At 39.2% G+C, this 144,179-nt stretch overlaps 1 non-coding gene across 1 annotated transcript; it reads right to left on the bottom strand.

Annotated features, from left to right (window-relative positions):
• Positions 1 to 100,729: 100,729 nt before the first annotated feature.
• On the bottom strand, positions 100,730 to 100,836 carry LOC128280085 (small nucleolar RNA R71). Its single transcript, XR_008270266.1, has one exon. It is a non-coding gene; the product is annotated as a small nucleolar RNA R71 (small nucleolar RNA).
• Positions 100,837 to 144,179: the final 43,343 nt, after the last annotated feature.

The raw sequence follows: 144,179 nt of genomic DNA, 5'->3' as shown, positions 1-144,179 counted from the left end.
CAATCGGTGAGTTATGGCGGTAAAGGCCGACGGAAAAATTGAATCCGAGGAAGAGGATGAAAATGAGTCTGAAATGCCATCTGATGAAGAAGATTTAGAGTTACTAGTTGAAGGTGAAATCTTTGTGGTGAAGCGAAGTCTCAACATTCAAAGTGATGAAACCGAACAACAAAATGAGAATATTTTCCACACCTAATGCCACATTTAAGGTAAGATGTGTAGTATGATCATCGACGGTGGAAGCTGCACTAACGTCGCAAGTAGCATGCTAGTGGAAAAGCTCGGTTTGGCCACGACCAAACACCCAACTCCATATAAGTTGCAATAGTTAAATAATGGAGGCGAGCTTAAAGTGATGAAGTAAGTAGTGGTAACATTTTCCATCAAGAAGAACCAAGACGAAGTGGTGTGCGATGTAGTTCCCATGCACACAAGACATCTCCTTTTAGGGCTTCTATGGCAGTTCGATAGACGCGTGATCCATGACAGTTACACAAATCATTATACGTTTAAGCACCTAGGAAAAAATGTAACCTTAGCCCCACTTACCCCAAAACAAGTGTACCAAGATCAATTGAAATTGAAAGAATCTATAGAAAAGGTAAAAGGAAAAGTAATGATGTGATCCCAGCAGCATCTTGTTGTGACTTAAATTGACAACACCGGGAATGGTCTAAACATGAGGGCCCTAAGTACAAAATGAAACTTAATTTCAGCTCAACGAGCTCAATCTTGGTTTTTACTCAGCTCAATGGAGCTCAATTTGGCTTGATGCTAGTTCATTGAGCTTGATTCTAATTTATTGAATTTCATGCATTTTAAGGTGCTGGAATAAATTTATTTATTTAACTGAGTTAATTAATATAGTTAAAGTTCATCTCAAATAATTAAATTGCATTTTAATGTGTCTAAATTCTGGACATTTTAATTTAGCTTAAATGCCTTAGTTTAATGCATGGTTTAAATGTGTCTAAAGTAAAGACAAATTAATCAGTTGCTACTAAATTTAATTTGTGTCATAGTTCATACATGTTTAATAGTTGTTTAATGTGTCCAAGTTTAAGACAAATTAATTTCATGTTTGTAATTAATTTGTCTAGTTGGATTTAAGTTGTTTTAAGCTGATTTTTAATTTTGTTTCAGGTATATGCATGGACGGAATTGAATAGGGTGTGCTGGTGGTTGAGATGCTCCAAGCACCTTTTCATTGAGTCCAAGAGACCTTGAGCTACTGATTTCTCTTCCCTAAGCTGGCCATTGTGTTCTCCAACAACCCTTAAATGTTTTCACACTTGCTGGAGGTTCCTTTCAAACTCATGGCTGTGAGGTTTGAGCTTTCACACCAAGATCGCTGCTCAATTTTGTTGGTTTACATTCAAAGGCTTTTGAGTATTCCAAGCTGCTCATTAAAGTCCAAGACTGTCCAAATATTGAAGGCAGGTCAATTAAAACAAGTTCACACCTTTTGACCGAATTTTATCAAGTCAATTCAGCTCCCAATCTGTGACAGCCCAAAATTGACCCTAGTCGGAAGGTGGTCTCGGGACCACAAAACCGAGGCATAAAAATAATTAAAAATTTATTTTGATGCCTATAATATGTGTGTGCTCATGTATGACATTTTATGATGATTGATTTAGTGTTATAAGGGTGAATTCCACAAGAAAGGACTTAGTAATGAACTTTGAAAGTATGATAGGAAATGTGTGATGACTAATTAAAGCATGCATGCAAAATAATGGACTTGCATGTCAAATTCCCCTTTTATAGGTGGTGGCGGCCATGACAAGGAGGATGGGCTAAACATGTCATGAAACATGTTTTGTTGGTGCATTAGGGTGAAATAATAAACAAAGGTGTATGGGTGATAAAAAATGAAAAAAAATGTGTGTGAGTGTGGTAATCCCCCATTGCCGTGAGTTGTAGAGAAGGAAAGAAAAAATTTTGTTCATCCTTTCTTTGAGCCAAAACTAAGGAAGAAGGAGGATTTTTGCTTCATGCTTGGTTTGGAAGAGATCTAGAAGGAGATTTGGCCAAGTTTGCATCAAGATTAAGGTATGTATGAGGTTGTGTTAGGAGTTTCATGCATGTTTTGGTTGCTAACTTGATGTGCATGTTAGCCATGGCTCAAATCTTTGTTAAGCCATGGAAATGGTATTTGGCCAAAGTTGTTATGGTGATAAAGCCATTGCATGCTAAGTGTGAAGCTTGATGATGATGCATGCAATGATGGATTGTCTACTCTTGAGCAAGATTTTGAGCCTTCTTTTGATTTATCATGATTGAAGTTGAAAAGGAGCATGATTGTCATATTCGACCATTCATGAGCATGGTTCATGCTTCTTGCATGTTAGTTAAAATTTGTATTTTGGATGGCTATGGACACCTTGAAAATTCGCCATGCTCATATTGTATATATATGTTTGCACATGATGTTTTGGCTATGAAGTAAGTGATGAATAAGTTGGTTTAAAGAAGAAGATGTTGAAGAATAATTGTGAAATTTCAAGCACAATTCGCCTAGCACACATATAAGTGCTTGATGCTATATTATAAGTTTTGAGCCACAATATGCAAAGCATTAACTAGTAAAATGCATGCTGTTTTTGTGAGGTATTAAGTGCATAATTGGCCTCAACATGTACATGAATATTCGCCTTGGGTAGCCTATTGAAGGCCTTAGCATTTCCTTGATGCTCAAATAAATTGTATTGAATTGCTTGATGTAGTATAAAATGTGCATGACCATTGTGTATTCAAGCTAAAGAGTGGCCATATGACCATTTAAAATCCTTGTCATATTCGCCATAAGCAAGCACAATGAGGTTTTAATAAATTGAATTTGTTTGAATTAGCTCAAGAGCTAAGAGGGCCACAATTGGACAAGGGAAGGAAAAGGTGATCGAATAGCCGAAAAAGCCGTTCGACAACATCCGAGGTAAGTCCTCAAGAAGTGACCTTACTTGAATTATGTGAGATGAAATATGGATGTGTATGATTATTGATTATGTGTGTATGAGTATTTGAATTCCACCCGGCTAAGTCCCAAGGCGAATATGCTAATGATTATAATTGTGTTTGAGCCTTAGTAAGGAAAATGAAATATGTATGTCCAATGATTATTGATGTATGTGTGCATGAGAAATTGAATGATATCCGGCTAAGCCCGAAGACAATTATGCTGAAAATTATATCCGGTTAAGACCAAGGCAATTGTGCTAGTAGCTATATCCGGCTAAGACCAAGGCATTCGTGCAAGTTGTTAAATCCGGGCTAAGACCAAGGCATTTGTGCAAATCGTGATATCCGGTTAAGTCCCGTAGGCCTTGGTGTGGGTTACCATAACCGGGCTATGTCCCAAGGCGATTGAACGAGTACCGACATCCGGATAAACTCCGAAGGTATGTGATTTGAAAATTATGAGCTTGCTGGAAAATTTCAGCTAATGCACTTGTGAAATTTCCCAATGATAAGGTAAGTGCGGTGTGTGCTTTGCGCGCTAGGAGTAAGAGCGATGAATATCCGCTCCTATGATGGAGCGAGTTATCGGCCTTAATGAAGCCGTTATTTGTGTATGAACATAAGAGTTGGGATGGTAAAGTAAGTATGATTATGTGAATGCGCATTAATGAAATGATGCATTTAACTATGTGAATGTATTGCTGTAATTAGAGTTGATTATATTCCTTGAGACTTACTAAGCATAAAAATGCTTACTCACGCTTTGGCTCTCGCTTTTCTAGATTTCGCCGATAGCAATCGGATTCGGGATCGTTGAAGTCGAAGTCATCCACACTATCAAGCCCCCATTTTGGTATAAATTCTTGGTTGAACTTGAAATGGCATGTATAGGACTACCCTTGTTTGTTAAATATGTGGTGATGTAAGTATGTACGGCCATGCGAAAATGGCTCGAAAAGGAACATGAACTTAGAATAATTGTGGTTTGTATGTATATATTTGGTGTCATGATGTGGCTATGGCTTGAAATGGGAATGTTGGTCATATGATCAGCCATTGGCATGGTTAAAATGATCATATATGAACCTATGTATGGCAAAGACTAGTTGGTTCATGGAGACTACCAAATAGGTAAGACCTACCTTAAAACAGATGCTGCCAGCTGCAGTGACGTGAATGTGAAAAATCACCAAAATTAGTAGAAATGGAATTAAATAGTGAATAAGCTATGTAAATGAACCTTGATGAGTCTATTTTCATATGGAAGAAATGAAATGGTCATAGGAGTTACATGTTAAGAGATATTAATGCTATTGTGAGACAGGGCCAGAACGGTTTCTGGGTTCCCTGTCGCAACTTTAAAAATTTACTATAAATTATCCAGAAAGAATTAGGCGACATACCCTATATGTACAGATTCAATTTTGAGTCTAGTTTCATTAGAAACAAACGACACCAGCATTAAAGCCCTGTACAGAGAAATATTCAAGTTATACCGCGCGAAGGTCAGAGCAGTCGATCCCTGTAACATGGGTGACTTTAACTAATAAACTGTACCAATTGGCCCATCCAAAATTCTAGAAATAAATCCATGGTTGGATATATGAGTCTAAATTCAGGAAAATTTACGAAACCAGTTTCCGAGTTTTGAAACTCGAGATATGATTTTAAGGCGACGGTGATGCAGTCTTCCAGCCTGACTGGAAATGTCAAATTGGTGGGCAAACCATGTGAACTTGGCTTGTTAATCCTCGTGTCCGACACCGCAATGGTCTCGGGTTCGGGTGTTACAATTTTATGGTATCGAGCCACGGTTTAGTCGATTCTAGGACTACCGTGAGGTGTTTGGGGTCTAGCTATACATGCCATTAAATGATGAATCGATAGTGTGGTGATTTCGACAATTTGACTTTGAGTTTGTTTATAGCAATGGGTCCCGATCCCAACCGAGCAATAGCTGATGATGTGGAGAGTGTGGCGCTGCTCCCGCACAAGGGACAGCGCCAAGGACTCTCAACCTATGGCCAGCAATCCGAATGATGAGGCTAGGCAAGCCTTTTATAGTGTGATGAACGAATGGTTTAATCAATACATTCGAACTAACACGGCTGTCCCACGACCTCCATTCCCGACAAATGCAACCCCAAGACCTACAATACCTCCGTGAATCGACCAAATAAGGTCAAGTAAGCCCCAATCGATAGGATTCAAAACATGGGGCCACTGAATTTAAAGCTACGGATGATGATGATGCCGAACGAGCTGAATTTCGGTTGGACAACACTATCCGGTGCTCGATGAGCTATCTTGTACACCGATGAATGCTTAAAGTGTACCATCTCCTTGCTACGTGATTCCACCTACTATTGGTGGAGTACTCGACTTGTGGTACCAAGAGAGCAAGTGACTTGGGAATTTCTTGATCTTAAGCAAGGTTCTATGTCGGTTACCGACTATGAACGAAAATTTGTGAGGCTTAGCCGATACACGCGAGAATACATTTCGTCCGGGCTATTATGTGTAAATTCTTCGAGGATGGGCTGAATGATGATATAAGGATGTTCGTTGGCATTCTCGAAATACGAGATCGTAGTACTTGTTGAGCGAGCTTGTAAAGTCGAAGAGCTTAGAAAGGAGAAACAAAAGTGATGTGGGAACCGGAGAATTCGAAGAGGTCCTCGGAAAGTCTCTTCAACAGCAATCAAGAGATTTCGAGATGATGTGAACCGGTCTAGAGGCGCTTTGGGCTTTTTTAGACGAGGACGCGATCGACCCCTGTGACCACACGAGTCACTTCGATCGCCATGGTGGAAATGATCGCCGAGAGAGGCGAGTGTCAACATTGTGGCAAATGGCATTCGGGAGCTGTTGGTTTCGTGATCACTCTGCTATAAGTGTGGATCGGCCGACCACTTTAGGAAGGATTGCCCGAGGAAGCTTGAAGAATGTGAGTCGAGTGGAAACTCGGGTGCTACCATCGCCGAGGTAGGCCACCTAGAAATATGGGCAATGTCGTTGGCGGTCGAGAGGATCTAGAGATGCTACCATCGATCCGAGGCTCGTGCTCCTGCGAGGACTTATGCCATACGCCAGCACGCCGAGGATGCTTGCCTCTCGGATGTCATTACGGTGCTTTCACCCTTTTCAATACTAAAGTGATTACGTTGATTGACCCCGGTTCTACTCAATCTTATATATGTGAAACCTTAGCATCCAAGAAGACTTTTCCTATTGAGTCTCTCGAGTTTGTAATTCGGTGTCAAACCCTTGGGTCATTACGTGCTTGTCAACAAAGTGTGCAAGAAAAGTCTCCTAGTGTTCCGAGGTTCTTGTTTCCTACGGACTTGATGCTTTTGCCGTTCGATGAATTCGACGTTATTCTTGGTTTGGATGGGTTGACCATGCACGATGCGGTCGTAAATTGCAAAAGCAAGACTATCGATTTGAGGTGCGCGAATAACGAGATAATTCGGGTTAAGTCTACGGACTTAAAGGGTTGCCACCGTAATATCGCAATGTTGGCCCGAAAATATGTAAGAAAAGAGTGCGGCGCACACAGCGACGTGCTTTCGATGACAAGGAATCGAAAAGAAACCCGAATCTGCGCGTGGTTTGTGAATACCCGGATGTTTTCCTCAAGAATTGCCGAGTTTACCACCGTTCGAAATAGAATTTGGCATCGAATTGGTACCGGTACCACTCCAATTTCGATAGCTCCGTATCGTATGGCACCAACGGAATTAAAGGAGTTGGAAGCTCGGTTGCAAGAATTGGTGGATAGAGGTTTTGCTCGCCGAAGTTTTTCGCCTTAGGGTGCGCCAGTGTTGTTCGTGAAAAGAAGGATGGAACCATGCGGTTGCAGATCGACTATCGTCGACTTAATAAAGCGACGATAAAGAACAAATATCCGCTGCCACGTATTGACGACTTGTTCGATCAACTGAAGGGAGCCTCGGTGTTCTCGAAAATAGATTTAAGATCGGGCTACTATCAATTGCGAATCCGAGATTCGGACGTGCCCAAGACCGCCTTCAGATCGAGATATGGTCACTATGAGTTCCTAGTGATGCCGTTTGGGCTCACTAATGCCCTCGCGGTATTTATGGATTTAATGAATCGGATCTTTAGACCATATTTGGATCGATTCGTAGTCGTGTTCATTGATGACATCTTGGTCTATTCAAGAAATGAGACCGAACATGCTGAACACCGCGGTTAGTGCCGCAAATTTTACGGGACAAGCAATTATATGCTAAGTTCAAGAAGTGTGAGTTCGGTTAAGAGAGGTTAGCTTCTTGGGTCATGTGGTATCTCATCGGGTATTCGAGTCGAATTCAATAAAATTTCAGCCATACTTAATTGGAAGCCTCCGAGAAATATTACCGAGGTTCGAGCTTTTGGGGCTTGCTTAGGTTATTACCGACGATTTGTAAAGGCTTCTCAACGATAGCCACGCCGATGACGGCTTACTCCAAAAGGACGTTAAGTTCGAATGGACGAGAAATGCCAAAAAGTTTCGATCAATCGAAAACTTATTTGACCGAAGCCCCAATTCTAGTGCAACCCGAGTCCGCAAGGAGTTTGTCATCTATAGCGACGCCTCTCTACTTGGGTTAGGTTGCGTATTAATGCAAGAAGGTCGAGTTGTGGCCTATGCGTCGAGGCAATTAAAGCCACATGAGAAAAATTATCCGACTCATGATCTCGAAATGACCGCCATCGTATTCGCCTTAAAGATTTGGCGACATTACTTATTTGGTGAAAGGTGCCATGTATACTCGGATCACAAAAGTCTCAAATATTTGATGACCCAAAGAGACTTAAATCTGCGACAAAGACGTTGGCTCGAGCCGTTAAAGGATTATGAGTGATCATTGACTATCACCCGAAAGGCGAATATGGTTGCGGATGCCTTGAGTCGTAAATCGTTATTCACTTTACGAGCGATGAATGTGCACTTGTCCGTCCGATCCGACAAAGTGTTAGTGGCTGAATTGAAAGCCAAACCATTATTGACACACCAAATTCGAGAAGCTCGTAAAGTCGACGACGAGTTGGTTGCAAAACGGGCTGCGTGTGTTCAACAAGGACTCGGAGTTTCAAATCGACGATGACGATTGTTTGAGGTTCAAAAGTCGCTTGGTGTGTCCCAAAGAATTGAACTCATTTCGATAATTCAATGAAGCCCATTGTAGCCGAATGGCAATCCACCCGGGGAGTACGAAGATGTACAATGATTTGAAACGTCGGTTTTGGTGGCATGGTATGAAGCGAGACATCTCCGACTTTGTTTCAAGATGTTTAATATGTCAACAAGTGAAAGCGGAACATCAGGTGCCTTCAGGATTACTTCAGCCAATCACGATACCCGAGTGGAAATGGGATCGAGTCACAATGGACTTTGTATCCGGACTGCCATTGTCAGCAAGTAAGAAGGATGCGGTTTGGGTCGTGGTAGATCGATTGACTAAGTCGGCCCACTTTGTCCCCGTACGTACGGATTTTTCAATGGACAAATTAGCGGAATGGTACGTTTCTCAGATTGTGAGATTACATGGGGTGCCTATTTCCATCGTGTCGGATAGAGATCCGAGATTTACCTCGCGATTTTGGAAAAAGTTGCAAGAAGCTTTGGGTACCAAGTTGCATTTCAAGACCGCCTTTCACCCCCAAACCGATGGTCAATCCGAGCGGATAATTCGAGATACTTGAGGATATGTTAAGATGTTGCGTCCTCGAGTTTAGTGGTTCATGGGAACGGTATTTGCCGTTGATTGAATTCGCTTACAACAACAAATTTTCAATCAAGTATTAAAATGGCACCCTACGAGGCCTTGTACGACCGTAAATGCCGTACACCATTGTTTTGGACCGAGCTCGGTGAAAGCAAGATTTTCGGTGGATTTGATTAGGGATGCTGAACAGAAGTGAAAGTAATCCGTGAAAGTCTCAAGATAACCTCCGATCGTTAGAAGTCGACGCGGCGGATTGAAGCGTAAGGATATCGAGTATCGTGGGTGATAAAGTGTTCCTCAAGGTATCGCCTTGGAAAAAGATACTCGATTCGGCCGTAAGGGCAAGTTGAGCCCGAGGTTCGTTGGGCCATATGAGATATCCGAGCGAGTCGATCCAAGGGCATATCGTTTGACTTTGCCCCCGAACTCGAAAAGGTTCACGATGTCTTTCACGCTTCGATGCTTCGACGCTATAGATCCGATCCATCGCACGTGATTAGTCCATCGAAATTGAAATTCAAGCTAATATGAGTTATGAGGAAGAACCGATTCGTATCCTATCACGAGAAGTGAAAGAGTTGTGAAACAAGCGGGTTCCGCTAGTAAAAGTGTTATGGCTCAAGCACGGGATAGAAGAAGCTACTTGGGAGACCGAGAACTCTATGAAAGAGCGATATCCAAACCTATTTACGGTAAGATTTTCGGGACGAAAATTTCTTAAGTGGGGAGAGTTGTGACAGCCCAAAATTGACCCTAGTCGGAAGGTGGTCTCGGGACCACAAAACCGAGGCATAAAAATAATTAAAATTTATTTTGATGCCTATAATATGTGTGTGCTCATGTATGACATTTTATGATGATTGATTTAGTGTTATAAGGGTGAATTCCACAAGAAAGGACTTAGTAATGAACTTTGAAAGTATGATAGGAAATGTGTGATGACTAATTAAAGCATGCATGCAAAATAATGGACTTGCATGTCAAATTCCCCTTTATAGGTGGTGGCCGGCCATGACAAGGAGGATGGGCTAAACATGTCATGAAACATGTTTTGTTGGTGCATTAGGGTGAAATAATAAACAAAGGTGTATGGGTGATAAAAATGAAAAAAAAATGTGTGTGAGTGTGGTAATCCCCCATTGCCGTGAGTTGTAGAGAAGGAAAGAAAAAATTTTGTTCATCCTTTCTTTGAGCCAAAACTAAGGAAGAAGGAGGATTTTTGCTTCATGCTTGGTTTGGAAGAGATCTAGAAGGAGATTTGGCCAAGTTTGCATCAAGATTAAGGTATGTATGAGGTTGTGTTAGGAGTTTCATGCATGTTTTGGTTGCTAACTTGATGTGCATGTTAGCCATGGCTCAAATCTTTGTTAAGCCATGGAAATGGTATTTGGCCAAAGTTGTTATGGTGATAAAGCCATTGCATGCTAAGTGTGAAGCTTGATGATGATGCATGCAATGATGGATTGTCTACTCTTGAGCAAGATTTTGAGCCTTCTTTTGATTTATCATGATTGAAGTTGAAAAGGAGCATGATTGTCATATTCGCCATTCATGAGCATGGTTCATGCTTCTTGCATGTTAGTTAAAATTTGTATTTTGGATGGCTATGGACACCTTGAAAATTCGCCATGCTCATATTGTATATATATGTTTGCACATGATGTTTTGGCTATGAAGTAAGTGATGAATAAGTTGGTTTAAAGAAGAAGATGTTGAAGAATAATTGTGAAATTTCAAGCACAATTCGCCTAGCACACATATAAGTGCTTGATGCTATATTATAAGTTTTGAGCCACAATATGCAAAGCATTAACTAGTAAAATGCATGCTGTTTTTGTGAGGTATTAAGTGCATAATTGGCCTCAACATGTACATGAATATTCGCCTTGGGTAGCCTATTGAAGGCCTTAGCATTTCCTTGATGCTCAAATAAATTGTATTGAATTGCTTGATGTAGTATAAAATGTGCATGACCATTGTGTATTCAAGCTAAAGAGTGGCCATATGACCATTTAAAATCCTTGTCATATTCGGCCATAAGCAAGCACAATGAGGTTTTAATAAATTGAATTTGTTTGAATTAGCTCAAGAGCTAAGAGGGCCACAATTGGACAAGGGAAGGAAAAGGTGATCGAATAGCCGAAAAGCCGCTCGACAACATCCGAGGTAAGTCCTCAAGAAGTGACCTTACTTGAATTATGTGAGATGAAATATGGATGTGTATGATTATTGATTATGTGTGTATGAGTATTTGAATTCCACCCGGCTAAGTCCCAAGGCGAATATGCTAATGATTATAATTGTGTTTGAGCCTTAGTAAGGAAAATGAAATATGTATGTCCAATGATTATTGATGTATGTGTGCATGAGAAATTGAATGATATCCGGCTAAGCCTCAAGACAATTATGCTGAAAATTATATCCGGTTAAGACCAAGGCAATTGTGCTAGTAGCTATATCCGGCTAAGACCAAGGCATTCGTGCAAGTTGTTAAATCCGGGCTAAGACCAAGGCATTTGTGCAAATCGTGATATCCGGGTTAAGTCCCGTAGGCCTTGGTGTGGGTTACCATAACCGGCTATGTCCCAAGGCGATTGAACGAGTACCGACATCCGGATAAACTCCAAGGTATGTGATTTGAAAATTATGAGCTTGCTGGAAAATTTCAGCTAATGCACTTGTGAAATTTCCCAATGATAAGGTAAGTGCGGTGTGTGCTTTGCGCGCTAGGAGTAAGAGCGTATGAATATCCGCTCCTATGATGGAGCGAGTTATCGGCCTTAATGAAGCCGTTATTTGTGTATGAACATAAGAGTTGGGATGGTAAAGTAAGTATGATTATGTGAATGCGCATTAATGAAATGATGCATTTAACTATGTGAATGTATTGCTGTAATTAGAGTTGATTATATTCCTTGAGACTTACTAAGCATAAAATGCTTACTCCGCCGCTTTGGCTCTCGCTTTTCTAGATTTCGCCGATAGCAATCGGATTCGGGATCGTTGAAGTCGAAGTCATCCACACTATCAAGCCCCCATTTTGGTATAAATTCTTGGTTGAACTTGAAATGGCATGTATAGGACTACCCTTGTTTGTTAAATATGTGGTGATGTAAGTATGTACGGCCATGCGAAAATGGCTCGAAAAGGAACATGAACTTAGAATAATTGTGGTTTGTATGTATATATTTGGTGTCATGATGTGGCTATGGCTTGGAAATGGGAATGTTGGTCATATGATCAGCCATTGGCATGGTTAAAATGATCATATATGAACCTATGTATGGCAAAGACTAGTTGGTTCATGGAGACTACCAAATAGGTAAGACCTACCTTAAAACAGATGCTGCCAGCTGCAGTGACGTGAATGTGAAAAATCACCAAAATTAGTAGAAATGGAATTAAATAGTGAATAAGCTATGTAAATGAACCTTGATGAGTCTATTTTCATATGGAAGAAACGAAATGGTCATAGGAGTTACATGTTAAGAGATATTAATGCTATTGTGAGACAGGGCCAGAACGGTTTCTGGGTTCCCTGTCGCAACTTTAAAATTTACTATAAATTATCCAGAAAGAATTAGGCGACATACCCTATATGTACAGATTCAATTTTGAGTCTAGTTTCATTAGAAACAAACGACACCAGCATTAAAGCCCTGTACAGAGAAATATTCAAGTTATACCGCGCGAAGGTCAGAGCAGTCGATCCCTGTAACATGGGTGACTTTAACTAATAAACTGTACCAATTGGCCCATCCAAAATTCTAGAAATAAATCCATGGTTGGATATATGAGTCTAAATTCAGGAAAATTTACGAAACCAGTTTCCGAGTTTTGAAACTCGAGATATGATTTTTAAGGCGACGGTGATGCAGTCTTCCAGCCTGACTGGAAATGTCAAATTGGTGGGCAAACCATGTGAACTTGGCTTGTTAATCCCTCGTGTCCGACACCGGCAATGGTCTCGGGTTCGGGGTGTTACACAATCACTCCAAATTAGTTCCAGCTGAATGAAGGCCTCTAGAAGTTGTGCATTAGCATCTCCCATGCTAGGAAACTTCAAGGAAGCTTCAAAGGATGTTCTAGGAAGTTGCCAAGAAGTTTTAGCTCATTAAAGAAAATATTTGCTACCTATTCAGGTCCTAAGTGTCTATTCGGCTAGCTAGGTGTTTAGCTATAAATAGTTTGTTTGGAAATCATTTTGGGGTTAGACCATTTAGACAAAAATACTTTTTATCCTTTTATGGATGTTTATAGCATTGTGAGTTTAATTCAACTCTCTTTGTTCTTTTAAGACTCAACTTCACTTATCTAGCCTAGCTAGTGGCGTCACCCTATTTCTTTTGAACTTATCACTCCTACACCGAGTGTGGTGTTTATACTTATACCTTTGGTTCCTATCTCCATATAGATAGTGGGTAAAGGTTCTATCATTTGCCATCTCAAGTGTTTTTATAAGTCTTGGGTCAATACTATATATAGTATTGGTTCATTATTCAACCTTGAGCCTTTCTATTCCATCTACATGCATCGATTTAAATATAACCTTATTTCTTGTTAGCTGAAACGTATCATATCTAAAATACTTCCAACCCCTTTTGTTTAAAGCCTATACTTAGCTAAATTCCATCAAACTTCGAATTGAACGGAACTTTTCCATTTTACGATCGAGCAATCTAAATGACTTGAATCGACACCGATGCGAGATCGTATCATTTGGTATCAGAGATAGTTAAAATCTAGGAGTACAGACGTTCATGAAGTTTCAGGGTTAGTTTTGAAAAAAGATTCAAAAAAAAATCATGTATAATTTTTTTTACAAGAATAGTGTAATACAAGTTGTATTGAATTCATATATATTAAAAAGAAAAAAGAAAGAAATTCGAAAAAATAATTGCGTGAAAAAAAAAGAAAAAAAGAGATTTGAAATTTAAAAAAAAGAAAGTTCTTTTGAAAGTGTTCAATTTGTTCTCGATCTTCCAAATCCATTTCTGCCCACAATTAACCCCTTGCGCCACACTTTCAGCCCTTCTTTTTTTTTTTTCTTTCTTTCAGCCTTCCCAATACCCAAACATCATCTACCCTTGTTAACCCTTTGAAACCGACCCTTAAGCTTGCTTCTAAGTCTAAACGAGTCTTTACGAACTTCTAGAGGAGAATCGAGTGGTAAAAGACACAAGAGTTGTGGACTTATTAGAGTGTAGAAAAAGCTAATATATCGAGTACAAACACGAGTGGAGTGCCATATAATCTTTTCTTTTTGAGTGGACTCGCGAGGTTTGTATTGGTGAGGTATTCATTTTCTATTTTAATTTTTTTTTTCCTTTTCAATAATAAATCATGTTTTGAGAAGAGTTTTCAGAATTTGAATTTCAAGACTTGATGAAAGAGATGGACCGGTTGGTTGATAGAAAACTAAAACCCCTACAAGAACATTTGGATCGTGTTGAAGAATGGGGCCAACAAGCAAGAGCCCAATGAGAGCGAATTTCTTCAAGCCAAAGGACAAAAACGAGATTGTCGAAGAGTTTAGCGTCCAACAATTATTTAAGAAGAGATCCCTATCATGATTCCTATTCATCTAGGAATTCGAATAGAAATAAAGCGAGCTACAAGTTTGAAACCTTTCAAGGTGACAAACGAGAACCTAGAAACATCTCTTCAAGTCTATTAAGGTATTCATCCAAGGAGAATAACTTACGAAGAGGCGAACGTGTTTCGAATACATCAAAGTACTCACCCATGGAGGGACATTCACGAAGAAGTGATCATATTTCATATGTAGATGCTTTCCCTTCCTTCGATAAAAAAGATTTGCATTCTAATTCTTTCTTGTTATCTTCATATTGTAATGAAAGGACGAGAGAAAAAGAAATAAAAAGAAAAGAGAGGCAAGAAATGATAATGATATAAAATGAGTGGATCTTGAACGTAATTGAGAGAAGAAAAAGAGAAATGAAAGAAAAAGAAATCAAAAAAGAAAAAGAGATTGAGAGCGAAAAGGCGTGTGAGCAAAAAAAGGAAACAGAAAAAGAGAGTGATATTGAAGAGAGAAAAGATAGTGAGCGAGAAACGAGTGAAAAAGAAGAGAGAGAACAAGAAAAAGTGAGGAATGTCTATACTAACCAATGAGTGAGTTGTCCTCATATTATTTCTTCTTTTCAGGTTTCTAAAGATTTATTTTCAAGCTTCAACTTCACTATCTTCCTGACGAGAGGCGGTTTAAGTTGTTCAGCAAAGGTAAGATTGTAGATGACCTTAGTCCACTAGCGTTTCAAGGTAAGTGAGGTAAGGGTTCTATGTTAATCGAGTCTCGACCATTTCACTTGCATGATAGTGGTGAGTTCCCCGAAGACTTAGTTAATAAAAGAACTCCTCACCTTGATTTGTCTAAGTATCCATTTTTGGTTGATAATGACCTTGTTTAGGATGATGGTTTAAAGAGTTTCTCTATTAAAGAATGTTGCGTTGACATGTTTTTTGATGAAGTAAGATGAAATCAGCATATACAAAACTTGGTCACGTGTGACAAAGCATTTTTATATGAAAATCCCAATTTGTCTGATCGTGGTGATTATGTGAATCATTTACTGCCTTGTGTGAAATCCTTGAGTTTGTGCAAATCTGATTGGATGAATGTTGAGAGGCTTGATTGTTTGAATCTTTGTATGCACAAATTCTTTTGGTTCGGCTGTTTGATTTAATGGAAAAATGAAACCCTTGCTGCATTTTAGAACAAGTAGTCAAACTAGTGTGTTCAGACCTGGAGTTTATTCTTTTGTAATGCCATTGAGAGAAGGCAAGCATCTGCAATTTTGTGTGAATAAATATGCGAACAATTTTTGCTTGCCTTATGATCTTTCTATGATGCCGGTCAAGAAGTTTTCAAGTCAACTTGAATTGGTAAAAGAAAATATTGTTTCTGATCTCAGAGAACATCATTCTCTATCATTGTTCAAAGGAATTGAGTCATGGACTTTTGTTGTCCAAAAGTATAACTTTTGAATGCTATATAACTTTTGAATGCTCCATGATTCTGGTTTGTAACAGTCTGGTTTATACCCTAGTCAAAATAGTGGTTTCGGGACCACAAATCTGCATCAGGGAAATGTTTAAATATTATTTCCTGTGTTTTTTATCTGTGAATTAGAATATTTGAAAGTCTCGTATGAAAATTTGAATGTTTGTGTGCTTAATTTAATAAAAAGGACCTAATCACGTAAAATGTAAAAGCTGTGTGCTAGATGTTAAAAGTGCCTATTTGACTTGGCTTTATAATTAAGAGGTCCTTATGTGGTTATTATGCCATTTACATGTATAATGGACACTTATAGCCTTATTATATGTGAATTTAAAATGGTTTATTAAAGGGGTATTTTGGTTATTAGCATATTAAACATATATTAAATAAAATAAAACATGTTAATGGATGAATCATTCATCCTTATTGCCGAAAATCTCAAGAAAAATAAAAAAGAAAAGCTTACCTAGGGTTCGGCCTTGGTTTCATTTGATTTAGATCAAGAAAAGAGGAATTCGGACTTAGACCAAGGAAAGTCGAAGACTATAGAGTAAACAGTCCGAGTCGAGAATTCTGAGTACGAGGTAAGTTCGTACATAAAATATGATGTTATAAGTATATTTTGATGTTTTGATTATACATGAATTGTATACATATTTGGTTGGATGAATACGACGATAAATCAAGTGTATTTGGCACTAAGTGTGCGATTCAAACTAGCTTTGGCTATATAAAGCACTAAGTGTGCGATACCGAGATAGCTTCGGTTAATTGAAATGGCACTAAGTGTGCAGAATTATTATAGCTTCGGCTAACCTTTAAGGCACTAAGTGTGCGGATGACTATAGCTCGAAAAATCTTCGAAAAGTTTAAAATATCCTAACGAAAGGTGAGAATGAAAATGAATGAATACGAAAAGGTTCAGGTAAGTATAATACCTATGTGGTAGATGGTATTATGTATATAAAGTCCATTGAATTTGTATAAACATGAGGATGGTGTTGGAATAAAATTGATAGATGAATTAAGAATGTATAAATATTTATGTATTGATGTTTATACTTTATACATTGTTGATAAACTTTTAGTACGAGCTTACTAAGTTTGTGAAAGCTTACTTTGTGTGTGTTTGCATTGTTTTATAGATATTGAAGCTACTGTGAACTCAGGGATCGTCAAGGATCATCTCCAAACTATTGAACCTGTAACCGCCCAATTTAGACCCTAATCGGAATGGTGGTTTTGGGACCAAGAATCCGAGTTAGAAAAATATTTTTAAATTATTTTTAATGTTTATTCTATGTGAATTTATGTCTGTGAAAATTTCGTGATTTAATTTTGTCGTTTAGGTGTCCGATTAAATAAAAGGATTTAATCGCGTAAAGTGAAAATAAGGTGGTTATTTCTAAATGTGGCTAATTTGCACTTGGATTTTAAAATAGAAGCCTTTAAGAAGTAAATAGGCCAATATCAAATGAAGTGGACAGTAGTGGGCATGATATATGTGATTTTATAATTTATTAACTAAGGTTAAAAAAGGTAAAATAATAATAAGAAATATATATGTTATAATATATGATAATTAATCAAAGTGCTCATATTATTTCCACCATAGCTAAATATAAACAAAAGAAAAGAAATAGGAGAAGTTAGGTTCAGCCATCTTCCAAGCTAAAATCAAGGTTCGTTCTTTGTCAGTTTTTGATAATTTCTACGTTTTTGAGATCATTGCTTCGAGTACTACAAAACCCATGCTTGAATTTTTTATTTTGTTGAATATTTTGAGTTGTGCCATTGTTGATAACTTGTGATTTTTGTTGTTTGATGATGAAAAATGAAAGATATGTTTTAAATTAACATATTTTTGTACTAGAGTTTTTGATGATTTTGAGTAATTAGGACTTAATTGCAAAAATAATAATTTGAAGGACTAAAATGTGAAATTGATAAAACATATGGACTTGTATAGGCATGGGTACCATTCGGCCTAACATGGATGTTTTGAAATTTTGTGTATTTTGTGCTTTGTGCAATAGGGACTAAATTGTAAAAAATGTAAATGTCAGGGGTAAAATGGTAATTTACCTATTTATGTGTTTTTGGACTAAATTGAATGAAAATATGTTTGAATGAGTTTAATTTGAACATGTTTAGATCAAGAACCAAAGAAATCGGATTTGGACCAGGTAAAACGAAAGTTGTCGACTAGCAGCCCTGTTCCGTTTTACGACGTCCGAGGTAAGTTTATAAGCAAGTAGACATGTTTGTTGGTAATTTAAAGTTATATTTACATGCTGTTTTGAAATGTTAGAAACTAAATATACTATGGTCGAATATGATTAAATGTGGCTACTACACTTCCGAGTTCAATTTGACTGAGTTACGACGTCCGAAAGCCCTGTATAAACCTTAGGAATAGTTAGGATACATATGTCATGACATAGGATTCTGATATATGCGTGCATGTAACGCCCCAATTTCTGGGAATTCTGTGTATGCTGGCAAATTTAAAATTTTTGTGTTCTGTTTGCGTGGGTGTAGGTTTAATTATGATTAGTAGGCCTCTAGAAGGCCTGAGTGTAAGTTGAAATTCGGTAATTTTAGTTAATTCTAGTTCCATAAGAAAAGGGGTTCTGGTTAACTGGGCTTTTAAGAATTAACTGGGTAAAATAAAACACAAGGAAGCCTGTGGTAAGTTGGCATGTGACGCCGCTTGGGGGGCTTTAGAGGTGGCGTGTGGATGACCAAGGAGAGCTAAGGTTCGAGTCGCAAGGTAAGCAAATTAGTGATATTAATTTTTATGTACAGAAAGGGTAAGCAATGGAATTGAAGTGAAAGACTGCCAGGAGGGGATTTAGGAGTTGATAAGGGATAGGATTTAGGAGCTGATAAGGGGAGGAAATCAAGGAATCTGAGGATGGAGTAAAAATTGGCCGTATAGGGGATTTTACAAGTATACATTCGGCTAGGGCACCTTATGTTGGGAATTTTGGCATTTGGTCTAGGGCTGCCGAATTCTTTTGTATTTCGGGACTAGGTTATTTAGTTTGTTCTACCAAAAATTAGGTTTCATTTCTCTTCCCTTTTATTTTTGCTAAAAACTGAATTCTCTGCTCATCTCTTCTTCTACTCATCTTTTCTTTTTCTTTTAGCCGAACCCCTCACTGTGCCGATTTCTCCATAGCCCAATACTACCTCTCTTCTCATCCTTTTTCTTCTATATCTTCTCTTTTCCTCATAATCGAACTCATACCCTTCCTTCTCTGTCGCACCCATTATTGTTACCATCTTCCATATCCTCCAAGAGCCGAATCTTGTGTAGCTGAACTTCTCTTCTCTTACTTACTTATAAAAACCGAAATCTATAAACCTGTGGTGGAGGAAGCCGAAACTTGGATTGTTGGAATTTATTTCTTCTCACGAGTACGGTAGATCAGGGTTAGGATCGTGGATAGGTGCACTCTTGTGAGCTGAACGATGATAGGTAAGTTGTTAAAGTAATTTGCGTTAGTCATACATGTTTTAGGGAAAAGTCGAAACCCTTAAGGAGGGGGTGGTTGACGTTGGACTAAGGGAATTATGCCTCTTTCTTTCTTTTTGAATGTGTAAGCATTAGCGTGGACAAGGGAACGTGCAGCGAAGGACTTGGAGACTATTCGGTTGGATCCTTAGAGCTAATCCATATTTCGGCAAGAAGGTAAGAGCAATAGGGTTTTGGGCATTGTTGGCCGAATGTGGTAAGGGGTTATTGCGTAGTTTGTTTTCGAAAAGTTAGATTAACGTGTTAGTAATCCAATTGTAGGCAGTACGTGTGTGGATCTCGTCAGCATATCATCGCAAACAGGTGTGTAACTGACATCCTCTCATAGACTAGATCGGCAAAAGCCGAAAAGTCGAAATGCCGAAAAGTCGGTATTTTGAGAACATGCGAGTGTGCGAATGCTCGTGAGAATAATAGTTTGAGGTATATGGTAGATTAAAGTGATAAGACTGTAGAGTGCACAATTCTATGAATTTCGATGTTTTTAGGCTTAATGGGCCAAAATCGGGATAGTGGGCAAACGGACCCAATTCGGTGAGAATGCGATAAGTGTTTCTGGTCCTACGTAATTGGCTATGCTATGCATGAAAACCCTAAGAATAGTTAAATTACTTGAATACCCCTATGTATGGAAATTTCTGATATACCCCTAGGTGCAAAATTACCACTATACCCCTAGGGTTACTTTTAACTGAAAGGCATGATGATTTAATTCTGTATGATGTATGCCATGATTGTATATCTGCTGCATGGGGACATGGGTTATATTATGGAGGAAGCGTCCTGGTGGCTATGCCACATTTATCGATCCGTGGCTCGCCACATATACTGCTACCGTGGCTCGCCACAATTATCTGCTCGTGACTCTGTCACATTATTCTGCTCGCGCCATGCTGCATATTTCTGTGGCATGTAGCGGTTGGGTGGGTCGAGTAGTCTCCCCACATGGTGAAAAGATGGTATAGGGGTGCATGTGGTTGGATATGGGTTGGGTTTTGCATAGACATGTAATATTTGTTCTGTTCTGTTATGGGCCTATGGGCTTTATTCTGACTTCTATTCTGGGCTAAGGCCAACTTATTCTGTTCTCTGTGGTTTGAACCGATATAGGCTATGGTTGGGTTAATTTACACACTGAGTTTCCCCAAACTCACCCTTTTATTTTCATCCACGCAGGTAATCCCCAAACATAGCGGACTTGAAGCTATGAGGGATTCGGAGTGGCCACACATTCTGTAAGTTGATTTTCTTCTGGTGAACTGGACATCCTTTTTATTTACGTTAAAGGTTTTTGGTTCTTTGATTGTAATAAGGCCGCTTAATTATTTTTATGGTTTTAATATGTTTTATTAAGATAGGTATTGCTTATATTAACTGTTGAAATTGAATAGCTTTTAGGGCGCGTTTTCAAAAACAGTAATTGATTTCAAAATAACACGACAACAAGTAAAGCTTCCACAATGAAAATATTTTCCAAAATTAATCACTTTTCCTAAAATGGATTTACTCAAATTGGTTTCCTGGAAATATGCATGACGTTTAAGCTGTGGCAATGGCAATGTGCATGTCTAAGATTGGATCCGAAGGGAGCTTGGTACTTAAGCAGTCCGATGGGCTCACCTCCTCTTTTCTGGTTTCCTACCTGGTGCACAGCTTCCATTCACTTCAACCTGCATTGAAATTATCTTTTAAAACACTAAGTAAGTTTTTCTAGAACAACAACCTGAAATGTTTTGAACCCTTTGGTGTGGCATGTCGGATCCGGCCATAACGTCTAGGCCGGGTTTGGGGTGTTACAGTGCTAGTAAGTCCATGGAATCGATTTGTGATTCTGATATGTGTTTATGAGTAAGACCCTATTTGGGACAGTGGCATCGATTTGTGGCTACATGCAAGACCACGTCTGGGACGTTGGCATTGTACAATTTATGTGGTTTTTCGAGTGTCCTATCCAATTTTGAATGGTTCATTGGGCAAAGATAAGCTGAGTTCGAGTATGTAAATTGAGCTAAATGGCCAGGTATGAGTTAGTTCGATAATTTACAAAAAAAATAAGGTAAGTGTAGTCGGCTTATTGCACATTATTGAATGAGTGTTAATTTTGTGTATGTGTATTTATGTGTATTCGGTCAAATGACTAATATAAGTACATGAGACTATATTATGATCTATGAGTTTATTTATTTATGAGTATGTGAATTAGGTACTAATGATTCAACCTTGTAGTTAAATAATGATTTGTTAATTTTGATTATATAAGCATTCGGTTAAGTGATAATATAATTTTATACAAATGTATATGATTATATGTATGTAACATGAATATATAAGTGCACGAAAGTAAATGTGAATTGATATAATAATCTAGTTTAATTTAGTTAAGTTGAATAAGTCGTTGAATTGTTTATTTGCTTATGACTTACTAAGCTTTGAGAGCTTACTCCCTGTGTTATGTTTACTCTGCTTTATTGATTTTGAAGTCAAGTACAAGTTCGGGAATCGTCAGCCAAGTTCATCACTCTGTCTACTGCTTTGGTACCTTTAAGCTAAACTTTAATTATGGCATGTATAGGCTGGTTTTGGAGTTAATTATTTTGGAAATGAATGTATATTCAAGCCATGCGAAAATGGCTTAATTATTAATTTGGTTTTGGTTGTGTTTTGGTTGTGGTTATTTTTCTCTACTTGAATTCGGTTATGTATGACCATGGTATGAGCTCATTAGGGTTAATATGTTGTGAGTGAATGAAACTTTAGTTAAGCTTATGTGAGTTATGTGCGTTGAAATAGTTGATGATTTGGTTAGTACTGACGGTTGATTCAGTTATAGTTTTTGCATGAGGATAAATATATATATGGAAAAGGTTTTATATTTTGTTAAAGTGTTATTATATGCATTGGTGCCAAGGAATATTCATCTATGTTCTAGTGTGATTGGGATTGATTTTGTTACATGCATTATATGTTATGTTTGGTTGTTTTGTATGGTTTACTAACGATTTAAATTTTTGACAAATAATTTGGCATGTGACTTCAATTAAAAAAATAATGTCTAGGTTGGTATGCATTTGGCCTTGATACATAAATTATTTTGGGAACTATGTTATATGTTTATGAGTTGATTATAATGGATAATGTATGTGCATGATCAGTTATAAGACAAGAATGAATGAGATGGTTATAACCAACTTGATTATAGGTATATGTTTATGTATCTATTTGTGTATATAATGGATTGACTTGTTTGTAATATGGTACTTGTCCTTGTTAATATACTTTGGGTAAATAATATGGTTTGAAATATGTATGTACGTGAGTATAAGAAGCATACATAAATATTAAGTTGTTTTAAATTTTTATTTCGGGAAAAAGGGTAATTGTGTTAACCAAAATAAGGAAAGATGGATATGATTATGTACTGGACTTAAATGGTGCATTAATGTGACATTTTGGTTGGGTTATTCGATTAGTACAAATATTTGAGCTAAAAGTTGTATTTGAATTATGTATTCATGATTTGTAAATGTTATAAATTAGCAAACAAAATGTTACCATGTGATATTTATTTTATGAAATGAAATTATGATGTATTTGGTTGCATAATACATGCGCATGACATTTATATGATTTTAAGATATATTTTTTCATTAGCATTATTTAAAAGTCATGAAAGTTAGGATGCACATATTTGATATGTTTGTAAATCAATATATGTTCTTGGTTAGATATTAATGTTTTATATTCATATGTTCTTATTAACATTGTTGTATATAAAACCCTGGGATTATTTGTAACATTGAATCGTAGTATGGTAATTATGTTATACGGATTTTTATTAGACATTTTATAATCGAATTTGATCTGAGTTATAAGTTAATCAGTAATATCTCGTGACCCTATTTTGACGATGGATGTGGGTTAGGGGTGTTACATTTTATTGGTATCAGAGCTACGGTTTAGTCGGTTCTACGATTAACGTAGCGCGTGAGAGTCTAGCTATATATGCCATAATTATATACTACGATAGTGTGATGACTTCTGACATTAGAAATGTGTTTTCATATAGTAAGTGGATCCCGACAAAGCTGTAGCTGATGATGTTGAGAGTGTAGCGCCTGCTCTAGCACAAGGGACAGCGCAGTCTGATTCTCGACCGACTTCGGGTAATTAAGAAAGTGAGGCTAAACAAGCCTTCTATCAAATGATGAATGATTGGTTCACTCAATATATCTAGACTAACCCTACTGCACAACAACCTCCACACCCAATTAATCCGTCTTCTATGCCTGCTGTACCTCAAGTAAGTGATCCATTGCGATTGAATAGACCACCTATTGATAAAATCAGAAAATATGGAGCTGATGAGTTTAAAGACACTAATGATGATGACGCTTAGCGAGCTGAGTTCTAGCTTGATAATACCATTCGTGTATTTGATGAGCTGTCCTCTACTCCTGATGAATGTTTAAAATGTGCTATATCCTTGCTTCGAGACACAGCATACCACTGGTGGAATACCCTAGTATCAGTAGTTCTAAGAGAACAGGTGACCTGGGAATTCTTTCAGAATGAGTTTCATAAGAAATATATCAGTCAGAGATTTATTGATCAAGAGCGTAAAGAATTTCTGGAGCTAAAATAGGGTTGGATGACAGTGACAGAGTATGAGCGAAAATTCATGAGACTCATCCGGTATGCCCAAGAGTGTGTTTCCACTGAAGCTATAATGTGCAAAAGATTTAAGGATGGGCTGAATGAAGATATCAAACTGTTAGTTGGCATACTTGAGATAAAAGAGTTTGTGGTACTTGTTGAGCGAGCTTGCAAAGCTAAAGAACTCGGGAAAGAGAAAAGAAAAGCTGACTTTGAAGCTAGAGATGTACACAAAAGAACATCCAGTAAGTCATTCTAGTTGGCACCAAAGAAGTTTCGTGATGATTTTATCCATTTTAAAGCCACTTCAGGTTACTCCAGACGAGATCAGAATAGACCACTAGTGAGCTCGAGAGCTACCTCAGTAGCGAGTGTAGGTAATGTTAGATCAAATCAATCCAAGTGTAAGTACTGTGGTAAACGACATCCTGACAGTTGCAGGTTGCATAATCGGGCCTGTTTTAAATATAGATCAACAGATCATTATATTCGAGATTGCCCAATGTTAGTGGAGGAAAATCCAGTGCAGATACGAGACTGGGTAATACTGCAGCTCAAGGTAGACCACCCAAAAATGCCGGTAATACGAGTGGCAGTTAGAGAGGGACTAAAGATATGGCAGTCAAATCTGAGGCTCGTGCACCTGCCAGAGCCTATGCCATTCGCGCACGAGAGGAGTCTTCATCCCCAGATGTTATTACTGGTATATTCACTCTTTATGATACTAATGTATTTGCATTGATTGATCCTGGTTCTACTCATTCTTATGTGTGTGAGACATTAGTATTCAGCAAGACTCTACCTGTTAAGTCCATTGAGTTTGTGATTAGAGTGTCAAACCCCTTGGGCTAGTTTGTTATGGTTGATACAGTGTGTAAGAATTGTCCCTTGATGGTTTGAGATCTGACCTTTTCATCTAATTTGATGTTGCTTTCATTTGATAAGTTCGACATAGTTCTGGGTATGGACTGGTTGACATTACATAATGCTGTTGTGAAGTGCAAAAGAAAGATCATTGATCTACAGAGTCAGAATGATGAGATTGTTCATATTGAATCTAATGATTTGTATTGTTTACCAGCAGTGATTTCTTCGATGCTAGCTCAGAAATATGTGAGAAAAGGGGTGAAGCTTATTTTGCTTACGTGCTCGATAGTAAAGCGGCTAAAAGAAACATTGAATCAGTACCTATTGTATGTGAGTATCCGAATATGTTTCCAGAAGAATTACTGGGTTTGCCACCTATTTGAGAAGAAGAGTTTGGTATTGAGTTAATACTTGGGGCAACTCGGTTATCCATAGCTCCATACAGAATGGCACCTACAGAATTAAAAGAATTGAAAGCTCAGTAGCAAGAATTGACAGATAGGGGTTTTGCAAAACCGAGTTTCTCTCGTGGGGTGCACCTGTTTTGTTTGTGAAAAAGAAAGATGAAACTATGAGAATGTGCATCAATTACAGACAGCTTAATAAGGTGACTATAAAGAATAAATATCTATTGCCATGAATTGACGATCTGTTTGACCAGTTGAAAGGAGCTACAATATTTTCAAAGATAGATTTGAGATCAGGCTACCATCAGTTGCGAGTTAAAGACTCTGATGAGCCAAAGACTGCTTTCAGAATGAGGTACAGACACTATGAATTTTTGGTTATGCCTTTCGGACTCACTAATGCACCTACTGTTTTCATGGATTTGATGAATCGGATCTTCAGACCATATCTGGACTAGTTTGTGGTTGTGTTTATAGATGACATTTTGATCTACTCCCGTGATAAAGCCGAACATGCTGAACATTTGAGACTTGTGTTGTAGACTTTGCGAGATAAGTAGTTGTATGCAAAATTCAGTAAATGTGAGTTCTGGTTAAGTGAAGTCAGTTTTCTAGGTCATGTGGTATCAGCATGAGGTATTCGGGTTGATCCGAGCAAATTTCAGCCATACTTGACTGGAAACCTCCGAAGAATGTTTCTGAAGTCCGAAGCTTTCTGAGACTTCCTGGTTATTATAGATGGTTCGTGAAAGGTTTCTCTATGATTGTAGCCCCGATGACAAAGCTATTGCAGAAAGATGTTAAGTTCGAGTGGTCAGAGAAGTGCCAGAAAAGCATTGATCAGTTGAAGGCCCTTTTGACTGAAGCTCCAGTGCTAGTTCAGCCAGAATCGGGTAAAGAATTTGTTATTTATAGTGATGCATCATTAAATGGTTTGGGTTGTGTTCTGATGTAGGGAGGCAAAGTGATAGCTTATGCCTTGAGACAGTTGAAGCCATATGAAAACAACTATTCTACACACGACCTAGAATTGGCAGCCATTGTATTTGCCTTGAAAATTTGGCGTCGCTATCTGTTTGGTGAGAAATTCATGTTTATTCTAATCGTAAAAGTCTGAAATACTTGGTCACTCAGAAAGATCTGAATTTGAGACAACGTCGATGGTTACAATTGCTAAAAGACTACGAGCTTGTGATTAACTATCACCTGGAAAAGGCTAACGTTGTTGCTGATACGTTAAGCCAAAAATCACTGTTTGCTTTGCGTGCAATGAATACGCATATGGCCATGTCTGATGATGGTTCGATAGTAGTTGAATTAAAAACTAGACTGTTATTTGTTCAACAAAATGTGATTCCTAGAAGGTTGATAATGAATTGATTGCAAAACAAGCTTAGTGTGAGACGGATGGTGATTCAGAGTTCAGAGTTGATGCTGATGACTGTTTGTGTAACGCCCCCATGACCATCACCGGAGTCGAGCTTGAGGGGTTACCGAACATAATTTATCAATTTAAGAACTTCAAATCATTTGTTTCTACATTCACAGCTTTCTAGCTACTCGCGTCATAGTTACAAGAAAAATCATATCTCAAGTTATGAAACTCGAAATCAAGATCTGTAAATTTTCCATAAACCTAGACTCATATATCTATTTACTAATTTTTTTATAGAATTTTTGGTTGGTCCAATTAGTACATTTTATTAGTTAAAGTCTCCCCTGTTTCAGGATTTGACTGCTCTGCATATGTGTATTACAAATCAGATATCTCTCTATACAAAATTTCAATGACTACAAGGTTTGTTTTTATTAAAACTAGACTCAATAAGGAATCTGTACATATAAAGAAAGACTTCTAATTATTTATTTAAAATTTATTATGAATTTTTAAAGTCAGAACAGAGGATCCAGAAATCACTCTAGCCCTGTTTCACAAAAGTTTAAATATCTCAAAAAGTATAATTTATATGCCTATTTTGTTCAATCCACATGAAAATAGACTCGTTAAGCTTCAATTTCATAACTTACTCATTATTTATTTCCATTTATACTATTTTTAGTAATTTTTAAAATTCATGTCATTGCTGCAGCAATATTCTGTTTTAAGGCAAGTTTTATCTTTCCATGAATTTCTATGAATTAGATAACCTATTAAACTTCCATAATATCAAGCATGATCTAAATTAGCCATCACCATGACTTATCAATATCAAACATTTTCTCAACCAAACATGGCCATATCATAAATTATTTACACAAAATAGGTATATTGCTATACATGCCATACTTAAGTAGTTGTACAAGCCATTTACCAAGATAAAAGTCCTTTGGATAGTGTGATCGAACTTTCGACCTGTCCCGATTCCTGAGCCAGCTTGTTCAAAACTACAATGAATGAGAAGGAAGGAGTAAGCATAAATGCTTAGTAAGTTCATATGTAAATAACAAGTAACATAACAATACAAATATACCAAACAACTTTAACATGGTATCACCAAAACATATATCACATTTCTAAACATCATTCATCATCTTACCACCTTGTCGTTGTTGTATCTATTTTCAACCCGAGGGTTAAGAACATACCTGTCCAAAGTGTCCATTTCACAACACTTACCAAAACGTCACTTGCATCTTAGGTGTTCTTCCATTTCACTAGAAATTTCACCCATTGAACACATCGGAATACAACTCGGATACACGGATAATTTGCACATAAGTGCCTCATATGTCCAAAATACCCTTACTACTAAACTTTCTAAAAATTCCTTCCATGTCCTAATTTTGTCCATGAACTTAAAATTGGTCAAATTGCTATTTAAGACCTCCTCATTAATATTCCAAAACAATTTCATACTAAAAACTTCTAGAATGCAAGTTTTGCAACTTATTCGATTTAGTCCCTACTTTCAATTTAAGCACTTTAGGCATAGAATTTCATCACGAAATTTTCACACAATCATGCAATCATATCATAATCATCAAAATAATTATAAAATAATTATTTCTATCTAGGATTTGTGGTCACGAAACCACTATTCGATTAAGCCCTAATTCAGATATTACAACTCTCCCCTTTTAAGGATTTTCGTCCTCGAAAATCTTACCATAAACAGTGTGGATATTGGTTTCTCATAGTTTCTTCAGGTTCCCATGTAGTCTCTTCTACCCCATGATTTTGCCACAACACTTTCACAAGTGCAACACTTTTATTTCTTAGTTGTTTGACTTCTCGAGCTAAAATCTTAATCGGTTCTTCTTCATAAGTCATATCCGGTCGCTGTTCAATTTCTGTCGGTGAAATTATATATGAAGGATCCGAACGATACCAACATAACATAGATACGTGAAACACATCATGAATCTTCTCTAATTCGGGTGGTAATGCTAGCCGATATGCTACCGGTCCAACTTTTTCAATTATGTCATACGGTCCAATAAAACGCGTACTTAACTTGCCCTTTTGTCCAAATCTAAGGACTTTCTTCCATGGAGACACTTTCAAAAATACCTTATCACAAACTTGAAACTCCATTTCTTTTCGTTTCAAATCCGCATAAGATTTCTGTCTATCTGAAGCAGCTTTCAAACAATCTCGAATCACTTTCACCTTTTCTTCGGTTTCTTTTATTAAAGCAACTCCATAAATCTGATTTTCCTTGAGTTCACTCCAATACAATGGCGTCAGACATTTACGACCATATAATGCTTCATAAGGTGCCATCTTCAAACTCGTCTGATAACTATTATTATAAGCAAATTCTACCAATGGTAAGTACCTTTCCCAACTATCTTGAAATTCCAATACGCAACATCTGAGCATGTCTTCAAGAATCTGAATTACTTTCTCTGATTGTCCATCAGTTTGTGGATGAAAGGAAGTGCTGAAATTTAACTTTGTACCTAATGCCTCTTGCAACTTTTGCCAAAACCGTGAGGTAAACCTCGGATCTCTATCCGAAATGATTGACAAAGGTATCCCATGAAGTCTAACAATCTCTCGGATATACAATTCAGCTAACTTATTAAGAGAATAATCAGACGCATCAAATAAAATGAGCCGATTTATTCAGTCTGTCAACTATTGCCCAGATGGCATTTTTCTTCCCTGGAGTTAACGGCAACCCTGATATAAAATCCATAGTAATCCTATCCCATTTCCATTCAGGAACAATATTAGGCTAAAGTAATCCGGAAGGTACCTAGTGTTCAGCTTTCACTTGTTGACAAACTAAGAACTTTGATACAAACTCGGAAATATCTCTTTTCATTCCACTCCACCAGTACATTTTCTTTAAGACATTATACATCTTCGTACTACCCGGATGAACTGCCAAACAACTATTATGTGCTTCATGCAAAATCTTTTGAATCAACTCATCATTTTTCGGTACACAAATCTGATTTTTAAACATCAAACAACCATCAGAACCGATTCTGAATCCTGATCCCATATCAGCTTCACACTGTTTTCTTTTGGCTAGCAAATCTTGATCATTTTTTTGAGCTTCAGAAATCTCTTGTAAAAACATCGGTCTTGCTCTTAACTCTGTTAGAATCGAACCGTCATCTGAAATTTTCAACTGAGCGTTCACAACTCTCAAAGCAAACAACAACTTTCTGCTTAAAGCATTGGCAACCACATTCGCTTTTCCCGGATGATAATCAATAACAAGCTCGTAATCTTTCAATAACTCTAACCATCTTCGTAGTCTCAAATTCAAGTCTTTTTGTGACATCAAGTATTTAAGACTTTTGTGATCGGTATATACTCGGCACTTTTCACCATACAAATAATTTCGCCAAATCTTCAAAGCAAATACCACCGCAGCCAATTCCAAATCGTGAGTAGGATAATTCTTCTCATGAGGTTTTAACTGTCTCGAAGCATAAGCCACCACTTTTCCTTCTTGCATGAGTACACACCCCAAACCATTTAGAGAAGCATCACTATACACCACAAATTCTTTACCTGATTCGGGTTGTATCAACACTGGTGCTTCAGTTAATAACTTTTTCAATTCTTCGAAACTCTGTTGACATTCTTCCTTCCATTCAAATTTAACTTCCTTTCGGAGTAGTCTAGTCATAGGAGCAGCAATTATAGAAAATTCATTTACGAACCGCCGATAATACCCAGCTAGCCCCAAGAAACTCCTAACTTCAGTTACATTTTTCGGTGGTTTCCAATCAACAATAGCTGAAATTTTACTAGGATCAACCCGTATACCATCACCTGAAACAATATGACCCAAAAATCCAACTTCCTGGAGCCAAAATTCACTTTTACTAAACTTAGCATACAGCTGCTTATCTCTCAAAGTTTGCAAAACTATCCTCAAATGCTTAGCATGCTCTGTCTCATCTTTTGAATAAATTAAAATATCATCTATAAACACCACAAGAAATCATCCAATTATGGCGAAATATGAGATTCATTAAATCCATAAACACAATGCAGAGCATTTGTCAACCCGAATGGCATAACTAAAATTCATAATGACCGTACCTTGTTCTAAAAGCGCTTTAGGAACATCGACTCTTTACTCGCAATGATAATACCCAGATCTCAAGTCAATCTTCAAAACCATGTCACTCCTTTTAGCCGATCAAACAAATCATCAATTCTCGAACGGATACTTGTTTTTGATTGTCACCTTGTTTAACTGCCGATAATCAACACATAATCTCATAGAACCATCCTTCTTTTCACAAATAACACGGAGCACCCCAAGGTGAAAAACTCGGTCTCACAAAGCCTTTATCACCAACTCTTGCAATCGCGACTTTAATTCTTTCAACTCTGTTGGTGCCATTCTATATGGAGCAATCGAGATCGGAGTGTTCCGTGATCAAATCTATACCAAATTCTACTTCCCGATCGAGGCAAACCCGCAATTCTTCCGAAATACGTCCAAATTCACACACAACCAAGACTTGATTCAACTTTCTTTTCAACTTCTTTTGTATTAATTACATACGCCAAATAAGCTTCATAACCCTTTCTCAAATATCTACGAGCCGACATCGGCGAAATCATACTAAATATTGCCTCTGATTTGTCTGGTTCAACCCGCAAGATTTCACCACTTTCACATTTTAATTCTATAACCTTTTCTTTGCAATTTACTATAGCATCATGCAATGTCAACCAATCCATACCCAAAATAACATCAAATTCATCAAACGGCAACAACATCAAGTCGGCCGGAAAGTAATGACCCCGAATCATTAAAGGGCATTTCTTGCATACTTTATCAACTATCATGCATTTGCCTAACGGGTTCGACACTCTAATCATAAATTCTATGTTCTCAACAGGTATATTCATACTAGACACCAGTTTCATGCATACATATGAATGAGTAGAACCGGAATCAATCAAAGCAATAATATTAGTATCATAAAGAGAAAATGTACCGGTAATCACATCGGGTGAGGAAGAATCTTCACGCGCTTTAATAGTGTAACACCCCGTACCCGAGACCGTGGCCGGAGTCGAACACGAGGTGCTAACAGACATAATATATTTATTTTCACAGACAATTTAAAAATTTCCAGACAGTTGGCTAACTGTGTCACTGTCACCTTAAAAATCATATCTTGAGTTCCATAACTCGAAAATCAGTTTTGTGATTTTTCTCTGAAACTAGACTCATATATTCATCTAAAAATTTTTTTCTAGAATTTTTGGTCGGGCCAATTACTACAGTTTATTAGTTAAAGTCTCCCATGTTACAGGGATTGACTACACTGACCTTCACGCATTACGACTTGGATATCTCCCTGTACAGGGCTTCAATACTGATGCCGTTTGTTTCTATAGAGACTAGACTCAAAGAGGAATATATACATGTATGGAATGACTCCTAATTATCTCTGGTTAATTTATAATGAATTTCCAAAGTCGGAACAGGGAATCCAGAACCCGTTCTGGCCCTGTTTCACGAAAACTTAAATATCTCTTAACATACAACTCATATGACCGTTTCGTTTCTTCCATATGAAAGTATATTCATCAAGGTTCATTTACATAATTTATTCACTATTTAATTCCATTCCTACTATTTTTAGTGATTTTTGACATCCACATCGCTGCTGTTGTCAGCATCTGCCTTTAAGGTAGACTTTAGCTATTTCATAGTTTCCATGATTCAATTAGCCCTTTTTGCATACATAGCACAAAGTATAATCATGATTAACCATTCCAATGGCTAATCGTTTCCAAACATTTCCATACCTCTTAGTGATCAACATACAAAACGATTATAGTACTATGCTAAAAACGTATATAAGCCATTTTCGCATGGCTATCCAAATTTACACAAAATCCATGGGTACATGACCAACAACAAAAGGGTAGTCCTATACATGCCATTTCAAAGTTCAACCAAAATTGTACCAAAAGGGGCTTTGATAGTGTGGGAGACTTGACTTCCAAAATCCCGAGTCCGATAGGTGACGAGCCAAAATCTATAAAACAGAGAAACAAAGAAACGGAGTAAGCAATTTATGCTTAGTAAGTTTTGAGCAAGGATTCCAAGACAACAAAAGCATAGCATTCATATAGCTAAGCGGATAATTTCATATGCACAAATTCTCAATATCATACTTACTTCACATTACCAACCCTTATGTTCATACACAAAGATCAACTTAGCCAAAGGCGGTAGCTCATTTATCGATGAATAATACAGATTTGTGAGGATCAACTAATTCAAGCACACAAAAACATACCTCATCATTGGGATTTTACGAAAGTATTAATTTAAATTTTTACAGCAAGATCCTCATTCCCAAATCAAGCATCTTCGGGGTTTAGCTGGATATAAGCACTCGCATAAGGCCTTCGGGTCTTAGCCCGGATATGGTCACTAGCATAAATGCCTTCGGGACTTAGCCCGGATATAGTCACTAGCACAAATGCCTTCGGATCTTAGTCCGGATGTAGTCGCTTAGCACAAAAGCCTTCGGGACATAGCCCGGATATCATTCGAGTAACCATGCACATATATCAATAAATCATGACACATTCATATTTCATTTTCATTACCAAAGCTCAAACACAAGACACTTATCACATTTACAATTTCGGCTCAATAGCCACATACAAGAGCATGATTTTGATTTACTTAAGACATAATGTAACACCCAAAACCCGGCCTGGATGTTATGACCGGATCTGATGCGCCACATTGATGCGTTCAAAACACTTAGTTTGGAAAAGCTGAGTTGGTGTTGTAAAAGACACTTTTAAAAGTAGGTTAAAGTGAATGGAAGCTGCGCACCAGGTAGGAAACCAGGAAAAAGAGGAGGTGAGTCCGTCGGACTGCTTAAGTACCAAGCTTTTCCCGGATCCAATCCTAGACATGCACACATCCATTACCACACTTTATCATCTCGTATAATTTTGAGAAAACCGTTTGGTTATGCCCGTCTTAAGAAAATGATTAAATTTGAAAACGTTTGTATAAAATATTTATTTTCTTGGAAAAACATTTACTTTGCGGAAACTTTGCGCGTCATCGTAATCTTTTAAAAACAAGTAGTTTTTATAAAACGAACCCTAGTGCTAACCAGTTTAATAATCCCCAAAATAAAATGAATTAAAAAGAGTGGCCTTATTACAACTTTAAGCATAATAAAAATAATCCAAATTAAATGCTAAACTTATTTAAAATCGGCAATCAATCTTCATGGCCACTCTGAATCCCGCCCAGCTCCAAGTCCACCAACTAGGGCTCACCTGCAAGGATGGAAGAGGAAGGGGGTGAGTTTGGGAAAACTAAGTGTATACAGAAACCCATCCAAAGCCCAAATCAGCTCGAGCCCATTGGGCCTAAGCCCTATTCAGATAATAGTACACAATGGACCAAGCCCTTTCGAATCTGATAGCAAGGCCTTAGCCCTTTTACATAACTGTGGCCCATAGGCCCAGTTCGAGAACATGAGTAACAACAAGAATAATGAATGCAAGCCCATCTGGGAGACTACTCAACCCACCAACCGCTACACCGCCTGCACCAACCCTACACTCCATGTGGGGAATATCTCAACCCACCCAAATTTACACTCCACAGTTGCGAACGCAGCTCAAGTTTCATAAGTTGAGGCAAAGCCTCCAAGACGTGGATGAACCATCATCATACTTCCTCCATTAATACCCCAATCCCATGCAATGATATTAATAAAAGCATATCATGTAAAATACAACATTGATAAATCATGCAGTTCAGCCAATTTAAACCCTAGGGGTATATCGGTAATTTTACTCTTTAAGGGTAATTTCGTGATCTACGCAACTACACAAGCTAATTCAGTAATTTTTAACAGTTTTATGCAATTTGATTCCACCATCTACCTAACAGGCTAATTTGCCCATCTCTTACCCATATTGGTCCGTAAGCCCATTGGGCCCAATTTTGGCCCATCGAGCCCCTTTTTTCCGAAATACGCTAAAACGTCACACGAACTTGCTTACCACCTTGCGGTGCCAGATCTAACAATTATTCTATGACTTGAGAGCATTCGCATACTCACATGACCATGAAATGCCGAAATTTCAGCATTTCGGCTTTTGCCGAATTGAACTAAGAAAGGGTGTTCGGTACACACCTGATTCGCGACAACCGCTACTGAGATCTCTTTCGATGTCCTAAAATTGATTAGCATAGTTCTTATTTACAAACCATAATCACTAAACCCCAAAACTTACTCATCCATGCTCAAACCATGTCCCTAAAAGCCTTTGAAACCTTACCTTTTTGCCAAAATCGATAGCTAGATCCGAATCCAATTGCTCCAACTCCCACGCCTTCAATCCAACACTTAAGAAGACACTAATCATTGACAGAAAACATCGGTTAAAAACTCTTAGAGCCACATGCCCAAGTCGACAGCCTCCCTAGATTTTAGGGATTTCGACTTTTCCTAACATCGTAAATTAAGAACAGATCTAAGATGATAAGTACTTACCTCTTACTCCTATTTGATTTCCACGCAATCCGATGCAGATTTATCCTTAGAACAATGGTAAAACCCGAATCCAGGGGTTGAAGAAGTTTCGGCTATAAGCCCCCAAATCTATGGTTTTTCGGCTTTTGTGGTTTCGGCACAAGTGTTGATGAACAGCAGGTTTGATGAACGGTTTTGAAGAGGAAAAGAAAAGAAAAGAAAAAATACAGAAAGAAGAATAGAGAGAATGGTGGTTTCGGCTAGAGAGGAAAAAGAGAAAAATAACCCTAAGGTGTTTAAGCAGAAGAAAACGGCACCATTCTATCTTCACTGATTTCGGCTTTTACAGTTTTTTTTCGGCAGAAGTAGGGATTAACGAGAGAAATAACAATGAGTAGAGGAAAATAGTGGGCTAGTTTTTGAAAAAGAAAAGGGAGAAAGATGAGAGGAAAGATGGTAGATTCGGCTAGGGAAGAAGAAAGAAGAGAAAACTAAAACAAAAGAGAGAAAATGGCACAGCTAAGACCCTAATGCCGAATTCCCCTTCCTAATTCCCCTAATTCGGCCAACTCTTAGCCTGTATCCCAATCCCTTAAATCTCTCCCCTTATCCCTCCTTAATCCAAGCGTTTGGACTGATCCAAACTCTCCTTTAGCAGAATCCACCTGGACTCCAACACTACTCCTCCTGCACTTAAAAATAAATGCATCTATTTGTCAACACAGGGAATCGATCCCAGGTCTTCCCCCATGCTCCACACGCCACATTTTTAGGAGCTTAGTGGCGTCACCCTTGCCACTTTACCAAGGCTCTTTTTGTGATACACTTTACCCACAACTTTATATAAGGCCACCTAGCCAGAACCCCTAACTCCTAAATCCAAAATTTCAAAAATTCAACCGGGTTTTGGCCAACACATGGGCCTTCTATAAGCCCATTTACCTTCTCAAAATATTAATTTCACATCCAAATATAAAATTTTAAAATCTCTATCAAAATACTAAAAACCACGAATAAATCCAAAAATCAGGACGTTACAACTCTACCCTCCTTAAAGAAATTTCGACCTCGAAATTTTACCTTATTAGAACAGTTGAGGGTACTGTTGACGCATAGCCTCCTCAGTCTCCCAAGTAGCTTCTTCTTTGCCATGGTTTCTCCAAAGTACTTTCACTAGTGGAACTAATTTCCTTCTCAACACCTTGACGTCACGATCAAGTATTTGCACAGGTTCCTCTTCGAAGGTTAAATCTGATTGTACTTCGATTTCTGCAACTGGTATGACATGAGTTGGGTCAGATCGATACCGCCTCAGCATGGATACATGAAAAACGTCGTGGATACAATACAGTTCTGGTGGTAACTCTAGCTGATAAGCCACTGGTCCAACCCGTTTAACAATTCGGTAAGGCCCAATAAACCGTGGGCTCAACTTACCCTTCTTACCAAATCTCAAAATTTTCTTCCAAGGGGAAACCTTCAAGAAAACCATATCCCCAACAGCGAACTCGATCTCCTTGCGCTTTAGATCCGCATACGACTTCTGTCTATCCAATGCCTCCTTTAATCGATCCCTTATCAGCCTAACCTTTCTTTCAGTGTCTGCCACCAATTCCGGTCCAAGCACTCGTCGTTCACCCAACTCTGTCCAACACGTCGGCGTACGACATCTTCGCCCATAAAGCGTTTCATATGGTGCCATTTGAATACTTGCTTGATAGCTGTTATTGTAAGCAAACTCGCCAATGGCAAGTAGTCCTCCCAACTTCCACGAAAATCAATGATACACCCTCTCAACATATCCTCCAGAACCTGAATAACCCTTTCTGACTGTCCATCTGTCTGTGGGTGAAAAGCGGTGCTAAAATCCAATCGTGTACCCAACGTTTCCTGCAACTTTTGCCAAAACCGAGACGTAAACCTAGGGTCTCGATCAGAAATTATCGACACTGGTACCCCATGCAGTCGCACTACCTCCACCACATATAACTTGGCCAACTTCTGCAGTGAGTAGTCGGTACGAACAGGTATGAAATGACCAGATTTTGTTAACCTATCTACAACCACCCACACCAAATTTTTCTTGGTGGGTGACAAAGGTAACCTACACACAAAATCTATTGTTACTCTTTCCCACTTCCATAGTGGAATTTTCACAGGTTGCAGTAATCCCGAAGGCAATTGGTGCTCAGCCTTAACCTGCTGGCACGTCGACATTTCCCAACAATTTCACCACCTCGGTTTGAGTCCGCCACCAAGACACCTCTCGCAAGTCTCGATATAACTTATTCCCTCCAGATGCATGGCACAGAGTCCACCATGAGCCTCTTTCGAATTAATCGCCTCAATTCGTGGTCCTTTGGAATACAAACCCTTCCACGGAAGCACGAACTCCTTCAAGTTCAACCCAAAATCCTCGTTCTCACCATTCTTAACTTGTCGAACCAAGAGCTAATGAATCATCCTTCAACTGTTTTTCCTTAATCGCTCGGTCTAAGTAGGCCTTACTTGCGCTTCGCCAACAAGCTTCCATCATCGTCTGAGACTTAATCATGCGAACAAGGCTCTCAAATCAAGAATAACCCTTCGACTCAACGCATCCGCCACCACATTAGCCTTTCCGGTGGTACTCTATCGAACAGTCGTAGTCTTTAAGCAACTCTACCCACCTTCGCTGCCTAAGATTTAGCTCCTTTTGAGTCAGCAAGTACCTAAGACTCTTCTGATCTGTATAGATGATGCATTTCTCTCCATACAGGTAATGCCTCCATATCTTAAGTGCAAAGATTACCGCCGCCAATTCCAAGTCATGCGTAGGGTAGTTCACCTCATGCGGTTTAAGCTGTCGTGAAGCATAAGCGACCACTTTTCCCTCTTGCATCAACACGCAGCCCAAACCTACATGTGCCGCATCATTGTACACCGTGAAATCCTTACCAGACTCTGGCTGAATCAACACTAGCGCTTCCGTCAAAACCTTCTTCAACCGATCAAAAGCTTTTTGCTGTTTCTCGGTCCAGACAAATAGTACTCCTTTCCTTATGAGTTTTGTCAATAGTGTCGCCAACACCGAAAATCCTTCCACAAATCTCCGATAATAACATGCTAGCCCTAGAAAACTTCGAATCTCTATTACCGACTTCGGTGGCTTCCATTCCAGAATTGCTTCAATCTTTCGAGGATCCACCTTGATCCCCTCGACAGACACCACATGCCCCAAAAAGGTAACTTCCTTCAGCCAAAACTCGCACTTACTAAACTTCGCATAAAGTTGCTTCTCCCTTAACACTTGCAGCACTACACGAAGATGCTTATCATGCTTCTCTTTCGTTTCTGAATACACCAAGATGTCGTCAATAAAAACGACTACAAACTGATCCAAGTATGGTTGGAACACCCAATTCATCAAATCCATGAATGCCGCCGGTGCATTAGTTAGTCCAAAAGGCATTACCAAAAAGTCATAATGTCCATATCGAGTTCGAAATGATGTCTTATGAATATCCCCTTCTTTTACTCTTAATTGGTGATACCCTGACCGAAGGTCAATCTTAGAAAATACCGATGCTCCCTTTAATTGGTCGAACAGATCTTTGATTCTTGGTAACGGGTACTTGTTCTTGATTGCCAGTTTATTCAACTGTCGATAGTTAATACACATTCGCATGGTCCCATCTTTCTTCTTCACGAACAGTACCGGTGCGCCCCACGGGGAAACACTTGTTCTTATAAAACCTCTATCCAACAGCTCTTGGATCTGAGCTTTCAATTCTTCTAACTCCTTTGGTGCCATCCTATAGGGTGCAATAGATACTGGAGCTGTTCCTAGCAACAAATCGATTCCAAACTCAACTTCCCGATTTGGAGGTAATCCAGGAAGCTCTTTCGGAAAAATGTCCTGGAATTCCCTAACAGTTCTGATGGTCTCCACGGTCAGATCCTCCGTTTCAACTCGGCTTACCAACGCCAGATATGCCTCGCACCCCTTGCGCATCAGTTTCTCAGCCCTCAACGCCGATACTACATTGGATAAGTAATCCCTTCGTTCTCCAATAATCATTACCTCTTCATCATTGACAGTCCTTAACACCATCCTCTTAGCTGCACAATCCAAAGTTTCCTTATGCTTGGTCAACCAATCCATCCCTAGTATCAAATCGAATTCCTCAAACGGTAACTCCATCAAATCCCCACAGAAAACCCTGCCTTGAATCTCCAGAGGCACCTCCTTGAAGAGTTTTTCTACCTTAACCGAATGACCTAAAGGACTTATCACAGACACCCCACACACAGTCTCCTCGGAGTGTACACCTAGTGCCCCAGAAATGTTATATGCCACATATGAATGAGTTGATCCCACATCAATCAGAGCAGTATAAGGTACACCATATATAAAAAATGTACCAGTTATGACATCAAAAGTCATCCTCCTCGCGCGATGACGGCAAGATACACTAAAGTCGGTGGACGAGCATCTGCGTTACCAATACCCCTGCCAGGTGGCCCACGTCCACTGCCATTACCACCGCGACCTTGTCCATGACCTCTTGGCAACGGCGGTCCATCCCTCACAGGTTGAGCCGGTCGCACAGCCCCTTGTTCGGCCACTTGAGCCTGAGTGGCCCACCTAGGACAATCCTTAATCCTATGCTCCTTAGACCCACAACGAAGACAAGCCCCAGAGCGCTTCCAGCACTCTCCTTGATGCATTCTACCGCAATTCCCACAAGCTTGCGGTCTACCTGTGTTCACCGAAACTGCTCGAACCGGTTCCTCCATCCTAGCTCTCTTAACATTTCGATTTAAGACCACCGTCCAAAGATCCCTCTGTGCACCGATTTCAATCCCTATCACAATTCTTCCGTTCAGTTTGTTTCACCTCCTCGGCGATCTTAGCCTTCTCTACCAGTGCAGCGAAATCTCGCTCTCGCTGCGGAGCTATGAGCACCCTTAACTCATCTCTGAGACCATCCTCAAAACGAATGCTGCTCTCGTATTCGGTGGAAACGATGCCATTAGCATACCGACTCAATCGTAGAAACTCCGCCTCATATTTAGCAATGGTCTTATTTCCCTGAGTCAGATTCAAGAACTCCTTTCTGCGTACATCCACATAGCTAGCTTCAACATATTTTGCCTTAAAGGTCTGTTTAAACAGCTCCCATGTTACCGCCTCACCGGGTTCCTCTCTCACAAGAATCCACCATCGACACGCTTCATCCCGCAAAGAACGACACCGCCCTTTCAACTTCGTTCTACCTAAGAGTCCAGTCATCCATGATCCGCTCTGTGGCTTCCAACCAAGATTTCGGCCACATTTGGGGCCACTCCAGATCGCCCTAAAATCTCAAATCAGTTGGCAAGCCGTTCGAAATGGACCCCTATTCATAGGCCTTGTTAGCTCCGCCACCCTTTCCAACACCCTCAACATGGCACGAGACAAAGCGTCATCCCCGCAGCCGGTCATACGGCCCATTTTCATTAACCTGGTAGGCGTACCTCGCCACCGGCATGTGTTCAGATGACGCAGATCCAGCTTGAGTGCTACCTCGGCCTCGACCACGACCTCTTCCTCGAGTAGCCCTTGTACTCATAACGATTTATCGATTCTGAATTTTATGACATTAGTTTATTGGTTTCACTTTGCTTACTAGAATGTCTTATGAACAGATAGAGTTTCAGAGTTATTTTCGCGCAATCGCAATTTAGCTACGGTCCCAGTTTTGTAGCCCTAATTATCAATGGCACTATCTCTAAAGCTCAGTACTATCTACAGTATTATTTCTAGTCCAGTTCCATATAAATATTTAAAGCAGAAAAAGAACACTTACAGACTTGGTGCCAGGGATTCAGTGTGCCACTTCTTTATCAGCCCATAAAAAAAACCCATGTTTTTGTTTACCGAAAATAAAAAGATTTTATTTGAAAACACTTTTATTTTAAAACTATTGATTTAACCTCGTTTAATAGAAAACTTTGAACATCTTTAAAAAACTTATAGAAAAACTTTCTCTCTTTTTTTTTTTTGAAAAGATTTTCGAACCCGATCCACAGCCGAGTTGTTGCAACCAAGCTCTGATACCACTAAATGTAACACCCCAAACCCGGCCTGGATGTTATGACCGGATCTGATGCGCCACATTGATGCGTTCAAAACACTTAGTTTGGAAAAATGAGTTGGTGTTGTAAAGACACTTTTAAAAGTAGGTTAAAGTGAATGGAAGTCATGCACTGTAAGAAACCGGAAAAAGAGGAGGTGAGTCCGTCGACCGCTTAAGTACCAAGCTCTTCCGGATCCAATCCTAGACATGCACACATCCATTACCACACTTTATCATCTCGTATAATTTTGAGAAAACCGTTTGGTTATGCCCGTCTTAAGAAAATGATTAAATTTGAAAACGTTTGTATAAAATATTTATTTTCTTGGAAAAACATTTACTTTGCGGAAACTTTGCGCGTCATCGTAATCTTTTAAAGACAAGTAGTTTTTATAAAACGAACCCTAGTGCTAACCAGTTTAATAATCCCCAAAATAAAATGAATTAAAAAGAGCGGCCTTATTACAACTTTAAGCATAATAAAAATAATCCAAATTAAATGCTAAACTTATTTAAAATCGGCAATCAATCTTCATGGCCACTCAATCCCGCCCACTCCAAGTCCACCAACTAGGGCTCACCGCAAGGATGGAAGAGGAAGGGGTGAGTTTGGGAAAACTCAAGTGTATCTGAGAAACCCATCCAAAGCCCAAATCACTCGAGCCCATTGGGCCTAAGCCCTATTCAGATAATAGTACACAATGGACCAAGCCCTTTCGAATCACAATGCAAGGCCTTAGCCCTTTTTACATAACTGTGGCCCATAGGCCCGCTTCAATAACATGAGTAACAACAAGAATAATGAATGCAAGCCCATCCGGGAGACTACTCAACCCACCAACCGCTACACCGCCTGCACCAACCCTACACTCCATGTGGGAATATCTCAACCCACCCAAATTTACACTCCACAGTTGCAACAACAGCACTCAAGTTCGATAAGTTGAGGCAAAGCCTCCAATGCGTGGATGAACCATCGTCGATTACTTCCTCCATTAATACCCCAATCCCATGAAATGATATTAATAAAAGCATATCATGTAAAATACAACATTGATCAATCATGCGATTCAAACCAATTTAAACCCTAGGGTTATATCGGTAATTTTACTCTTTAAGGGTAATTTCGTGATCTACGCAACTACACAAGCTAATTCATAATTTTAACAGCTTTTATGCAATTTGATTCCACCATCTACCTAACGAGCTAATTTGCCCATCTCTTACCCATATTGGTCCAGTAAGCCCATTGGGCCCAATTTTGGCCCATCGAGCCCTTTTTCCGAATACGCTAAAACGTCACACGAACTTGCTTACCACCTTGCGGTGCGGATCTAACAATTATTCTATGACTTGAGAGCATTCAGCATACTCACATGACCATGAAATGCCGATTTTGGCATTTTGACTTTTTCAATTGAACTAAGAAAGGGTGTTCAGACACACCGATTCGCGACAACCGCCTCGAGATCTCTTTCGATGTCCTACAATTGATTAGCATAGTTCTTATTTACAAACCATAATCACTAAACCCCAAAACTTACTCATCCATGCTCAAACCATGTCCCTAAAAGCCTTTGAAACCTTACTTTTTGCCAAAATCGATAGCTAGCTCAATCCAATTGCTCCAACTCCCACGCCTTCAATCCAACACTTAAGAAGACACTAATCATTGATGAAAACATCGGTTAAAAACTCTTAGAGCCACATGCCCAAGTCGTGACCTCCCTAGATTTTAGGGATTTCGACTTTTCTAACATCGTAAATTAAGAATGATCTAAGATGATAAGTACTTACCTCTTACTCCTATTTGATTTCCACGCAATCCGATGCAGATTTATCCTTAGAACAATGGTAAAACCCGAATCCAGGGGTTGAAGAAGTTTCGGCTATAAGCCCCCAAATCTATGGTTTTTCGGCTTTTGTGGTTTCGGCACAAGTGTTGATGAACAAAGAGGTTTGATGAACGGTTTTGAAGAGGAAAAGAAAAGAAAAGAAAAATACGAAAAGAAGAATAGAGAGAATGGTGGTTTTGCTAGAGAGGAAAAAGAGAAAATAACCTAAGGTGTTTAAGGTAAGAAAACGGCACCATTTTATCTTCACTGATTTCGGCTTTTGCAGTTTTTTTTCGGCAGAAGTAGGGATTAACGAGAGAAATAACAAACGAGTAGAGGAAAATAGTGGGTTAGTTTTTGAAAAAGAAAAGGGAGAAAGATGAGAGGAAAGATGGTAGATTCGGCTAGGGAGGAAGAAAGAAGAGAAAACTAAAACAAAAGAGAGAAAATGGCACAGCTAAGACCCTAATGCCGAATTCCCCTTCCTAATTCCCCTAATTCGGCCAACTCTTAACCTGTATCCCAATCCCTTAAATCTCTCCCCTTATCCCTCCTTAATCCAAGCGTTTGGACTGATCCAAACTCTCCTTTAGTAGAATCCACCTGGACTCCAACACTACTCCTCCTGCACTTAAAAATAAATGCATCTATTTGTCAACACAAGGAATCGATCCCAGGTCTTCCCCCATGCTCCACACGCCACATTTTTAGGAGCTTAGTGGCGTCACCCTTGCCACTTTACCAAGGCTCTTTTTGTGATACACTTTACCCACAACTTTATATAAGGCCACCTAGCCAGAACCCCTAACTCCTAAATCTAAAATTTCAAAAATTCAACCGGGTTTTGGCCAACACATGGGCCTTCTATAAGCCCATTTACCTTCTCAAAATATTAATTTCACATCCAAATATAAAATTTTAAAATCTTTATCAAAATACTGAAAACCACGAATAAATCCGAAAATCAGGACATTACACATAATCTAACCGAATCATAATTTAAGTTCCATTACTCGAAAACTTATCTCGGATGTTGTCGAATGATTCCGATGGCTATTCGACCACTTTTTCCTTCCCTTTATCGGATTTAGTTCCCCTTTGCTCTTGAGCTTAATTTAACAAATAAATTGATTTAATCATTCGAGCATCGAAAAGAGGAACTCAAGGTACTTAGCCCACATATATTCATTAGACATTAATGTCACATATGTACGGAATCATGAATCAAACTCAACACATTAGTTAATACTCTCCTTAGCCGAATTTTCTAAGTCAAGATAAAGCCTTCAATATGCTTACCTATGGCCGAACAACACATCAACCTATGTACTCATTCATGTGGCTGATTATGCATGTCTATGTTGAGGCCAATTGTATACTCAATACCACACACAAATGGCATACCTTTTACTAACTAATGCATAACATATTATAACTCAATATGCATCCATCATGTACTCCATAACTGAAACACCATCATATGTAAGTATATACCTTGAGATATTGTATATGTCATACCAATACGTCATGTGAAAACATATATATATATATATATATATATGTGCAAGAGCCGAATCTCAAAGTTGATTATAACTAAACATGAACATAAATCCAAAACACAAATCTTACCTACCATGCAATAAGCATAAATCATACTTATAGATATACCATGGCCGAATACATCACAACACCATACCATTTCAATTTTGGTATGGTTAAACAAAGAACTTAATGTCTCACTCAAAAATGCTAAAAAGAAAATCCAAGAGTCATCAATCCACCATCACATGTATCATTATCAAGCTTCATATTTAGCATGCAATGGCATTAACACAAAATCCACCTTGGCCGAATATCATCCCCATGACATAGCAAAGATTTGAACCATGGGCTAATTAGAACTCAAGCTAGCAACTAAAAACATGCATGAATCTCATGGCACAACCTCAAACATACCTTAATCTAGATACAAGTATGGCCAAACCTCTTCCTAATCCTCTTCCAAACCAAACATGAAGCAAGAACTCCTTCCTTCTTCCTTAGAATTTTCGGCCAAAAGAAATGAAAAAGGATGAACAATTTTTTTTTTCTTTTTTCTTCAACTCACGGCAATGGGAGGGGGGGGAACACTCACACACATTCTTTCTTTTTTTTCCATTTCTATATTACCCATACTCCTTATTTTATTTTTCCTAACATACCTAACTAACATAACATGTTTGTGACATGTTTCCACTCATAGCATGGTCGGCCACTACTAATTAGGGGGGGAAATTTGACATGCAAGTCCTCCATTTTGATTACATGCACTATTAGATCCTTATAGATTAGCCTATCACATTTCAAAAGTGTCACACAAGTCCTACTAGCTGAATTCACATGCAATCGACTAAATCGAAGCTTGAAATTTTCACACATTCATAATTACATACTCTAGACAATAAATATTACGTTCAAACATTTCGGTGACTCGGTTTAGCGGTCCCGAAACCACTTCCCGACTAGGGTTAATTTTTTGGGCTGTCACAACTCTCCCCCACTTAAGAAATTTTCGTCCCCGAAAATCTTACCGGTAAATAGGTTTAGGTATCGCTCTTTCATAGAGTTCTCGGGTTCCCAAGTAGCTTCTTCCATCCCGTGTTTGAGCCATAACACTTTTACTAACGGAACCCTTTTGTTTCGCAACTCCTTCACTTCACGAGCTAGGATACGAATCGGTTCTTCTTCATAACTCATATCGGCTTGAATTTCGACCTCGATGGACTAATTATATGCGATGGATCGATCTATAGCGTCAAGCATCGAAACATGAAAGACGTCGTGAATCTTTTCAAGTTCAGGGGGCAAAATCAATCGATACGCAACTGGACCAACTTGTTCGGATATTTCATATGGCCCGATGAACCTCAGACTCAATTTGCCCTTACGCCCAAATCTGAGTATCTTTTTCCAAGGTGAAACTTTAAGAAACATTTTGTCTCCCACCTGATACTCAATGTCTTTTCGTTTCAGATCCGCGTACGACTTCTGGCGATCTGTGGCTGCCTTCAGACTTTCACGGATTACTTTTACTTTCCGTTCAGCATCTTTAATCAAATCAACTCCGAAAATTTTACTTTCACCGAGCTCGGTCCAAAACAATGGTATACGGCATTTAGGCCCGTACAAGGCCTCGTAAGGTGCCATCTTAATAGTTGATTGAAAACTATTATTGTAAGCAAATTCAATCAAAGGTAAATACCGCTCCCATGAACCGCTGAACTCGAGGATGCAACATCTCAACATATCCTCAAGTATCTGAATTATCCGCTCGGATTGACCATCGGTTTGGGGGTGAAAAGCGGTGCTAAAATGCAACTTGGTGCCCAAAGCTTCTTGCAATTTCTTCCAAAATCGTGAGGTGAATCTCGGATCTCTATCCGACACAATAGAAATAGGTACCCCGTGTAATCTCACAATCTGAGAAACATACAACTCAGCTAGTTTATCCAATGAAAATCCGTGCGTATGGGGATAAAGTGAGTCGATGAGTCACCTACAACAACAACCCAAATCGCATCTTTCTTACTTGCCGACAACCGCAACCCGATACAAAATCCATCGTGACTCGTTCCCATTTCCATTCGGTATCATGATCGGTGAAGTAAACCCGTAGGCACTTGATGTTCCGCCTTTACTTGTCGACATATTAAACACTTGAAACAAAATCGAAATGTCTCGTTTCATACCATACCACAAAACCGACGTCTCGGATCATTGAACATTTTCAGACTCCCGGGTGAATTGACATTCGGCTACAATGAGCTTCGTTCGTAATCATCGAAATGAGTTCGAATTTCTTGGAACACACAACCGATTTCGTACTTCAAACAATCGTCATCATCAATTTGAAACTCCGATTCCACATTCGAACACATTCAGCCCGTTTGCAACCAACTCATCGTCGACTTTCTCGAGCTTCACGAATTTGATGAATCAATAATGGTTTGGCCTTTAATTCGCTACTAACACATTGTCGGGTAGAATAGACAAGTGTACATTCATCGTCAGAAGCAACAAAGGATTTCGGCTTAAGGCGTCCGCAACCACATTAGCCTTTCCCGGGTGATAATCAATGACAAGCTCATAATCTTTTAACAACTCGAGCCAACGTCTTTGTCGCAGATTCAAGTCTCTTTGAGTCATCAAATATTTGAGACTTTTGTGATCCAAAAATACATGGCACTTTTCACCAAATAAGTAATGTCGCCATATTTTCAAGGCGAATACGATGGCAGCTAATTCGAGATCATGGGTCGGATAATTTTTCTCATGTGGCTTTAATTGTCTCGACGCATAGGCCACAACTCGACCTTCTTGCATCAATACGCAACCTAACCCAAGTAGGGAGGCGTCACTATAAATGACAAACTCTTTGCCCGATTCGGCTGCACTATAATTGAGCTTCCACAAATAAGTTTTCAGTTGATCAAAACTTTTCGACATTTTTCCGTCCATTCGAACTTAACGCCTTTTGAAGTAGCTTCGTCATGGGTGTGGCTATCATCGAAAAACCTTTACAAACCGTCGGTAGTAACCAAGTCCCAAAAAGCTCCGAACCTCGAATATTTCTGAGGCTTCCAGCTAAGTATGGCTGAAATTTTGCTCGGTCGACTCGAATACCGATGCAGATACCACATGACCCAAGAAGCTAACCTCTCTTAACCGTAACTTACACTTGCTTGAACTTAGCATATAACCGCTTATCCCGTAAAATTTGCAACACTAATCTCGGTGTTCAAGATGTTCGGTCTCATCTCTTGAATAGACCAAGATGTCATCAATGAACACAACTACGAACCGGTCCAAATCATCGTTCAAGATCCGATTCATCAAATCCAGAATACTCGTAGGGCATTAGTGAGCCCGAACGGCATCACTAAGAACTCGTAGTGACCGTACCTCGTTCTGAAAACAGTTTTGGGTACATCCGAATCTCGAATCCGCAACTGATAATAACTCAATCTCAAATCTATCTTTGAAAACACTGAGGCTCCCTTCAGTTGATCAAACAAATCATCAATACGCGGTAACGGATATTTATTCTTTATCGTCACTTTATTCAGCTGACGATAGTCAATGCACAACCTCATGGTTTCGTCCTTCTTTTTCACAAACAATACTGGTGCACCCCAAGGTGAGAAACTTGGTCGAGCGAAACCTCTATCCATCAACTCTTGCAACTGAGCTTTCAACTCTTTTAACTCGGTTGGTGCCATGCGATACGGAGCTATCAAAATTGGCGTAGTCCAAGGTACAAGCTCAATACCAAACTCTACTTCCCGCAATTGGTAAACCCGCAATTCTTCAGAAAAACATCCGGTATTCACAAACCACCGCAGACAGATTCGGTTTCTTTTCTAATTCTTTATCATCAAGTACATATGCAAGGTATGCTTCGCACCCTTTCTTACATATTTCGGGCCAACATTGCGATATTACACCGCAACCCCTTTAAGTCCGTAGACTCAACTCGGATTATCTCGTTATTTATGCACTTCAAATCAATAGTCTTGCTTTTGCAATTCACAACCGCATCATGCACGGTCAACCAATCCAAACCAAGAATAACATCAAATTCATCAAACGGCAAAAGCATCAAGTCCGCGGGAAAGGAGAACCTCGAATTACTAGGGACATTTCTTACACACTTTGTCGACAAGCACGTAACGACCCAAGGGATTTGACACCCGAATTACGAACTCAGTAGACTCAATAGGTAAAGTCTTACTGGATGCTAAGGTTTTGCATATATAAGAATGAGTAGAACCAGGGTCAATCAAAGCAATCACATTAGTATCAAAGAGAGTAAAAGTACCGGTAATAACATCTGGCGAGGAAGCATCCTCGCGTGCGCGTATAGCATAAGCCCTAGCAGGAGCGCGAGCCTTAAATCTGGTCGTAGCATCTCTAGATCCTCTCTGACCACCACTAGTATTGCCCGTATTTCTAGATGGTCTACCTCGAGCAGTGGTAGCACCCGGTTTCCCACTCTGATTTACATTCTATTCAGACAACCTCGGGCAATCTTTAATGAAGTGGTCAACTGATCCGCACTTGTAACAGGAGCGGTCATGGAATCTACAACTCCCCGAATGCCATTTACCACAATACTGGCACTCCGCTCTGTCTCGACGATCATTTCCAACACTAGCGATCGAAGTGACTCGTGTGATCACAGGGGGTCGATCGCGATCTTGTCTAGAAAAGCCCGAAGTGTCTCTAGATCGGCCTAGATCATCTCTAAATTTCTTCGATGACTATTGAAAGGGCTTTCCCGATGATCTCTTACAAAACTCCTTTGCCCCCACTTCAGCTTTCCTTTTCTCCTTATTGAGCTCCTCGGCTTTGCAAGCTTGCTCGACAAGCACCACAAATTCTCGGATTTCTAAAATGCCAACATACAACTTTATATCATCATTCACCCATCTTGAGCGTTTACATCACGACTTCGAAGAAATGCATTCTCGCGTCATCGGCTAAGCCTCACAAATTTTCGCTCATAGTCGAGAACCGACATGGAACCTTGTTTGAGTTCAAGAAATTCCTTCCGCTTTTGGTCAATGAATCTCGATGATATACTTTTTGAAACTCGGTTTGGAAAAACTCCCAAGTTACTTGCTCTCTAGGCACAACAGAAGTCAATGTATTCCACCAATAGTAGGCAAAATCACGTAGCAAGGAGATAGTACACTTTAGGCACTCATCGGGTGTGCAAGATAGCTCGTCAAGTACCCGGATAGTGTTGTCCAACCAAAATTCAGCTTGCTCAGCATCATCGCTGTCCGTAGCTTTAAATTCAGTAGCCCCGTGTTTTCAGATTCTGTCAACTAGAGGCTTATTTGATCTTATTTGGTCAGTTACCAGAGCTATTGTAGGTGCGGGGGTGGTATTAGTCGGGAATGGAGGTTGTGGAACAGCCGTATTAGTTCGAATGTATTGGTTGAACCAATCATTCATCACGCTATAGAAAGCTTGTCTAGCTTCATCATTCGGATTACTAGCAATAGGTTGAGAGTCCGCCAGAGCTGTCCCTTGTGCGGGAGCAGGCGCTACACTCTCAAGATCATCAGCTACCGCTCGGTCGGGATCGGGATCCATTACTATAAATAAGCACATTTGCAAATGTCAGAAATCACCACACTATCAAATAATCACATAAAATGGCATGTATAGCTAAACCCAACGCATTACGGTAGCCTCACAGGATAAGTAACTGGAGGCATTGCGGGCTCTTGGGGTGGAGTATTTAAATTCGGGAATGGTTGGACAGCCGGATTGGTTCGGGCATATTGCGCGACCCACTCATTCATCATGGTGAAGAAGGCTTGTTTCGCCTTCATTTTGATTATTCGCGATGACCGAGGCTCAACGGGTGGTGTCCCTTGCGCAGGAGCAGCCGCTACACTTTCAACGTCATCCGCCAAGGGTCTCTCTACCCCGGGTTCCATTGCTACTCAAAACAAAAATTTCAACCGTCAGAAGTCATCACATTATTAAGCACTAACAATTTGGCATGTATAGCTAGACTCACACGCGCTATGGTAGTCCTAGAACCGACTAAACCATGGCTCTAATACCAATAAAATTGTAACACCCCAAACCCGTGACCGTCACCGGATTCGACCACGAGGTGTTACCGGGCTTACTTCCCTTATTTCCCTCTTGGAAATTATGAAATTTTTTTTTCAGGCAGGCTAGCTAACTGCGTCACTGTTACCTTAAAAATCATATCTCGAGTTCCAGAACTCGAAAACCAATTCTGTAAATTTTCCCTGAAACTATACTCATATATCCATCCATGGATTTATTTCTAGAATTTTTTGTCGGGCAAATTGGTACAGGTTATTAGTTAAAGTCTCCCCTGTTTCAGGGTTCGACTACACTGACCTTTGTGCACTACGACTTAGATATCTTCCTGTACAGGGCTCCAACACTTATGCCGTTTGTTTCTAGAGAAACTAGACTCACAAGGGAATCTGTACATATAGAGTATGACTTCTAATTATCTCTGGTTAATTTATAGTGAATTTTCAAAGTCGGAGAAGGGGATCCAGAAACTGTTCTGGCCCTGTCTCACGAAATCTTGAATATCTCTCAAAGTACAGCTCATATGGTCGTTTCGTTTCGTCCATATGAAAATAGACCCATCAAGCTTCGAGTACATAATTTTCTTAGCAATTAATTCCACTTCTACTATTTTTGGTGATTTTTCGATCTCATATCACTGCTGCTGTCCGCAACAGTTACTGCAGTAGACTATGCCAATTTCATGAATCTTTCCTTGGCCTTACTAATCATTCATCATACATGGCACAACTATGGCCACCTTATCAAAATTAAGGTTTCTAAGACCCGTGGCTATAGGTTCTAGCATCCCACTCAAACGACCACATAGGCCATTTTCACATGGCTTAAAGTTTACAACCCAAAATTCAACAAAACAAAATAGCCTATACATGCCAAACGCTTCTCCTAGTTCAACTACGAAGACAATACCAAAAGATTTCCAGCCGGTGTGATGACTTCGTTGACGGCTCCGAGCACACAAAAGAAACGAGTCCAAGAGACCTAATATGGGTGACAAGAAAACACCGAGTGAGTTTATAACTCAAGAAGTCATAAGCATTCCATGACCATCCATTACTAAAATTATCATAAAATGAAATAATGAAACAAGGCCAAGTGTTCCAACCATACCGAACTATACCATAGTTCCTTAGACCTTCGGATCAATCTCATACCAAGTCATACATTTATATTTCATATACCATTTAATAGGATATTTGAAGCAATTTCCATACATCATTTCATTTCCGCAACAATCATGCAATTGAAATCATCACATAGATTTAAACTTACCAACTCAACCCCGAGCATGAACATAGCATCTATTAGCCATGAACTCAAGGTGCTTACTCTTTCCGCTGTCCATACTCAACTCGATAAAATCACATCTCCATATAAATATTCAATCGATAGAACATACATATTAAATTCGCACACGTAGTGCTTAATAAACGATCTCGCACACTTAGTGCCATGCGATTTAAGCTCGCACACATAGTGCCATATAAACTAAGTTCGCACACTTAGTGCCATATAATTTAAGTTCGCACACCTAGTGACATATAATTTAAGTTCGCACACTTAGTGCCATATAATTTAAGTTTGCACACTTAGTGCCATACCTTCCAAGCCCGCACACTTAGTGCCAATCTTGTCACCGTGCCCATTTATTGCCCGCACACTTAGTGCCGAGACCAAACGCTCTACGCAAGTTACCACTTTTATTCATTCAGCAATGTCATCATTCCATACACATCCATTTTATGTACACACCATCTCATTAAACACAATTTGCATGGATATTATGACCATTTAAATCAATACCAAATACATGCTTAATGACTTACCTTGTGTTGGGTAAAATGGTTCCAACTCGGCTATTCGATGTTCTTTCCTTTGCTTTTGCTTGATTCTCCCCCTCTAGCTTCTTGAGCTAATCAATAAATTAACTAGTTTAACCGTCTTGCCAAATATTTATACATATATACATGACATCAACAATACTATCATCATTAATTCATCAATTCACAAAGTTTTATTTCACGAACATTTGACCCATTTTTACCCCATATGGCCGAATGCTACATTCATTACCCAACTAGCCATTCAACAATTTTCAACCTCATTACCACCCTTTTTATGTCTAATCGTCTAAATGAGATCATAAACATGCCTAACTATAGCCGAATGTGCAACATTAATCTAGCATTTCCATTGCATTTAACACTTAACATTTACCCCATCTAGGCCAAATTTTGCTAGCACACAAGCCTTTGGTGAATGTCCTTGACCTCTAGTCACCCAAAATTTCTTTGTTCTTTAAAATTCATCCAAGACTACATTCGCACTTCCAACCAATAATTTAGGTGCTCTCAAGCTCATTCACAAGTACTATTATATATCACATTAAGCATTAAATCATTTTGCAACATAAATTTTATAGCATGGCCGAATACTCATGCACATACACACATAACAACAAGAACTCAATGGCACAAAAATCTCCTTTTGTTAAACATTCGAACTCACTCATCTCCATGCTTTCATCACAACAACATCAAAACACTAATTAGGAAATACAACATTCTTGGCGAAATTTAACTCACCTAACAACTTAGTTTCGATCCAAGATTCAAGGAAAAATTTGAACCAATCCTCCAAACTATGCATGCATTTTCAAGAGTGGCATAAAACATACCTTCTTGTATCAAAACACCTTAGTCTAGTAAGCTCCCATGGCTGATTTTCTCAAGCTTCCCCCTTTCTTCTTAGTACATTCGCCATGCAAAGAAAAATGAGAGAATGGACACTTTTTTTCTTTTGTTTTCATCATATTCCTTTTTTTTTCCAATTTCATTTCTTTATTCTCCTTACATCATGCACTAGGCCAACATGTCTAGGACATGTTTTCCTTGCCCATCACCTTGTCATGGCCGGCCACTCACCTTAGGAAAGGGGTTATTTGACATGCAAGGACAACCATTTCCCACATGTATTAATAGGCCACCTTACATTTGCCTAGCACATTTCTAAATTTTCTCACATAAGTCCTAATCACTAAAATTCACCTATAATTAAGCAAAAAATTCAATTAAGAAATTTTCACACATGCATATTCACATATTTAGACAGTAACTATCATACTCAAATAATTTAGTGACTCGGTTTAGCGGTCCCGAAACCGCTTTCCGACTAGGGTCACTTTCGGGATGTCACACCTTTTACTAACTAATGCATTACATATTATAACTCAATATGCATCCATCATGTACTCCATAACCGAAACACCATCATATGTAAGTATATACCTTGAGATATTGTATATGTCATACCAATACGTCATGTGCAAACATATATATATATATATGTGCAAGAGCCGAATCTCAAAGTTGATTATAACTAAACATGAACATAAATCCAAAACACAAATCTTACCTACCATGCAATAAGCATAAATCATACTTATGGATATACCATGGCGAATACATCACAACACCATACCATTTCAATTTTGGTCATGGTTAAACGAAGAACTTAATGTCTCACTCAAAATGCTAAAAAGAAAATCCAAGAGTCATCAATCCACCATCACATGTATCATTATCAAGCTTCATATTTAGCATGCAATGGCATTAACACGAATCCACCTTGGCGAATATCATCCCCATGACATAGCAAAGATTTGAACCATGGGCTAATTAGAACTCAAGCTAGCAACTAAAAACATGTATGAATCTCATGGCACAACCTCAAACATACCTTAATCTAGATACAAGTATGGCCAAACCTCTTCCTAATCCTCTTCCAAACCAAACATGAAGCAAGAACTCCTTCCTTCTTCCTTAGAATTTTCGCCAAAAGAAATGAAAAGGATAAACAAATTTTTTTCTCTTTTCTTCAACTCACGGCAATGGGGGGAAACACTCACACACATTCTTTCTTTTTTCCATTTCTTTATTACCCATACTCCTTATTTTATTTTTCCTAACATACCTCACTAACATAACATGTTTGTGACATGTTTCCACTCATAGCATGGCCGGCCACTACTAATTAGGGGGGGAATTTGACATGCAAGTCCTCCCTTTTGATTACATGCACTATTAGATCCTTATAGATTAGCCTATCACATTTCAAAAGTGTCACACAAGTCCTACTAACTGAATTCACATGCAATCGACTAAATCGAAGCTTGAAATTTTCACACATTCATAATTACATATTCTAGACAATAAATATTACGTTCAAACATTTCGATGACTCAGTTTAGCGGTCCCGAAACCACTTCCCGACTAGGTTCAATTTTTTGGGCTGTCACAAATAGCATAAGTTCTAGCTGGAGCTCTTCCTTCAGATCTAACTGCTGCATCTCTGGCTACATTCTTACTGCTTGTTTCACTTCCAGCTTTTCTCGGATACCTTCCCCTCTAGTCTGCACCACTAGATTTTACATTCTAAAATTTTTCTTTCTCATCTCTCTCTGGGCAGTCTCTAATAAAATGATCTGGAGAACCACATCGAAAACATTCATTTCCTCTGCACGGACCAAAATGATTTCTACCACACCGCTAGCACTTGGGTTTAACAAATCTCATATTTGCCACACTAGCCGCAGAAGTAGTCTGAGATTTAGGACCCACATTTCGCTTCTTAAAATTTCCATATGATTGCCCAGCTGAAACTTGGGAACAAGGATTCATATTTCTTGACTTTCCGGGTTGCTGTGAAGGTGCATTACTCATTGGTCTTTTCTTCCAATTTCGTGTTTCAGATTCTACCTTTTTCTTTTCCTTCAGTAATTCTTCAACCTTGCAAGCTCGATCAACAAGTACCACCATTTCTTTTAGTTCAAGGATCCCAACAAATACCTTAATGTCTTCGTTAAGCCCGTCTTCAAATCGTCGGCACATCTTGGCTTTTGTAGGAACATATTCCCTGGCATACTTACTTAATCGAACAAACTCTCTTTCATATTCTGAGACTGTCATTTTACCTTGCTTCAGCTCAAGAAACTCTTTACATTTCTGATCAATAAATCTTTCACTAATATATTTCTTCCGAAACTCTTCTTGAAAGAATTCCCAAGTTACCCTCTCTTTCGGTACCACCGAAATCAAAGTCTTCACCAATTATAGGCTGAATCTCTCAACAAAGATGTAGCACATTTCAAACATTCTTCATGTGTACAAGATAATTCATCAAATACCCGGATAGAATTTTCAAGCCAGAACTCTGCTTTCTCTACATCATCATCAATATTTGCTCTAAATTCTTCAACCCCTTATTTACGAATTCTATCAACGGGGGTTCTGTGAAATTTTATCATATCCACTCCTTGAGGCATCGAAGGCATAGGTTGAGGAATTGGGGGAGGTGGGGGAGGTCGTACATTTGGGTTCGTCGAACGAACTCGATGTACCATGCACTCATCATTTGGAGAAAGGCTTCCGATCCTTTCTCCTCCTCCCGACCAACAAGAGGAGGCGGGTTTTCATCGGCGCTACCCCTTCAAATGGGGGCGCATTACTCTCTACTTCATCTGCACAAATGGATCGGGATCCATTTACTAAATAAAATCATTTAAAAAGGTCAGAAGTCGTCACACTATCACAATTCATACATATGGCATGTATAGAAAAATCCGTACATATAACACGTAGTCTGAGAACCGACTAAACCTGCACTGATACCACCAAATGTAACGCCCCCACACCCGAGACCATCACTGGAGTCGAGCTTGAGGGGTTACCGAACATAATTTATCAATTTAAGAACTTCAAATCATTTGTTTCTACATTCACAGCTTTCTAGCTACTCGCGTCACAGTTACAAGAAAAATCATATCTCAAGTTATGAAACTCGAAATCAAGATCCGCCATAAATATAGACTCATATATCTATTTACTAATTTTTTTATAGAATTTTTTGTTGGGCCAATTAGTACAGTTTATTAGTTAAAGTCTCCCCCATTTCAAGGTTCGACTGCTCTGACATATGTGTATTACGAATCAGATATCTCTCTATACAAAATTTCAATGACTACAAGGTTTGTTTTTATTAAAACTAGACTCAATAAGGAATCTGTACATATAAAGAAAAACTTCTAATTATTTATTTAAAATTTATTATGAATTTTAAAGTCAGAACAGGGGATCCAGAAATCACTCTGGCCTTGTTTCACAAAAGTTTAAATATCTCATAAAATATAATTTATATGCCTATTTTGTTCAATCCACATGAAAATAGACTCGTTAAGCTTCAATTTCATAACTTACTCATTATTTATTTCCATTTATACTATTTTTAGTGATTTTTCAAATTCATGTCATTGCTGCAGCAATATTCTGTTTTAAGGCAAGTTTCATCTTTCCATGAATTTCTATGAACTAGATAACCTATTAAACTTCCATAATATCAAACATGATCTAAATTAGCCATCACCATGACTTATCAATATCAAACATTTTCTCAACCAAACATGGCCATATCATAAATTATTTACACAAAATAGGTATATTGCTATACATGCCATACTTAAGTAGTTGTACAAGCCATTTACCAAGATAAAAGTCCTTTGGATAGTGTGATCGAACTTTCGACCTGTCCCGATTCCTGAGCTAGCTTGTTCAAAACTACAGTGAATGAGAAGGAAGGAGTAAGCATAAATGCTTAGTAAGTTCTTATGTAAATAACAAGTAACATAAGAATACAAATATACCAAACAACTTTAGCATGGTATCACCAAAACATATATCACATTTCTAAACATCATTCATCATCTTACCACCTTGTCGTTGTTGTATCTATTTTCAACCCGAGGGTTAAGAACATACCTGTCCAAAGTGTCCATTTCACAACACTTACCAAAACGTCACTTGCATCTTAAGTGTTCTTCCATTTCACTAGAAATTTCACCCGTTGAACACATCGGAATACAACTCGGATACAAGGATAATTTGCACATAAGTGCCTCATATGTAATCAAGCTACCATGTAACCCGCCCATAAGTGAACTCGGACTCAACTCAACGAGCTCAGGTGTTCTCATCCATAAGTGAACTCGAACTCAACTCAACGAGTTTGGATGCCTAGTTACATCTCACGAACTCGGACTCAACTCAACAAGTTCGGACATTCGCATCCATAGGTGAACTCGGACTCAACTCAACGAGTTCGGATGCTCAACCATCCTAGTGACATGCCACTTGTATCCTACTCTATTCCTAAGGTTCAAATGGGCTTTTTCCCTCGATCTCACATTTTCCGTCTTCCATGGAATACCGGAACCGATACTCGGTAGCAATTCATATTTATCAAGTAGTAAACATAATTTGCATATTACTCAACATTAACCACAAAGCATAATATTTCACGATAAAAAAAAATCAGCATATCATATAATTAACATCAATAACTTAAAAATAACAATTATGCTACATTATTTACACATGAACTTACCTTGGTACCAAAATATAAAGATTTTGCAATTTAGTCCACAATCTTTTCTTTTCCTCGATCACGACTTGAATCTCGTTTCTCTTGATCTATAATGCCAAATTAATCTTATTTAATACATACATTCATCAAAACAGCATTTATCTGAACTTTGGAAAAATTACACTTTTTCCCTAAACTTTTGCATAATTACACTTTTGCCCCTAGGCTCGGGAATTAAACTTTATTCCTTATTCTTATGTTTTATAACATGCTGATCACTTTTTCCCTTCTATGGAAACATCAAATTCTCTCTCTAACATATACTTGTGACTATTAGGTATTTTTGCCGATTAAGCCCTTTTACTCGTTTTCACTCAAAACCGAGTAGCACAAGTTGTCTAACATAATTTAAATTCTCATATTCTATCATAAAACATCAAAATACAAAAAATTTCACCTATGGGTATTTTTCCAAATATAAACCCTAGGTTGAATTATTACTAACATAAGCTTAATCGAGCTACCGGGATTCCGAAAATGTAAAGAACATTAAAAACGGGGCTTGAAATCACTTACTATGGAGCTTGGAAGCTTGAAACAAACCCTAGCTATGGAGAACCCTTGAAATTTTGGCCTAATGAAGAAGATGGACAAAATTGGCTTTTAATTTTGTTTTAATTCATTTTAATAACTAAATGACCAAAATACCCTTACTACTAAACTTTCCAAAAATTCCTTCCATGTCCTAATTTTGTCCATGAACGTAAAATTGGTCAAATTGCTATTTAAGACCTCCTCATTAATATTCCAAAACAATTTCATACTAAAAACTTCTAGAATGCAAGTTTTGCAACTTATTCGATTTAGTCCCTACTTTCAATTTAAGCACTTTAGGCATAGAATTTCATCACGAAATTTTCACACAATCATGCAATCATATCATAATCATAAAAATAATTATAAAATAATTATTTCTATCTCGGATTTGTGGTCACGAAACCACTATTCCGATTAAGCCATATTACAGTTTGAGATTCAGAGACTGAATGTGCGTTCCGAGGAATTCAGAGTTGATTTAGATGATTTTGAATGAAGCTCATAATAGTCGGTTATCTGTTCACCCAGGTAGTACAAAGATGTATAATGATCGAAATAGCTTTACTGGTGGCATGGTATGAAATGAGACATTTCTGACTTTGCTGTAAGATGTTTAGTCTGTCAACAAGTAAAAGCTGAACATCAGCCTTCAAGATTGCTTCAGCCTATCATGATACCTGAGTGGAAATGGGATAGAGTCATGATGGATTTTGTATCTGGTTTACCATTGACACCGAGCAAGAAAGATGCAATCCGGGTTGTTGTTGATAGATTGACTAAATCGGCTCATTTTGTTCCGATACGTACAGACTACTCACTTGATAAGCTAGCTGAATTGTATGTCTCTCTGATTGTGAGATTACATGGTGTGCCTATATCCATTGTTTCGGATAGAGATTTGAGGTTTATGTTGGGATCTTGGAAGAAACTGTAAGATCCACTAGGTGCGAAATTACATTTCAGTACTGCTTTCCATCCGCAAATAGATGGTCAGTTTGAGCAAATCATTCAAATACTTGAGGATATGTTGAGATGTTGCATTCTTGAGTTTGAAGGTACGTGGGAACGATACCTACCTCTGATTGAATTTTCGTATAATAACAGCTACCAATCGAGTATCAGAATGGCACCTTATGAGGCTTTATATGGTTATAAATGTCGTACGCCATTGTACTGGACTGAGCTAAGTGAAAATAAGATACATGGCATTGACTTGATCAGAGAAACTGAACAAAAAGTGAAAGTGATTCGTGAAAGTTTGAAAGCAGCGTTAGATCGTCAGAAATATTATGCAGATTTGAAATGTAAAGATATAGAGTTTTAGATCGGAGATAAAGTCTTCTTGAAAGTCTCACCGTGGAAGAAAATACTCAGATTCGATCGTAAAGGCAAATTGAGTCTGAGGTTTATTAGGCCGTATGAGGTTATAGAACATATTAGGCCGGTTGCTTATAGATTATTGTTGCCACCTGAGTTAGAAAATATACACAATGTATTCCATGTTTTGATACTTCAAAGGTATCGATCTGATCCTTCACATGTGATCAGTCCGTTCGAGATTGAAATTTAGCCGGATATGACCTACAAAGAAGAACCGATTCGTATTTTGACTCGTGAGGTTAAAGAGTTGAGGAATAAGAAGATTCCGTTAGTTAAAGTATTGTGGCATAAGCATAGAGTTGAGGAAGCAACATGGGAGCCAGAGGATACAATAAGAGAACATTATCCGAACCTATTCACCGGTAAGATTTTTGGGGACGAAAATCCCTAAGGGTGGAGAGTTGTAACAGCCCGATTTAGACCCTAATCAGCACGGTGGTTTCTGGACCATGAATCCGAGTTAGAAAAATATTTTTAAATTATTTTTAGTGTTTATTCTATGTGAATTTATGTCTGTGAAAATTTCATGATTTAATTTTGTCGTTTAGGGGTTTGATTAAGCAAAAGGATTTAATCCGTAAAGTGAAAATAAGGTGGTTATTTCTAAAAGGGGCTAATTTGCACTTGGTTTTTAAAATAGAAGCCTTTAAGAAGTAAATAGCCCAATATCAAATAAAGTGGACGGTAGTGGGCATGATATATGTGATTTTATAATTTATTAACTAAGGTTAAAAAAGGTAAAATAATAATAAGTGATATATGTGTTATAATACACGATAATCAAATAAAGTGCTCATATTATTTCCACCATAGCCGAATATAAACAAAAGAAAAGAAATAGGAGAAGTTAGGTTCGACCATCTCCCAAGCTAAAATCAAGGCTCGTTCTTTGTCGATTTTTGATAATTTCTACGTTTTTGAGATCGTTTCTTCGAGTACTACAAAACTCATGCTTGAATTTTTTATTTTGATGAATATTTTGAGTTGTGCCATTGTTGATAGCTTGTGATTTTTGTTGTTTGATGATGAAAAATGAAAGATATGTTTTAGATTAACATATTTTGTATTGGTGTTTTTGATGATTTTGAATAATTAAGACTTAATTGCAAAAATAATAATTTGAGGGACTAAAATGTGAAATTGATAAAATATTTGGACTTGTATAGGCATGGGTACCATTCGGTCTAACATGGGTGTTTTGAAATTTTGTGTATTTTGAGTTTTCTGCAATAAGGACTAAATTGTAAAATTATAAATGTTAGGGGTAAAATGGTAATTTTCATATTTATGTGTTTTTGGACTAAATTGAATGAAAATATGTTTGAATGAGCTAAATTTGAACATGTTTAGATCAAGAACATAGATATCGGATTTGGACCGGGGATAAATTAAAGTTGTTGACTAGCAGCCCCGTCCCGTTTTGCGACGTCCGACGTAAGTTTATAAGCAAATAAACGCGTTTATTGGTAATTTAAAGTTATATTTACATGCTATTATGAAATGTTAGAAACTAAATATACTATGTCTGAATATGATTAAATGTGGCTACTACACTTCTGAGTTCAATTCGATCGAGTTACGACGTCCGAAAGCCCTGTATGAACCTTAGGAATAGTTAGGATACATATGTCATGACATAAGATTTCGATATAGCTGTGCAAGTAAGTCAATGGCATCGATTTGCGATTCTGATATGTGTTTACGAGTAAGACCCTGTCTAGGACAGTGGCATCGATTTGTGGCTACATGTAAGACCACGTCTGGGACGTTCGTATTGTATGATTTATGTTATTTTCCAAGTGTCCTATCCAATTTTGAATGGTTCATCGGGCAAAGATAAGTCGAGTTCGAGTATGTCAATCGAGCTAAATGGCTCGGTATGAGTTAGTTCGATAATTAACAAAAAAATAAGGTCAGTGTATTCGGCTTATTGCGTATTTTTGAATGAGTGTTAATTTCTTGTATGTGTATTTATGTGTATTCGGTCAAATGACTAGTATATGTACATGAGTCTATATTATGATCTATGAGTTTATGTATTTACGAGTATGTGAATTAGGTACCTATTGATTATTCAACCATGAAGTTAAATAATGATTTGTTAATTTTGATTATATAAGCATTCGGTTAAGGTGATAATATAACTGTATACAAATGTATATGATTATATGTATGTAACATGAATATATAAGTGCATGGAATTAAATATGAATTGATATAATAATCTAGTTTAATTTAGTTAAGTTGAATAAGTCATTGAATTGTTTATTTGCTTATGACTTACTAAGCTTTGAGAGCTTACTCAGAACACCCCAAACCCGGCCGGAAGTTTGGCTCGAATTTGGCATGTCACATTGAAGTGTTTTTCAAAACCATGTTTCCATTAAAACCCTTCTTAATAATTAAAACTTATACCCTTTTTAAACCTTGTTAGAAACCTCAATGAATAACATTCTTAACAACTTTGTAAAAATCTTGGCGATTCTAAGCTTGATTTAAAAACAATTGCGGATACGTGATGTTTTGAACAACGATGTTGCTTTGGAAAACTGTGTTCTAATACTAGCAATTATAAGAACAATAAGTAAAATTTCAAATTTGAAATCTAGAAAATTACAACGGCTTTACTACAACCCACATAAAACATTTAAAAGTAATAATCAAAACTATAAAATAAACAAGATATGTTTGGCTTCCTCCGAGCCCTCGTAGTCTCGATCCCTCTAAGGCTGGAAATTACCTGAAAGGTTAATAAACGGGGTGTTTACGAAAACTCGGTGTGAAATCCCCTAGTATAAAATGGAACAGTTAGTCATATAAAAGAATTAAAAGTCCGCCCCAACTTTACTTACAGCACTATCAATTGGGCCTTAGCCCACTAAACGACAAGATGCAGATGGGCTTTAACCCATTACGAATAAGAAACATTATTAGAACTAGAATCGAATCGAATCAAAATCGAATCGAGATCGTACCGTAATCAAAATCGAATGTGAATGCAATCCCAACCCAATCCAACCGTATACACCCCGCACCAACCTTACACCATGTGGGAGACTACTCAACCCACCCAACCGCAGACACCACGTAAATTGCAATGAGGTCGCCATATATTGTGACGAAGTCACCAGATATGATATTGTGGCTAGGCCACCGAGCAGAATATATATGTGTGCGGCCACCAGATTACAACAAAGTGCGCGATATTGTGACGAAGTCACCGTAACGATATATATGGCGAGGCCACAGATTGCGGCGAGGTCGCTAGAACGCTTCCTCCATCAATATAAACCCGTGTTCCATGCAATGATATACATGTCATGGCATACAACATACGAAATCAAAATATCATGCCCATACTTGAATCAAACAATCAAATCAAGTCATTCATATCACCAACATATATTCACAATCAAATCCACAACCACACAAATCAAGTCACTCACTTGCCCACAAGGGCAAAACAATCATTTAACACCCTAGGGTAAAATGGTAATTTTATAAATCGAGGTAAAACGATAATTCAAATCAAGGTAAAACAGTAATTTTGTAAATCGAGGGTAAAATAGTAAATTTGTAAATTGAGGGTAAAACAATAATTCTATCAATCGAGGGTAAAACGGTAATTCTGTAAATCGAGGGTAAAACAATAATTCTATAAATCGAGGGTAAAACGGTAACTTTATAAATCGAGGGTAAAACTGTAATTTTATAAATCGAGGGTAAAACAGTAATTCTATAAATTGAGGGTAAAACAGTAATTTTGTAATTCGAGGGTACTTTGATAATTTTACAAGATGAGGGTATTTTAGTAATTTTGCAAACTGAGTGTATTTCGGTAATTTTACAAATCGAGGATATTTGGGTAATTTTATAAACCAGGGGTACTTTGGTAATTTTACAACTGGGGGTATTTCAGTAATTTGGTAAACTAAAGTATTGTAAACAGGGATAACAATACGAATGGGCCTAAAGCCTTTCTCGGCCCGAATGGGCCCACACGCTCATGTGGCCCTTTTAGCCCAAATCTAGCCACAGATATGAAATGTTAGAAACTAAATATACTTTGTCTGAATATGATTAAATGTGGCTACTACACTTCCGAGTTCAATTCGATCGAGTTACGACGTCCGAAAGCCCTGTATGAACCTTAGGAATAGTTAGGATACATATGTCATGACATAAGATTTCGATATAGCTGTGCAAGTAAGTCCATGGCATCGATTTGCGATTCTGATATGTGTTTACGAGTAAGACCCTGTCTAGGACAGTGGCATCGATTTGTGGCTACATGTAAGACCACGTCTGGGACGTTCGCATTGTATGATTTATGTTATTTTCCAAGTGTCCTATCCAATTTTGAATGGTTCATCGGGCAAAGATAAGTCGAGTTCGAGTATGTCAATCGAGCTAAATGGCTCGGTATGAGTTAGTTCGATAATTAACAAAAAAATAAGGTAAGTGTATTCGGCTTATTGTGTATTTTTGAATGAGTGTTAATTTCTTGTATGTGTATTTATGTGTATTCGGTCAAATGACTAGTATATGTACATGAGTCTATATTATGATCTCTGAGTTTATGTATTTACGAGTATGTGAATTAGGTACCTAATGATTATTCAACCTTGAAGTTACATAATGATTTGTTAATTTTCATAATATAAGCATTCGATTAAGGTGATAATATAATCGTATACAAATGTATATGATTATATGTATGTAACATGAATATATAAGTGCATGGAATTAAATGTGAATTGATATAATAATCTAGTTTAATTTAGTTAAGTTGAATAAGTCATTGAATTGTTTATTTGCTTATGACTTACTAAGCTTTGAGAGCTTACTCTGTAACACCCCAAACCCGGCCTGGAAGTTTGGCTCGAATTTGGCATGTCACATTGAAGTGTTTTTCAAAAACCATGTTTCCATTAAAAACCCTTCTTAATAATTAAAAACTTATACCCCTTTTTAAACCTTGTTAGAAACCTCAATGAATAACATTCTTAACAACTTTGTAAAAATCTTGGCGATTCTGAAGCTTGATTTAAAAACAATTGCGGATACGTGATGTTTTGAACAACAGTAGTTGCTTTGGAAAACCGTGTTCTAATACTAGCAATTATAAGAACAATAAGTAAAATTTCAAATTTGAAATCTAGAAAATTACAACGGCTTTACTACAACCCACATAAAATATTTAAAAGTAATAATCAAAACTATAAAATAAACAGTGTGTTTGGCTTCCTCCGAGCCCCTCGTAGCTCCGATCCCTCTAAGGCTGGAAATTACCTGAAAGGTTAATAAACGGGGTGAGTTTATGAAAACTCGGTATGAAATCCCCTACTATAAAATGGAACAGTTAGTCATATAAAAGAATTAAAAGTCTGGCCCCAGCCTTACTTACAGTTTCACTATCAATTGGGCCTTAGCCCACTAAAACAGACAGTACCAGATGGGCTTTAACCCATTACAGAATAAGAAACATTATTAGAACTAGAATTAGAATCAAAATCAAAATCAAAATCAATATCAGGTACCAGAATCAAAATCAGAATGTGAATGCAATCCCAACCCAATCCAACCGTATACACCCCCGTACCAACCTTACACCATGTGGGGAGACTACTCAACCCACCCAACCGCTGCACACCACAGAAATTGCAGCGAGGCTGCCATATATTGTGACGAAGTCACCAGATACAGATATTGTGGCTAGGCCACCAGAACAGATATATATGTGTGGCGAAGCCACCAGATTGCAGCAAGGCTGCCAGATATTGTGACGAAGTCACCAGAACAGATATATATGGCGAGGCCACCAGATTGCAGCGAGGCTGCTAGAACGCTTCCTCCATCAATATAAACCCGTGTTCCATGCAACAGATATACATGTCATGGCATACAACATACAGAATCAAAATATCATGCCCATACTTGAATCAAACAGTCACAGTCAAGTCATTCATATCACCAACATATATTCACAATCAAATCCGTCAACCACACAGTCCAAGTCAGTCACTTGCCCACAAGGGCAAAACAATCATTTAACACCCTAGGGGTAAAATGGTAATTTTATAAATCGAGGGTAAAACGATAATTCTGTAAATCGAAGGTAAAACAGTAATTTTGTAAATCGAGGGTAAAATAGTAAATTTGTAAATTGAGGGTAAAACAATAATTCTATCAATCGAGGGTAAAACGGTAATTCTGTAAATCGAAGGTAAAATAATAATTCTATAAATCGAGGGTAAAACGGTAACTTTATAAATCGAGGGTAAAACGGTAATTTTGTAAATCGAGGGTAAAACAGTAATTCTGTAAATTGAGGGTAAAACAGTAATTTTGTAATTCGAGGGTACTTTGATAATTTTACAAGATGAGGGTATTTTAATAATTTTGCAAACTGAGTGTATTTCGGTAATTTTACAAATCGAGGATATTTGGGTAATTTTATAAACCAGGGGTACTTTGGTAATTTTACAACTGGGGGTATTTCAGTAATTTGGTAAACTAAAGTATTGTAAACAGGGATAACAATATGAATGGGCCTAAAGCCTTTCTCGGCCCGAATGGGCCCACACGCTCATGTGGCCCTTTTAGCCCAAATCTAGCCACAGATATGAGATTCACCTAGCCTATCCAATATTTACTACACAATCAAACAACTTATCCAATTGGTCCCATAGGCCCATTGGGCCCACATGGCCCCTTTCAGCCCATCGCGGCCCGAAGTAGCCATCCTACAGCTAGAGTAGCGAGAAAATACACACCTGATTGGAGACTGGAGTTAATCCACGCTCCGAACACTCTTAGCCGGCGCCCAACCAAACCGAGCACGCCACAAAGCGAAAGGGATCAGCCAAGAAGGGTACCTTTACTCTCCTCATGGTTCTCTCTATTTAAAGTCAGCTTCGCATCCACTCTTATGTTAGCTTCTCGATGTGGGATCCCTCCATCATCAGGGTTTAAATTCAACACCAACTCTTGCCGCCCCCTGTTAGCAAAATAAATGCTCCTTGCTTGCCATGGGATTCGAACCCATGCCTCCCCTTAAATGCTCCACACGCTACTTGCCACTTAGCCACAAAGGCTTTTTGTGTCACAATTTCTCCAACAATATTCTTAAGGCCTACCTACTACACCCAGGGTTTGATTCACCTTAAACCAAAATTTTTGCTAGAGTCCAGGTTTGAACCCAAGACTTCTCCAACACTTCTCAGCACACTTAAGCACTAAAACAAGCCTTCAACTACGAAATTTTCACGCACAACAAAATATTATAAGCTACCTTCAACCGCTCCCATGCTCAAGGCCCAAAACTTCTAGGCCCAAATTTAGGGTGTTACAACTCTACCTCCCTTAAAGAAATTTCGTCCCCAAAATTTTCGTCTAATAGGGTAGTCGTGTAACATCTACCCCACTACGCTACCGCTGCGCACTCTGATCCTACTATCACTATCACACTTCAACTAGAATTTGAAACATCTCATACATACAACACTTATTCACAGAAGCAGCCACATATTTATCACACATATATACAATTTCTATATCCAAACATTACATCCAAATAAAATAAATACCAAATTTAAATTCAGACCAATATCTAAGGAATCCACAGTATTTCAATTTCTAAACAGACAAAAGTATTCAGAAGACTTACGGATTCTGTAACACCCCGAACCCGAGACCATTGCCGGTGTCGGACACGAGGGGTTAACAAGCCAAGTCCACATATTTTGCCCACCAATTTGACATTTCCAGTCAGGCTGGAAAACTGCGTCACCGTCGCCTTAAAAATCATATCTCGAGTTTCAAAACTCAGAAACTGGTTTTGTAAATTTTCCCTGAATTTAGATTCATATATCCATCTATGGACTTATTTCTAGAATTTTTGGTCGAGCCAATTGGTACAGTTTATTAGTTAAAGTCACCCATGTTACAGGGATCGACTGCTCTAAACTTCGCGCGTTACAACTTGAATATCTCTCTGCACAGGGCTTTAATACTGGTGTCGTTTGTTTCTAATGAAACTAGACTCAAAATGGAATCTGTACATATAAGGCACGACTCCTAATTCTTTCTGGATAATTTATAGTAAATTTTTAAAGTTGCGACAGGGGACCCAGAAACCGTTCTGGCCCTGTCTCACAATAGCTTTAATATCTCTTAACATGTAACTCCTATGACCGTTTCGTTTCTTCCATATGAAAATAGACTCATCAAGGTTAATTTACATAGCTTATTCACTATTTAATACCATTCCTACAAATTTTGGTGATTTTTCACATTCACGTCACTGCAGCTGGCAGCATCTGTTTTTAAGGTAGGTCTTACCTAGTTCGTAGTCTCCATGAACCAACTAGTCTTGCCATACATAGGTTCACATATGATCATTTTAACCATACCAATGGCTGATCATGTGACCAACATTCCCATTTCCAATCCATAATCACATCATGACACCATATATATATATATATACAAAACCGCAAATAGTCTAAGTTCGTACTTCACTTTTACGAGCCATTTTCGCATGGCCGTACACATATACATCACAACATATTTAAACTAGCAAGGGTAGTCCTATACATGCCATTTCAAAGTTCAACCAAAATTTATACCAAAATGGAGGCTTTGATAGTGTGGATGACTTCGACTTTAATGATCCCGAATCCGATTGCTATCGAGCACAATCTATAAAACAGAGAGCCAAAGCAACGGGTAAGCATTTTTATGCTTAGTAAGTCTCAAGGAATAAAATCAGCTTTAATTAAAGCAATACATTCACATGGCCAAATGCATCATTTCATTAATACACATTCACATAATCATTCTTACTTCACACTTCATCATTATATACTTTCACAAGGTATCAACCAATTTAATAGCTGAAATTGTTAGTCGATCGAGCGAATGTTGCTCAAACATGTCGACTTTCCAATGCACATATAAACATACCTTATTCTTTGGGCTTTTCGAGCGTACCAATTGAATTCATTACAGCAACCAACACTCACCTCCAGCCCAAGCTTCTTCGAATACAACCGGATATAACCACGCACGAATGCCTTGGTCTTAGCCCGGATAGAACGACTCGCACGAATGCCTTGGTCTTAGCCGGATGTAGTCACTAGCACAATTGCCTTCGGTCTTAACCGGATATAATTTCCAGCATAAATGTCGTCGGGACTTAGCCGGATATCATTCAATTGCTCATGCACACATACATCAATAATCATTAGACATTCATGTTTCATTTTCAGTTACTAAGGCTCAAACACAAATGTAATCACTAGCATAATCGCCTTGGGACTTAGCCCGGTATCATTCAAATACTCATACACACATAAATCAATAATCATTACACATCCATATTTCATTTCGCATAATTCAAGTAGGGTCACTTCTTGAGGACTTACCTCGGATGTTGTCGAACGGCTTTTACTGCTATTCGATCACTTTTTCCTTCCCTTGTCCAATTGTGGCCCTCTAAGCTCTTGAGCTAATTCAAACAAATTCAATTTATTAAAACCTCATTATGCTAGCTTATGGCGAATATGACAAGGAGTTTAAATGGTCATATGGCCACCCTTTAGCTTGAATACACAATGGTCATGCACATTTTATACTACATCAAGCAATTCAATACAATTCATTCAAGCATCAAGGAAAAGCTAAGGCCATCAATAGGCTACCTAAGGCCGAATATACTTAGTCATACTTGCACCAATTCAACAATAAATTCCAAGATTTCCACATCATATGTGTACTAGGCGAATGTACTTGCAATTTCACAAGCATTCTTCAACATTTTCTTCTTTAAACAAACATATTCATCACTTACTTCATAACCAAAACATCATGTGCAAACATATATATACATATATGTGCATGGCAATTTCAAGGTGTCCCTAGCCATCCAAAACACAAATTTTAACTAACATGCAAGAAGCATGAACCATGCTCATGAATGCATCATGGCCGAATACATCACAATCATGCCCCTTTCAACTTCAATCATGGTTAAACAAAAGAAAACTCAATGTCTTACTCAAGATGGCTACAAAGAAATTTCAAGAGTAGACAATCCATCATTGCATGCATCATCATCAAGCTTCACACTTAGCATGCAATGGCTTTATCACAATATCAACTTTGACCAAATACCACTTCCATGGCATAACAAGGATTTGAACCATGGCTAACATGAACATCAAGTTGGCAACTAAAACATGCATGAATCTCATGACACAACCTCATACATACCTTAATCTTGGTGCAAGTTTAGCCAAATCTCCTTCTAGATCTCTTCTAAACAAATAAAATGAAGCAAAAATCTCTTCTTCCCCTTAGTTTTGGCTCAAAGAAAGGATGAACAAATTTTTTCTTTCTTCCTTTACAACTCATGCAATGGGGAGATACCACACTCACACACACATTTTTTTTTCATTCTTTTCTTACCCATGCTTATTTGTTTATTATTTCTCCCTAATGCCCAACAAAACATGTTTCATGACATGTTTAGCCCATATTCTTGGTCATGGCCGCCACCACCTATAAAAGGGGAATTTGACATGCAAGTCCATTGTTTTGCATGCATGCTTTAATTAGTCATCACACATTTCCTATCGTACTTTCAAAGTTCACTTGCTAAGTCCTTTCTAGTGAAATTCACCTTTATAACACTAAATCAATCATCAAAATGTCATACATGAACATACACATATTATAGGCATCAAAATAAATTTCAAATTATTTTTATGCCTCGGTTTTGTGGTCCCGAAACCACATTCCGACTAGGGTCAATTTTGGGTTGTCACAACTCTCCCCACTTAAGAAATTTTCGTCCCGAAAATCTTACCGTAAATAGGGTTGGGTATCGCTCTTTCATAGAGTTCTCGGTTTCCCAAGTAGCTTCTTCTATCCCGTGCTTGAGCCATAACACCTTCACTAGCGGAACCCGCTTGTTTCGCAACTCTTTCACTTCCCGTGATAGGATACGAATCGGTTCTTCCTCATAACTCATATTGGCTTGAATTTCAACTTCTGATGGACTAATCACGTGCGATGGATCAGATCTATAGCGTCGAAGCATCGAAACATGAAAGACATCGTGAACCTTTTCGAGTTCAGGGGGCAAAATCAAACGATATGCCACTGGACCGACTCGCTCGGATATCTCATATGGCCCAATGAACCTCGGGCTCAACTTGCCCTTACGGCCAAATCTGAGTATCTTTTTCCAAGGCGATACCTTGAGAAACACTTTATCACCCACCTGATACTCGATATCCTTACGCTTCAGATCCGCGTACGACTTCTGACGATCGGAGGCTATCTTCAGACTTTCACGGATTACTTTCACTTTCTGTTCAGCATCTCTAATCAAATCCACCCCGAAAATCTTGCTTTCACCGAGCTCAGTCCAAAACAATGGTGTACGGCATTTACGACCGTACAAAGCCTCGTAGGTGCCATCTTAATACTTGATTGAAAGTCGTTGTTGTGGCGAATTCAATCAACGGCAAATACCGCTCCCATGAACCACTAAACTCGAGGACGCAACATCTCAACATATCCTCAAGTATCTGAATTATTCGCCGGATTGACCATCGGTTTGGGGTGAAAGGCGGTCTGAAATGCAACTTGGTACCCAAAGCTTCTTGCAACTTTTTCCGAATCGCGAGGTAAATCTCGGATCTTTATCCGACACGATGGAAATAGGCACCCCGTGTAATCTCACAATCTGAGAAATGTACAATTCGGCTAATTTGTCCATTGAAAAATCCATACGTACGGGGACAAAGTGAGCCGACTTAGTCAATCTATCTACCACGACCCAAATCGCATCCTTCTTACTCGCTGACAATGGCAGTCCGGATACAAAGTCCATTGTGACACGATCCCATTTCCACTCGGGTATCGTGATTGGCTGAAGTAATCCTGAAGGCACTTGATGTTCCGCTTTCACTTGTTGACATATTAAACATCTCGAAACAAAGTCGGAGATGTCTCGTTTCATACCATGCCACCAAAACCGACGTTTCAAATCGTTGTACATCTTCGTACTCCCCGGGTGGATTGCCATTCGGCTACAATGGGCTTCATTCAGAATTATCGAAATGAGTTCCGAATTCTTTGGAACACACAGACGACTTTTGAACCTCAAACAATCGTCATCATCGATTTGAAACTCCGAGTCCTTGTTCGAACACACTCAAATTTCGCTTTGCGCCAACTCGTTGTCGACTTTACGAGCTTCTCGAATTTGATGTGTCAATAATGGTTTGGCTTTCAATTCAGCCACTAACACACCGTCGGATCGAGCAGACAAGTGCACATTCATCGCTCGTAGAGTGAATAACGATTCGACTCAAGGCATCCGCAACCACATTCGCCTTTCGGGGTGATAGTCAATGACCAGCTCATAATCCTTTAACATTAGAGCCAACGTCTTTGTCGCAGATTTAAGTCTCTTTGGGTCATCAAATATTTGAGACTTTTGTGATCCGAGTACACATGGCACTTCTCACCAAATAAGTAATGTCGCCAAATCTTTAAGGCGAATACGATGGCGACTAATTCGAGATCATGGGTCGGATAACTTTTCTCGTGTGGCTTTAATTGCCTCGACGCATAGGCCACAACTCGACCTTCTTGCATCAATACACAACCTAACCCAAGTAGGGAGGCGTCACTATAGATGACAAACTCTTTGCCGATTCGGGTTGCACTAGAATTGGGGCTTCATCAAATAAGTTTTAGTTGATCGAAACTTTTCGACATTTCTCCGTCCATTCGAACTTAACATCCTTTTGGAGTAGCCTCGTCATCGGCGTGGCTATCGTTGAGAAACCTTTACAAATCATCGGTAATAACCCAAGCCCCAAAAAGCTCCAAACCTCGAGAATATTTCTGAGGCTTCCAATTAAGTATGGCTGAAATTTTATTCGGTTAGACTCGAATACCCGATCATGAGATACCACATGACCCAAGAAGCTAACCTCTCTTAACCGAACTCACACTTGTGAACTTAGCATATAATTGCTTATCCCGTAAAATTTGCAAACTAACCTCGGTGTTCAAAGATGTTCGGTCTCATTTCTTGAATAGACCAAGATGTCATCAATGAACACGACTACTAATTGATCCAAATATGGTCTGAAGATCCGATTCATTAAATCCATAAATACCGCAGGGGCATTAGCAAGCCCAAACGGCATCACTAGGAACTCATAGTGACCATATCTCGTTCTGAAGGAAGTCTTGGGCACGTCCGAATCTCGGATTCGCAATTGATAATAGCCCGATCTCAAATCTATTTTCGAGAACACTGAGGCTCCCTTCAGTTGATCGAACAAGTCATCGATACGTGGTAACGGATATTTGTTCTTTATCGTCGCTTTATTAAGCTGACGATAGTCGATGCACAGCCGCATGGTTCCATCCTTCTTTTTCACAAACAACACTGGCGCACCCCAAGGCAAAAAACTCGGGCGAGCAAAACCTCTATCCACCAATTCTTGCAACTGAGCTTTCAACTCCTTTAATTCCGTTGGCACCATACGATACGGAGCTATCAAAATTGGAGTGGTACCAGGTACCAATTCGATGCCAAATTCTATTTCCCGAACAGGTGGTAAACCCGGCAATTCTTCAGGGAAAACATCCGGGTATTCACAAACCACGGGCACAGATTCGGGTTTCTTTTCTGATTCCTTGTCATCGAGCACATACGCAAGGTACGCTTCGCACCCTTTTCTTACATATTTCCAGGTCAACATTGCTGATATTACAGCTGGCAACCCCTTTAAGTCCGTAGACTCAACCCGAATTATCTCGTTATTCGCGCACCTCAAATCGATAGTCTTGCTTTTGCAATTTACAACCGCATCGTGCATGGTCAACCAATCCAAACCAAGAATAACATCGAATTCATCGAACGGCAAAAGCATCAAGTCCGCCGAAAACAAGAACCTCGGAACACTAGGGGACTTTTCTTGCACACTTTGTTGACAAGCACGTAATGACCCAAGGGTTTGACACCGAATTACAAACTCGAGAGACTCAATAGGCAAAGTCTTCTTTGGATGCTAAGGTTTCACATATATAAGAATGAGTAGAACCGGGGTCAATCAAAGCAATCACATTAGTATTGAAAAGAGTGAAAGTACCGATAATGACATCCGGAGAGGCAGATCCTCGGCGCTGCGCGTATGGCATAAGTCCTAGCAGGAGCCCGAGCCTCGAATCGATGGTAGCATCTCTAGATCCTCTCGACCGCCACTAACATTGCCTACATTTCTAGGTGGCCTACCTCGGCGATGGTAGCACCGGGTTTCCACTTTGACTTACATTTTGTTCAAGCATCCTCGGGCAATCCTTCATAAAGTGGTCGGCCGATCCGCACTTATAGCGAGAGCGATCACGGAACCAACAGCTCCCGAATGCCATTTGCCACAATGCGAGACACTCGCCCTCTCTCGGCGATCATTTCCACCATCAGCGATCGAAGTGACTCGTGTGGTCACAAGGGTCGATCGCGTCCTCGTCTAGAAAAGCCCGTAGCGCCTCTAGACCGGCTCACATCATCTCAAAATCTCTTCGATGCTTGTTGAAGAGACTTTCCGAGGACCTCTTTCGGAATTCTCCAGTTCCCACATCAGCTTTTTGTTTCTCCTTTCTAAGCTCTTCGGCTTTACAAGCTCGCTCAACAAGTACTACGAACTCTCGTATCTCGAGAATGCCAACGAACATCCTTATATCATCATTCAGCCCATCCTCGAGCGTTTACATATATAGCTTGGACGAAATGCATTCTCGCGCGTCGCTAAGCCTCACAAATTTTCGTTCGTGAGTCGATGGCGACATAGAACCTTGCTTAAGATCAAGAAATTCCCTTCGCTTTTGGTCGATGAATCTCGATGATATACTTTTTTGAACTCGGTTTGAAAGAATTCCCAAGTCACTTGCTCTCTAGGCACCACAGTCGAGTACTCCACCAATAGTAGGCGGACTCACGTAGCAAGGAGATGGTACACTTTAAGCACTCATCGGGTGTACAAGATAGCTCATCGAGCACCGGATAGTGTTGTCCAACCAAAATTCAGCTCGCTTCGGCATCATCATCATCCGTAGCTTTAAATTCAGTGGCCCCATGTTTTCAATCCTATCGATTGGGGCTTACTTGACCTTATTTGGTCGATTCTGGAGGTATTGTAGGTGCGGGGTTGCATTTGTCGGGAATGGAGGTTGTGGAACAGTAGTGTTAGTTCGAATGTATTGGTTAAACCATTCATTCATCACACTATAAAAGGCTTGCTTAGCCTCATCATTCGGATTGCTGGCCATAGGTTGAGAGTCCGCCATTGTCCCTTGCGCGGAGCAGCGCCACACTCTCCACATCATCAGCTATCGCTTCGGTTGGGATCGGGATCCATTACTATAAACAAACACAAAGTCAAATTGTCGAAATCACCACACTATCGATTCATCATTCAATGGCATGTATAGCTAGACCCCAAACACATCACGGTAGTCCTAGAATCGACTAAACCGTGGCTCGATACCAATAAAATTGTAATACCCGAACCCGAGACCATTGCGATTATCGGACACGAGGGGTTAACAAGCCAAGTCCACATATTTTGCCCACCAATTTGACATTTCCAGTCAGGCTGGAAAACTGCGTCACCGTCGTCTTAAAAATCATATCTCGAGTTTCAAAACTTAGAAACTGGTTTCGTAATTTTTCCCTGAATTTAGACTCATATATCCATCCATGGAATTATTTCTAGAATTTTTGGTCGGGCCAATTGGTACAGTTTATTAGTTGAAGTCACCCATGTTACAGGGATCGACTGCTCTGACCTTCGCGCGTTACAACTTGAATATCTCTCCACACAGGGATTTAATACTGGTTCCGTTTGTTTCTAATGAAACTAGACTCAAAATGGAATCTGTACATATAAGCAACGACTCCTAATTCTTTCTGGATAATTTATAGTAAATTTTTAAAGTTGCGATAGGGGACCCAGAAACCGTTCTGGCCCTGTCTCACAATAGCTTTAATATATCTTAACATGTAACTCCTATGAGCGTTTCGTTTCTTCCATATGAAAATAGACTCATCAAGGTTCATTTACATAGCTTATTCACTATTTAATACCATTCCTACAAATTTTGGTGATTTTTCACATTCACGTCACTGCAGCTGGCAGCATCTGTTTTTAAGGTAGGTCTTACCTAGTTTGTAGTCTCCATGAACCAACTAGTCTTGCCATACATAGGTCCACATATGATCATTTTAACCATACCAATGGCTGATCATGTGACCAAAATTCCCATTTCCAATCCATAATCACATCATGACACCATATATATATATATACAAACCGCAAATAGTCTAAGTTCAGTACTTCACTTTTACGAGCCATTTTCGCATGGCCGTACACATATACATCACAACATATTTAAACCAGCAAGGGTAGTCCTATACATGCCATTTCAAATTTCAACCAAAATTTATACCAAAATGGAGGCTTTGATAGTGTGGATGACTTGACTTTAATGATCCCGAATCCGATTGCTATCGAGCACAATCTATAAAACAGAGAGCCAAAGCAGCGGGGTAAGCATTTTTATGCTTAGTAAGTCTCAAGGAATAAAATCAGCTTTAATTAAAGCAATACATTCACATGGCCAAATGCATCATTTCATTAATACACATTCACATAATCATTCTTACTTCACACTTCATCATTATATACTTTCACAAGGTATCAACCAATTCAATAGCTGAAATTCGTTAGTCGATCGAGCGAATGTTGCTCAAACATGTCGACTTTCCAATGCACATATAAACATACCTTATTCTTTGGGCTTTTCGAGCGTACCAATTGAATTCATTACAGCAACCAACACTCACCTCCAGCCCAAGCTTCTTCGGAATACAACCGGATATAACCACGTGCACGAATGCCTTCGGGTCTTAGCCCGGATAGAACGACTCGCATACGAATGCCTTCGGTCTTAGCCGGATATAGCCACTAGCACAATTGCCTTCGGTCTTAACCCGGATATAATTTCTAGCATAAATGTCGTCGGGACTTAGCCCGGATATCATTCAATTGCTCATGCACACATACATCAATAATCATTAGACATTCATGTTTCATTTTCGTTACTAAGGCTCAAACACAAATGTAATCACTAGCATAATCGCCTTCGGGACTTAGCCCGGGTATCATTCAAATACTCATACACACATAAATCAATAATCATTACACATCCATATTTCATTTCGCATAATTCAAGTAGGGTCACTTCTTGAGGACTTACCTCGGATGTTGTCGAACGGCTTTTACTACTATTCGATCACTTTTTCCTTCCCCTTGTCCAATTGTGGCCCTCTAAGCTCTTGAGCTAATTCAAACAAATTCAATTTATTAAAACCTCATTATGCTAGCTTATGGCCGAATATGACAAGGAGTTTAAATGGTCATATGGCCACCCTTTAGCTTGAATACACAATGGTCATGCACATTTTATACTACATCAAGCAATTCAATACAATTCATTCAAGCATCAAGGAAAAGCTAAGGCCATCAATAGGCTACCTAAGGCCGAATATACTTAGTCATACTTGCACCAATTCAACAATAAATTCCAAGATTTCCACATCATATGTGTACTAGGCCGAATGTACTTGCAATTTCACAAGCATTCTTCAACATTTTCTTCTTTAAACAAACATATTCATCACTTACTTCATAACCAAAACATCATGTGCAAACATATATATACATATATGTGCATGGCCAATTTCAAGGTGTCCCTAGCCATCCAAAACACAAATTTTAACTAACATGCAAGAAGCATGAACCATGCTCATGAATGCATCATGGCGAATACATCACAATCATGCCCTTTCAACTTCAATCATGGTTAAACAAAAGAAAACTCAATGTCTTACTCAAGATGGCTACAAAGAAATTTCAAGAGTAGACAATCCATCATTGCATGCATCATCATCAAGCTTCACACTTAGCATGCAATGGCTTTATCACAATATCAACTTTGACCAAATACCACTTCCATGGCATAACAAGGATTTGAACCATGGCTAACATGAACATCAAGTTGGCAACTAAAACATGCATGAATCTCATGACACAACCTCATACATACCTTAATCTTGGTGCAAGTTTAGCCAAATCTCCTTCTAGATCTCTTCTAAACAAATAAAATGAAGCAAAATCTCTTCTTCCCCTTAGTTTTGGCTCAAAGAAAGGATGAACAAATTTTTTCTTTCTTCCTTTACAACTCATGACAATGGGGAGATACCACACTCACACACACATTTTTTTTTCATTCTTTTCTTACCCATGCTTATTTGTTTATTATTTCTCCCTAATGCCCAACAAAACATGTTTCATGACATGTTTAGCCCATATTCTTGGTCATGGCCGCCACCACCTATAAAAGGGGAATTTGACATGCAAGTCCATTGTTTTGCATGCATGCTTTAATTAGTCATCACACATTTCCTATCGTACTTTCGAGTTCACTGCTAAGTCCTTTCTAGTGAAATTCACCTTTATAACACTAAATCAATCATCAAAAATGTCATACATGAACATACACATATTATAGGCATCAAAATAAATTTCAAATTATTTTTATGCCTCGGTTTTGTGGTCCCGAAACCACATTCCGACTAGGGTCAATTTTGGGCTGTCACAGATTCGGTGCCGGAGACTCGGTGTGCCACACTTTTTAAAAGAAATACTTCAAACTGAGCAGGTGGTTGAAAATAATTTTCTGAACTTCAACCTTTGAAGACCCAATCCACAGCCGAGTTGTTGCAACCCAGGCTCTGATACCACTAAATGTAACACCCCAAACCCGGCCTGGAAGTTTGGCTCGAATCTGGCATCTCACATTCAAGTGTTTTTCGAAAATCATGTTTCCATTAAAAACCCTTCTTAATAATTAAAAACTTATACCCTTTTTAAACCTTGTTAGAAACCTCAACTGAATAACATTCTTAACAACTTTGTAAAAATCTTGGCAGTTGCGGAAGCTTGATTTAAAAAAATTTGCGGATACGTGATGTTTTGAACAACAATAGTTGCTTTGGAAAACCGTGTTCTAATACTAGCAATTGTAAGAATAATAAATAAAATTTCAAATTTGAAATCCAGAAAATTACAACAGCTTTACTACAACCCATATAAAACATTTAAAAGTAATAATCAAAACTATAAAATAAACAGTGTGTGTGGCTCTGAGCCCCTCGCAGCTTCGATCCGTCTAAGGCTGGAAATTACCTGAAAGGTTAATAAACGGGGTGAGTTTACGAAAACTCAGTGTAAAATCCCCTACTATAAAAAGAAACAGTCAATCATATAAAAGAATTAAAAGTCTGGCCCCAACCTTACTTACAGTTTCAGTATCAATTGGGCCTTAGCCCACTATAACAGAGAGTACCAGATGGGCTTTAACCCATTACAGAATAAGAAACATTATCAGAATTAGAATCGAATCGAAATCGAAATTAGGTGACGAATCGAATCGAATCGATGCAGTACCGTAATCAAAATCAGAATGTGAATGCAATCCCAACCCAATCAAGCCGTATACACCCCTGTACCAACCTTACACCATGTGGGGAGACCACTCGACCCACCCAACCGCTGCACACCACAGAAATTGCAGCGAGGCTACCAGATATTGTGACGAAGTCACCAGATACAGATATTGTGGCTAGGCGACCAAAATAGATATATATATATATGTGGCAAAGCCACCAGATTGCAGCGAGGCCGCCAGATATTGTGACGAAGTCACCAGAACAGATATATGTGGCGAGGCCACCAGATTGCAGCGATGTGCCAGAACACTTCCTCCATCAATATAAACCCGTGTCCCATGCAACAGATATACATGTCATGGCATACAACATACAGAATCAAAATATCATGCCCATACTTGAATCAAACAGTCACAGTCAAGTCATTCATATCACCAACATATATTCACAATCAAATCCGTCAACCATACAATCCAAGTCAGTCACTTGCCTACAAGGGAAAAACAATCATTTAACACCCTAAGGGTAAAATGGTAGTTTTATAAATTGAGGGTAAAACGGCAATTCTGTAAATCGAGGGTAAAACAGTAATTTTGTAAATCAAGGGTAAAACAGTAATTTTGTAAATCGAGGGTAAAATAGTAATTCTGTCAATTGAGGGTAAAACAGTAATTCTGTAAATCGAGGGTAAAATAATAATTCTATAAATCGAGGGTAAAATGGTAATTTTGTAAATCAAGGGTAAAACGACAATTTTGTAAATCGAGGGTAAAACAGTAATTCTGTAAATCGAGGGTAAAACAGTAATTTTGTAATTCGAGGGTACTTTGATAATTTTACAAGTCGAGGGTATTTTAGTAATTTTGCAAACTAAGGGTATTTCGGTAATTTTACAAATCGAGGATATTTGGGTAATTTTATAAACCGGGGGTACTTTGGTAATTTTACAACTGGGGGTATTTCAGTAATTTGGTAAACTAAAGTATTCTAAACAGGGATAACAATACGAATGGGCCTAAAGCCCTTCTCGGCCCAAATGGGCCCACTGCTTGTGTGGCCCTTTTATCCCAAATCTAGCCACAGATATGAGATTTACCTAGCTTAGTCCAATATTTAATACACAATCAAACAACTTATCTAATTGGTCCCGTAGGCCCATTGGTCCCACATGGCCCCTTTCGGCCCATTGCGGCCTGAAGTAGCCATCCTACAGCTAGAGTAGGGAGAAAATATACACCTGATTGGAGACTGGAGTTAATCCACGCTCTGAGCACTCTTAGCCGGCACCCAACCCAACCGAGCACGCCATAAAGCGAAAGGGATCAGCCAAGAAGGGTACCTTTACTCTCCTCATGGTTCTCTCTGTTTAAAGGCAGCTTCGCATCCTCTCTTATGTTAGCTTCTCGACGTGGGATCCCTCCATCATTAGAGTTTAAATTCAACACCAACTCTTGCCGCCCCCTGTTAGCAAAATAAATGCTCTTTGCTTGCCATGGGATTCGAACACATGCCTCCCCTTAAATGCTCCACACGCTACTTACCACTAAGCCACAAGGCTTTTTGTGTCACAATTTCTCCAACAATATTCTTAAGGCCTACCTACTACACCCAGGGTTTGATTCACCTTAAACCAAAATTTTTGCTAAAGTCCAGGTTTGAAACCAGGACTTCTCCAACACTTCTCAGCACACTTAACCACTAAAACAAGCCTTCAACTACAAAATTTTCACGCACAACAGAATATTATAAGCTGCCTTCAACCGCTCCCATGCTCAAGGCCCAAAACTTCTAGGCCCAAATTCAGGGTGTTACATACTCCCTGTGTTATGTTTACTCTGTTTTATTTATTTTGAAGTCAAGCTACAAGCTCGAGGATCGTCAGCCAAGTTCATCACACTATCTACTGCTTTGGTACCTTTAAGCTAAACTTTAATTATGGCATGTATAGGCTGGTTTTGGAGTTAGTTATTTTGGAAATGAATGTATATTCAAGCCATGCGAAAATGGCTAAATTATTAAGTTGGTTTTGGTTGTGGTTATTTTTCTCTACTTGAATTCGATTATGTATGACCATGGTATGAGCTCATTAGGGTTAATATGTTGTGAGTGAATGAATCTTTAGTTAAGCTTATGTGAGTTATGTGCGTTGAAATAGTTGATGATTTGGGTAGTACCTATGGTTGATTCGATTATATTTTTTGCATGAGTATAAATATATGTATGTAAACGGTTGTTATATTTTCTTAAAGTGTTATTATATGCATTGGTGCCAAGGAATATTCGTCTATGTTCTAGTGTGATTGGGATTAATTTTGTTACATGTATTATATGTTATGTTTGGCTGTTTTGTATGGTTTACTAATAATTTAAAATTTTGACAAATAATTTGGCGTGTGAGTTGAATTAAAAAAATAATGTCTAGGTTGGTATGTATTCGACCTTGATACATAAATTATTTTGGGAACTATGTTATATGTTTATGAGGTGATCATAATGGATAATGTATGTGCGTGATCGATTATAAGACAAGAATGAATGAGATGGCTATAACCAACTTGATTATAGGTATATGTTTATGTATCTATTTGTGTATATAATGGATTGACTTGTCTGTAATATGGTACTTGTCCCTATTAATATACTTTGGGTAAACAATGTGGTTTGAAGTATGTATGTACTTGAGTCTAAGAAGCATATATAAATATTAAGTTGTTTTTAAACTTGTATTTCGACAAAAAGGGTAAATGTGTTGAACGAATTAAGGAAAGATGGATATGATTATGTACTGGACCTAAATGGTGCACTAATGTGACATTTTGGTTGGGTTATTCGATTAGTACAAATATTTGAGCTGGAAGTCATATTTGAATTATGTATTCATGATTTGTAAATGTTATAAATTAGTGAACAAAATGTTACCATGTGATATTTATTTTATGAAATGAAATGATGTGTATTTGGTTGCATAATACATGGGCATGACATTTATATGATTTTAAGATATATTATTTCATTAGCATTATTTAAAAGTCATGAAAGTTAGGATGTACATATTTGATAAGTTTGTAAATCAATATATGTTCTTGGTTAGATATTAATGTTTTACATTCATGTGTTCTTATTAACATTGTTATATATAAAACCCTGGGATTATTTTTAACTTTGAATCGTAGTATGGTAATTATGTTATACGGATTTTTATTAGACATTTTATAATCGAATTTGATCTGAGTTATAAGTTAATCGGTAATACCTCGTGACCCTATTCCAGCAACGGATATGGGTTAGGGGTCTTACAGAACCTTATTTTTGGTACTTCGAAAATGTATATATATTAAAGTATGGCATGTATAGGCTAGAAGTGTTTAGATTATGTTTTGTGATTGTGTATATTTAGCCATGTGATATGTATTGGTATGGATGTGATTATGATATGATTTTGGTACATGAAATGTGATGCAAAATGTTCTATTGATGTATTCATGAATGGCTAATAGAAATGGTAAGTTTAGCAAGTTTTGGTATGAGATTTGGTCATGAGTTTAGAGATTATAAAGCCATATGTTTTGATATGATTTGGTCTTATGTTTTGGCACAATTGAGTTGAGTTATAAGCATGAAAATGTTTGATAATGTTATGACATAAATGTTGTATAAATTGGTGTGGATTTTTGGCTAAAATGACGGTGAAATTATGCTTGGTTTGGTGTTTGTAGGTTTGATCCAATTGGGGTGGCAAGTTAGCTATTCAAATGGCCTATTTTTGTCCACATAGGCAGGGACATGGGCATGTGTCTCAGTCGTGTGCGACACACGGTTATGTTGTACGGCCGTGTGTCCCTTGGGGTACCCTACAATTGTAAGTCAGGCTCGAGCACAGTTAAGGCACATGAGCGTGTGGCTAGCCGTGTGGCCCAAGTCTGTTTCGACAACGGCCAAGGCACATGGGCGTGTCTTGTGGCCGTGTGAGTAAATCAGTATGTATGCCCTATTTTAACACGGCGAAGACACACGGGCGTGTCTAATGCCGTGTAAGGCACACGGCCTATTTACACGGGCGTGTGATCTGTACTTCTTTGAAAAATGTCTAAGTTTTGGGAAAAATTTTGTATGTCTTCGGTTTAGTCTTGACTCTTTTCTAACGAATGATTTTGGTCTTAAAGACCTATATAAGGGACTCTATTTTGATGTTGATCTCTGATGCTTTGATGTTTATGAAATGAAAGTTAAATGTTTCGATTCGTCTGGTAATGCCTTTAACCTTAGTCCAGCGACGGATACGGGTTAGAGACATGGTTTGTTTCTATCAAGGAACAAGGTAAAATCAACTTCTAATTTTTATCCCGGCATTGCTTCATATTTTAAATATGTGAATAAGACTTTAGCAAGTTCTATTGAGCCTATATACCATGGTGTCAGTAATGCATCTAAATTTCGTGTAGGTGGCACTTTGGAAAGGTTCGCTGCAAAAGAGGGAGGGCGTGCAAACAATTTGTTTTGTTTTCAAGTTGTGTGTAAATTTCAGGTCATCAGGAGCAACTTTGCCAACTTCATCAACCAAGGGAGAATGACCTTGGAATATTTTTTGTGAGCAAATGGCCCGATTTGAGGACAAATCATTTTCAAGAGAGAGGGAATGATGCGATCCCAGCCGCATCCTGTTGTGACTTAAATTGACGACATTGAGAATGGTCTAAACACGAGGCCCCCAAGTGCAAATGAAACTTAATTTCAGCTCAACGAGCTCAATCTTGGCTTTTACCCAGCTCAATGGAGCTTAATTCTGCTTGATGCTAAATCATTGAGCTTGATTCTAATTTATTTAATTTTATGCATTTTAAGCTGCTGGATCAAATGTATCTATTTAATTGAGTTAGTTAATTTAGTTAAAGTTTAGCTCAAATAATTAAATTGCATTTTAATGTGTTTAAATTCTGGACATTTTAATTTAGCTTAAATGTCTTAGTTTAATGCATGGCTTAAATGTGTCTAAAGTAGAGACAAATTAATTAGCTGCTGCTGAGTTTAATTTGTGTCTTAGTTAATACATGTTTAATAGTTTTTTAATGTGTCCAAGTCTAAGACAATTTAATTTCATGTTTCTAATTAATTTGTCTAGCTGAATTTAAATTGTTTTAAGCTGATTTTTAATTTTGTTTCAGGTATATGCATGGACGGCATTGAATAGGGTGTGCTAATGGTTGAGATGCTCCAAGCACCTCTTCGTTGAGTCCAAGAGACCTTAAGCTACTTATTTCTCTTCCCCAAGCTGGCCATTGTGTTCTCCAACAACCTTTAAATATTTTCACACTTGCTGGAGGTTCCTTTCACACTCATGGTTGTTCGGTTTGAGCTTCCACACCAAGATGGTTACTCAATTTCATTGGTTCACATTCAAAGGCTGCTAAGTACTCCAAGTTGCTCATTAAAGTCCAATACTATACAAATATTCAAGACAGCTCAATTAAAATAAATTTACACCTCTTGACCGAATTTTATCAAATCAATTCAGCTCCTAATCACTTCAAATTAATTCCAGCTGAATAAAGGCCTCTAGAAGCTGCCCATTAGCATCTCTCATGCTAGGAAACTTCAAGGAAGCTTCAATGGACGTTCTAAGAAGTTTCCAAGAAGTTTTTGCTCATTAAAACTAAAAACTTGCTGCCCATTTAGGTCCTAAGTGTCCATTTGACTAGCTAGATGTTTAGCTATAAATAGTTTGTTTTGAAATCATTTTGGGGTTAGACAATTTAGAAAAAAATACTTTTTATCCTTTTATGGATGTTTATAACATTGTGAGTGTAATTCAACTCTCTTTGTTCTTTTAAAACTCAGGTTGACTTATCTAGCCTAGTTAGTGGTGTCACCCTATTTCTTTTGAACTTATCACTCTTAAATCGAGTGTGGTGTTCACCTTTATACCTTTGGTTCCTATCTCCTTATAGATAGTGGGTCAAGGTTCTATCATTTGCTATCTCAAGTGTTTTTATAAGTCTCGGGTCAATACTATATATAGTATTGGTTCATTCTTCAATGTTGAGCCTTTCTATTCCATCCGCATTCATCGACTTAAATATAACCTTATTTCTTGTTAGCCGAAGCCATGTATGTATCATATCTAAAATAATTCAAACCCCTTTTGTTTAAAGCCTATACTTAGCCAAATTCCATCAAACTCCAAATTGAACGAAACTTCTCTATTTTACAATCAAGCAATCTAATCAGCTCGAATCATCACTGAGGCGAGATCGTATCAAGTACAAAAACAAAAGAAATTGAAAAAGAGAAAGAAAAGAAAAATGATAGAAAGAAAGGAAAACATGAGAGAGTGGAGGTAAAAGCACGGGAGGAAAAAGGAAGTCAAAATGAAAACGGATGTGATAAAATAAGCGTATTTGAGAGGAAAGAGAAATAAGAAAGTCTTTGTTGATGCGCCAGCCCGTGCTTGTACTTATGTACAAGGAATGTTTATTTTATGCTAATGAACTTGATAATTCTTGCCTTCTTCTATTGTTTCATTACTTTAGGAATTTGAGGATGCTTTCCCGGAAGAAGTGCCTAGTGGGTTGCCCCCTCTCTGAGTATCGAACACCAAATAGACTTCGTTCCTAGGGCTACGATTCTAAATTGACCAGCTTACTGAAGCAACCCCAAGGAAACTAAGGAGTTGAAACGACAAGTAGTGGAGTTAATGGAGAAAGGTTATATACGGAAGAGTCTAAGTCCATGTGAGGTACCCGTTTTGTTGGTGCCTAAAAAGGATGGTTCATGGAGGATGTGCATAGATTGCCGAGCTATCAACAAGATTACCGTCAAATACCTTCATCCCATCCCTAGACTCGATGATATGTTAGATGAGCTTAGTGGTGCTAAATTATTCTCTAAGATCGATCTGTAAAACGACTATCATCAAACTCGCATACAGGAGGGGGGCGAGTGGAGAACCCTGTTCAAGACCAAATACAGTTTGTATGAGTGGCTAGTGATGCCATTCAGCCTCACCAATGCCCCGAGTACTTTCATGAGATTGATGAACCACATTTTAAGGCCTTTCATTGGTCGTTTTTGCATAGTTTATTTTGATGATATTTTAATTTATAGTAAATCCTTATTTAATCATCTTGAACATCTGCGAGCTATTTTGGAGGTTTTGTGAAAGGAAGTCTTATATGAAAACCTTAAGAAATGTAGCTTTTGTACTGACAAAGTTGTTTTTCTAGGTTTCGTTGTAAGTGTGAGTGGCCTCGAGGTGGATCAAGACAAGATTAAGGCGATACAAAAATGGCCACACCCGACCAACATCAACCAAGTTAGAAGCTTTCATGGCCTTTGAAGCTTCTATAGGAGGTTTGTGCCCAACTTCAGCACTCTTGCTGCCCCATTAATCGATATTATCAAAAAGAATTCTCCTTTCATTTGGTCTGATGAACAAGAATTTGCTTTTGTTAAAATCAAAGATTGTTGAACTAATGCTCCACTTTTTTGTTTACCGGATTTTAACAAAACTTTCAAGGTGGAATGTGATGCCTCTACTATAGGTATAGGTGTAGTTTTAACACAAGATGGGCATCCGGTGGCTTATTTCAGTGAGAAACTTAATGGGGCTATACTCAACTACCCTACCTACGACAAGGAAATGTACGCGTTGATACGTACATTAGAGACATGGCAGCATTACCTTTGGCTGAAGGAGTTCATTATGCACACGGACCATGAGGCCTTGAAGCATTTGAGAAGGCAATCCAAGCTCAACAAACGTCACGCCAAATGGGTCAAATTCTTAAAATCCTTTCCTTATGTTATTAAACATAAGCAAGGTAAGGAAAATATCGTTGCGGATGCATTATCACGTAGGTATGCTCTTATAAACTGTTTGGATGTTAAATTGCTTGGTTTCGCTTATTTGAAGGATTTATATATTGATGACTCTAAGTTTAGAGAAATTTACAAGTTATGTGTGCAAGGTGCATGTGATAGGTATTTTCAGCAAGACCAATTCCTTTTCCGAGAAAACATGTTGTGCATACCCTAAGGATCAACTAGAGACGTGTTGGTTCAGGAAACGCATAGTGGGGGTTTAAAAGGTCACTTCAGCATAGCCAAGACTTTGGTTGTACTTCAAGAACACTTTTATTGGCCAAAGATGAAATGAGACGTGGCTAAAGTGTGCGGGTGCTGTATTGCTTGCAAAAAGGCGAATTCAAGGATCCAGCCACATGGACTTTATACTCCATTGCCGATTCCAAAAGCACAATAGATGGATATTTCTATGGATTTCGTTCTGGGGCTTCCTAGAACAAAGAATGGCAAAGACTCTGTGTTTGTTGTAGTCGGTAGATTTTCAAAAATGGCTCATTTTATTGCATGAAATAAATCTGATGATGCTTTAAATGTTGCTAATCTATTTTTAGGGAGATTGTGCAGCTGCATGGAATTTCGAGGACCTTATAGGGCAAGCATGGTACAAAGATGTTATTTTCAACAACAAGCCATCCCCAACAGTCAAACAGAGGTTGTTGATTGGGTTTTGTCAACACTGCTACGAGCAATTATTCGAAAGAATCTAAAGACTTGGGAGAAGTGTCTACCCCATATCGAATTCACGTACAATCGATTGGTACACTCAGCTTTTAAGTATTTGCCATTTGAGGTAGTGTATGGTTTTAATCCCTTAACTCCGTTGGATTTGTTACCTTTACCTTCTGATCAGTTGGTGCATGTAGATGGAAAGAAAAAGGCAGAATTTGTGAAACAATTGCATCAGCGAGTTAGGGATAATATTGAACAAAGAACCGAGCAATACGCTCATAAAATCAACAAGGGACGTAAACGAGTGACATTTTAACTCGGTGACTGGGTTTGGATTCACATGCGTAAAGAGAGATTTCCAGCTCAAAGACGATCCAAATTTTTGCCAAGGGGAGACGGTCCTTTTCAAATCTTGGAAAGGATTAATTATAACACCTATAAGTCAGACTTACCTGGTGAGTTTGGGGTTAGTGCTACTTTTAACGTTGTTGATTTATCCTTTTTTGATGTAGGTGATGATTTGGGGATAAATCGCCTCGAAGAGGGGAAGATGATGCGACCCTAGCTAGGGAAGTTGCCACCGAACCAATTGAGCTGCCACAAGGACCTATAACGCGATCTCGTGCTAAGAGGTTCCAAGATACGTTAGCAAGCTATGTTTATCAAGCTTGGTGAGAACAAGTATTTGGATCCATTGATCATGCTTGTACCAACTCAATAGGCGTCCCTTGCAGTTTATTGCAAGCTGAACTTTATTTATAATTAAACTCATCTTAGTTAATAATTGAGTTGCCGAAATAAATTACTATTAATGTGTTTTTAAGTTTATTAATTAAGTTAGTTAAGTGTTAAATGTGTTTATTAATTAAGTCTATTATTTGGATGAATGTTAATTAATGCTTGTAGGTGACTATTCAGCTGGAATTAGTTATGTCAGTTATGTACATGGACAATATTTAAGGAGGGAGTTATGTATATCGACAACATTTAAGGAGGGAATTATGCACCATTTAATTTGAGCCTATTCCTTTTCTCCAATGAGCTTTTAAAGAATAGCAATGACAAAGGAGTGTTCAGACATGGCCATTCAGTTCATGAATCCTTTTCACATTCCATAACCGATTGCTTCTTAATGTTCATACAATGGTCTGTTTGTGTGCCCAAAAATGTCATCAATGTTGCTGATGTCTATTCGGCTGCCCAAGGGAGAATTTAAAGCTTATTCTAAACTCTTTGGCTGCTCAAGAATGAATTCTTCCAGCCTAAGTATTCAAGTTCATTAAATCAACTCATTTAAGCTGAATCCAAGTGACTATTCGGCTAGGCATTAGTTAGCATTATATATACTTTGTAATCAGATTGTTTGAGGGACTTTTTTTTTTTGCTAAATTTATGTCTAAATTGAAATTTCTGAGATATCCAATTCTTATAGTTCTTTTTGGGACAGAATTGACTTATCAAGTTGTCTTGTGTCGTCATTCTTTCCCTTTGCTAAACCGAACTTATCACCTTTGGTGTGGCGTTCATATACCTTTGGTTCCTATCGCTTTTGATAGCAGGTCAAGGTTCTTGTTGATTTTTTTTCTAACCCAATATCCACTCAAGAGCTACTCCGAGATTTTGGTCAACTACTCCAATATTGTTGGTTCATTCTCGGCCCTTAGCCAAACTATCCATTTTTGTATTTAGCCATCTTATTTTGAACCTTGTTTGAGTTAACTTTTCCATTAAACTTGAAACGAACATAACCGTACCCATTTCACGATCGGGCAAACTAATACGACTCGTAACATCTACAATTGAGTTCGTATCAGAATATGTAATACATCTTCAGTTTGTTTTGGAGGTTATTTGAAAGGAGCACTTATATGCTAATATTAAAAAGTGTACATTTTGTTCTAACATGGTTGTTTTTCTTGGTTTCGTGGTCAGCTCGGAGGGACTCGAGGTGGACCAAGAAAATGTCGAGGTAATTCAAGAATGGCTAAGATTGACGAGCATCAGCCAAGTTCGAAGTTTCCATGGCTTGGCTAGCTTTTATAGGCGCTTTGTGCCTAACTTCAGCACTTTAGCCGCGTCGTTGATGAGCGTTATTTAGAAAAACTCAGCCTTCTATTGGGCTGATGAGCAAGAGAAGTCTTTTAATGATATTAAGAATTGCCTTAGCACTTCTTGATTTTTCTAAAACTTTTGAGATTGAACGTGATATCTCAGGTGTAGGAATTGAGACTGTGCTCACTCAAGACGGAAGGCCTACTGTGTACTTTAGCGAAAAGATAAATGGAGCCGCACTTAACTACCCATTACGACAAAGAAATGTATGCCCTCATTCGAGCTTTCGAGACGTGGCAACATTATAAATGGCCAAAGGAATTTGTGATTCACTCTGATCACGAAGCATTGAAACACATCAAGGGCCATCACAAGTTGAACAAGTGCCATGCGAAGTGGGTCGAGTACCTAGAATCATCTCCTTCTGTCATCAAGTATAAGAAAGGTAAAGATAATATTGTGGCTGATGCACTTTCGAGAAGGTATGCTCTATTATCGTATCTTGATTCTGAATTGCTTGGATTCTCTTTCTTGAAAGAATTATATGTTGATGATGATGACTTTGTTGAACTGTTTGCTGCTAGTGAGAATGTCTTTGTTGAAATGTTTTATAGGTATGAAGCTTTCCTTTTTAAAGAAGGAAGATTTTATATGTAACACCCCTCACCCGTATCCAACGCCGAAACAGGGCTTGAGGCATTACTGGACTTAAACATTCACAAACATACAAAATCGGGTCACCAAATTTTTCCCAAAATTAAAACTTTTCAAACACATGCATATTGTCCCTTATACAGACCTTCGAGGCCTAAAACATACATTGGGGCGATTCGAAACAAAACTGAAAACATTTGATAAAATTTGGGCAACTTAATAAATTTTCTTGCTTTGGAGAGTCACACGTCCGTGTAGGTGGGGCTGTGAGGTCACACACGCCTGTGTGGCTTGGGACACGCCAGTGTCCTCAGCCCGTGTAACTCTCTATTTATAACGTCAGCAAAATAATCTATACAACACGGTCAGGCCACACGCCCGTGTACTAGGCCGTGTCCTCCACACAGTTGAGACACATGGTCGTGTCTCTGCCCGTGTAGCTAACACTTACACTATTTTCCAATCCTTATGTTGACCTTATTTTTCCCCCATACTTTTACACATCATAGGCACAAATTATAACATTAATTTCATGTTTAATCGACCTTTGGTGAAATTAGATTAAATAATTTGCATGTTGTCATACATGTGTTTATTACCGAACACTTAATCTCTACACATTCAACAATTTTCCATGTTCAATCCATATCATCTTACTACCATGCCACACATTCATCCATGGCCATGACCATCTCGAATGGTCCTGGGCATTCATCATGTACATGTGCCATATACTTCTCATACATAGTAAACAAGCATGATCACATTACCACATCACAAGACATTAACACATACCATGGACAAATAGGCTTACAAACCAAAAATCATTATAAGCCACATCTCATGGCTATATACAATGAATTAATATAAGCCAACATCTTGGCCAAAACAAAAAAAACACATATCAATAATTAATCCCTTTACATGCCACTCACTTGAAGAAATTAGGTTTCAATAATACTCCAAAGATGGTAGCTTGATAGTGTAAGGTTGCCTTCGACGATCTCCAACCCCGAGCTGACCTGAGTGCACTAGAAGAAATGGAAGGATGAGTAAGCTTTATGCTCAGTAAGTCCATATGAAAATAATAAGCATTATAACAACATGTTTCCTAGGTAAAACAACTATAATTACATTTTTACTCATATTTTGGTCAAGTTGTCTACTCGAGTCATAGTCGATAAATTATTTATAACTCGAGCTACATGATCATATATTAAGATTTGTTAATTTTCCCTAAAATTAGACTCATATATCTTCTTACCATAAGATTTACAAAATCTTTTGTCTAGCCATTAAGTACAGTTTATTCTTTAAACTCTCCCCTATTTCACTATCTAATAGATTCAACCTCTATCTACTAAAAATCAAATATCTCATAGTACGAAACTTAGATAATGTTTCTATCTCTTTTTATTAAAAATAGACTCATTAATGATTTAATTAATATAATTTTAACTTATAATTATTTTTTTACAATTTCTAGTGATTTTCCAAAGTTAAGAGAGGGGAGTCCAGAATCACTTTGACTCTATCTTGTTAGAATTCAAATTTATCATAATACAAAATTATTTTGCTTACATCGTTTCCTTTATGTTAAACTAGACTCATTAAGCTTTAATTTCATATATTACTCATCCTCTAATTCGACTTCCACCATTTATGGTGATATTTCAAAGTCGGGCTACTATTGCTATTCAACACTATTTTGGTGCCAAATTACAATAGTTGTCATAATTTCATTGTCACATTGATCATGGACATGTTATTTCATAAGTCCCATAATCAATTACCCAATGTAAGTTAACATGATATTGTAACACAATTCATAACCATAAGCATAAGGATGGTTCATCTTTCAAATCTTTTCACTTGTTAATCATGTATACAAATACATATGCATGAATTTGCTCACTCATCATTTATCACATTTCAATAAGGCATCACTTATGAGTATAATGTACATACCTGTACATATCTGTAGCATATCAATTAACTTTACCTTTATCATCACGCCCATCACGGGACTTTCATCGCATTATTCATTATAATACCCGTTGAACTTCTTAAAAATCTTGATGGATAATCCATCTATCGTCAAGTCATACAAGTGATCGTCTCAAGTACGCACTCTCGCGAACCTCACATCTTACGGCGGGATTACCAGCCCAAGCTAAATCCCCCGTAATATAAAGTCATGGAGTGATATCGGGATTACCAGTCCAGGCTAAATCCCTCGTAACAACAAGCACTCACAATGAGCTCAGATCTGAATTACCAGTCAAGGCTAAATTTAGATCCTAATTGGATTACCCGTCCGGGCTAAATCCTTAATGCACACATATTCTTCGGGAGGCTCGATCATTCAAGGAACACCTGTCTGGGCTAGATCCTTTCTATATTTGAGATCAACGGATTACCCATCCGGGCTAAATCCTTTTCCGCAACACATGTAGGATCTCAAGTCATGTAAGCCATGGTTTCTCCATCGAATTTCTCTTTTTATTCAACCAAGATTTTTCTCTTTACATCATGTATCTCATTATGCATAGCTGATCATGCAATGTACATCCAATTCAACACATTTCCATGTTTATTTAGACATTAGTCCATGAAATAAACATGGCACCGCATATAATTATTTTTAGGCATTTGTTACAATATATAATATTTATATCAACTAAATAAAAATCCATCACACAATGCTAATTCATCAATTTAAGTTCAAGTATGAACAATAATATCATTGACATATGAACTTACCTCGGTTTCGAGTACAACTATTTATTTCGAGTTTATGCTTAACCTTGTTCAACCTCGTTCTACACCGAATCTTGTTTTTCCTGACTATAATATCACATTTGGCCTACTAATTAGTCACATTATTCATATGGTCCACAAACCATATTTTTTACAAATTTGCATTTTGACCCCTAAACTTTCACATATTTGCACTTTTGCCTCAAGGCTCGTAAAATCATTTTTATTCAATTTCCTTGCATTTCAAGCCTAGCCAAACCATTTTCTTAACTTTGGCAGCCCCTAATTTCCACTAAATCACCCTTTTATGACCAATTTTACAATTTTTACAAAATAATCCTTTCGGACGTTTTCATCAGAAACCGCTTAGTAAAAGTCGTTTATTACACACTGAGCCTTCATATCTACCATTAAACATCAAAATACATGCCTATGATTCATGGGTAAAATTTTAAACATGAACCTTAGCTCAAATTAATGGTAGAAATACGTAGAACATGTTACTGGGACTTAAAAAATGCATAGAACGTTAAAAACAGAGCTCGGAATCACTTACTATTGAGCTTGAGAGCTTGGCCAAACCCTAACCATGGCTGCCCTTGGTACATTTGGCTGAATCAAGAAGAAAGGGACACATTTGGGTTTTAAAATTTGTCTTTTAATTCCTTTTACCCCTAAGTGACCAAAATACCTTTTTTACTATTCTTTCAAATTTTACCCAAGGTCATTTTTGTACAAATTTGTAGGACTTGGTCAATTTTGTCTTTAAGGACCCATATTAATAATGTAATTCAATTTCATGCAAATTACTTATAGAACACAAGTTTTACAAATTATTCGATTTGGTCCCTAAAGTCCAATTTAGTACCTTTCACATAAAATTTCCTTATGAAATTTTCACACAAGCATAGAAATACATCAATGACCTTATAATAATCATAAAATAAATATTTCTATCTCGAATTTGTGTTCTCGAAACTACTATTCTGACTAGGCCCCAATTCGGGATGTTACATTTCTCCCCCTTTAAGGATTTTGGTCCTCGAAAATCTTACCAGAAAAGTGGTTTTGGTTTTTCAGTTGGATTCCTCAATCCTATAATCGATATCAAATTACTTTCACTCAAGCTGAGCTTTTACTACCTATCTCTTTAAATTCCACATACAAAAATCATGAGTGGTATTCACTTTACAGCACTTTCACTAAAACTTAATCTCTATCAGAAAACTCATGTGCTCAAAAGTCCGATCCATACCATCATGTTACATATACATTCGCACCCAAATCCTTTTGGATTTGAATAGTGAAACTAGCCAGTTCATCTCGGCCTCATGCTCTTTATAATTCCACACAGTCTGATTATTTGCCAAATCAACTCTCAATTACCTTTCGTTTCAAAGCCTCCACTGGCTTTCCCAAGAAATCATGCTATGAAACCTAGATCTCAATCCGTCTAGTGGATGTTAAATTTCAAGATATCCTACAATCATAAAGACACAGAATTCTATGAATCTAGTGAGCAGACATTCGGGCATACCTGCATTATTCAAAAATCTCATGACGTTTAACAACACTACATATTACTTTCCTCTTTCAAGGACAAGAATAATCCAGACAAGAAAATCCATATTAACTTTCTCTATCTCTATCCTAATGTCCAAACTGCAAAAGTAATTTTGATGATTCTTGCTATACATCCTCAAACTTCTAACATTCCAAGAATTTATACTGAAAGATCAAAAATGATCGTTTCATCATCTTTTATACTCAGATCATTCTATTGTATCCAAGTCTTCTAAGAAACATACACTTCTCAATCTGACTATTCGTCTCTTTTACTCGTGAAGAAATAAAATTTATTCTCAAACATGAACATCTCATTAAATTCTAAACATATATTCCATACAGATTGAACACTCAAGTCAACCTTATCCATCCATAATTAATATTTCAAGAAATTCTCTCTTCTAGTCAACGGAACGATTCAACATGAATCATTCCAAATTCACTCATCATGCCAATCGATGACCATAACAAATGCATTAGGATAAGTAATACTGATATCTCAATTGAATATATTAGCTCTGGTTAACACATTTGAGAAAAGAAATCCATCATACAAATTGGGACTTGAAGTTTCACCATCAATTCAGAGGTAAAGTCACACTTGTTCTTTATGTATATCAATCACAAGCTGGAGGTCATGCTCTAAATGCAAGCCATGATCAACAAGTTACAAGATAAAAATATCCAGAAAACCCAAGATATAGAAATCTAAAATGAAGAAGCCCAAAATAAAGAAATCCAAGATAAGGAAATCCAATTTACAACACTGCATTAGAAGACCGAGAACCAGACTCATAAAAATATGAAAGACCCCAATGGTTTTTCAAAGAAAAGAAATCCAGAATAACATCATTCCAAACCACTGGCAACAAATACGACCAGAACTACATGCTTCTTATATATATATAAAATTAGTCAGAGCAATGATCAGTAGAGACAGAATCATGACACCATGCACAATTTCTCATCAATTCCCAATAGGCGGAATATAACAAAATACCAGAGAAAAACAGAACCATGCAGATCATAAGCCAATCAGACTGACAACTTATTCATCTAATGTTAAGATCAAGGAACATTTTCATAATATAAGAATTCATCAAAGATTAGATAGTCCCAAAAACAATTCTGAGGTCAAATAATCTCATATAATATCTCAATAGAGACGGTCACAAACTATTCACTGTAATTACCATACTTGGACATTTCATATTTCGTACATCATTCCTTTAACTATTTTTGCTGTCCCAAATTTCTATAATATTCCTTTCACTAAGAAAACTAGTTCATGAAGGAATTTCAATCAATACACTTCTCGACATCATACCAGGATAGATCGTTTTACCAAAATTAACCTTTTTCACTAACTGCGGTGTTGCAAAAATTAAACAATCTTTCGGTCAATCCGATATCTTTCTAGCTCATGTCTGTACTTATCAACCCATTCTCAATCTCTAACCATGCTTATACCCATTCTATCATTGAACTCTTTTTTTTCACACCCGAAAACTCCTTCAACATAAATCTCAGGAATTTCCACAATGAAACACCACTTTGGTAAGGAGAAGGGGGTCATAGGGCCTCTGACTCGACTCTCATATACATATACATGTAACACAATTTTCATCATCATATTTATGTCATTCATTTCAGGTAAACTAACTTTCATATTGATTTTACGCCCACTTTCTAGTTATCTCATTTTAACAAGTATACTTATACATGCCTTCCATGTTTTCTGGATAACTTTACTTATTTATTAATTTAATTACAGAAGTCATGAACATGACATCATACATGGGCCAACAAACAAAGATAAATTTATCACAATTTATACTTTTATCTCGTACACCATCATTTAGACATATTGTTATAATCATATAAATCAGTCCAAGCAATTTAACACATTTACTTAAGCTATATGAGCTTATCAACCATAATCTTTCATATAAGTGTACGTGAATATTCATTCCATCTATATCTTTAGTAAATTATCTAAACACATGCATTTACTCAAGCAAATCGACCATTTGCATCATAGAATTATCTATTAATCATAGATAAGCTCATTCCACTATATACATATTCCATGAATCCTCATTCGTACCTTTCCAAGGTTCAGTTCATCATTACTATACTTTACTCGAATATTTTAGCATCACATTCAACATGGTCGGTGTAGCTCGATTGGAGAGTACCTTTGTCTAAACAAAATGGCTCTCATGCGCGTCGGGAGACATCATACTATCACAGATCGGTGGGATGTATAGCTGAACTCTCATACATATGTTAGGTTAGTTCGAAAACTGACTAAACCATAGCTCTGATACTACTAAATTGTAACACCCTCACCTGTATCCAACACTGGGACAGGGCTCGAGGCGTTACTGGACTTAATGATTCACAAACATACAAAATCAGGTCACCAAATTTTGCCCAAAATTAAAACATTTCAAACACTTGCATATCGTCCCTTATATAGGCCTTTGAGGCCTAAAACATACATCGGGGCGGTTCGAAACACAACCAAAAATATTCGATAAACTTTCGGCAACTTAATAAATTTTCTTGCTTTGGAGAGTCACAAGCCCGTGTGGGTGGGACCGTAAGGTCTTGGGACACGCCCGTGTGGCTTGGGACATGCCCATGTCCTCAGCCTGTGTAACTCTCTATTCATGACGTCAGCAAAATAATTTATACCATACGACCAAGCCACACGCCCATGTACTAGGCCGTGTCCTCCATACAGTTGAGACACATGGCCATGTGTCTACTCGTGTAGCTAACACTTACGCAATTTTCCAAGCCTTATGTTGACCTTATTTTTCCCCCATAGTTTTACACATCATAGGCACAAATTATAACATCAAATTAAAGTTTAATCAACCATTGGTGAAATTCAATTAAATAATTTGCATGTAGTCATACATGAGTTTATTACCTAACACTTAATCTCTACACATTCAACAATTGTCCATGTTCAATCATTTTCATCTTACTACCATGCGACACATTCACTCCATGGCCACGACCATCTCGAATGGTCCTGGTGCATTCATCATGTAAATGTTCCATATACTTCTCATACATAGTGAACAAGCATGATCACATAACCACATCACAATATATTAACACATACCTTGGACAAATAGGCTTACAAACCAAAAATCATTATAAGCCACATCTCATGGCTATATACAATGAATTAATATAAGCCAACATCTTGGCCAAAACATAAAAACACATATCAATAATTAAGTCCCTGGACATGGCACTCACTTGAAGAAATTAAGTTTCAACAATACTCCAAAGATGGTAGCTCGATAATGTGAGGTTGCCTCCGATGATCTCTAACCCCGAGCTGACCTGATGATAAACAGTAATTTATACATATTTTTACTACATGCTTAACACATTTTATGGATGATTTTTTTTTTAGAATTGGTGAATTCAATGCTCATAATACCTTAATTTCATGTTTTATACTTAGGTGAGCATAGGAGAGCGAAAGGAACGAGAAATGGGCCAAAAACGGAGAAAATAGAACAACTTATGAAATCAAAATGGCTTGGACTTCCTCACACGGGCAGACCACACAGTCGTGTCAATTTGGCAGAATCGAAGCACGACTCACATGGGTGGACCACACACCCGTGCCTATTTAACAGGCTTGACCACAGCTGAAGTAATCGCACACGGGCTTGTCTCTGTCGAGCCCAAGTTGAGCCCAATTCAGAAAAGGCTAATTTTGAGGGTTCTTAGGCATTCCAAAGCCTATAAATACACCCTAGGGGAGGAGAAAAGGGGGAGGCACAGGGAGGAAGGAAGGAATTACTCGAAGAAAGTCGATTGATCCATCTCAGAAGCCGGATTCATCATCAAGACTCAAGATCTCCCCTCAATTTCCCTTCAGGAGTTTTGGGTTTTCTTTATGTTTTGTATTCATTATTCTTCTGAGATGTTTTCATTTTTAGCTATGAACTAAATCCCCTAAAAACTTAAGGGGAATGAAACCTAAGACGAATCTTGTTATTATTTTCTGAATTGTATGATAAATATTTGGCTTGTTCTTAATTATGTGTTCTTAATTCTTGTCTTGATATTCCAAGATATTGATTCAAGTTAAGCTCTTATTCAGAGGAGGAATAGAACCTGTTTAAGAGTACAATTGTCATAATTAAGCGGAGTTGATTGCGCGCCTAGAGATAGGGTGACAAGATTTTGCCGGATTAGGGTGAAACCTAATAAGGGGATCCATAGATCAAGTTAATGCAACCCTAAGGAGTTAATTAGAAAGAGATTTGAATTATGCAACCTAGGGTTAGACGTTTTTAGTCTCGAGAGAGATAATAATATAACTTAGGGATTTCTACGGATTAAGTAAAATGAATAAATCGTCCGATTCAGTGTCAGAATAACAAGTGAAGTCTAGGTGGATTTTTCCTTAGGTATTGTCTTAATTCAATCATTTTTCCAAAAGTAATCCCCCAATTCTATTTCCTGTGAATTCTTAGTTAGCTAATTAGTTAGTTAAAAACAAACCCCATTATTCTTAGGCTAGATAATGAATAGACAGTCATTACTAGTACTTTTAGTTCCTTTGGCTTCAATAATCCAGTCTTGCTAAAGCTATACTACTATTCGATAAGTACACTTTCCTTCATCATGATAATAGTTAGTTTCAAGAACGATTAATTATAAATTTATAGAACTTATCATACAAAATCACGTATCAATTTTTGGCGCTGTTGCCGGGGAACTAAGATATTAGGAACACTCAATTTTTATTACTTTAGCCATTTATTTTTCTTGCAAGATAATTTTATTTTATTTTATTATTATTATTATTTATTAATTTACTTTTTCTTTCTCTTGGCAGGTTTTTATAGTTTATGACTAGAAGAAACCCGTCAGGACTGCTACTTTTTGGCGAAGAGATCGATCGCATAGTTTGCAGAAACGAAAGAGAAATAAGGCGAAGCTTAAGATGCACAAAGAACGGGTAAGAGGACGATATTAAAACCATGACCAAGGAGATGATTGAAAACCAAGAAAATCCGCTACCTCCTGCAATTGCTATTAATCAGAATCCTGCTCCGCGCACTATGTATGATTATGCTAAACCTAATTTAACAAGAGCTGAGTCAAGTATAGTTAGGCCTGCTATTGCTGTGAATAATTTCGAACTAAAACCTAACACTATTCAAATGATACAGCAATTTGTTCAGTTTGATGGTTTGCAGGATGAGGATCCAAACACTCACTTGGCAAATTTCCTGGAATTTTGTGATACTTTTAAAATTAATGGTGTTTCTGACGATGCCATTTGTCTTCGGTTATTCCCATTTTCATTGAGGAACAAAGCTAAACAGTGGTTGAACTTGTTACCATGAAGGTCAATTACTACTTGGGAACAAATGACTGATAAATTTTTATTAAAATTTTTTCCACCAGCTAAAACGGCCAAATTACGTAATGATATCTCTTCTTTTGTATAGATGTATTTAGAAACACTCTACGATGCATGGGAGAGATACAAAGACCTTTTGTGAAGATGCCCTCACCATAGGTTACCGCTTTGGCTTCAGGTTCAAACATTCCATAATGGCCTGAATCCTTCGACTCGACAAATGGTTGATGCAGCTGCTGGCGAAAAATAATACACCTGAAAATGCTTATAAGTTTATAGAGGAGATGTCACTGAATAACTATCAGTGGAAAGTCATGAGGACAAAGCCAACAAAAACAGCCGGTGTTTATAACATCGATTTGGTCACCATGCTCTCTAATCAGGTAGAAATCTTGAATAAGGAAATTGATGGTTTTCTTAGTTCTTCAGAGGCTCACCCAGTAATGCAGTGCGAAGCAAGTGGTGGTGGATCGAGCAATTCAGAATACCCACCTTATGGCCACAACATGGAAAACGAGTAGTTAAATTACATGGGTAATAATTCTCGATCTAAAAACAATCATTTTAACAATACTTACAATGCAGGTTGGAGGAACCACCCAAATTTTTCATGGGAAGGCCAAGGAATCAGAGACCACCTCCAAGCTACCAACAACCACCCTACCAACAGGAAAAGAAGCTGAACCTTGAAGAGATGCTCTCAAAGTTTATATCGGTGTCAGAAACTGATTTTCAAAATACCGAGACAGTACTTAAGAATCAACAAGCATCGATCCGAGGGCTCGAGACTCAGATTGGATAGCTTTCCATGTAACACCCCAAACCCGTGACCGTCACCGGATTTGATCACGTGGTGTTACCGGGCTTACTTCCCTTTTTTCTCTCTTGACAATAATTGATTTCGTTCGAGCGGGCTAGCTAACTGCGTCACTTGTCACCTTAAAAATCATATCTCGAGTTTCAGAACTCGAAAATCAGTTCCGTAAATTTTCCCTGAAACTAGACTCATATATCCATCCCTGGATTTATTTCTAGAATTTTGGTCGGGCCAATTGGTACAGTTTATTAGTTAAAGTCACCCATGTTACAGGGGTCGACTACACTGACCTTCGCGCGTTACAACTTGAATATCTCTCTGTACAGAGCTTTAATACTGGTGCCGTTTGTTTCTAAAGAAACTAGACTCAAAATGGAATCTGCACATATAAGGCATGACTTCTAATTATTTCTGGATAATTTATAGTAAATTTTCAAAGTCGCGACAGGGGACCCAGAAACCGTTCTGGCCCTGTCTCATGAGAACTCTAATATCTCTCAGTATACTGCTCATATGGTCGTTTCGTTTCGTCCATATAAAAATAGATTCATCAAGGTTCAATTTCATAATTTATTCACTATTTAATTCTACTTCTACTATTTTTAGTGATTTTTCAATCTCATCTCACTGCTGCTGTCAAAGAATAGCTACTCGCAGAGACTATGCCAATTTCATGAATCTTTCCTTGGCCTTACTAATCATCCATCATACATGACACAATTTATGGCCACCTTATCAAAATTAAAGTTTCTAAGACTCGTGGCTATAGGTTCTAGCATCCCACTCGACGACCACATAGGCCATTTTCACATGGCTTAAAGTTTACAACCCACAATTCAACAAAACATAATAGTCTATACATGCCAATTGTTCTCCTAGTTCAACTACGAAGACAATACCAAAAGGTTTCCAGCCGGTGTGATGACTTCAACGACGGTTCCAAGCACGCGACAATACGAGTCCAAGAGACCTAAAATGGGTGACAAGAAAACACCGAGTGAGTTTATAACTCGATAAGTCATAAGCATTCATCAACCATACATTAATAAAGTTTTCGCAACATCAAACAATAAACGAGGCTAGGTACTTCATCCATATCGAAACTATACCATAATTCCTCGGACCTTTCGGTTCAATCTCATACCAAGTCATACATCCACATTTCATATTCTATACAATAAGATATTTGAGGCATTTTACACACCAACTCATTCGCACCACAATCATACAATTGCAATCATCACATAGATTTCAAGCTTACCAAGCTCAACCCCGAGCATGAACGTGTTGCCTATTCGTCATGAGCTCAAGGTACTTACCCGATCCGCTGTCCGGATTAACTCGATAATGTCGCACACTCAAGTGCCAATTGTAATACAAGAGCATATAGTGAATCCGCACACTTAGTGCTATATATTTTCAGCTCGCACACTTAGTGCTATATAATCAAACTCGCACACTTAGTGCTGTACAATTTTAAACCCGCACACTTAGTGCCAATCTTGTCACCGTGTCCATTTATACCCGCACACTTAGTGCCGAGACCAATACCTTATGCATTTTGCTGCCTTTATACATTCAACAATGGCATCATTCCATACACATACATTTCCATTTACGCATCAACTCATTTAAACACAATTGTGTATATATTATGGTCATTTACATCAACACCAAATATATGCTTAATGACTTACCTTGTGTTGGGTAAAACAGTCCAAGTCGGCTACTCGATGACCTTCGTCTTTCCCTTGCTTGATTCTCCTTCTTTAACTCCTTGAGCTTAATCAATAAATCAACTAGTTTAACCATCTTGCTAAACATTCATAATTCAACTACACATGCATATGTATGCTTGTATATTCGCAACCATTTTTTTACTAATCACCCATTTGGTCGATTATACACATCACCAAATATGCACCAAAACTTGATTCAACATCACTTACATACTCACCCAATGGCCGAATATACTTGAAATTTTACAAACATTCTCCAACAATTTATTTTTTAAACAAACACATTTATCATTTACTTCATAACCAAAACATCATGTGCAAACATATATCCACACATAGGTGCAAGGCCAATTTTAAGGTGTCCATAACCATTCAAAACACAAATTTTTAATATCATGCAAGAAGCATAAACCATGCTCATGAGCATACCATGGCCGAATACCTCACACGCCATGCCCTTTTAAAATTTTTTGTCATGGTTAAACAAAGGACTCAATGCCCTACTCAAGAATACTAAAAGAAATTTCAAGAGTAGTTAATCCATCATTACATGCATCAATAGCAAGCTTCACATTTAGCATGCAATAGTTTCAACACAATATCAACCTTGGCTAAATACCATTTTCATGGCATAACAAGGATTTGAACCATGGCTAACATGCACATCAAGTAAGCAACCAAAACAAGCATGAATCTCATGACACCACCTCAAACATACCTTAATATTGATGCAAGTATAGCCAAATCTCCTTCTAGTTCTCTTCTAAACCAAGCATGAAGCAAAATCCTCCCCTTTTCCTTAGTATTTTCGGCCAAGAAGTGAAAATGGATGAACAAAAATTTCTCCTTTCTTTTCCTCTACTCACGGCAACAAGGGGCATCCATGCTCATCTTTCTTTCTTTTTTGTTCATTTTTTATGCTAATTTTACTATATTCCTTCATACATAACTCACTAACCAAACATGTTGGAAACATGTTTTCCCTTGCCCATCATACCCACCTTGGCGGCCACTATAGTCAAATTTGGGAAATTTGACATGCAAGGACAACATTTCCTAGTATGCATCAATAGGCCACTTCAACATTTGCCTATCTCATTTCTAAGTTTTCTCACACAAGTCCTTTCTAGTGAAATTCACCTTTATAACACTAAATCAAATCATCAAAATGTCACACACAATTTAACACATATCATAGGCATCACAATAAATTTTAAATTATTTTTATGCCTCGGTTTTGTGGTCCCAAACCACATCCGTCTAGGGTCAATTTTGGGCTGTCACAACTCTCCGCCACTTAAGAAATTTTCGTCCCGAAAATCTTACCGATAAATAGGCTCGGTATCATTGTTTCATAGAGTCCTCAAGTTCCCAAGTGGCTTCTTCAATTCGTGTTTATGCCACAACACCTTCACTAACGGGATTTTCTTATTGTGCAACTCTTTTACTTCACGCATCATAATGCGAACCTTTCCTCTTCATAGCTCAAATTAGGTGAATCTCAATCTCGGGCCAGGCGATTACGTGCGATGGATCGACCTATATCGTCAAGCATCGAAACATGGAAAACGTTGTGAATCTTTTCGAGCTTAGGGGTAAAATTAATCGATGCCATCGCCCAACTCGTTTAGATACTTCATACGGACCGATGAACCTCGGACTCAATTTGCCCTTACGGCCAAATCTAAGCACTTTCTTCCGGGTGAGACTTTGAGAAATACCTTGTCTCCAACCCGATATTCAATATCTTTTCTTTTCAAATCCGCATACGACTTTTGGCGATCCGGCGACTTTCAAACTTTCACGAATTACTCGAACTTTTGCTCGGCATCCTTAACCAAATCAACCCCGAAGATTTTTCCTTCACTAAGTTCAGTCCAGAATAATGGGGTACGGCATTTACGACCGTATAAAGCCTCGTAAGGCGCCATCTTGATACTTGATTGAAAGCTATTGTTGTAAGCGAATTCAACCAAAGGTAAATACCGTTCCCATGCACCACTAAACTCAAGGATGCAACATCTCAACATATCCTTGAGTATTTGAATTATCCGTTCGGATTGACCATCGGTTTGGGAGTGAAAAGCAGTGCTAAAATGCAGCTTGGTACCCAAAGCCTCTTGCAATTTCTTCCAAAATCGCGATGTAAATCTTGGGTCTCTATCCGACACGATAGAAATAGGCACCCCATGCAATCGAATAATTTAGGAGACGTATAATTCTGCCAATTTATCAGCGAAAAATCCGTGCGAACAGAATAAAATGAGCGACTTGGTCGATCTATCAACAATGACCCAGATCGCATCCTTCTTACTTGCTGACAAAGGCAGTCCGGATACAAAGTCCATGGTGACTCGATCCCATTTCCACTCGGGTATCGTGATCGGCTGAAGTAATCCCGATGGCACTTGATGCTCCGCTTTCACTTGTTGACATATTAAACATCTCGAAACAAAGTCAGAGATGTCTCGTTTCATACCATGCCACCAAAACCGACGTTTCAGGTCATTGTACATTTTAGTACTACCCGGGTGGATTGACATTCGACTACTGTGAGCCTCGTTCAAAATCATCGAAACAAGTTCCGAATTCCTTGGAATACATAATCGACCCTTGAACGTCAAGCAATCATGGTCGTCAATCTGAAATTCCGATTCCTCATTCAAACACATTCGCTCGCTTAGCGACCAATTCGGCGTCGACCTTCTGAGATTCGAGTACTTGATGAATCAATAACGGTTTGGTCTCTAATTCGACTACTAGCACCTCATCGGGTGAAATGGATAGATGAGCATCCATCACTCTCAAAGCAAACAGTGCCTTGCGACTTAAGGCTTCGGCCACCACGTTGGCCTTTCCCGGTGATAATCAATGATGAGTTCATAGTCTTTCAACAACTCAAGCCAACGTCTTTGTCGCAGTTTAAATCTCTCGAGTCATCAAATATTTTAGACTCTTGTGGTCCGAATAAATGTGACACCTTTCCCCAAACAAGTAATGCCGCCATATCTTCAAGGCGAACACTATGGTTGCTAGTTCAAGGTCATGGGTCGGATAGTTTCTCTCATGCGGCTTTAGTTGTCTCGACACGTAAGCCACAACTCGACCTTCTTGCATCAACACACAACCTAACCCAAGCAAGGATGCGTCATCAGATATGACAAACTCTTTCTGGACTCATTGTACTAGTACGGGGCCTCGGTTAAGCGGGTCTTTAGTCGATCGAAACTTTCTTGACAGCGTTCGACCACTCGAACTTAACATCTTTTGAAGTAGTTTTGTCATCGGTGCAGCTATCACCGAAAAACCTTTCACAAATCGTCGATAGTATCCGCAAGCCCCAAAAGCTCCTAACTTCGGTAACATTCCTTGGTGGTTTCCAATCGACTATGGTCGAAATTTTGTTCGGGTCCACCACGACACCGATCACGGACACCACGTGCCCCAAAAGCTAACCTCTTTCAACCAAAATTCACATTTATGAACTTTGCGTATAACTTGCTTATCTCGTAAGATTTGCAACACTAGCCTCGGTGTTCAAGATGTTCGGTTTCATCTCTCGAATAGACCAAAATGTCATCGATAAATACAACTACGAACCGATCCAAGTATGGCCTGAAAATTCTATTCATTAAATCCATAAACACCGCAGGGGCATTAGTGAGCCCAAACGGCATCACCAAGAATTCGTAGTGACCGTACCTCGTTCTAAAAGCGGTTTTGGGTATGTCCGATTCTCGGACCCTCAACTGATAGTACCCCGATCTCAAATCTATCTTTGAAAACACTGAGGCTCCCTTTAATTGATCAAACAAATCGTCAATTCGTGGTAACGGATATTTATTCTTTATCGTCACTTTATTGAGTTGACGATAGTCGATGCACAACCTCATGGTTCCGTCCTTCTTTTCACAAACAATCTTGGTGCGCCCATGGAGAAAAACTCGGTCGAGCGAAACCTCTATCCGTCAATTCTTGCAATTGAACCTTCAATTCCTTTAACTCCGTTAATGCCATACGATACGGGGCTATTGAGATCGGCGTAGTACACGGTACAACCGATGTCAATTCCACTTCTCGAACCGTGGCAATCCGGTAACTCCTCGTGAAAAACATCCGAATACTCACAAACCACTGGTACCGATTCGAGTTTCTTTTCCATCTCTTTACTTTCAAACACATACGCAAGGTATGTTTCACACCCTTTTCACATATCTCCGAGCAATCATAGAAGATATTATCGCCGGCACTCCTTTTAAATCAAGATGACTCGACTCGGACTACCTCGTTATTTGCACTCCTCAAATCAATGGTTTTCCTTTTGCGATCCACCATTGCATCATGTACGGTCACCAATCCATACCAAGAATAACATCGAATTCATCAAATGGTAGAAGCATCGGATCGGTAGGAAAAGCGATTCTCGAATTATTAGGGGCATCTCTTGCACACTTTATCAACTAGTACGTATTGACCCAAAGGGTTTGACACTCAATTATTCAATTCATGAGACTCAACAGTAGAGTCTTCTTTGGATGCTAAGGTTTCACATACATATAAATGAGTAGAGCCGGGTCAATCAATGCAATCACACTAGTATCAAAGAGAGTAAAAGTACCGATGATGACGTCGGGGAGGATGCCTCCTCTCGTGCGCGGATGGCATATGCTTTAGCAGAGCACGGGTCTCGGATCGGACAGCCAGTATTAGAGGCTCCTCTCGATTACCACTCCTACCTCCGAGAGATTCTGGGGGCCTACCTCCACCGTCGTTCCACTAGGTCTTGCACCTTGCGTCTTATTCCTCTCATCTAGCTCGTGCAATCTCTAATGAGGTGGTCCTTGAACCGCATCCATAACAGCCCTATTAATGACTTACCCCAACATTCACCTAGGTGTCGTCTTCCACATTGGGGGCATTCAGGTCTCTCTTGACGATTATTGCCCACACTAGCTACCGAAGTAGCTCGGGAGTCCGTCAATGGTCGGGCTCTAATGGAAATTCCCGCAGTCGTCCTCGACTTACTGGTGTCCTCCCTGCCTCTTTTACAGCCGAGAACGGAGCTTTACTCGTCGATCTTTTACGGTAATCTCTTGCTTCAAATTCAGCCTTCTTCTTCTCCTTCCCAAGTTCTTCCGCCTTGCAGGCTCGTTCGACTAGTGTCACGAACTCCTTTATCTCCAAAATTCCCACTAGTAACTTTAACTCTTCATTCAATCCTTCTTCAAATCTTTTGCACATCGCAACCTCATCAGCCACACACTCCGAGCATACCGACTAAGTCTTACGAACTCATGCTCGTATTCGATATCTGATCATACGGCCTTGCTTAAGTTCCAAGAATTCCTTACGCTTCGATCTATGAACCGTTGACTAATGTATTTCTTTCGAAATTCGGATTGAAAGAAATCCCAAGTAACTCGTTCATTTGGGACTATGGAAATTAAAGTCCTCCACCAATAGTAAGCTGAGTCTCGCAACAAGGATATAGCACACTTAAGACATTCATCGGTGTGCATGACAGTTCATCTAACACTCGAATGGTGTTATCGAGCGAATTCGGCTCTTTCAAAGATCATCGATGACTATGGCCTTGAACTCCTCGGCCCGCTTCCTAATCAAGTCTCAGGTGGTTTGCTTAGCCTCACGGGATCGATGAATGGAGGCATTGCGGACTCTTGGGGCGGAGTATTTAAATTCGGGAATGGTTGGATAGCCGGGTTGGTTCGGGCATATTGTGCGACCCACTCATTCATCATGGTGAAGAAGGCTTGTTTCGCCTTCATTTTGATTATTCGCGGATGACTGAGGCTCAACAGCGGTGTCCCTTGCGCGGAGCAGCCGCTACACTTTCAACGTCATCCGCCAAGGGTCTCTATTCGGCTCCATTGCTAATCAAAACAAAAATTTCAACCGTCGAAGTCATCACATTATTAAGCACTAACAATTTGGCATGTATAGCTAGACTCACACGCTCTATGGTAGTCCTAGAACCGACTAAACCATAGCTCGATACCAATAAAATGTAACACCCCAAACCCGTGACCGTCACCGGATTTGATCACGTGGTGTTACCGGCTTACTTCCTTTTTTCTCTTGACAATAATTGATTTCAGTTCCAGGCAGGCTAGCTAACTGCGTCACTGTCACCTTAAAATCATATCTCGAGTTCCAGAACTCGAAAATCAGTTTCGTAAATTTTCCCTGAAACTAGACTCATATATCCATCCCTGGATTTATTTCTAGAATTTTTGGTTGGGCCAATTGGTACAGTTTATTAGTTAAAGTCACCCATGTTACAGGGGTCGACTACACTGACCTTCGTGCGTTACAACTTGAATATCTCTCTGTTCAGGGCCTTAATACTGGTATGGTTTATTTCTTAAGAAACTAGACTCAAAATGGAATCTGCACATATAAGGCATGACTTCTAATTCTTTCTGGATAATTTATAGTAAATTTTAAAAGTTGCGACAGGGGACCCAGAAACCGTTCTGGCCCTGTCTCAAGAGAACTCTAATATCTCTCAGTATACTGCTCATATGGTCATTTCGTTTCGTCCATATAAAAATAAATTCATCAAGGTTCAATTTCATAATTTATTCACTATTTAATTCTACTTCTACTATTTTTAGTGATTTTTCAATCTCATCTCACTGCTGCTGTTAGCAACAGTTACTGCAGTAGACTATGCCAATTTCATGAATCTTTCCTTGGCCTTACTAATCATCCATCATACATGACACAATTTATGGCCACCTTATCAAAATTAAAGTTTCTAAGACTCGTGGCTATAGGTTCTAGCATCCCACTCGACGACCACATAGGCCATTTTCACATGGCTTAAAGTTTACAACCCACAATTCAACAAAACATAATAGCCTATACATGCCAATTGTTCTCCTAGTTCAACAACGAAGACAATACCAAAAGGTTTCCAGCCGGTGTGATGACTTCAACGACGGTTCCAAGCACGCGACAATACGAGTCCAAGAGACCTAAAATGGGTGACAAGAAAACACCGAGTGAGTTTATAACTCAGTAAGTCATAAGCATTCATCAACCATACATTAATAAAGTTTTCGCAACATCAAACAATAAACGAGGCTAGGTACTTCATCCATATCGAAACTATACCATAATTCCTCGGACCTTTCGGTTCAATCTCATACCAAGTCATACATCCACATTTCATATTCTATACAATAAGATATTTGAGGCATTTTTACACACCAACTCATTCGCACCACAATCATACAATTGCAATCATCACATAGATTTCAAGCTTACCAAGCTCAACCCCGAGCATGAACGTGTTGCCTATTCGTCATGAGCTCAAGGTACTTACCCGATCCGCTGTCCGGGATTAACTCGATAATGTCGCACACTCAGTGCCAATTGTAATACAAGAGCATATAGTGAATCCGCACACTTAGTGCTATATATTTTCAGCTCGCACACTTAGTGCTATATAATTTTCAGCTCGCACACTTAGTGCTATATATTTTCAGCTCGCACACTTAGTGCTATATAATCAAACTCGCACACTTAGTGCTGTACAATTTTAAACCCGTACACTTAGTGCCAATCTTGTCACAGTGTCCATTTATACCCGCACACTTAGTGCCGATGTGACAGCCCAAAATTGACCCTAGTCGGAATGTGGTTTCGGGACCACAAAACCGAGGCATAAAAAAATAATTTAAAATTTATTTTGATGCCTATAATATGTGTGTGCTCATGTGTGACATTTTTGATGATTGATTTAGTGTTATAAAGGTGAATTCCACTAGAAAGGACTTAGTAGTGAACTTTGAAAGTACGATAGGGAAATGTGTGATGACTAATTAAAGCATGCATGCAAAACAATGGACTTGCATGTCAAATTCCCCCTTTTATAGGTGGTGGCCGGCCATGACATGGTTTATGGGCAAAGAAAACATGTTGAAACATGTTTTGTTAATGGAGCATGAAAGAAATGATTAATAATTAGATGTGGGAAGAGAAACAAAAAAAAAATGTGTGTGAGAGTGTAGCATTCCCCCATTGCCGTGCAACTAAGAAAGAAAACAAAAAATTTTGTTCATCCTTGTTCTCTCCTTTTGGCCGAAAATACTGAGAGGAAGAAGAGATTTTGCTTCATTTTCTTTGTTTAGAAGAGATCTAGAAGGAGATTTGGCTAAACTTGCATCAAGATTAAGGTATGTATGAGGTTGTGTCATGAGATTCATGCATGTTTTAGTTGCCAACTTGATGTTCATGTTAGCCATGGTTCAAATCCTTGTTATGCCATGGAAGTGGTATTTGGTCAAAGTTGATATTGTGATAAAGCCATTGCATGCTAAATGTGAAGCTTGATGATGATGCATGCAATGATGGATTGACTACTCTTGAAATTTCTTTTTAGTATTCTTGAGTAGGGCATTGAGTCCTTTGTTTAACCATGACCAAAAATTTAAAAGGAGTATGGTGTGTGAGGTATTCGGCCATGGCATGCTCATGAGCATGGTTTATGTTTCTTGCATGTTAGTTAAAATTTGTGTTTTGGATGGTTATGAACACCTTGAAATTGACCTTGCACCTATATGTGTATATGTGTTTGCACATGATGATTTGGTTATGAAGTAAATGATAAATATGTTTTTTAAAGAAGAAATGGTTGAAGAATGTTTGTGAAACTTGCATGTATATTTGGCCTAGTACTTATATGGTGTGAAAATCTCAAATTTATTGTTGATTTGTGCAAGTATGACTAAGTATAATCGGCCATATGAGTGCTTGATGCTATGTTATAATTATTGAGCTTAAGTATGTGGATGTAAGTGTGTGCGGCCTTATAAGGGCTAAGTACCTTGGATTCCCCTTTTGATATTCAAAACGATTAAATCAATTTATTTGTTAACATTAAGCTCAAGAGCAAAGGGGAACTAGCTCCAATAAAGGAAAAGAAAAGGTGATTGAATAGCCGTTGGAAGCGCTCGATAATCTCCAAGGTAAGTTTTCGAGTATCGAAACTTAGATTTTGATTCGATTGAACAAAGTAATAAGCAATCGAAATTGTGCCCTTGTATGTGGCCATTGAGCCGAAATGATATTCTTGATTAAGTAAATTGTGCATAAAAGTTTGTTATGAAATTGAAACAAAGATGTGTATGAATGTGCGACCAGTGATATCGGGCTAAGCCCAAGGCAATTGTGCGAGTTGTGATATCGGGCTAAGCCCAAGGCAATGGTGCGAGCTATGATATCCGGCTAAGCCCAAGGCAATTAATGCGAGTTGTGATATCCGGTTAAGTCCCAAGGCATTTGTGCGGGGTACCATAACCGGCTATGTCCCAAAGGCGTTTGAACGAGTAGCTATATCCGTTAAACTCCGAAGGTTTGTGATTTGAAAATTATAAGCTTGCTGGAAAATTTTCAGTTAATGCACTTGTGAAATTCCCAACAACAAGGTATGTGTTGTGTGTGCTTTGCACACTAGGAGTAAGTGCGTATGAATATTGGCTCCAATGATAAACAAGTTATCGGCCTTAACTAAGCCGTTACTTGTGTATGAATATAAGAGTTGGGATTGTGAAGTAAGCATGTCATTGAGAAATTGTGCATATGAATTATTGTTTAGCTACTTGAATGCTATGCTTTGGTTGTGTGTAAATTATGGCTCGAAACTTACTAAGCATAAATTGCTTACTCCGTTCCTTTGTTTCTCTGTTTTATAGATTTTGCTCGTTAGCGATCGGATTCGGGATCATTAAAGTCGAAGTCATCTACACTATCAAAGCCTCCATTTTGGTATAATTTTGGTTGAACTTTGAAATGGCATGTATAGGACTACCCTATTGTTGAAGTCATGTACCTTTCGGTTTTGTGTAAGCTTGGATAGCCATGCGAAAATGGCTTATATACGTTTTTAGTATGATTCTATAATCGTTTGTATGATGATCATTATGGGGTATGGAATTGTTTTGAAAAGATTAGCCATTGGAATGGTTAATCATGATCACACTTTGTGCTATGTATGCAAAAAGGGCCAATTGAATCGTGGAAATCATGAAATTAGTAAAGGTTACCTTGAAAACAGATGCTGGCAGCAGCAGTGGTGTGGTTTTGAAAAATCACCAAAATTTTTAGGAATGGTATTAAATAGTGAATAAGTTATGTAATTGAACCTTGATGAGTCTACTTTCATATGGAAGAAACGAAACGGTCATAGAAGTTACATGTTAAGAGTTATTAAAGTTATTGTGAGACAGGGCCAGAACGGTTTCTGGGTCCCCTGTCGCGACTTTAAAAATTTACTATAAATCATCCAGAAAGAATTAGAAGTCATGCCTTATATGTGCAGATTCCATTTTGAGTCTAGTTTCATTAGAAACAAACAGAACCAGTATTAAAGCACTGTACAGAGAGATATTCAATTTGTAACGCGCAAAGGTCAGAGCAGTCGATCCCTGTAATATGGGTGACTTTAACTAATAAACTGTACCAATTGGCCCGACCAAAAATTCTAGAAATAAATCCATGGAAGGTTATATGAGTCTAAATTCAGGGAAAATTTATGGAACCAGTTTCCAGTTTTGAAACTCGAGATATGATTTTTAAAGGCGACAAAGATGCAGTTTTCCAGCCTATCTGAAATGCCAAATTGGTCGATGCTTTAAGAGGATTTAGCTCGTTAACCCCTCGCGTCCGACACGGCGATGGTCTCGGGTTCGGGTGTTACAATTTTATTGGTATCGAGCTACGGTTTAGTTGATTCTAAGACTACCGTGATATGTTTGGGGTCTAGCTATACATGCCATTAAATGATGAATTGATAGTGTGGTGATTTCGACAATTTGACTTTGTGTTTGTTTATAGCAATGGATCCCGATCCCAACCGAGCAATAGCTGATGATGTGGAGAGTGTGGCGCTGCTCCCGCAAGGGACAAAGACCGGCGGACTCTCAACCTATGGCCAACAATCCGAATGATAAGGCTAGGCAAGCCTTTTATAGTGTGATGAATGATTGGTTTAACCAATACATTCGAACTAACATGGTGTTCCACAACCTCCATTCCCGACAAACGCAACCCCGCACCTACAATACCTCCGATGAATCGACCAAATAAGGTCAAGTAAGCCCCAATCGACGAGATTCAAAACATGGGGCCACTGAATTTAAAGCTACGGATGACGACGATGCCGAGCAAGCTGAATTTTGGTTGGACAACACTATCCGGTGCTCGATGAGCTATCTTGTACACCGATGAGTGCTTAAAGTGTACTATCTCCTTGCTACGCGATTTCGCCTACTATTGGTGGAGTACTCGACTTGGTTGTGCCTAGGGAGCAAGTAACTTGGGAGTTTTTCCAAACCGAGTTCAAAGAAGTATATCATCGAGATTCATCGACCAAAAATGAAAGGAATTTCTTGATCTTAAGCAAGGCTCTATGTCCGATTCTCGACTACGACGAAAATTTGTTAGACTCAGAGATACGCTCGGGAATGTGTTTCGTCCGAAGCTATTATGTAAACGCTTCGAGGATGGGCTGAATGATGATATAAGGATGTTTGTTGGCATTCTCGAAATACGAGAGTTCGTAGTACTTGTTGAGCGAGCTTGTAAAGTCAAGAGCTTAGAAAGGAGAATCAAAAGTTGATGTGGGAACTGGAGAATTTTGAAAAGGTCCTCGGAAAGTCTCTTCAACAGCATCGAAGAGATTTCGAGAAGATGTGAGCCGGTCTAGAGGCGCTTGGGCCTTTTAGACGAGATCGTGATCGACCCCAATGGGTATACGAGGCACTTCGGTCTCCGGTGTTGGGAATGATCGTCGAAACCGAATGGAGTGTCGACATTGTGGCAAATGGCATTCGGGAGCTGAGGTTCCGTGATCGCCTCTGCTATAAGTGTGGATCGGCCGACCACTTTATCAAGGATTGCCCGAGGTTGCTTGAACAAAATGTAAGTCAGAGTGGAAACCCGGGTGCTACCACTGCTCGAAGTAGGCCATCCAGAAATACGGGCAATGCTAGTGGAGGTCAGAGAGGGTCAAGAGATGCTACAACAAGACCCGAGGCTCGTGCTCCTGCTAGGACTTATGCCATACGCGTATGCGAGGATGCTACCTCACCAGATGTCATTACCGGTACTTTCACTCTTTTCGATACTAATGTGATTGCTTTGATTGACCTGGTTCTACTCATTCTTATATATGCGAAACCTTAGCATCCAAGAAGACTTTGCCTATTGAGTCTCTCGAGTTTGTAATTCGGTGTCAAACCCTTGGGTCATTACGTGCTTGTCAACAAAGTGTGTAAGAAAAGTCCCTAGTATTTCGAGGTTCTTGTTTTCCGACGGACTTGATGCTTTTGCCGCTCGACGAATTCGACGTTATTCTTGGTTTGGATTGGTTGACCATGCACGATGCGGTTGTAAATTGCAAAAGCAAGACTATCGATCGAGGTGCGCGAATAACGAGATAATTCGGGTTGAGTCTACGGACTTAAAGGGGTTGCTGTGTAATTTCAGCAATGTTGGCCCGTAAATATGTAAGAAAAGGGTGCGAAGCGTACCTTGCGTATGTGCTCGATGACAAGGAGTCGAAAAGAAACCCGAATCTGTGCGATGGTTTGTGAATACCGGATGTTTTCCACAAGAATTGCGGGTTTACCACTGCTCGGAAATAGAGTTTGGCATCGAATTGGTACCGGTACCACTCCAATTTCGATAGCTCCGTATCGTATGGTACCAACGAATTAAAGGAGTTGAAAGCTCGGTTGCAAGAATTGGTGGATAGAGGTTTTGCTCGTCCGAGTTTTTCACCTTGGGTGTGCGGTGTTGTTTGTGAAAAGAAGGATGGAACCATGAGGTTGTGCATCGACTATCGTCGACTTAATAAAGCGACGATAAAGAACAAATATCCGTTACCGCATATCGACGATTTGTTCGATCAACTCAAGGAGCCTCAATGTTCTCGAAAATAGATTTGAGATCGGGCTATTATCGATTCATGAATTCGAGATTCGACGTACCCAAGACGCCTTGAATCGAGATATGGTCACTACGAGTTCCTAGTGATGCCGTTTGGGCTTACTAATGCCCTGCGGTATTTATGGATGTGATGAATCGGATCTTCGACCATATTTGGATCGGTTCGTAGTCGTGTTCATTGATGACATCTTGGTCTATTCAAGAAATGAGACCGAACATGCTGAACACCGAGGTTAGTCTTTGCAAATTCTACGGGATAAGCAATTATATGCTAAGTTCAAGAAGTGTGAGTTCGGTTAAGAGAGGTTAGCTTCTTGGGGCATGTGATATTTGCATCGGGCATTCGAGTCGACCCGAACAAAATTTCAGCCATACTTAACTGGAAGCCTCCGAGAAATATTACCGAGGTTCGGAGCTTTTTGGGGCTAGCCGGTTATTACCGATGATTTGTAAAAGGTTTCTCAACGATAGCCACGCCAATGACGAAGCTACTCCAACAGGACGTAAGGTTCGAATGGTCGGAGAAATGTCAGAAAAGTTTCGACCAACTGAAAACTTATTTGACTAAAGCCCCAATTCTAGTGCAACCCGAATCTGGCAAAGAGTTTGTCATCTATAGTAACGCCTCCCTACTTGGGTTAGGTTGTGTATTGATGCAAGAAGGTCGAGTTGTGGCCTATGCGTCGAGGCAATTAAAGCCACATGGGAAAAATTATCCGACCCATGATCTCGAATTGGCTGCCATCGTATTCACCTTAAAGAATTGGCGACATTACTTATTTGGTGAGAAGTGCCATGTGTATTCGGATCACAAAAGTCTCAAATATTTGATGACTCAAAGAGACTTAAATCTGCGACAAAGACGTTGGCTCGAGTGTTAAAGGATTATGAGTGGTCATTGACTATCACCGAAAGGCGAATGTGGTTGCGGATGCCTTGAGTCGTAAATCATTATTCGCTTTACGAGCAATGAATGTGCACTTGTCCGTTCGATCCGACAACGTGTTAGTAGCTGAATTGAAAGCCAAACCATTGTTGATACATCAAATTTGTGAAGCTCAGAAGGTCGACAATGAGTTGGTTGCAAAACGGGCCGAGTGTGTTTCGAACAAGGAATCGGAGTTTCAGATCGATGATGACGATTGTTTGAGGTTCAGGAGTCGTCTGTGTGTTCCAAATAATTCGGAACTTATTTCGATAATACTGAACGAAGCCCATTGTAGCCGAATGGCAATCCACCCGGGGAGTACGAAGATGTACAACGATTTGAAACATCGGTTTTGGTGGCATGGTATGAAACGAGACATCTCTGACTTTGTTTCGAGATGTTTAATATGTCAACAAGTGAAAGCGGAACATCAAGTGCCTTCAGGATTACTTCAGCCGATCACGATACCCGAGTGGAAATGGGATCGAGTCACAATGGACTTTGTATCCGGACTGCCATTGTCAGTGAGTAAGAAGGATACGGTTTGGGTCGTGGTAGATAGATTGACTAAGTTAGCTCACTTTGTCCCCGTACGTACGGATTTTTCAATGGACAAACTAGTCGAACTGTACGTTTCTCAGATTGTGAGATTACACGAGGTGCCTATTTCCATCGTGTCGGATAGAGATCCGAGATTTACCTCGCAATTTTGGAAAAAGTTTCAAGAAGCTTTGGGTATCAAGTTGCATTTCAGCACCACCTTTCACCCCCAAACCGATGGTCAATCCGAGCGGATAATTCAGATACTTGAGGATATGTTGAGATGTTGCATCCTCGAGTTCAGTGGTTCATGGGAACGGTATTTGCCTTTGATTGAATTCGCCTACAACAAAGCTTTCAATCAAGTATTAAGATGGCACCCTACGAGGCTTTGTACGGTCGTAAATGCCGTACACCATTGTTTTGGACTGAGCTCGGTGAAAGCAAAATTTTTGGGGTGGATTTGATTAGAGATGCTGAACAGAAAGTGAAAGTAATCCGTGAAAGTCTGAAGATAGCCTCCGACCGTCAGAAGTCGTACGCGGATCTGAAGCGTAAAGACATCGAGCATCAGGTGGGGGATAAAGTGTTTCTCAAGGTTTCGCCTTGGAAAAAGATACTCAGATTCGACCGTAAGGGCAAGTTGAGCCCGAGGTTCATTGGGCCATATGAGATATCCGAGCGAGTCGGTCCAGTTGCATATCGTTTGATTTTGCCCCCTGAACTCGAAAAGATTCACGATGTCTTTCATGTTTCGATGCTTGACGCTATAGATCCGATCCATCGCACGTGATTAGTCCATCGAGGTTGAAATTCAAGCCAATATGAGTTATGAGGAAGAACCGATTCGTATCCTATCACGTGAAGTGAAAGAGTTATAAACAAGCGGGTTCCGCTAGTGAAAGTGTTATGGCTCAAACACGGGATAGAAGAAGCTACTTGGGAAACCGAGAACTCTATGAAAGAGCGATACCCAACCCTATTTACGGTAAGATTTTCGGGACGAAAATTTCTTAAGTGGGGAGAGTTGTGACACCCAAAATTGACCCTAGTCGGAATGTGGTTTTGGGACCACAAAACCGAGGCATAAAAAAATAATTTAAAATTTATTTTGATGCCTATAATATGTGTGTGCTCATGTGTGACATTTTGATGATTGATTTAGTGTTATAAAGGTGAATTCCACTAGAAAGGACTTAGTAGTGAACTTTGAAAGTACGATAGGGAAATGTGTGATGACTAATTAAAGCATGCATGCAAAACAATGGACTTGCATGTCAAATTCCCCTTTTATAGGTGGTGGCCGCCATGACATGGTTTATGGGCAAAGAAAACATGTTGAAACATGTTTTGTTAATGGAGCATGAAAGAAATGATTAATAATTAGATGTGGGAAGAGAAACAAAAAAATGTGTGTGAGAGTGTAGCATTCCCCCATTGTCGTGTAACTAAGAAAGAAAACAAAAAATTTTGTTCATCCTTGTTCTCTCCTTTTGGCCGAAAATACTAAGAGGAAGAAGAGATTTTTGCTTCATTTTCTTTGTTTAGAAGAGATCTAGAAGGAGATTTGGCTAAACTTGCATCAAGATTAAGGTATGTATGAGGTTGTGTCATGAGATTCATGCATGTTTTAGTTGCCAACTTGATGTTCATGTTAGCCATGGTTCAAATCCTTGTTATGCCATGGAAGTGGTATTTGGTCAAAGTTGATATTGTGATAAAGCCATTGCATGCTAAATGTGAAGCTTGATGATGATGCATGCAATGATGGATTGACTACTCTTGAAATTTCTTTTTAGTATTCTTGAGTAGGGCATTGAGTCCTTTGTTTAACCATGACCAAAAATTTAAAAGGAGTATAGTGTGTGAGGTATTCGGCCATGGCATGCTCATGAGCATGGTTTATGTTTCTTGCATGTTAGTTAAAATTTGTGTTTTGGATGGTTATGAACACCTTGAAATTTGGCCTTGCACCTATATGTGTATATGTGTTTGCACATGATGATTTGGTTATGAAGTAAATGATAAATATGTTTTTTTAAAGAAGAAATGGTTGAAGAAGGTTTGTGAAACTTGCATGTATATTCGGCCTAGTACTTATATGGTGTGAAAATCTCAAAATTTATTGTTGATTTGTGCAAGTATGACTAAGTATAATCTGCCATATGAGTGCTTGATGCTATGTTATAATTATTGAGCTTAAGTATGTGGATGTAAGTGTAAAGCGGCCTTATAAGGGCTAAGTACCTTGGATTCCCTTTTGATATTCAAAACGATTAAATCAATTTATTTGTTAACATTAAGCTCAAGAGCAAAAGGAACTAGCTCCAATAAAGGAAAAGAAAAGGTGATTGAATAGCCGTTGGAAGCGCCGATAATCTCCAAGGTAAGTTTTCGAGTATCGAAACTTAGATTTTGATTCGATGGAACAAAGTAATAAGCAATCGAAATTGTGCCCTTGTATGTGGCCATTGAGCCGAAATGATATTCTTGATTAAGTAAATTGTGCATAAAAGTTTGTTATGAAATTGAAACAAAGATGTGTATGAATGTGCGACCAGTGATATCCTGGCTAAGCCCAAGGCAATTGTGCGAGTTGTGATATCCGGCTAAACCCAAGGCAATGGTGCGAAGTATGATATCGGGCTAAGCCCAAGGCAATTGTGCGAGTTGTGATATCCGGGTTAAGTCCCAAGGCATTTGTGCGGGTTACCATAACCGGCTATGTCCCAAGGCGTTTGAACGAGTAGCTATATCCGGTTAAACTCAAGGTTTGTGATTTGAAAATTATAAGCTTGCTGGAAAATTTTCAGTTAATGCACTTGTGAAATTCCCAACAACAAGGTATGTGTTGTGTGTGCTTTGCACACTAGGAGTAAGTGAGTATGAATATTGGCTCCAATGATAAATGAGTTATCGGCCTTAACTAAGCCGTTATTTGTGTATGAATATAAGAGTTGGGATTGTGAAGTAAGCATGTCATTGAGAAATTGTGCATATGAATTATTGTTTAGCTACTTGAATGCTATGCTTTGGTTGTGTGTAATTATGGCTCTAAACTTACTAAGCATAAATTGCTTACTCCGTTCCTTTGTTTCTCTGTTTTATAGATTTTGCTCGTTAGCGATCGGATTCGGGATCATTAAAGTCGAAGTCATCTACACTATCAAAGCCTCCATTTTGGTATAATTTTGGTTGAACTTTGAAATGGCATGTATAGGACTACCCTATTGTTGAAGTCATGTACCTTTCGGTTTTGTGTAGCTTGGATAGCCATGCGAAAATGGCTTATATATCGCTTTTAGTATGATTCTATAATCGCTTGTATGATGATCATTATGGGGTATGGAATTGTTTTGAAAAGATTAGCCATTGGAATGGTTAATCATGATCACACTTTGTGCTATGTATGCAAAAGGGCCAATTGAATCGTGGAAATCATGAAATTAGTAAAGGTTACCTTGAAAACAGATGCTGGCAGCAGCAGTGGTGTGGTTTTGAAAAATCACCAAAATTTTTAGGAATGGTATTAAATAGTGAATAAGTTATGTAATTGAACCTTGATGAGTCTACTTTCACATGGAAGAAACGAAACGGTCATAGAAGTTACATGTTAAGAGTTATTAAAGTTATTGTGAGACAGGGCCAGAACGGTTTCTGGGTCCCCTATCGCAACTTTAAAAATTTACTATAAATCATCCAGAAAGAATTAGAAGTCATGCCTTATATGTGCAGATTCCATTTTGAGTCTAGTTTCATTAGAAACAAACAGAACCAGTATTAAATCCTTGTACAGAGAGATATTCAATTTGTAACGCGCGAAGGTCAGAGCAGTCGATCCCTGTAATATGGGTGACTTTAACTAATAAACTGTACCAATTGGCCCAACCAAAAATTCTAGAAATAAATCCATGGAAGGTTATATGAGTATAAATTCAGGGAAAATTTACGGAACCAGTTTTCAAGTTTTGAAACTCGAGATATGATTTTTAAGGCGATAGTGACGCAGTTTTCCAGCCTGTCTGGAAACGCCAAATTGGTCGGTGCTTTAAGAGGATTTAGCTCGTTAACCCCTCGCGTCCGACACCGGCGATGGTCTCGGGTTCAGGGTGTTACAGCCGAGACCAATACCTTATGCATTTTGCTGCCTTTATACATTCAACAATGGCATCATTCCATACACATACATTTCTATTTACACATCAACTCATTTAAACACAATTGTGTATATATTATGGTCATTTACATCAACACCAAATATATGCTTAATGACTTACCTTGTGTTGGGTAAAACAGTCCAAGTCGGCTACTCGATGACCTTCGTCTTTCCCTTGCTTGATTCTCCTTCTTTAACTCCTTGAGCTTAATCAATAAATCAACTAGTTTAACCATCTTGCTAAACATTCATAATTCAACTACACATGCATATGTATGCTTGTATATTCGGCAACCATTTTTTTACTAATCACCCATTTGGTCGATTATACACATCACCAAATATGCACCAAAAACTTGATTCAACATCACTTACATACTCACCCAATGGCCGAATATACTTGAAATTTTACAAACCTTCTCCAACAATTTATTTTTTTAAACAAACACATTTATCATTTACTTCATAACCAAAACATCATGTGCAAACATATATCCACACATAGGTGCAAGGCGAATTTTAAGGTGTCCATAACCATTCAAAACACAAATTTTAATATCATGCAAGAAGCATAAACCATGCTCATGAGCATACCATGGCCGAATACCTCACACACCATGCCCCTTTTAAAATTTTTTGTCATGGTTAAACAAAGGACTCAATGCCCTACTCAAGAATACTAAAAGAAATTTCAAGAGTAGTTAATCCATCATTACATGCATCAATAGCAAGCTTCACATTTAGCATGCAATAGTTTCAACACAATATCAACCTTGGCTAAATACCATTTTCATGGCATAACAAGGATTTGAACCATGGCTAACATGCACATCAAGTAAGCAACCAAAACAAGCATGAATCTCATGACACCTCCTCAAACATACCTTAATATTGATGCAAGTATAGCCAAATCTCCTTCTAGTTCTCTTCTAAACCAAGCATGAAGCAAAAATCCTCCCCTTTTTCCTTAGTATTTTCGGCCAAGAAGTGAAAATGGATGAACAAAATTTCTCCTTTCTTTTCCTCTACTCACGGCAACAAGGGGCATCCATGCTCATCTTTCTTTCTTTTTTGTTCATTTTTTATGCTAATTTTTACTATATTCCTTCATACATAACTCACTAACCAAACATGTTGGAAACATGTTTTCCTTGCCCATCATACCCACCTTGGTCGGCCACTATAGTCAAATTTGGGAAATTTGACATGCAAGGACAACATTTCCTAGTATGCATCAATAGGCCACTTCAACATTTGCCTATCTCATTTCTAAGTTTTCTCACACAAGTCCTTTCTAGTGAAATTCACCTTTATAACACTAAATCAAATCATCAAAATGTCACACACAATTTAACACATATCATAGGCATCACAATAAATTTTAAATTATTTTTATGCCTCGGTTTTGTGGTCCCAAACCACATCCCGCCTAGGGTCAATTTTGGGTGTCACAACTCTCCGCCACTTAAGAAATTTTCGTCCCGAAAATCTTACCGTAAATAGGCTCGTATCGCTCTTTCATAGAGTCCTCAAGTTCCCAAGTGGCTTCTTCAATTCCGTGTTTATGCCACAACACCTTCACTAACGGGATTTTCTTATTGCGCAACTCTTTTACTTCACGCATCATAATGCGAACCTGTTCCTTTTCATAGCTCAAATTAGGTGAATCTCAATCTCGGGCGGGCGATTACGCATGATGGATCAGACCTATATCGTCAAGCATCGAAACATGGAAAACGTTGTGAATCTTTTCGAGCTCGGGGTAAAATTAATCGGTACACCATCGCCCAACTCGTTCAGATACTTCATACGGACCGATGAACCTCGGACTCAATTTGCCCTTACGGCCAAATCTAAGCACTTTCTTCCGGGTGAGACTTTGAGAAATACCTTGTCTCCAACCCGATATTCAATATCTTTTCTTTTCAAATCAGATACGACTTTTGGCGATCCGGCGACTTTCAAACTTTCACGAATTACTCGAACTTTTGCTCGGCATCCTTAACCAAATCAACCTCAAGATTTTTCCTTCACTAAGTTCACCCGAATAATGGGTACGGCATTTACGATCGTATAAAGCCTCGTAAGGCGCCATCTTGATACTTGATTGAAAGCTATTGTTGTGGCGAATTCAACCAAAGGTAAATACCGTTCGATGCACCACTAAACTCAAGGATGCAACATCTCAACATATCCTCGAGTATTTGAATTATCCGTTCGGATTGACCATCGGTTTGGGGTGAAAATGCTAAAATGCAGCTTGGTACCCAAAGCCTCTTGCAATTTCTTCCAAAATCGCGATGTAAATCTTGGGTCTCTATCGACATGATAGAAATAGGCACCCCATGCAATCGAATAATTTAGGAGACGATAATTCGCCAATTTATCAGCGAAAAATCCGTGCGAACAGAATAAAATGAGCAGACTTGGTCGATCTATCAACAATGACCCGATCGCATCCTTCTTACTTGTCGACAAAGGCGGTCCGGATACAAAGTCCATGGTGACTCGATCCCATTTCCACTCGGGTATCGTGATCGGTCAAGTAATCCCGATGGCACTTGATGCTCCGCTTTCACTTGTTGACATATTAAACATCTCGACACAAAGTCAGAGATGTCTCGTTTCATACCATGCCACCAAAACCGACGTTTTAGGTCATTGTACATTTTAGTACTACCCGGGTGGATTGACATTCGACTACTGTGAGCCTCGTTCAAAATCATCGAAACAAGTTCCGAATTCCTTGAATACATAATCGACCCTTGAACGTCAAGCAATCATGGTCGCCAATCTGAAATTCCAATTCCTCATTCAAACACATTCGCTCGCTTAGCGACCAATTCAAGGCGTCGACCTTCCGAGATTCGAGTACTTGATGAATCAATAACGGTTTGGTCTCTAATTCGACTACTAGCACCTCATCGGGTGAAACGGATAGATGAGCATCCATCGCTCTCAAAGCAAATAGTGCCTTGCGACTTAAGGCATCGGCCACCACGTTGGCCTTTCCCGGGTGATAATCAATGATGAGTTCATAGTCTTTCAACAACTCAAGCCAACGTCTTTGTCGCAGGTTTAAATCTCTCTAAGTCATCAAATATTTTAGACTCTTGTGGTCCGAATAAATGTGACACCTTTCCCCAAACAAGTAATGCCGCCATATCTTCAAGGCGAACACTATGGTTGCTAGTTCAAGGTCATGGGTTGGATAGTTTCTCTCATGCGGCTTTAGTTGTCTCGACGCGTAAGCCACAACTCGACCTTCTTGCATCAACACACAACCTAACCCAAGTAAGGATGCGTCACTGTATATGACAAACTCTTTACCGGACTCCGGCTGTACTAGTACCGGGGCCTCGGTTAAACGAGTCTTTAGTCGATCGAAACTTTCTTGACAGCGTTCTGACCACTCGAACTTAACATCTTTTTGAAGTAGTTTTGTCATCGGTGCAGCTATCACCGAAAAACCTTTCACAAATCGTCGATAGTATCCGGCAAGCCCCAAAAAGCTCCTAACTTCGGTAACATTCCTTGGTGGTTTCCAATCGACTATGGCCGAAATTTTGATCAGGTCCACCCTGACACCCGATACGGACCCCACGTGCCCCAAAAGCTAACCTCTTTCAACCAAAATTCACATTTATGAACTTTGCGATAATCGCTTATCTCGTAAGATTTGCAACACTAGCCTCGGTGTTCAAAGATGTTCGGGCCATCTCTCGAATAGACCAAAATGTCATCGATAAATACAACTACGAACCAATCCAAGTAAGGCCTGAAAATTCTATTCATTAAATCCATAAACACCGCAGGGGCATTAGTAAGCCCAAACGGCATCACCAAGAATTCGTAGTGACCGTACCTCGTTCTAAAAGCGGTTTTGGGTATGTCCGATTCTCGGACCCTCAACTGATAGTACCCCGATCTCAAATCTATCTTTGAAAACACTGAGGCTCCCTTTAATTGATCAAACAAATCATCAATTCGTGGCAACGAATATTTATTCTTTATCGTCACTTTATTGAGTTGACGATAGTCGATGCACAACCTCATGGTTCCGTCCTTCTTTTTCACAAACAATACTGGTGCGCCCCATGGAGAAAAACTCGGTCGAGCGAAACCTCTATCCGTCAATTCTTGTAATTGAACCTTCAATTCCTTTAACTCCGTTAATGCCATACGATACGGGGCTATTGAGATCGGCGTAGTACCGGTACAACCGATGCCAAATTCCACTTCTCGAACCGGTGGCAATCCCAGAACTCCTCGGAAAAACATCTCAATACTCACAAACCACCGGTACCGATTCGAGTTTCTTTTCCATCTCTTTACTTTCAAACACATACGCAAGGTATGTTTCACACCCTTTTCACATATCTCCGAGCAATATAGAAGATATTATCGCGGCACTCCTTTTAAATCAAGAGAATCGACTCGGACTACCTCGTTATTTGCACTCCTCAAATCAATGGTTTTCCTTTTGCAGTCCACCAACGCATCATGTACGGTCACCAATCCATACCAAGAATAACATCGAATTCATCAAATGGTAGAAGCATCAGATCGGCCGGAAAACAGATTCTCGAATTATTAGGGGCATCTCTTGCACACTTTATCAACTAGTACGTATTGACCCAAAGGGTTTGACACTGAATTATTTAATTCAAGATGAGACTCAACAGGTAGAGTCTTACTGGATGCTAAGGTTTCACATACATATGAATGAGTAGAGCCGGGGTCAATCAATGCAATCACACTAGTATCAAAGAGAGTAAAAGTACAAGTAGTTTTTACAAAACGAACCCTAGTGCTAACCAGTTTAATAATTCCCAAAATAAAATTAATTAAAAAGAGCGGCCTTATTACAACTTTAAGCATAATAAAAATAATCGAAATTAAATGCTAAACTTATTTAAAATCGGTAATCAATCTTCATGGCCACTCTGAATCCCGCCCAGCTCCAAGTCCACCAACTAGGGCTCACCTGCAAGGATGGAAGAGGAAGGGGGTGAGTTTGGGAAAACTCAGTGTATACAGAAACCCATCCAAAGCCCAAATCAGCTCAAGCCCATTGGGCCTAAGCCCTATTCAGATAATAGTACACAGCGGACCGAAGCCCTTTTCGTAATCACAAGAGCAAGGCCTTAGCCCTTTTTACATAACAAAGTGGCCCATAGGCCCGCTTCAAGAATATGACTAACAACAAGTAATAATGAATGCAAGCCCATCCGGGAGACTACTCAACCCACCAACCGCTACACCGCCTGCACCAACCCTACACTCCATGTGGGAATATCTCAACCCACCCAAATTTCTACACTCCACAGCTTGCAAAGAACGCCAGCTCAAATTCATCATTGAGGCAAAGCCTCCAAGACGTGGATGAACCACTTTCAAGATTTCCTCCAAGAATACCCCAATCCCATGCAATGATATTAATAAAAGCATATCATGTAAAATACAACATTAATCAATCATGCGCTTCACCATTTTAAAACCCTAGGGGTATATCGGTAATTTTGCTCTTTAGGGTAATTTGGTAATTTTGCTCTTTAGGGTAATTTCGTGATCTACGCTACTACACAAGCTAATTCAGTAATTTTTATCGCTTTTATGCAATTTGATTCCACCATCTACCTAATGTGCTAATTTGCCCTCTCTTACCCATATTGGTCCGTAAGCCCATTGGGCCCAGTTTTGGCCCATCGAGCCCCTTTTTCCGAAATACCCATATTTCCGAACGTGCTTACCACCTTGCAATGCCAGATCTAATAATTACTCTATGACTTGAGAGCATTCGCATACTCACATGACCATGAAATACCGGAATTTCGGCATTTCGGCTTTTGCCGAATTGAACTAAGGAAGGGTGTTCGGTACACACCTGATTTGCGACGACTGCTTCTGAGATCCCTTTCGATGTCCTACAATTTATTAGCACAGTTCTTATTTACAAACCATCATCACTAAACCCCCAAAACTTACTTATCCATGATCGAACCATATCCCTAAAAAGCTTTTGAAACCTTACCTTTTTACCAAAATCGATAGCTATCTCCGAATCCGATTGCTCCAACTCCCACGCCTTCAATCCAACACTTAAGAAGACACTAATCATTGATGAAAACATCGCTTAAAAGCCTTTAGAGCCACATTCCCAAATCGATGACCTCCCTAGATTTTAGGGACTTGGTTTTTTCGGTTGTAAAATAAGACTAGATCTCAAGTGATGAGCACTTACCACTTGTTCCTCTTTGATTTCTACGCAGATCCGATGCGATTTATCCTCTAAATGATGGTAGAGCTCGAATCTAGAAGATCTGAAGTTTCGCTATAAGTCCCTAAATCTATGGTATTTCACTTTTTAGGTGATGAAAGAAGATGATGGTTTGAGGCTATAACCTTGGAGTAACGCTGTCGAAAGATATTAAGGGTTTAGAGAAGATGAATGTTGATCACAAGGAACAAAAATATCAAGGATTTGGCTTTGGAGAAATCGACACAAGTAGTGAGTTTTCGTGATTTGACCTTTTAATGGTGATTGGTGATGAAGGTTTAATGGAAGATGGGATCGACAAAGAAGGTGAATAAGATGGTCGAAGGTTTCGCTAGAAGGAGAAGCATAAAGAAAGAGAAAACATGGAGGAAAAGAGAAGAAGAAAATTTGGCACAATGAGAAATAGACTTGTGTTTTCGGCTTTTGTGATTTGAAGAAAGGTGTTGATGATAAGCGTAATTGATGAATGGTTTTGAAGAAGAAAATATAAAAAGAAGAATATAGGAGGTGGTAGTTTCGCTAGAGAGAAAGAAGAGAAAAAAGAAAACCCTAAGGTGCTTCAAAGAAAAGAAAACAAAGACCACTCAACACCCTAAGTGTCAAACATTAACCTCAAAACCCCCGCCGATTTTTCCCTCTTCAATTCCCAATATTCACCAACTCCTAGCCTCATCCCAATCCCTTAAATCTCTCCCTTATCACTCCTTAATCCAAGCATTTAAACCGATCCAACTCTCCTCTAGCGTAATCCACCAACTCCAACACTTAAAAATAAATGCATCCATTTGCCAACACAGGGAATCGATCCCTTGCCTTCCCAAAGCTCCACACGCCACTTTTCTAGGAGCCTAGTGGCGTCACCCTTGCAACTTTACCAATGCTCTTTTTGTGATACACTTTACCTACAACTTTATATAAGGCCACCTAGCCAGAACCCCTAACTCCTAAATTCAAAATTTCAAAAATTCAACCGGGTATTGACCAACACATGGGCCTTCTATAAGCCCATTTACCTTCTCAAAATATTAATTTCACATCCAAATATAAAATTTTAAAATCTCAATCAAAATACTGAAAACCACGAATAAATCCGAAAATCAGGATGTTACAACTCTACCCTTCTTAAAGAAATTTCGACCTCGAAATTTTACCTTATTAGAACAGTTGAGGGTACTGTTGACGCATAGCCTCCTCAGTCTCCCAAGTAGCTTCTTCCTTGCCATGGTTCCTCCAAAGTACCTTCACCAGTGGAACTGATTTCCTTCTCAACACCTTGACGTCCCGATCAAGTATTTGCACAGGTTCCTCTTCGAAGGTTAAATCTGATCGTATTTCGATTTACGAATCGGTATGACATGAGTTGGGTCGATCGATACCGCCTCGAAATGGATACATGAAAACGTCGTGGATACGATGCAATTCGTGGTAACTCTAGTGATAAGCCACCGGTCCAACCCGCTTAACAATTCGGTAAGGCCCAATAAACCGTGGGCTCAACTTACCCTTCTTACCAAATCTCAAAATTTTCTTCCAAGGGGAAACCTTCAAGAAAACCATATCCCCAACAGCGAACTCAATCTCCTTGTGCTTTAGATCTGCATACGACTTCTGTCTATCCGATGCCTCCTTTAACTGACCCCTTATCAACCTAACCTTGTTTTCGATTCCGCCACCAATTCGGTCCAAGCACTCGTCGTTCACCCAACTCTATCCAACACGTCGGCGTACGACATCTTCGCCCATAAAGCGCTTCATATGGTGCCATCTGAATACTTGCATGATAGCTGTTATTGTAAGCAAACTCTGCCAATAGCAAGTAGTCCTCCCAACTTCCACGAAAATCAATGGTACAACCTCTCAACATATCTTCCAGAACCTGAATAACCCTTTCAGACTGTCCATCTGTCTGTGGGTGAAAAGCAGTGCTAAAATCCAATCGTGTACCCAATGCTTCTTGCAACTTTCGCCAAAACCGAGATGTAAACCTAGGGTCTCGATCAGAAATTATTGACACTGGCACCCCATGCAGTCGCACTACCTCCGCCACATATAACTTGGCCAACTTCTGCAGTGAGTAGTCGGTACGAACAGGTATGAAATGAGCAGATTTTGTTAACCTATCCACAACCACCCATACCGAATCTTTCTTGGTGGGTGACAAAGGTAACCCACTCACAAAATCCATTGTTACTCTTTCCCACTTCCATAGTGGAATTTTCACAGGTTGCAGTAATCCCGAAGGCAATTGGTGCTCAGCTTTAACCTCGCCGCACGCCGACATTTCCCACAAATTCGGTCACCTCCGCTTGAGTCCTGCCACCAAGACACCTCTCGCAAGTCTCGATATAACTTATTCCCTCCAGATGCATGCCACGAGTCCACCATGAGCCTCTTTTAGAATTAATCTGCCTCAATTCGTGGTCCTTTGGAATACAAACCCTTCCACGAAAACACGTAACTCCTTCACTGCTCAACCCAAAATCCTCGTTCTCACCACTCTTAACTTGTCGGAACCAAGAGCTAATGAATTGTCCTTCAACTGTTTTTCCTTAATCTGCTCAGTCCAAGTAGGCCTTACTTGCAGTTCTGCCAACAAGCTTCCATCGTCGTACAGACTTAATCGTGTGAACAAAGCTCTCAAATCAGTAACAACCCTTCGACTCAGGCATCCGCCACCACATTAGCCTTTCCTGGGTGGTACTCTATCGAACAGTTGTAATCTTTAAGCAACTCCACCCACCTTCGTTGCCTAAGGTTCAACTCCTTCTGAGTCAACAAATACTTTAAGCTCTTATGATCTGTGTATATGATGCACTTTTCCCCATATAAATAGTGTCTCCAAATTTTTAACGCAAAAATCACCGCTGCTAACTCCAAATCATGCGTAGGGTAATTCACCTCATGAGCCTTAAGCTGTCGTGATGCATAAGCGACCACCTTGCCCTCTTGCATCAGTACGCAACCTAACCCGACATGCGACGCATCGCTATATACAGTAAAGTCCTTCCCAGACACCGGTTGAATCAACACTGGCGCTTCAGTCAATACCTTTTTCAACTGATCAAAAGCTTTTTGCTGTTTCTCGGTCCAGACAAATGGTACTCCTTTCCTTATGAGTTTTGTCAAGGGTGCCGCCATCACCGAGAAACCCTCCACAAACCTTCTGTAGTAACCTGCTAACCCTAGGAAACTCTGAATTTCTAATACTGACCTAGGTGGCTTTCATTCCAGAATTGCTTCAATTTTACGAGGGTCGACCTTGATCCCCTCGGCAGAGACCATATGCCCTGAGAAGGTTTCCTCTTTCAACCAGAATTCACACTTGCTGAATTTTGCATATAGCTCCTTTTTCCTTAACACTTGCAGCGCAATACGGAGATGCTCATCATGCTTCGCCTCCGTTTCAGAGTATACCAGGATATCGTCGATAAAGACGACTACGAACCGATCCAAGTAAGGTTGCAATACTTGGTTCATCAGATCCATAAAAGCTGCAGGTACGTTCGTCAGCCCAAACGGCATGACTACAAACTCATAATGTCCATATCGAGTTCGAAATGCTGTCTTATGAATATCCCCTTTTTTACCCTCAGCTGATGGTATCCAGAACGAAGATCGATTTTAGAGAATACCGAAGCTCCCCTAAGCTGATCAAACAGATCGTCAATCCTTGGTAATGGATACTTATTCTTAATCGTTAGTTTGTTCAACTGGTGATAATCGATGCACATGCGCATTGTTCCGTCCTTTTTCTTCACAAACAAGACCGGTGCTCCCCAAGGAGACACACTAGGCCTAATGAATCCTCTATCTAACAACTCTTGAATTTGAGCCTTCAGTTCCACTAACTCCTTCGGTGCCATCCTATAGGGTGCAATAGATACTGGAGCGGTTCCAGGCAACAAATCGATTCCAAACTCAACTTCCCGATTTGGGGGTAATCCAAGAAGCTCTTCCGAAAAAACATCCCGGAATTCCCTAACAGTTCTGATGGTCTCCACAGTCAGATCCTTAGTTTGAGTTTGGCTTACCAAAGCCAGATATGCCTCGCCCCCTTTGCGCATCAGTTTCTTAGCCCTTCACGCCGATACTACATTGGATAAGTAATCCCTCCGTTCTCCAGTAATCATTACCTCTTCATCATTGGCAGTCCTTAACACCATCCTCTTAGCTGTACATTTCAAAGTTGCCTTATGCTTGGTCAACCAATCCATCCCTAGTATCAAATCGAATTCTTCAAACGGTAACTCCATCAAATCCCCACAGAAAATCCTGCCTTGAATTTCCAGAGGCACCTCCTTGAAGAGTTTCTCTACCTTAACCGAATGACCTAAAGGACTTATCACGACACCCTACACACAGTCTCCTCGAGTGCACACCCAAGGCCCCGAAATGTTATATGCCACGTATGAATGGGTTGATCCCACATCAATCGAGCGAAGATAAGGTACACCATATATAAAAAATGTACCGATTATGACATCAAAAGGTCACCCTCCTCATGGCGACGAGCAGCATACACCAAAGCTGGCTGACGAGCATCCGCCTTACCAATACCCCTGTTGGGTGCCCCACGTCCACGGCCATTACCACTGCAACCTTGTCCACGACCTCTTGGCAGCGGCGGTCCATCCCTCACAGGTTGAGCCGGTCGCACAACCCCTTGTTCGGCCACCTGAGCCTGAGTGGCCCTCCTAGGACAATCCTTAATCCTATGCTCCTTAGACCCACAACGAAGACAAGCCCCAGAACGCTTCCACCACTCTTCTTGATGCATTCTGCCGCAATCCCCGCATGCTTGCGGTCTACCTGTGTTCACCGGAACTGCTCGAACCGGTTCCTCTATCCTAGCTCTCTTAACATTTCGATTTACAGCACCCGCTGGTCCAGCATCCCTCCTGAACCGATTCTGATCCTTATCACGATTCCTCCGTTCGGTTTGATTCACCTCCTCGTCTATCTTAGCCTTCTCTACCAGTGCAGCAAAATCTCGCTCTCTCTGCGGAGCTATGAGTACCCTTAACTCATCTCTGAGGCCATCTTCAAAACGAACGTTGCGCTCGTATTCGGTGGAAACGATGCCATTAGCATATCGACTCAATCGTAGAAACTCCGCCTCATACTCAGCAATGGTCTTATTTCCCTGAGTCAGATTTAAGAACTCCTTTCTGCGTGCATCCACATAGCTAGCTCTAACATATTTTGCCTTAAAGGTCATTTAAACAGCTCCCATGTTACCCTCTCAACTGGGGTTCCCTCTCTCAAGAATCCACCATCGACACGCTTCATCCCGCAAAGAACGACATCGCCCCATTCAACTTCGTTCTCACCGAATAGTCCAGTCATCCATGATCCGCTCTGTGGCTTCCAACCAAGATTCGGCCACATTTGGGGCCACTCCAGATCGCCTTAAAATCTCAAATCAGTTGGCCGGCCGTTCGAGAATGGACCCTTATTCATGGGCGGTGTTAGCTCCGCCACCCTTTCAACACCCTCAATATGGCTTGAGACAAAGCGTCATCCCTGCAGCCCACCATACGGCCCATTTTCATTAATCGGTGGTGGGCGTACCCGCCACCGGCACGTGTTCGATGACGCAGATCCAAATTGAGTGCTACCTCGGCCTCAACCACGGCCTCTTCCTCTAGTAGCCCTTGTACTCATAACGATTTATCTGATTATGAATTTTATGACATTAGTTTACTGGTTTCACTGTTTATTACAGAATGTCTTATGAACAGATAGAGTTTCAGAGTTATCTTTGCTAATCGCAATTTAGCTACTATCCCAGCTTTTGTAGCCCTAATTATCAATGGCACTATCTCTAAGGCTCAAGATTATCTACAATATTATTTCCATCAGCCCATATAAATATTTAAAGCGTAAAAAGAACACTTACAGACTTGGTGCGTGGATTGATGTGCCACCTCCTTTGTAAAAATTAAAAACCTATTTTTTTGTTTTTTTTTATTTTTTTTACCGAAAATAAAAGGATTTGATTTGAAAACACTTTTAATATTAAAATATTGATTTATCCTTGTTTAACAATAGAAAAACTTGAACATTCTTTGAAAAACTTACCATTTCCAAAAATACCCTTCTTAGGCCCAAGTTTTTGAAAAGATTTTCGGACCGATCCACAGTTGAAGTTGTTGCAACAGTGCTCGATAACACTAAATGTAACACCCCAAACCCGGCCGGGCGTTATGACCGGATCGATCGCCACATTGATGCGTTCAAAACATTTCAGATTACTTAGTTTGGAAAAGCTAAGTTGGTGTTGTAAAGACACTTTTAAAAGTAGGTTAAAGTTAATGGAAGTCATGCACCGTGTAGGAAACCGGAAAAGAGGAGGTGAGTCCGCTTGACCGCTTAAGTACCAAGCTCTTCCCGGATCCAATCCTAGACATGCACACATCCATTACCACACTTTATCATCTCGTATAATTTTGAGAAAAACCGTTTGGTTATGCCCGTCTTAAAAAAGTGATTAAGTTTGAGAACATTTGTTTAAAATATTTATTTTCGTGGAAAAACATTTACTTTGCGGAAACTTTGCGCGTCATCGTGACCTTTTAAAAACAAGTAGTTTTTACAAAAAGAACCCTAGTGCTAACGAGTTTAATAATTCCCAAAATAAAATTAATTAAAAAGAGCGGCCTTATTACAACTTTAAGCATAATAAAAATAATCCAAATTAAATGCTAAAGTTATTTAAAATCAGCAATAAATCTTCATGGCCACTCTGAATCCCGCCCAGCTCCAAGTCCACCAACTAGGGCTCAACTACAAGGATGGAAGAGGAAGGGGGTGAGTTTGGGAAAACTCAGTGTATACAGAAACCCATCCAAAGCCCAAATCAGCTCGAGCCCATTGGGCCTAAGCCCTATTCAGATAATAGTACACAGTGGACCAAGCCCTTTTGTATCTGAAGAGCAAGGCCTTAGCCCTTTTTACATAACAAAGGTGGCCCATAGGCCCGCTTCAAGAATATGACTAACAACAAGAATAATGAATGCAAGCCCATCCAGGGAGACTACTCAACCCACCAACCGCTACACGCCTGCACCAACCCTACACTCCATGTGGGGAATATCTCAACCCACCCACCCTACACTCCACAGCTTGCAAAGAACGCACTCAAATTCGATCGATTGAGGCAAAGCCTCCAATCGTGGATGAACCACTTTCAAGACTTCCTCCAAAGAATACCCCAATCCCATGCAATGATATTAATAAAAGCATATCATGTAAAATACAACATTAATCAATCATGCAGTTCGACCATTTTAAAACCCTAGGGGTATATCGGTAATTTTGCTCTTTAGGGTAATTTGGTAATTTTGCTCTTTAGGGTAATTTAAGTGATCTACGCTACTACACAAGCTAATTCAGAATTTTTATCGGTTTTATGCAATTTGATTCCACTATCTACCTAACGAGCTAATTTGCCCTCTCTTACCCATATTGGTCCAGTAAGCCCATTGGGCCCAGCTTTTGGCCCATCGAGCCCTTTTTCCGAAATACGCTAAAACGTCCACGCTGAACGTGCTTACCACCTTGCGGTGCCAGATCTAACTATTACTCTATGACTTGAGAGCATTCGCATACTTACATGACCATGAAATGCCGGAATTTCGGCATTTCGGCTTTTGCCGAATTGAACTAAGGAAGGGTGTTCTACACACACCGATTTGCGACATTTATCGCTTCGAGATCCCTTCGATGTCCTACAATTTATTAGCACAGTTCTTATTTACAAACCATCATCACTAAACCCCCAAAACTTACTTATCCATGATCGAACCATATCCCTAAAAGGCTTTTGAAACCTTACCTTTTTACCAAAATCGATAGCTATCTCCGAATCCGATTGCTCCAACTCCCACGCCTTCAATCCAACACTTAAGAAGACACTAATCATTGACAGAAAACATCAGTTAAAAGCCTTTAGAGCCACATGCCCAAATCGACAGCCTCCCTAGATTTTAGGGACTTCAGTTTTTTTCGAAGTTGTAAAATAAGACTAGATCTGAAGTGATGAGCACTTACCACTTGTTCCTCTTTGATTTCTACGCAGATCTGATGCGGATTTATCCTATAAATGATGGTAGAGCTCGAATCTAGATGATCTGAAGTTTCGACTATAAGTCCCTAAATCTATGGTATTTCGGCTTTTTAGGTGATGAAAGAAGATGATGGTTTAAGGCTATAACCTTGGAGTAACGTTTCCAACAGATATTAAGGGTTTGGAGAAGATGAATGTTGATCACAAGGAACAAAAATACTGAAGGATTTGGCTTTGGAGAAATCGGCACAAGTAGTGAGTTTTCAGGATTTCAGCCTTTTAATGGTGATTGGTGATGAAGGTTTAATGGAAGATGGGATCGACAAAGAAGGTGAATAAGATGGTCAAAAGGTTTCAGCTAGAAGGAGAAGCATAAAGAAAGAGAAAACATGGAGGAAAAGAGAAGAAGAAAATTTGGCACAATAAGAAATAGACTTGTGTTTTCGGCTTTTGTGATTTCGGCAAAGGTGCTGATGATAAGCAGAATTGATGAATGGTTTTGAAGAAGAAAAATAGAAAAAAGAAGAATATAGGAGGTGGTAGTTTCGGCTAGAGAGAAAGAAGAGAGAAAAGAAAAACCCTAAGGTACTTCAGCAAAAGAAAACGGCACCACTCAACACCCTAAGTGCCGAAACATTAACCTCAAAACCCCCTGCCGATTTTTCCCTCTTCAATTCCCAATATTCGGCCAACTCCTAGCCTCATCCCAATCCCTTAAATCTCTCCCCTTATCACTCCTTAATCCAAGCATTTAAACTGATCCAACTCTCCTCTAGCAGAATCCACCTGAACTCCAACACTTAAAAATAAATGCATCCATTTGCCAACACAGGGAATCGATCCCTTGTCTTCCCAAAGCTCCACACGCCACTTTTCTAGGAGCCTAGTGGCGTCACCCTTGCAACTTTACCAAGGCTCTTTTTGTGATACACTTTACCTACAACTTTATATAAGGCCACCTAGCCAGAACCCCTAACTCCTAAATTCAAAATTTCAAAAATTCAACCGGGTTTTGGCCAACACATGGGCCTTCTATAAGCCCATTTACCTTCTCAAAATATTAATTTCACATCCAAATATAAAATTTTAAAATCTCAATCAAAATACTGAAAACCACGAATAAATCCGAAAATCAGGACGTTACAACTCTACCCTCCTTAAAGAAATTTCGACCTCGAAATTTTACCTTATTAGAACAGTTGAGGGTACTGTTGATGCATAGCCTCCTCAGTCTCCCAAGTAGCTTCTTCCTTGCCATGGTTCCTCCAAAGTACCTTCACCAGTGGAACTGATTTCCTTCTCAACACCTTGACGTCCCGATCAAGTATTTGCACAGGTTCCTCTTCGAAGGTTAAATCCGACTGTACTTCAATTTCTGCAACTGGTATGACATGAGTTGGGTCAGATTGATACCGCCTCAGAATGGATACATGAAAACGTCGTGGATACGATGCGCTTACGTGGTAACTCTAGCCGATAAGCCACCGTCCAACCCGCTTAACAATTCGGTAAGGCCCAATAAACGTGGGCTCAACTTACCCTTCTTACCAAATCTCAAAATTTTCTTCCAAGAGGAAACCTTCAAGAAAACCATATCCCCAACAGCGAACTCAATCTCCTTGTGCTTTAGATCCGCATACGACTTCTGTCTATCCGATGCCTCCTTTAACTGACCCCTTATCAACCTAACCTTGTTTTCAGTGTCTGCCACCAATTCCGGTCCAAGCACTCGTCGTTCACCCAACTCTATCCAACACGTCGGCGTACGGCATCTTCGCCCATAAAGCGCTTCATATGGTGCCATCTGAATACTTGCTTGATAGCTGTTATTCTAAGAAAACTCTGCCAATGGCAAGTAGTCCTCCCAACTTCCACGAAAATCAATGATACAACCTCTCAACATATCTTCCAGAACCTGAATAACCCTTTCAGACTGTCCATCTGTCTGTGGGTGAAAAGTAGTGCTAAAATCCAATCGTGTACCCAACGCTTCTTGCAACTTACGCCAAAACCGAGATGTAAACCTAGGGTCTCGATCAGAAATTATTGACAATGGCACCTCATGCAGTCGCACTACCTCCGCCACATATAACTTGGCCAACTTCTGCAGTGAGTAGTCGGTACGAATAGGTATGAAATGAGCAGATTTTGTTAACCTATCCACAACCACCCATACCGAATCTTTCTTGGTGGGTGACAAAGGTAACCCACTCACAAAATCCATTGTTACTCTTTCCCACTTCCATAGTGGAATTTTCACAGGTTGCAGTAATCCCGAAGGCAATTGGTGCTCACCTTAACTTTTTGCACGCCGACATTTCCCCACAAATTCAGTCACCTCCGCTTGAGTCCTGCCACACAAAGACACCTCTCGCAAGTCTCGATATAACTTATTCCCTCCAGGATGCATGGCATGAGTCCACCATGAGCCTCTTTCGAATTAATCTGTCTCAATTCGTGGTCCTTTGGAATACAAACCCTTCCACGAAAACACGTAACTCCTTCACTGTTCAACCCAAAATCCTCGTTCTCACCACTCTTAACTTGTCGGAACCAAGAGCTAATGAATCGCCCTTCAACTATTTTTCCTTAATCTGCTCACCCAAGTAGGCCTTACTTGCGCTTACGCCAACAAGCTTCCATCGTCGTCAGACTTAATCGTGCGAACAAAGCTCTCAAATCAAGAATAACCCTTCGACTCAACAGATCCGCCACCACATTAGCCTTTCTGGGTGGTACTCTATCGAGCAGTCGTAGTCTTTAAGCAACTCCACCCACCTTCGTTGCCTAAGGTTCAACTCCTTCGAGTCAAGAAATACTTTAAGCTCTTATGATCTGTGTATATGATGCACTTTTCCCCATATAAATAGTGTCTCCAAATTTTAACGCAAAAATCACCGCCGCTAGCTCCAAATCATGCGTAGGGTAATTCACCTCATGAGCCTTAAGTCGTGGATGCATAGCGACCACCTTGCCCTCTTGCATCAAGATGCAACCTAACCCCACATGCGACGCATCGTTATATACAGTAAAGTCCTTCCCAGACACCGGTTGAATCAACACTGGCGCTTCAGTCAATACCTTTTTCAACTAATCAAAAGCTTTTTGCTGTTTCTCGGTCCAGACAAATGGTACTCCTTTCCTTATGAGTTTTGTCAAGGGTGCCGCCATCACCGAGAAACCCTCCACAAACCTTCTGTAGTAACCTGCTAACCCTAGGAAACTCCGAATTTCTGATACTGACCTAGGTGGCTTCCATTCCAGAATTGCTTCAATTTTACGAGGATCCACCTTGATCCCCTCGGCAGAGACCACATGCCCTAAGAAGGTTACCTCTTTCAACCAGAATTCACACTTGCTGAATTTCACATATAGCTCCTTTTCCCTTAACACTTGCAGCACAATACGGAGATGCTCATCATGCTTCGCCTCCGTTTCAGAGTATACCAGGATATCGTCGATAAAGATGACTACGAACCGATCCAAGTAAGGTTGCAATACTCGGTTCATCAGATCCATAAAAGCTGCAGGTACGTTGTCAGCCCAAACGGCATGACCACAAACTCATAATGTCCATATCGAGTTCGAAATACTGTCTTATGAATATCCCCTTCTTTTACCCTCAGCTGATGGTATCCAGAACGAAGATCGATTTTAGAGAATACCAAAGCTCCCCTAAGCTGATCAAACAGATCGTCAATCCTTGGTAATGGATACTTATTCTTAATCGTCAGTTTGTTCAACTGGCGATAATCGATGCACATGCGCATTGTTCCATCCTTTTTCTTCACAAACAGGACCGGTGCTCCCCAAGGAGACACACTAGGCCTAATGAATCCTCTATCTAACAACTCTTGAATTTGAGCCTTCAGTTCCACTAACTCCTTCGGTGCCATCCTATAGGGTGCAATAGATACTGGAGCGGTTTCACGCAACAAATCGATTCCAAACTCAACTTCCCGATTTGGGGGTAATCCAGGAAGCTCTTCCGGAAAAACATCCCGGAATTCCCTAACAGTTCTGATGGTCTCCACAGTCAGATCCTTAGTTTGAGTTTGGCTTACCAAAGCCAGATATGCCTCGCCCCCTTTGCGCATCAGTTTCTTAGCCCTCCACGCCGATACTACATTAGATAAGTAATCCCTCCGTTCTCCAATAATTATTACCTCTTCATCATTGACAGTCCTTAACACCATCCTCTTAGCTGCACAATTCAAAGTTGCCTTATGCTTGGTCAACCAATCCATCCCTAGTATCAAATCGAATTCTTCAAACGGTAACTCCATCAAATCCCCACAGAAAATCCTGCCTTGAATTTCCAGAGGCACCTCCTTGAAGAGTTTCTCTACCTTAACCGAATGACCTAAAGGACTTATCACAGACACCCTACACACAGTCTCCTCGGAGTGCACACCCAGTGCCCCAGAAATGTTATATGCCACGTATGAATGGGTTGATCCCACATCAATCAAAGTATTATAAGGTACACCATATATAAAAAAACGTACCAGTTATGACATCAGGTGCGTCACCCTCCTCGCGGCGACGAGCAGCATACACCAAAGCTGGTTGACGAGCATCCGCCTTACCAATACCCCTGTTGGGTGCCCCACGTCCACGGCCATTACCACCGCGACCTTGTGCACGACCTCTTGGCAGCGGCGGTCCATCCCTCACAGAGTTGAGCGATCGCCAGACCCTTTGTTCGCCACACGAGCACGAGTGGCCTTCCTAGGACAATCCTTAATCCTATGCTCCTTAGACCCACAACGAAGACAAGCCCCAGAACGCTTCCAGCACTATCCTTGATGCATTCTCCCGCAATCCCCGCATGCTTGCGGTCTACCTGTGTTCACCGGAACTGCTCGAACCGGTTCCTCTATCCTAGCTCTCTTAACATTTCAATTTACAGCACCCGCTGGTCCAGCATCCCTCCTGAACAGATTCCGATCTTTATCACGATTCTTCCGTTCTGTTTGCTTCACCTCTTCGGCTATTTTAGCCTTCTCTACCAGTGCAGCGAAATCTCGCTCTCTCTGCGGAGCTATGAGTACCCTTAACTCATCTCTGAGGCCATCTTCAAAACAAAAGCTGCGCTCGTATTCGGTGGAAACGATGCCATTAGCATATCGACTCAATCGTAGAAACTCCGCCTCATACTCAACAATGGTCTTATTTCCCTGAGTCAGATTTAAGAACTCCTTTCTGCGTGCATCCACATAGCTAGCTCTAACATATTTTGCCTTAAAGGTCTGTTTAAACAGCTCCCATGTTACCCTCTCAACTGGGTTCCCTCTCTCACAGTAATCCACCACTGATACGCTTCATCCCGCAGCAACGACACTGCCCCTTTCAACTTCTATTCTACCGAACAGTCCAGGTCATCCATGATCCGCTCTGTGGCTTCCAACCAAGATGCTCGGCCACATTTGGGGCCACTCGAGATCGCCTAAAAATCTCAAATCAGTTGGCTCAAACCGCTCGAAAATGGACCCCTATTCATGGGCCCGGTGTTAGCTCCGGCCACCCTTTCCAACACCCTCAATATGGCTTGAGACAAAGCGTCATCCCCTGCAACCCGGTCATACGGCCCATTTTCATTAATCGGTGGTAGACGTACCCCGCCAGCTGGCACGTGTTCAGATGACGCAGATCTAGCTTGAGTGCTACCTCGGCCTCGACCACGGCCTCTTCCTCGAGTAGCCCTTGTACTCATAACGATTTATCTGATTACGAATTTTATGACATTAGTTTACTGGTTTCACTGTTTATTACAGAATGTCTTATGAACAGATAGAGTTTCAGAGTTATCTTTGCGCAATCGCAATTTAGCTACGGTCCCAGTTTTGTAGCCCTAATTATCAATGGCACTATCTCTAAGGCTCAGTACTATCTACAATATTATTTCCAGTCCAGTTCCATATAAATATTTAAAGCAGAAAAAGAGCACTTACAGACTTGGTGCCAGGGATTCAGTGTGCCACCTCCTTTGTAAAAATTAAAAACCCTATTTTTTTTGTTTTTTTTTTTTTTTACTAAAAATAAAAGGATTTGATTTGAAAACACTTTTAATATTAAAAATATTGATTTATCCTTGTTTAACAATAGAAAAACTTGAACATTCTTTGAAAAACTTACCATTTCCAAAAATACCCTTCTTAGGCCCAAGTTTTTGAAAAGATTTTCGGACCCGATCCACAGTCGAGTTGTTGCAACCAGGCTCTGATACCACTAAATGTAACACCCCAAACCCGGCCTGGACGTTATGACCGGATCTGATGTGCCACATTGATGCGTTCAAAACATTTCGTATTACTTAGTTTGGAAAAGCTAAGTTGGTGTTGTAAAAGACACTTTTAAAAGTAGGTTAAAGTGAATGGAAGTCATACACCGTAGGAAACCAGAAAAAGAGGAGGTGAGTCCGCTTGACCGCTTAAGTACCAAGCTCTTCCCGGATCCAATCCTAGACATGCACACATCCATTACCACACTTTATCATCTCGTATAATTTTGAGAAAAACCGTTTGGTTATGCCCGTCTTAAGAAAGTGATTAACTTTGAGAACGTTTGTTTAAAATATTTATTTTCTTGGAAAAACATTTACTTTGCGGAAACTTTGTGCGTCATCGTGACCTTTTAAAAACAAGTAGTTTTTACAAAACGAACCCTAGTGCTAACCAGTTTAATAATTCCCAAAATAAAATTAATTAAAAAGAGCGGCCTTATTACAACTTTAAGCATAATAAAAATAATCCAAATTAAATGCTAAACTTATTTAAAATCGGCAATCAATCTTCATGGCCACTCTGAATCCCGCCTCCCAAGTCCACCAACTAGGGCTCACCGCAAGGATGGAAGAGGAAGGGGTGAGTTTGGGAAAACTCGATGTATACTGAAAACCCATCCAAAGCCCAAATCACTCGAGCCCATTGGGCCTAAGCCCTATTCAGATAATAGTACACATCGGACCGAAGCCCTTTTCAGAATACAGTAGCAAGGCCTTAGCCCCTTTTTACATAACAGTGTGGCCCATAGGCCCAGTTCAGTAACATGACTAACAACAGTAATAATGAATGCAAGCCCATCCGGGAGACTACTCAACCCACCAACCACTACACCGCCTGCACCAACCCTACACTCCATGTGGGAATATCTCAACCCACCCAAATTTCTACACTCCACAGCTTGCAAAGAAGCGCACTCAAATTCAGTCGATTGAGGCAAAGCCTCCATCGTGGATGAACCACTTTCAAGATTTCCTCCATAATACCCCAATCCCATGCAATGATATTAATAAAAGCATATCATGTAAAATACAACATTAATCAATCATGCAGTTCACCATTTTAAAACCCAAGGGTATATCGATAATATTGCTCTTTAGGGTAATTTGGTAATTTTGCTCTTTCGGGGTAATTTGGTAATTTTGCTCTTTAGGGTAATTTCGTGATCTACGCTACTACACAAGCTAATTCAGTAATTTTTATCGCTTTTATGCAATTTGATTCCACCATCTACCTAATAGCTAATTTGCCCTCTCTTACCCATATTGGTCCAGTAAGCTCATTGGGCCCGCTTTTGGCCCATCGAGCCCTTTTCCGAAATACGCTAAAACGTCACGCTGAACGTGCTTACCACCTTGTGGTGCCAGATCTAACAATTACTCTATGACTTGAGAGCATTCGATACTCACATGACCATGAAATGCCGAATTTTGGCATTTTGGCTTTCTGAATTGAACTAAGGAAGGGTGTTAGACACCGATTTGCGATTTAACGCTTCTAAGATCCCTTTCGATGTCCTACAATTTATTAGCACAGTTCTTATTTACAAACCATCATCACTAAACCCCCAAAACTTACTTATCCATGATCGAACCATATCCCTAAAAAGCTTTTGAAACCTTACCTTTTTACCAAAATCGATAGCTATCTCCGAATCCGATTGCTCCAACTCCCACGCCTTCAATCCAACACTTAAGAAGACACTAATCATTGATAGA

This window comes from Gossypium arboreum, chromosome 8 (genome assembly GCF_025698485.1).
Source record: "Gossypium arboreum isolate Shixiya-1 chromosome 8, ASM2569848v2, whole genome shotgun sequence".
Classification (NCBI taxonomy): Eukaryota; Viridiplantae; Streptophyta; class Magnoliopsida; order Malvales; family Malvaceae; genus Gossypium; species Gossypium arboreum.
The sequence above is the reverse complement of the archived record's forward strand: the minus strand, read 5'-3'. Positions and strand labels throughout refer to the sequence as shown.